We start from the raw sequence: 144,179 nt of genomic DNA, 5'->3' as shown, positions 1-144,179 counted from the left end.
TTACGGCAGGCCGCAATACCATCATCATGGGGAATGTTCGTGTACAGGGACCCCACGTCCATCGTGGCCAGTATGGTTCCCTCAGGTACTGGGCCGATGGCTGACAGTTTGTTCAGGAGGTGGGTGGTATCCTGTAAGTAGCTGGGTCTTTTACAGACAAGAGGTTTCAAAATGTTTTCCAGCCACCCTGAGATGTTCTCTGTAAGAGTTCCGCTCCCTGAGATTATGGGCCTGCCAGGGTTTCCCTCTTTGTGGATCTTGGGAAGCATGTAAAAGCAGGCTGTTCTAGGCTCTTCAGGGATAAGGGTCCTTACATGTAGTCTGATGTTTGCAGGCAATCTGTTAAACATCCTATTAAGTGCCATCCTGTAGCCTTTTGTGGGGTCCCCCTGTAATTTGGCATAGTGAGCGGTGTTGGATAATTGTCTTTGTGCCTCCTGGATGTAGTCACTGGTGTTCATTATGACTATGGCACCACCTTTATCCGCATGTATATAAGCTGTCTGTACCACCAGCTTGCAAACTAACAGGATATAAACCTGACGAAGGCTGCAAGGCCGAAAGCTTGTTTATTCTTATTCATTTGTAGTTAGCCAATAAATGGTATCATCCTGATTTAAAACTTCTTGCTTTTACTGATGGCTAACACGGTACAATACCCTACTGCTACTACTATGCTTGAAGATACCGCAATGTACCGCACTTTCCTGGAACTAAAGAAAGACCTGAAGAAACTTGCACAACTGGACAGCGACATCTTTTTCTTGACTACATGCAAAAAGGAAAAACTTATACCTCAAGGACTAAGGATACAGAATCCCACCCTGCATACATACAATAGCAGGTTTGCAGAAGAAATCTGCAGGAGGAGCTCGGAGAGAATACGGAATAACCTTTTAAGAGTCTGCTATAACCGTAAGAGGATTACAAAGGATGAGATACAGAGCCTGAAACTGTCTCTGAATGATGACCACACTGGATATACATGGGATCAATTACAGACCTTCTATGTGAAACTACAGAGATTCCTAATTAACAACAAAAAGAAAAAACTTCAGAGACTTAGAATTAAGAGTGGACGCCTGGATGCACAAGCAGCAGAAAAAGAGCAACCCACAGGTGTAATGAATCTTTCCTCTTATCAGGCTACTGAAGCTGAAATGTCAGTACTCTCCAAAGGCCTGTCATTCTGCCCTGCGAGACCCATAGACAGGATTGCACTCTGTGGAGATATGGAGGAATTTTTCAGAAAGCTGCGACTCAAGGAACACTACCATGATAAGGAAGCCTGTGATACAATGGATAATGGACCAAAACGCACCAGATCTAAAAAGAAAAAAAAGAAAAAAAGATGGACCCCCAAAGAAGGAAAAAACCCGGCCCTGGATAAATACATAAACAAATTCAGACGCAGAATCTCTGACAGGATCCTGAGTAAAAGAAAGACACTGGCCCAGAACGTAACACCACAGGAGCGACAGGCCATCAGATCCCTTAAGGAGAATAAGGACATTATTATTAAACCAGCGGATAAAGGTGGTGCCATAGTCATAATGAACACCAGTGACTACATCCAGGAGGCACAAAGACAATTATCCAACACCGCTCACTATGCCAAATTACAGGGGGACCCCACAAAAGGCTACAGGATGGCACTTAATAGGATGTTTAACAGATTGCCTGCAAACATCAGACTACATGTAAGGACCCTTATCCCTGAAGAGCCTAGAACAGCCTGCTTTTACATGCTTCCCAAGATCCACAAAGAGGGAAACCCTGGCAGGCCCATAATCTCAGGGAGCGGAACTCTTACAGAGAACATCTCAGGGTGGCTGGAAAACATTTTGAAACCTCTTGTCTGTAAAAGACCCAGCTACTTACAGGATACCACCCACCTCCTGAACAAACTGTCAGCCATCGGCCCAGTACCTGAGGGAACCATACTGGCCACGATGGACGTGGAGTCCCTGTACACGAACATTCCCCATGATGATGGTATTGCGGCCTGCCGTAAATATCTTCAGGGTCAGGGCATACCTGTAAAGCCTATTACTGGACTGATCAAATTCATTCTCACTCATAATTATTTCACTTTTGGACAGGACCTCTATTTACAGCAGATGGGCGTGGCAATGGGTTCGCGATTCGCTCCACAGTATGCAAATCTATTCATGGCCAAAATCGAAGAGGAATACCTCAATGCATGTGGCATAAAACCCTTGGCCTACTTCCGCTTCATTGATGATATTTTAATCATCTGGTCCGCAAGTGAGGATGATCTTCTCCAGTTCCACAGGAACTTCAATGCCTTCCATCCTACAATCAAATTGAAACTTACCTACTCTCACACAGAGATTAACTTTCTGGACACCACCATATACATCAGGGGTAACAACATACAAACCTCTGTGTATCGCAAACCTACAGACCGTCCCACATACCTAAGATATGACAGTTTTCATCCCAAGCACATTAAGAACTCTATAATTTACAGCCAAGCTATAAGGTACAACCGGATTTGTTCTGACAGGATGGACAGAGACAAGCACCTGGATCACCTTAAGAACACTTTCATTAAACAAGGTTACAGTCCTCCCATGGCTGAGGCCCAAATCAGGAAAGCCAGCTACATCCCCAGGACTGAACTCCTGAAATATAAGCAAAACCAGAAAGAGGAACGTGTCCCTTTGGTTGTCACCTACAACCCACACCTGGAAATCTTAAGGAGGATTGCTAAGGAACTTCATCCCATTTTACACAAGGATCACAGACTGAGAACGATATTCCCTAAACCTCCACTCTTGTCATATCGGCAACCACACAATCTAAAACAGATGATTGTCAGGAGCTCTTTGAATAGGCCTCAACAAAACGGAACATCACCCTGCCGACAAAAAATATGTGGGACCTGCAGACACATTTACTCCACTGACAGGGTAACGATACCAGGTTCACAACAGGAGTACAGAATACAAGGTAAATTTTCTTGTGGGTCCACCAATCTGGTATATCTGATCATGTGTGCTAAATGCCCCAATGTTATGTACGTGGGAGAAACTGGACAAACTCTGCGCAAACGTATGAATGGACACAGGCACACTATTAATGATACCAAATCTGGACTCCCAGTTGCTACACACTTTCGGTCCAACGGACACAGCATGGATGATCTTCGTGTCACTGCCCTGAAGGGCGGCTTCAAAACGTCAAATGACCGATTAATAGCAGAAACAAAATTTATAAATTGTTTCAAAGCTGTGCAGAAGGGTCTGAATAAGGACAACAACTTTCTATATTGGTATGAGATGGATGATATATGAACTGTCTCAGCCACCCTAGCTGAACTTGTGAACTAAGAATTTACGATACCTCTGGGTCAATCCTAATACCAGGTCTGGGAGCAATAAAGTAAACAAGGATCCTTATCTTACCCCATTTAGATGGTCTGTTTGTATTAAGGCATCTTAATGATGTATTTATGCTTGAAAAAAATATCTGTTTTTCCTTTTGATGTTGCATGTATATAAGCTGTCTGTACCACCAGCTTGCAAACTAACAGGATATAAACCTGACGAAGGCTGCAAGGCCGAAAGCTTGTTTATTCTTATTCATTTGTAGTTAGCCAATAAATGGTATCATCCTGATTTAAAACTTCTTGCTTTTACTGATGGCTAACACGGTACAATACCCTACTGCTACTACTATGCTTGAAGATACCGCAATGTACCGCACTTTCCTGGAACTAAAGAAAGACCTGAAGAAACTTGCACAACTGGACAGCGACATCTTTTTCTTGACTACATGCAAAAAGGAAAAACTTATACCTCAAGGACTAAGGATACAGAATCCCACCCTGCATACATACAATAGCAGGTTTGCAGAAGAAATCTGCAGGAGGAGCTCGGAGAGAATACGGAATAACCTTTTAAGAGTCTGCTATAACCGTAAGAGGATTACAAAGGATGAGATACAGAGCCTGAAACTGTCTCTGAATGATGACCACACTGGATATACATGGGATCAATTACAGACCTTCTATGTGAAACTACAGAGATTCCTAATTAACAACAAAAAGAAAAAACTTCAGAGACTTAGAATTAAGAGTGGACGCCTGGATGCACAAGCAGCAGAAAAAGAGCAACCCACAGGTGTAATGAATCTTTCCTCTTATCAGGCTACTGAAGCTGAAATGTCAGTACTCTCCAAAGGCCTGTCATTCTGCCCTGCGAGACCCATAGACAGGATTGCACTCTGTGGAGATATGGAGGAATTTTTCAGAAAGCTGCGACTCAAGGAACACTACCATGATAAGGAAGCCTGTGATACAATGGATAATGGACCAAAACGCACCAGATCTAAAAAGAAAAAAAAGAAAAAAAGATGGACCCCCAAAGAAGGAAAAAACCCGGCCCTGGATAAATACATAAACAAATTCAGACGCAGAATCTCTGACAGGATCCTGAGTAAAAGAAAGACACTGGCCCAGAACGTAACACCACAGGAGCGACAGGCCATCAGATCCCTTAAGGAGAATAAGGACATTATTATTAAACCAGCGGATAAAGGTGGTGCCATAGTCATAATGAACACCAGTGACTACATCCAGGAGGCACAAAGACAATTATCCAACACCGCTCACTATGCCAAATTACAGGGGGACCCCACAAAAGGCTACAGGATGGCACTTAATAGGATGTTTAACAGATTGCCTGCAAACATCAGACTACATGTAAGGACCCTTATCCCTGAAGAGCCTAGAACAGCCTGCTTTTACATGCTTCCCAAGATCCACAAAGAGGGAAACCCTGGCAGGCCCATAATCTCAGGGAGCGGAACTCTTACAGAGAACATCTCAGGGTGGCTGGAAAACATTTTGAAACCTCTTGTCTGTAAAAGACCCAGCTACTTACAGGATACCACCCACCTCCTGAACAAACTGTCAGCCATCGGCCCAGTACCTGAGGGAACCATACTGGCCACGATGGACGTGGAGTCCCTGTACACGAACATTCCCCATGATGATGGTATTGCGGCCTGCCGTAAATATCTTCAGGGTCAGGGCATACCTGTAAAGCCTATTACTGGACTGATCAAATTCATTCTCACTCATAATTATTTCACTTTTGGACAGGACCTCTATTTACAGCAGATGGGCGTGGCAATGGGTTCGCGATTCGCTCCACAGTATGCAAATCTATTCATGGCCAAAATCGAAGAGGAATACCTCAATGCATGTGGCATAAAACCCTTGGCCTACTTCCGCTTCATTGATGATATTTTAATCATCTGGTCCGCAAGTGAGGATGATCTTCTCCAGTTCCACAGGAACTTCAATGCCTTCCATCCTACAATCAAATTGAAACTTACCTACTCTCACACAGAGATTAACTTTCTGGACACCACCATATACATCAGGGGTAACAACATACAAACCTCTGTGTATCGCAAACCTACAGACCGTCCCACATACCTAAGATATGACAGTTTTCATCCCAAGCACATTAAGAACTCTATAATTTACAGCCAAGCTATAAGGTACAACCGGATTTGTTCTGACAGGATGGACAGAGACAAGCACCTGGATCACCTTAAGAACACTTTCATTAAACAAGGTTACAGTCCTCCCATGGCTGAGGCCCAAATCAGGAAAGCCAGCTACATCCCCAGGACTGAACTCCTGAAATATAAGCAAAACCAGAAAGAGGAACGTGTCCCTTTGGTTGTCACCTACAACCCACACCTGGAAATCTTAAGGAGGATTGCTAAGGAACTTCATCCCATTTTACACAAGGATCACAGACTGAGAACGATATTCCCTAAACCTCCACTCTTGTCATATCGGCAACCACACAATCTAAAACAGATGATTGTCAGGAGCTCTTTGAATAGGCCTCAACAAAACGGAACATCACCCTGCCGACAAAAAATATGTGGGACCTGCAGACACATTTACTCCACTGACAGGGTAACGATACCAGGTTCACAACAGGAGTACAGAATACAAGGTAAATTTTCTTGTGGGTCCACCAATCTGGTATATCTGATCATGTGTGCTAAATGCCCCAATGTTATGTACGTGGGAGAAACTGGACAAACTCTGCGCAAACGTATGAATGGACACAGGCACACTATTAATGATACCAAATCTGGACTCCCAGTTGCTACACACTTTCGGTCCAACGGACACAGCATGGATGATCTTCGTGTCACTGCCCTGAAGGGCGGCTTCAAAACGTCAAATGACCGATTAATAGCAGAAACAAAATTTATAAATTGTTTCAAAGCTGTGCAGAAGGGTCTGAATAAGGACAACAACTTTCTATATTGGTATGAGATGGATGATATATGAACTGTCTCAGCCACCCTAGCTGAACTTGTGAACTAAGAATTTACGATACCTCTGGGTCAATCCTAATACCAGGTCTGGGAGCAATAAAGTAAACAAGGATCCTTATCTTACCCCATTTAGATGGTCTGTTTGTATTAAGGCATCTTAATGATGTATTTATGCTTGAAAAAAATATCTGTTTTTCCTTTTGATGTTGCATGTATATAAGCTGTCTGTACCACCAGCTTGCAAACTAACAGGATATAAACCTGACGAAGGCTGCAAGGCCGAAAGCTTGTTTATTCTTATTCATTTGTAGTTAGCCAATAAATGGTATCATCCTGATTTAAAACTTCTTGCTTTTAAAGGTAGGTAAAAACACCATTAGTCATTTAAGTAATTTATTTTCAGTGGGAAAAAAAACATTGAAATTAACAAAATGTATTTAATACTGTACTGTGATTTTTGAACTGACTGGCAAAGAGCATTCTGGCACAGGTGGGGTAGCTGGGGAGGCAGGGGGAATTTTTACATCCCTCTAATATACCTCACTGGCCCACTTGCCTGTAATTTGATTTTTTTTTAAACTCCAATATAGACATGATAGTGCCCCAGTAGAGCTAGTATAGTGTCCCAGAATAGCTAGTATAGTGCCCCAGTATAGTTAGTATAGTGCCCCAAGTATAGCTAGTATAGTGCCCCAGTATAGCTAGTATAGTGCCCCAGTATAGCTAGTATAGTGCCCCAGTATAGCTAGTATAGTGCCCCAGTATAGCTAGTATAGTGCCCCAGTATGGCTAGAATAGTGCCCAGTATAGCTAGAATAGTGCTCAGTATAGGTAGGTAGTGGCCAGTATAGTGCCCAGTATAGCTAGAATAGTGCCCAGCATAGCTAGAATAGTGCCCAGTATAGCTAGTATAGTGCCCAGTATAGCTAGTATAGTGCCCCAGTATAGCTAGTATAGTGCCCCAGTATAGCCAGTATAGTGCCCCAGTATAGCCAGTATTGTGCCCCAGTATAGCCAGTATAGTGCCCCAGAATGGGTAGGTGGTGCCCCCCACCCGTCCCCGGCTGCTCTCCCCTCTCCGGTGCGTGTACTTATTCCAGCAGCGTATCTCCCGACTGCTGTCTGTGATGCGGCAGGAAGCAGGGCAGCAGCTTCCTGTAGCGGCGATGTGTATCGCCGTTACTATGGGAACTGAGCCCTGCTTCCTGCTGCATCACACACAGCAGCTGGGAGATACGCTGCTGGAATAAGTAAAGTACATGCGTATAAGGAAGCGGCCACTGCTAAGGTAATAACAGCGGCTGCCGCGGAGACGGGGACGTGGGGAAGAGGACAGTCCTGCTGCCCAACTGGGAACGTCCCGGACCACAGGTTGGGGACCCCCGCTTTAGCCCACTCCCAGCTCGGCAGCTGTGGCCTAATAAGTGGTTGCTGAGTTGGTGGCAGGCCGCAGCAACACAGGTTGGGGTGGCCACAGCTTCCGAAACACTTTGGACTAATATGGTCACAGGACGGATTTTAAAAATTAATGCCGATTTACGGGTGAGCCGGAATCATTACCAGGCACCTTTACATCTAACTTCTAAACTAAGTTTACTCCTACTGAAACTGTTTATTTCAGTTTTAGTTTTCAACCGAACACCTAAAATAAAGAAAATATGAATAAATAAAAGGACTCAATGCTGTCTACCCATCATCTTTCAGCCAGCAGCCTGAATATTGTACAGATATTATCATCGTACCTAAGTATTGTTTCTCCTTCTATAATGTTTTCTTCGCGTGCTGCAGTCTGATAGAGATTCCTGGAGGGATGGTGGAAGAGTAATGTAGTAAAATCTAACAATGGCTGTATTGTTTATGGCGCTGTGCTGGGTGAAATGCAGTTATAAAATATAGTGCGCCAGCCTTGTGCGGCGCAGCCTCCGATAATGACAAGGACATAACTTCATTTGTCCACATCCCGGAGAATCGAATCTGAACCGCTATCTCGATGCTGCTTTCCTCCACAGAGGAGCTGTTAAATGTTATGAAATCTTATTTGCTACCCATTATCTTAACTGCTGTGCACATAACTGTTCTGGGTTTTCTTCTTCCTGCAGATTGTGATTTATCATTAAATAAAGGTATATCAGTGAGATAATGCAGGCTCCGCACGCTGCAGCAATGCACACAATGGAAACGTTTGCAGAGGGATTTAGAAAGTTTAGAGAAAGAGGTTATTTTGTTTTCAAATACATTAATCAAAGTGACTCTGAACAATTTTGCACAGAGATGACTAGATGCTGAACTATCCTGTATCTTTGGGGAAGCTGAAGGTGATAATTTTTTTAAGGAGCATCTACACCACTAAAGGCCTGTACACATGCTAGATTAAAGTCGGCTGAGGTGGCCAATAGTGTGACCTCCTCAGTCCTCTGGCCATAATTTGGCATCTGTACAGCAGCCCCTGACCACCGCCCAAACGATACCTTTGTTCTTCCTTCTCCTTTAGCCCTCCGCCTTCACCCACATTGCAACAGAATGAGTCAGGCGAACTATGCATCTGTACAGCCTTGGCCCATGGATGTCGCCCAAGGCATCTTGCCCTGTTCCCCGTCAGACGACATCCATCTAGCGTGTGTATACGCCTTTAGGCCAAAAAAAGATTTAAAGGTGAGGCCAAAAATATTTATTTTTGGTCATCATCCTACCCTTAGAGGTCACCTGATCACTTAAATAATATGCCCTTCAAAACTAAAAAAAAAAATAATTAGAAAAATGATAACATAGGCAGGATTCTGGCCTGGATCCCAAAGCAATCAAAAGGTTTTATATCACTCTGTGACAGCAGCCGTCTTCTGAAATGGGATTGTGGTGCATGTAACACTCTTTTCCATGTTTATTGTAGGTAATAGGAGAGTGTGAGACTACAGGAGCCAATTGTGAGCACACTCAGTGAGCATCTTGGGATGGGAAACAGTACTGAGGAGTAGGACCAGCAGTTACACTCAACAGTACGGCTTGAGGCTACCTTGTGGTAGAGGCATCCAGATTCCAGATAGGGGTGGTGGTAACATGAGCCACGAAGAAAGATAAGGATGCCATATCAAAGAATTACAAAAAAAAATGACTGAGGTATGATCATTATGAAGGGGCAGGAAATGCAGGACAGGTTTTATGTCTTTTATATTCTGAAATTCCATCAGGTAGACTGTTGTTATTGTAAGCTATTGTTTTAATTCCATGTCTTTCTGGGTAGCTGTGTTCTTCCACCAAATATGGCTTTTCGAGTTGATTCCAAAGAGCTCTATTTTGGTATCATCTGACCACTGCACTTTCTCCTAAGCCTCTAAATTACTTTTCATTGGCAACAACTTAAGACAGGCCTTTACACGTGTCTTCCTGAACAGGGGGAAGTTCTGGATGCTGCAAGATTTCAATCCATTATGGCGTAGTATTCACCAGCGGTGTTCTTGGTAACAGTGGTCTCAACTGCCGTTAGATCATTAACAAGCTCCCACCACATGTTTGTAGGCTGATCAGCGCACCCCCCCCCCCCCCCACCCCCTGATTCTCAGGATTATCCACATGAAGCAAGTTCTTGTATAGGGCTCCAGACCAAAGGATAATGATAGTTATTTTAATATTTTGTCCATTTCTGAATAGACAATTGTCATCTTCTAGCCAAGCTTCTTGCTAATGGTCTTGAAGCCCATTCCAACATTGTTCGGGGTCTAAATATTTGACTCGTATGTCTTTCAACAGCTCTTTGTTCTTGCCCATGATGATGGAGAAGCTGTGGTGGGATAAACTGATTCTGCAGTCAGGTGTGATTTATGCACATACAGTAATGAGTTGAGATCAGGAGTATCTGTAATTGATTGATTTGTAATCTGGGTGCCAAATGGGCACATAAACAATCTGTGGCACAATTGTGTTTGAGATGTAGGGTATAGAATACCTTATTATTATTTATTGTATTTATAAAGCACCAACATATGCATCGCTGGACAATAAATACATACAACGGTACAAAGGATGGCAGACGTAACATAGCACGGCTATATAACATAGAACACAGTTACATGGGCGTCCGCACATATGGCAAAACCGGGCATTTGCCCGAGCCTGGCCGCCCGCTGCCCCCCACCCCCCTGGCCGCGTGCCCGTGCAGCCAGCAGGAGGGGAACAGCGCAGAGAAGAGAGAGAGCTATGGGCACAGTGGGGAAGGGCGGACGTCTCCCCCCCCCCTTCCCTCACCTTAGGGGGCTCTCTCTCCCTCGCTGTCCCCTCCGGAATGAAGTGTGCAGCGGCTGGCAGCGGGCGGAACTTACCTCGTCTCGCTCCTGCGCAGGAAGTTCTGGTGCCGCACTCTGGTCTGGATCAGGCCAGAGAAGAGGCTAATCCATCCGGCGCGTGCGACGAGAGGAGGTAAGTTCTGCCCGCTGCCAGCCGCTGCACACTTCATTCCGGACTCCGGAGGGGACAGCGAGAGAGGGAGGTAGAGCCCCCTAAGGTGAGTGCCCATAGCTCTCCCTCTTCTCTCCGCTGCTCCCCTCCTCCTGCACACATGCCCACTTTTTCTGGGGACATATCCCCCTGGCTACATATACTGGGACATATACCCCTGCCTACATATACTGGGACATATACCCCTGCCTACATATACTGGGACATATACACCTGCCTACATATACTGGGACATATACCCCTGCCTACATATACTGGGACATATACCCCTGCCTACATATACTGGGACATATACCCCTGCCTACATATACTGGGACATATACCCCTGCCTACATATACTGGGACATATCCCCCTGGCTACATATACTGGGAAATATACCCCTGGCTACATATACTGGGACATATACCCCCTGCCTACATATACTGGGGCATATACACCTGCCTACATATACTGGGACATATCCCCCTGGCTACATATACTGGGACATATACCCCCTGCCTACATATACTGGGACATATACCCCCTGCCTACATATACTGGGACATATACCCCCTGGCTACATATACTGGGACATATACCCCCTGGCTACATATACTGGGACATATCCCCCTGGCTACATATACTGGGACATATCCCCCTGGCTACATATACTGGGACATATACCCCTGCCTACATATACTGGGACATATACCCCTGCCTACATATACTGGGACATATACCCCTGCCTACATATACTGGGACATATACCCCTGCCTACATATACTGGGGACATATACCCCTGCCTACATATACTGGGCACATATACCCCTGCCTACATATACTGGGCACATATACCCCTGCCTACATATACTGGGCACATATACCCCTGGCTACCTGTTCTGGGGACATCTCTACCCCTGGCTACCAGTTCTGGGGACATCTATACCGCTGGCCACCTATTCTGGGGACACCTATAGACCTGGGGCTACCTATTTTTGGGGAACCACTGCTGTCAGATTGAGTGTATTTTGGGGAACTGCTGCCAGGTGAGAGGTGTCTACATATTAAGGGGGCATTCTGCCTATTTATGTGAAAAGCTGTCTATTTATGTGCCTCATGACTGCTGAATTTGTCTTGTTGCGGGCCTCATGGTTACTGACTTTGTCTTGTTGGGGGCCTCATGATTTGTTGGGGGCCTCAAGATTGCTGAATTTGTCTTGTTGGGGGCCTCATGATTGCTGAATTTGTCTTGTTGGGGGCCTCATGATTGCTGAATTTGTCTTGTTGGGGGCCTCATGATTGCTGAATTTGTCTTGTTGGGGGCCTCATGATTGCTGAGTTGGTCATGTTGGGGGCCTCATGATTGCTGAATTTGTCTTGATGGGGGGGGGGGGCCTCATGATTGCTGAATTTGTCTTGTTGGAGGTCACATGATTGCTAACTGCGAGACTATGGAAAAAGCTGAATCATCATCATATGAGACAATAGCATTAAACCTACTTTTTCCGCTTTTTAAAACAGAAAATGAAACTGGGAGGTTCTAAAAAAAATGAATAATTTTTTTCAGGAGTACGATGGATGAAATTGTTTATCTTCACAGTTTATTTTCAACTTAATTTTCCATAATGTTCATGTATGGGTTAAAACGTTTGTATTTAGTTTAAATTGCTGTTGGCACTTTGTGATAGTAAAGTGACTTTGCAGTTTGGACACTCGACCTCCAAAAGGTTCGCCACCACTGTCCTAATCTAATGTCCCACCATTGCTTAGTTCATGTAAACTTGTCTCCACCCACGACCACACCCACATTCTGGTTCATGACCACACCCATTTCTCGGCGCGGCGCGCTACGCGCGCCGCATGACGTAGCTCCCTTGAACGCCAGCCCAAATTTTTTTGCTCCCCACTTTTTGCCCCCCCCCCCCTGGAAAATTTTCTGCGGACGCCCATGCACAGTTATACTTATTTCACTCAGTGACACGCAAAACAATGTCTAACTTTAACATGCAGTAAAATGGAAAATCCATTTTAAGATCTGCCTGCTGACATTCAAGGCTCTAAACCACATGGGACCCAAATACATAGCGGATCTATTGAAACTATAAGCCCCTCCATGCAAGTCCAGATTTTTACAATTTCCTCCCCAGGCCAAGTATGTTAGGGCTCCTCTTTCATGTATAGCAGCGCCCCTCCCATTCAATGTGTAGCCCCCTCTTTCATAGGTAACATCCATGTACTACAGACTCCTTCTCAGGGATAAGCAGAAACTACGCCAGTGCGAATTTACACATCGTAGTTTGCATCTACGCATCGTAGTTTGTAGGTGACATTTCAAAACTTCGCTTACGAATGTACGCGTAGCGAAGTACCACTACACGTAGCTTACGCCCACTATGCGTTGTTAACATGTGTATTGAGTAGTGAACTATGAATGCATTGCTCGCGTCTAATTTTCCGCGTGTGATTGTATGCTTACAAATTTACGCATTGGAAAGGGGAATGTACGCAAGAGGAATTAATGCGTAAAATTTTCTGCATACGGGCATAAGCATCCGCATACACTACGCTTCAGACTATGTGTAATTGCGTATTTTAACGCGTATTCTACGAAATGCATACGAAGCGAATATTTGATTTCGAAGCTGTAGTTTGGCGAAGCGTAATTGCGTAAAACTACGCGTAGTTCCAGCGTAGCGAAGTTGGCTGACTACAACCATCCCTTTCATGTAAAGCTCCCTTGGGCATCATCTTCCCTTTTTCATGTGTTCTCCATTTGCAGCCTTCTTTTTCATATGTAGAAACCCCTATTTCAGGTCCAGGTGCCTCCTGGGGCTGCAGCCGCCCAACGCACGGGCCTTTGTGGCCTTACCAGAAATCCGTCCCTGCCTCCATGCATCCTCCACTGTGCAAATAAGACAGACTTGGTTATTCCCAGGATCCACTTAAAAACATTTGGTGCACGGGCATTTTTCTATGCAGGCCCTACTCTATTTAACTCACTTCCACAATCAGTAAAAGAGGTCCCATCTCTGGATAGCTTAACCTCCTTAGCGGTAACCCCGTGTGTGACACGGGGTAAGCTGCCGGAGGGTGCCGCTCAGGCCCTGCTGGGCCGATTTGCTTAATTTTTTTTTTGCTGGACGCAGCTAGCACTTTGCTAGCTGCGCCAGCACCCCGATCGCCGCCGCCGCGCGCCCCGATCGCCGCTATCCGGTGCGGCGCGCGCACCCCCCCCCCAGACCCCGAGCGCTGCCTGGCCAATCAGTGCCAGGCAGCGCCGAGGGGTGGATCGGGTCTCCCAATGACGTCCCAACGTCGCTGACGTCGGTGACGTCATCCCGCCCCGTCGCCATGGCGACGGGGGAAGCCCTCCAGGAAATCCCGTTCTTTGAACGGGATTTCCTGATCGCCTATCGCCGGAGGCGATCGGCGGGGCTGGGGGGATGCCGCTGAGCAGCGGCTATCATGTAGCGAGCCCTCGGCTCGCTACATGATAAAAAAAAAAAAATTAAAAAAAACTGTTGCGCTTCCCCCTGGCGGTATTTTTCATACCGCCAAGGGGGTTAAAGGGATACTATAGGGGGGTCGGGGGAAAATTAGCTGAACTTACCCGGGGCTTCTAATGGTCCCCCGCAGACATCCTGTGCCCGCACAGCCGCTCACCGATGCTCCGGCCCCGCCTCCGGTTCACTTCTGGAATTTCTGACTTTAAAGTCAGAAAACCACTGCGCCTGCGTTGCCATGTCCTCGATCCCGCTGATGTCATCAAGAGCGCACAGCGCAGGCCCAGTATGGTCTGTGTCTGCGCAGTACATTCCTGGTGACATCAGCGGGAGCGAGGACACGGCAACGCAGGCGTAGTGGTTTTCTGACTTTAAAGTCAGAAATTCCAGAAGTGAACCGGAGGCGGGACCGGAGCATCGGTGAGCGGCTGCGCCAACACAGGATGTCTGCGGGGGACCATTAGAAGCCCCGGGTAAGTTCAGCTCATTTTCCCCCGACCCCCCTACAGTATCCCTTTAAGTAAAAGGCTAAAACCCACCTCTTTTCCCAAACCTTTGAGACTGCAGCACTTTGAGTCCACAGAAAGCAAAGTGCTATCGAAATACTACCACTACTACTACTATTAATATTACTATTATTATTGTCTGGATTTTTCGGGGGGGGGGGGGGGGGGGGGGATGTTCTGTTTTTTTCTCATTAAAATTAAACTACCATAAAAATTACACACAGTTCATTTCTTTGTAAGTGGGCAAACTTACAAATTTAGCTTGGGTCAAATGATTATATTCACCACTGTATAGAACATAAGTTAAAACTTCCCTCCAAATACTAGCAAAAGAAAGAATTTTAATAACATGACTTTTACTCACATTTCATTGGTCAAATTGGACCAAACTCTGCTTCATTGGATGAAAAAGTCTATGGTATAGTCTAAAAACCACTGAAAACTATAATTTTGCAATGCATACATAAAAAAGCGGTAAAAAGTAAAGGATATGGTATAAATTAAATAAATAATTCCTATGCAGAGTTTACCTTATAATCGTTTGTATATTTGATGTGCAGTATGATGTAATGAAAGCTTTATTGGTTGTATCATTTCTAGTTTAGACGCTTTAACATTTATGAAAAAAATTACTTTTTATAAGCATATGAATATTTAGTGATTTGAAAATGTAGTAGGAAGTTAAACGCCAAAACTAATTTTCAAATTTAGGAAATTCTGTGTTTTCTATCACACCCTTAATAATGAGACACAGGTGGAATATGATTAAAAAATTGTAATGAACTATTAGTTATTTTTATATGATAGCAGCAATAAACAGTTAGGATAATTAGCAGTAAGTGTTGTTAATCAATGAAAAGTACTTTGTAAACATGAAGACGAAACGGAAAATAAATTTATACACACCTGATTCAGGCTGATCAGTCCCTCACCGTCTTCCCAGGCTTCCTGGATAATCCGGTCGGAGGCCCGGTAAGGCCGCCAGTTGGCTCCGGTTGGCGCAGGTGTAGTCACAGTGATCACAGCACCGTTCTGGGAAAAAGTCTCTGGTCCTTAAGGGCCAGAGACCACGCACACGAAAAGTGGTTAATTGAGATTCAGTGGAATCCCATATTTACAACACAGAAACGGAAATCCGGCACTATGCAGCTGTAATTCATAAGGTGAAAACGGCTTACAACGATGATAACAGCTTCATGTATGAAATGCCAAAAGCCAAACACTTGTTGCTGGCTACTTATCTATAAAAGCACAGTGTAATGCTGTGCTGTGATCGGCGGAGGTGCAGTGGGCGTCTGTGGTGCACGGCCACAATGACTGTTTCGCAGAGGGGTTCTTAGCTTCTTCTGAAGCTTTTGCTCAAAATCCCATATTTCAGTGATTTCGAAGGAAGGGAAAGATGCTGCTTCGTGTTTGAGTTACAGGCCAATCTAGCTGATGAATATTGATATAAAGCTGTTCGAAAAAATTATGGCAAACAGTCCTGGACCCTGTTGGTGGTGGCGGAAAAGACAGTCAAGCAGCCTGCAGGCAGAGATGCTGTGTGGGGACTGACTTAGTCTTGGGGCAGGCAGCCAGTCAAACGGCGTGCAGGCAGAGATGCTGTGTGTGGGGACTGACTTAGTCTTCGGGCAGGCAGTAACCCTCCGGGATCCATGTCTCATTCATTTTGATAAAGGTGAGGTACTGAACACTTTTGTGACCTAGGCGACTTCTCTTCTCAGTGACAATGCCTCCAGCTGCGCTGAAGGTCCTTTCTGACAGGACGCTTGAGGCAGGGCAAGACAGAAGTTGGATGGCAAATTGGGACAGTTCTGGCCACAGGTCAAGCCTGCACACCCAGTAGTCCAGGGGTTCATCGCTGCTCACAGTGTCTACATCCACACTTAAGGCCAGGTAGTCGACTACCTGCTCCTTGTTTGGCCTGTGAGTTTAGGTGGACGGCCTTGTCTTGGTAGGTTTACAGTTGTGCCATATACCTTCCATTTCTGAATGACCGATTGAACAGTGCTCCGTGGGATGTTCAAGGCTTTGGAAATCTTTTTGTAGCCTGATCCTGCTTTAAATTTCTCAATAACTTTATTCCTGACCTGTCTGGTGTGTTATTTGGACAAGAGTACTGTGGCATAAATGGCATTGTTCTCCGGTGGTTCAACTCCTTCCTGGCTGGCAGAACACATAGGGTAGCCTTAGGGCCCTTCCTCTCCAACCCTGTACCACTAAAATACAGTGTACCTCAGGGCGCAATATTATCCCCTTTACTTTTCACCATATACATGCTGCCACTTGGAGAAATCATACAAAAACATGGCCTGATATATCATTGCTATGCTGATGACACCCAGCTATATTTGTCATTCAAACCTGGCGTCACAGACCCTACTCCACAAATAAACGCATGCTTAGCTGAGCTTCAGGAGTGGATGAATAATAATTGGCTAAAGCTTAATGCTGACAAAACTGAGGTTCTTGTTATCGAGGGCCAGGGCTCAACTGCAAAGCAGCCCCAGTCTCAACCAACACCGCTAAGGATAGGGAGCTCAGACCTGAACAACTCAGACTGTGTGCGCAGCCTGGGAGTACTGATTGATGGGAAATTAAGCTTCAGGAATCAAATCTCAGCTGTTGTGAAACATTCCTTTTTTCATCTAAGGAATATTGCAAGGATTAAACACCTAATTCCTTCAGAGGATCTTCCAACCCTAGTTCATGCCTTCGTCACCACCGGCGTACCTACCGGGGATGCGACCCCCTCAACCGCAGGGGGGCCCGGGGCTGCTCTAGGGCCCGCTCACTGTGCGCGGGGGGAGCGCTGCTCTGGACCCCCCAGCAAGGTGCTCAACTGGCCGCAGCGTCTAATAGACGCTGCGCCAGTTCATTCCCCGCTGCCCCGCTCCAACAGCCTGCATAGTCTCCGGCAGGCAGAGCAGGGCTACGGCAAGATGGCCGCCAAAGAAGCCCTGCACTGGAGACTATTTGTGTCTCTAGTACAGGGCTTCGGCAGCCATCTTGCCGTAGCCCTGCACTCTGCCTGTCAGCGCGGGAGATGTGCTGCAGGAGGACTCGGGGAGCTGCGAGCCAGATGTCGGGAGAGGAGAAGACTTCTGTCAGGTAAGTGAATTGTTTTTTTTTCACAGGTGCATTTTTTTTTCTAGTGTCTGCTGCCCACATTGCGATTTTCTGGTGACTGCTGCCCACATTAGGATTTTCTGGTGTCTGCTGCCCACATTGTGATTTTCAGGTGTCTGCTGCCCACATTGCGATTTTCTGGTGTCTGCTGCCCACATTGCGATTTTCAGGTGTCTGCTGCCCACATTACGATTTTCAGGTGTCTGCTGCCCACATTACGATTTTCAGGTGTCTGCTGCCCACATTGTGATTTTCAGGTGTCTGCTGCCCACATTACGATTTTCAGGTGTCTGCTGTCCACATTACAATTTTCAGGTGTCTGCTGCCCACATTGCGATTTTCTGGTGTCTGCTGCCCACATTGCGATTTTCTGGTGTCTGCTGCCCACATTGCGATTTTCTGGTGTCTGCTGCCCACATTGCGATTTTCTGGTGTCTGCTGCCCACATTACGATTTTCTGGTCACTGCTGCCCACATTGCGATTTTCTGGTCACTGCTGCCACATTGCGATTTTCAGGTGTCTGCTGCCCACATTACGATTTTCAGGTGTCTGCTGCCCACATTACGATTTTCAGGTGTCTGCTGCCCACATTACGATTTTCAGGTGTCTGCTGCCCACATTGCGATTTTCTGGTGTCTGCTGCCCACATTGCGATTTTCTGGTGTCTGCTGCCCACATTACGATTTTCTGGTGTCTGCTGCCCACATTACGATTTTCTGGTGTCTGCTGCCCACATTACGATTTTCAGGTGTCTGCTGCCCACATTACGATTTTCAGGTGTCTGCTGCCCACATTGCGATTTTCTGGTGTCTGCTGCCCACATTGCGATTTTCTGGTGTCTGCTGCCCACATTACGATTTTCTGGTGTCTGCTGCCCACATTACGATTTTCTGGTGTCTGCTGCCCACATTGCGATTTTCAGGTGTCTGCAGCCCACATTACGATTTTCTGGTCACTGCTGCCCACATTGCGATTTTCTGGTCACTGCTGCCCACATTGCGATATTCTGGTGTCTGCTGCCCACATTACGATTTTCAGGTGTCTGCTGCCCACATTATGATTTTCAGGTGTCTGCTGCCCACATTATGATTTTCAGGTGTCTGCTGCCCACATTACGATTTTCTGGTCACTGCTGCCCACATTGCGATTTTCAGGTGTCTGCTGCCCACATTGCGATTTTCAGGTGTCTGCTGCCCACATTGCGATTTTCAGGTGTCTGTTGCCCACATTGCGATTTTCTGGTGTATGCTGCCCACATTAGGATTTTCTGGTGACTGCTGCCCACATTGCGATTTTCTGGTGACTGCTGCCCACATTGCGATTTTCTGGTGACTGCTGCCCACATTGCGATTTTCTGGTGACTGCTGCCCACATAAGGATTTTCTAGTGACTGCTGCCCACATTAGGATTTTCTGGTGTCTGCTGCCCACATTACGATATTCTGGTGACTGACTGCTGCCCACATTAGGATTTTCTGGTGACTGCTGCCCACATTACGATATTCTGGTGACTGCTGCCCACATTAGGATTTTCTGGTGACTGATGCCCACATTGCGATTTTCTGGTGACTGCTGCCCACATGGCGATTTTCTGGTGACTGCTGCCCACATTGCGATTTTCTGGTGAACTCTGCCCACATTACGATTTTCTGGCCCACATTATGATTTTCTGGTGAACACTGCCCACGTTACGATTGTCTGGTGAATGCTGTCCACGTTACGATTTTCTGGTGAACGCTGCCCACATTACGATTTTCTGGCCCACATTACGATTTTCTGGTGAACACTGCCCACGTTACGATTGTCTAGTGAATGCTGACCATGTTACAATTTTCTGGTGAACTCTGTCCACATTACGATTTTCTATCCCACATTACAATATTCTGGTGAACGCTGCCCACATTACGATTGTCTGGTGAATGCTGTCCACGTTACAATTTTCTGGTGACTGCTGCTCGCGTTACGATTTTCTGGTGAACTCTGCCCACATTACGATTTTCTGGTGAACTCTGCCCACATTATGATTTTCTAAAGGCCCACATTACGATTTTCTGGTGAACTCTGCCCACATTACGATTTTCTGGCCCACATTACGATTGTCTGGTAAAATGCTGCCCACTTTACAATTAATTTACAGTGAAACGCTGCCCCATTACGATTATTTGGCACCTATGGGGGGGGGGGGGGGCATCCAAATATTCGCAGGGGGGGCCCAGTGATTTCTAGTTACGCCCCTGTTCGTCACATCAAGGTTAGACTACTGCAACGTCCTCTACACAGGCCTGCATAAGAAAGACTTACGCCGCCTGCAATTAGTACAGAATGCCACCACAAGGCTGTTAGCGAGCCAACCCCGCCATTGCCACATAACACCAACCCTGTGCTCACTCCACTGGCTACCGATAAAATGGAGAATTCTTTTTAAGATTGGCTTACTGACATTCAAATCCTTGCACAATCTGTGCCCTGGATACCTGAAGGACTTGTTGCAACTGCATCACGCCCCCCACAATCTTAGATCAAAAGGACGTAACACCTTGGTCAACCCCAGAGTCCACCTCAAAACCTTTGGAGACAGAGTCTTTTGTCATGCTGCCCCTACACTTTGGAACTCCTTGCCACACCCAATCAGGACAGCTCCATCCCTGGAAGCATTTAAGTCTAAACTGAAAACCTACCTCTTCAGTCTGGCATTCATGAACATCTGACTATCTCCTCTGTAACACAACCCAGCCTGCAACCCTGTAGTAATCGGAGACACAACTATGCGCTTTGAGCCCTATGGGAGAAAAGCGCTTTACAAATGTTATTGTATTGTATTGTATTATGGTGTTGTTGCTCCCAATATTCTCTTAGACAACCTCTGAGGCCGTCACAGAGCAGCTGTATTTGTACTGACATTAGAGTACACACAGGTGCACTCTATTTAGTCATTAGCACTCATCAGGCAATGTCTATGGGCAACTGATTGTACTCAGACCAAAGGGGGCTGAATACTTATGCACACCCCTCTTTGCAGTTATTTATTTGTAAACAATGTTTGGAATCATATATGATTTTCTTTTCACTTCTCACGTGTACACCACTTTGTATTGGTCTTTCATGTGGAATTCCAATAAAATTGATTCATGTTCGTGGAAGTAATATGACAAAATGTGGAAAACCTCAAGGGGGCCGAATACTTTTGCAAACCACTGTATCATTGCAGATGAAAAGATAGTAATTCTTACATTTTGCCTGGAATCTGATTTTGCACTGAATACGTTACGCTAAACAATATCATGTCATGCTTCAAAACCATACCCGACTTTAGATGGCAAAGGTTAATTTCGTGAAATCCATTTTTCTGCAGCTTCTGTAAAACTGAGTTATGTCAAAATGATGACGGGTTAGAAAGGTTACAATAACTTGAACTTTCTGGCTTCCTTAATGGATTCAAAATTCTTCCTTCTGTATAAGTGATTGAAAGTAGCTGCCCTATATTTATTTAGTGTAATGACCTGTGGACAGTCTGCAGGTAGTCATCTGTTATTCTGTCTGTAAAATGACAAGCTTGAAAGCACACATGACCCAAACAATCATTTCATCTACAGAAAAAAATCCCTTCCACTTAATGATCATAGAAAGTCATCAGAAAGTTATACTGAATCTAAGAAGTGTAGAAGCATCTTCTAGCTAGGCATTGTTATAAGACTTGATGAAAACTTTATAAAAACCTTAAGTAGGTGTACAGCATGCAATGTTTAGAATAGATTAGATGTGCAATGCAATACAAAAAAAAAAGCATTAAGTCAAATGAAAAGCCACATACACACATGTGATAACTGTCAACGGCTAATATTGACCATTTAAGCCGACGATTGTTATGTGTGTACAGTGCTCGCTGATTGATATTGCTCGGGCATCGTTAAAGAACCGTCTCTGGGAGAAGACCTGGGAGAAGATCCAGGACGCCGTCGTGGGACCTCCCGACCTACACTGGGCTGCAGAAAGCCCAAGGTGAGTGCAATTTTCATTTTTTTTTTGAGCTTGGAGTCCCTCTAACCCCTTTGCCGTTCCAATTATGTCATCAAGGGGGCGGAGCAGCACTTTTTTTAATTAATTTTTTTTTTAATTCATGTAGCTAGCCTAGCGCTAGCTACATGATAGCCGCTGACAAGCGGCATCTCCCTACCTACTCCGATCGCCGCCGGCGCTATTTGCAAGCAGGAAATGGACGTCAGAGGGAATCCCGATCCACCCCTCAGTCCTGCCTGTCACTGATTGGCCAGGCTGCGCAAGGGGTCTGGGGGGGTCGCCGTGGGTAGCGGCGAATCGGCAGCGATCGAGATATGGACGCAGCTAGCAAAGTGCAATAAAAAAAATTGTGAAAATTGGCCCATCGGGGCCTGAGAAATCCTCCTGCGCAGGTTACTCCGAGCTGAGCTGGGATGTACATTTGTTCTTTAATAAAATGCACTGTAAATGTTTTTTGTTCTGTGTGGCTGTCACTTACAGAAAGTGTTTTTGATTTGATGATTCTAAACTCTTACTAACAGATTTTGGACTAGTCCATCTCAGAGTTTTCTTTATTTTTGAAAATACTTAGTAAATGGCAGTTGCTCAGTCCAACTACCAGAATAGTGTGGGAGTGAGAAGGCTGCTAATCCAACATCTTTGTAGAGGTCCTTGCCAGGGAGTGCTTGTAAAAGAATAAAGGAAAGCTTTAGGTTCCCCCATGTGGAGAAGGACAAGTGCAAAGCCAGCTACATAGAAATAAAGTCATTTATGGTGCATTTTACTCTGGAACACATCTACATCTTATATATGTATGTTTACATATTTTCATCATTGTGCCCCTTTACATTGCATCCGGAAAGTATTCACACAGCGCATCACTTCTTCCCACATTTTGTTGTTACAGCTTTATTCCAAAATGGATTAAATTCATTTTTCTCCTCAGAATTCTACACACAAAACTCAATGATGACAACGTAAAAGAATTTATTTGAGGTTTTGGCTAATGTATTAACAAAAAAAATTGAGAAAGCACATGTACATAAGTATTCACAGCCTTTGCTGTGTGGTAAATTCAGTTGATTGGACATGATTTGGAATGGCATACACCTGTCTATATAAAGTCCCAGAGTTGACAGTTCATGTCAAGTGCACAAACTAAGAATGAAGTCAAAGGAATTGTCTGTAGACCTCCACAGCAGGATTGTCTCAAGGCACAAATCTGGGGAAGAAGTTCAAAACCATCAGGACTCTTCCTAGAGCTGGCCAGCCATCTAAACTGAGCTATTGGGGGAGAAGGGCCTTAGTCAGGGAGGTGACCAAGAACTCGATGGTCATTCTGCCAGCACTCCAATGGTCCTCTGTGAGAGGAGAACCTTTCACAACTTTAGCAGTATTAAGAGGATGTGGTGAAAGAGATCTATTTTTTTTCTGTGTAGAAGAAATGTGTCAGGGGCAAAGCTTAATTTTGAAATCAGTCAATTTTTCAGTAATTCTAAAACTTCAGTCCAGAAGCTATGCAAACGTGTGCATGACCACAGTATACTGTATGTAACAGATCTGCATTTGTCATGCTGCAGCTGCAGCATGGTTGTTCACTATTAAGGAAGAGGTTATGGAGTTTCTCAGAGGTCCGATCCCATCTGGTGAGACATTTGAAATTCTGTTCTTGTGAAATGGAGATTAGCGAGCTTTTATGTCTGTCCCACTGCTCACAGGAGAGGAGTTTCTGAGCTCAGAATGACACTAAATCTGATTTGGCCTTCATAAGTCGTCATCTGTGTTATGTGTAAGAATGGAATAATCCCAGATTTTATGTTTCAAGACACTAAGGCAGTATTCACATTTATTAAAATTTGCATGTGTTTTGCAAATGTGCGAACACGTTTGCTGCACATTCAATGAAAGTTAATAGAGAATCACACTTCTTCTAAAATTCACATTTTACTAAAAAATTGCAACTGAAACTGATGGATGAGTATACAGTGGGATGCGAAAGTCTGGGCAACCTTGTTAATCGTCATGATTTTCCTGTATAAATCGTTGGTTGTTACAATAAAAAACGTCAGTTAAATATTCATATAGGAGACACACACAGTGATATTTGAGAAGTAAAATGAAGTTTGTTGAATTTACAGAAAGTGTGCAATAATTGTTTAAACAAAATTAGGCAGGTGCATAAATTTGGGCACCACAAAAAAGAAATAAATCAATATTTAGTAGATGCTTTTGCAGAAATTACAGCCTCTAAACGCTTCCTGTAGGTTCCAATGAGAGTCTGGACTCTGGTTGAAGGTATTTTGGACCATAACTCTTTACAAAACATCTCTAGTTCATTCAGATTTGATGGCTTCCGAGCATGGACAGCTCTCTTTAACTCACACCACAGATTTTCAATTATATTCAGGTCTGGGGACTGAGATGGCAATTCCAGATCGTTATACTTGTTCCTCTGCATGAATGCCTTAGTGGATTTTGAGCAGTGTTTAGGGTCGTTGTCTAGTTGAAAGATCCAGCCCTGGCGCAGCTTCAGCTTTGTCACTGAGTGATTCCTGGATATTGGTCTCCAGAATCTGTTGATACTGAGTGGAATCTAGGGCCCATATGCAATTTACTTTTTCACCTCAGTTTTCTCCTAGGTGAAATTTTCAAACTTGTCAACAGGCATGGGCTCCCAAATTCCGCGGAAGCTAAAATTCCGAAATTCCGCTGGAATTGGGGTTTCCGCATGGTTCCGCGGAATTCGGAATTTGCAATCCGGAATTCGGAATTCCGGCAAAATCGGAATCGGAATGAATTGACCAATCAGGAGATGTGGAATGAGTTGACCAATCATAATCAGCGGAGAGTTACTGCGCTAAACTAACGGTTTCAACATTTTTTTTATCCAAATTTACAAAATACAAATCAACTTTATTAACAATAGATATTTCAAATGAGCGATTGAGTGTTTCCTCCTAAATTTACGGAAATCCGTTTAAAAATTACGGAAGTCCGTTTAAAAATACGGAAAGTGCACGTGGCGGAATACCGCGGAATTCCGCGGAATGTAGCGGAATTCCACCGGAATGTAGCGGAAGCGGAATTTCGGTAGTGGCGGTATGCGGAATTACCGCGGAATCGGAAATTGGCTCTTCCGACCATGCCTGCTTGTCAATAAAATGCCTTTTAAACCACCACCAAGTAAACAAATACTCAAAATAATTTTTATATTACTTTTTCACATACTTTTTGGTACTTTTTCCATTGCAAAATCCTAAAAAGTTGTTATAAATTGAAGATGAAAAATTATCTCCTAGGAGAAAACTAAGGTGAAAAAGTGAATTGCATATGGGCCTATGTGTCCTTCAACTTTGACAAGATTCCCAGTCCCTGCACTGGCCACACAGCCCCTAAGCATGATGGAACCACCACCATATAGAGTAGGTAGCAGATGTTTTTCTTGGAATGCTGTGTTCTTTTTCCTCCATGCATAACTCCCCTTGTTACAAAAGGCGCCTGGAAACCTCAAAACCGGTCACCAAATCCTCCAAAGTGTGGTCAAGTGAAGCCAAACTACAACTTCAGGCCTGCTTTGACTGCACAGACTGGAAGGCTCTAGAATCGCCTAACCTGGACGAGTGGGCAGATAATGTATCCTCGTACATCAGCTTCTGCGAGAACTCCTGTATTCCAACAAAAACCTTCAAACTGTATCCAAACGATAAACCGTGGTTCTCAAAAAGACTACGACAACTACGGCGTAGCAAAGAAGCCGCACATAAGTCCGTTAACCAGGAAGAGTACAGGAAGGCAAGAAACGACCTAAACAGAGAGCTGAGGTCTGCAAAAAAGTGCTACGCGGAAAAGATGGAACAGAACCTCTCCTCAAATGACTCACGAGCCGTGTGGAAAGGGCTGAAGGCTGCCACCAACTACAAGACTCCCCCTCAGCATGCCACACCGAGCACTGAGCTTGCAGAGCGTCTCAGTGACTTCTACTGCAGATTCGAGAACCAGCCAGCACCTGCAGGATCCCCACAGCCACCTGTGCAATCTGCCACTGTAGCCCTGGGCCCGCACTCACCCCCACCGTCAGTGAGGGAGGCGGATGTTCTGAAACACTTGTTAAGGTTAAATGCCAGGAAAGCCTCGGGTCCGGACGGAGTGTCACCAGCCTGCCTGAAAACCTGTGCTCGTCAGCTCGCTTCCACCCTCTCTTCCATCTTCACCAGGTCCCTCCAGGAAGGCAAAGTTCCCGCGTGCTTCAAGAGGTCCACCATTATCCCTGTCCCGAAAAAGCAGGGCATCCTCGACCTCAACAACTTCAGGCCCGTGGCACTTACATCCGTGATCATGAAAGCTTTGGAAAGCATGGTGCTACCCCTCCTTAAGCACTCCACAGAGGGACTGATGGATCCGCACCAGTTCGCGTACAGATCAAACAGGTCCACTGATGACGCCATCAACATCTGCTTGGAGCTTGTCTACGACCACCTGGACAGACCAGACTCCTACGCCAGGATCCTCCTACTGGACTTCAGCTCAGCATTCAATACCATCAGCCCTAAAATACTTCAAGACAATCTCGCTGAGCTGGGAGTCCACCCCACCCTACGCCTGTGGATCACGGACTTCCTCACCAACAGGTCCCAGGTCGTCAGGTTAGGCACCATCTCCTCGCAACCTAGAATCACAAACACAGGGGCTCCACAAGGTTGCGTCCTGTCGCCGTTTCTGTTCTCGCTGTATACGAACAACTGCAAATCCACGTCAGACTCAGTAAAAGTAATCAAATTTGCTGATGACACGACCATTGTAGGTCTCATCACCAAAAATGATGAGAAGGCGTACCGCCACCAGGTCGGAAATATATGCTGCTGGTGCAGAGAGAACGGTCTGGTCCTAAACACAGCGAAAACGGTAGAGATGATCGTTGATTTCAGGAGACACGCCTCTACCCCACCTCCAATCCACATTGATGGCAAGGAAGTAGAAAGAGTCCCCAGTGTCCGCCTACTGGGCACAACTATCTCCAATGACCTGAGGTGGAACGCCAACACTGCCTTAACACAGAGGAAAGCCCAACAGAGACTTTTCTTTCTCCGCCAACTGAAAAAGTTCGGTGTGGTCCAAAAACTTCTGACAAACTTCTACTCAGCCACAATCGAATCCGTCCTATGCTCATCCATCCTGGTCTGGTACGCCAGCTCCTCCGCCAGCGACAGGCTCAAACTGCAGAGGGTCATCAGATCTGCGGAGAGAATCATCGGGAGATCCCTTCCCACTCTGGACCTCCTCTACCACTCCAGGCTGAACACCAGAGCTTTAAAGATCGCAAACGACCGCTCACACCCAGGCTACCGCTTCTTTAACCAGCTCCCCTCGAGCCGGAAGGTCCGGTTCCGCTCCATCTACACCAGGACCTCAAGACACAAGAACAGCTTCTTTCCATCGGCTGTCAACCTCCTGAACTCTCTCCATGGAAATGGCCATCCTCACCCCACAATACCATGACACACACACTGAAGCACTCCGCACATAGACTGCGCTCCAGCTAAAGCATACCTTTTGGCTGTTTTTGTATTATAACCTATGCCACACTGTCCTCCTCCGCATAAAGGTCATATAATGTTCTGTATTCTGTAAATGTTATGTTCCTACTGCATGTCCTGTCCTGTATCTGTAACTATATTGTGTATCAGTACCCTGTACGTGCCAAGCCCAATTCCGGGCACGACCCAGTCGTGCTTGGCGAAATAAAAGATTCTGATTCTGATTCTGTTATGCCCAAATAACTCAATTTTAGTTTCCAAATTTAAGCTGGCTTGTCCAAATGTGCTTTAGCATGCCTCAAGCGACTCTGCTGTGGATGGAGAAAAGTAGGGGTGGGACGACGAATCCTGCGAATCCCTCGAATATTAGGAAATATTAGTGGATTCGAATCCTGACGCCATTTTCCACTATACGAATCTGGCGAATCCCAACGCTGCATTGCTGTGCATCCACCGCTCGCACTCGTCCTCCTCCGACCTCCTCCGACACCCCCCCCCCCCGTGCCTCCTCTGCCCGCCCGCATACTGTATCAACTCACCTATCCATAGCGGAGCGCAGAGCGACAGACCACTCGCTGACTTCCTGGTTCCCCCTAGTGACCGGCTCTTACAATGACGTCATCAGTAAGAGCCGGTCCGGCCACTAGAGGGAACAGGGAAGTAACGAAGAGGTCTGCCGCTCTGCGCTCCACGGGAAAGGTGAGTAGATTGTTATGCAGGGGTTAGCGGAGCAGGCACGGGGGACGGAGGGGGCCGTGGGGGGGTTGGCGGTAAGCGTAGGAGGCACTGGGGGGGGGGGGGGGGTTCTACCTACCGGACACTATCCTTACCTACCTACCTACAGGCCGCTATACCTACCTACAGGCCCCCTATACCTACCTAAAGGCCCCCTATACGTACCTACCTACCTAAAGGCCCCTATACCTACCTAAAGGCCCCTATACCTACCTAAAGGCCCCTATACCTACCTACCTACCTACCTAAAGGCCCCTATACCTACCTTCCTACGTACCTACAGGCCACTATACCTACCTACAGGCCTCAATACCTACCTACCCACCTACCTACAGGCCCCCTATACGTACCTACCTACCTAAAGGCACCTATACCTACCGACCTACCTACCTACCGGACACTATACCTACCTACCTACAGGCAACTATACCTACCTACCTACCGGCCACTATCCTTACCTACCTACCTACAGGCCGCTATACCCACCTACCTACAGGCCCCTATACCTACCTAAAGGCCCCCTATACGTACCTACCTACCTAAAGGCCCCTATACCTACCTAAAGGCCCCTATACCTACCTACCTACCTAAAGGCCCCTATACCTACCTACAGGCCACTATACCTCCCTACAGGCCTCAATACCCACCTACCTACAGGCGCCCTATACGTACCTACCTACCTAAAGGCACCTATACCTGCCTACCTACATACCTATCTATACTTAAGGCCCTATACCCTGCTACCTATACTGAAGGTCCCGTTACCTACCTACCTACCTAAAGGCCCCTATACCTACCTACCTACATATACTTAAGGCCCTATACCCTGCTACCTATACTGAAGGTCCCTTTACCTACCTACCTAAAGGCCCCTATACCTACCTACATACCTACCTATAATTAAGGCCCTATACCCTGCTACCTATACTGAAGGTCCCTTTACCTACCTACCTAAAGGCCCCTATACCTACCTACCACCTACCTATACTTAAGGCCCTATACCCTGCTACCTATACTGAAGGTCCCTTTACCTACCTACCTATACTGAAGGCACATGTACCTTACTACCTATACTGAAGGCCCCTATACCTAGCTACCTACCTATACTGAAGGCACATATACCCTGCTACCTATACTGAAGGCACATATACCCTGCTACCCATACTGAAGGCCCCTATACCTAGTTACCTACCCATACTGAAAGCACATGTACTGTGCTACCTATACTGAAGGCCCCTATACCTTGCTACCGATACTGAAGGCACATGTACCTTGCTACCGATACTGAAGGCCTCTATACCCTGCTACCTACCTATAGTGAAGGCCCATATACCCTGCTACCTATACTGAAGGCCCATATACCCTGCTACCTATACTGAAGGCCCATATACCCTGCTACCTATACTGAAGGCCCATATACCCTGCTACCTATACTGCAGGCCCCTATACCTTGCTACCTATACTGAAAGCTACCAATATTGAAGGCACCCATACCTAGCTAGCTATACTGAAGGCACCTTTACGTCGCTACCTATGCCTGGGTACCTATACTGCGGACAACTATACCACGGATCGCACAATTCTTATGTGCAGGATTCATTAGATTCGGGATTCGAAAGGTTAGAGATATTCGAGAACCTTTTTAGATTCGGATCCGGATTCGGATTCGAAGAAATTGTGGATTCATTCCATCCCTAGAGAAAAGGCTTTCTCTGCATCACTCTCACATACAGTATCTCCTTGTGTAAAATGCACCAAATGTTTGAACGATGCACAATGACTCCATCTACAGCAAGATGATGTTGTAGGTCTTTGGTGCTGATCTGTGTGTTGACTGACTGTATTCACCATTCGTTGCTTCTGTCTATTCAAGATTTTTCTTGGTCTGCCTCTTCGAGCCTTAACTTGAACTGAGCTTGTGGTCTTCTATTTCCTCAATATGTTCCTAATTGTGAAAACAAACAGCTGAAATCTCTAAGACAGCTTTCTGTATCCTTCCCCTAAACCATGATGGTGAACAATCTTTGTCTTTAGGTTATTTGAGAGTTGTTTTGAGACCCCCATGTTGCTACTCTTCAGAGAAAATGAAAAGAGGAGAGAAACTTACAATTGACCCCCTTAAATACTCTTTCTCATAATTGGATTCACCTGTGTATGTAGGTCAGGGGTCACTGAGCTTACCAGGCCAATTTGAGTTGAAATAATTTGTTCTAAAGGTTTTGGAATCAATAAAATGACAATGGTGCCCAAATTTTTGCACCTGCCTAATTTTATTTAAACAATTATTGCGCACTTTCTGTAAACCCAATAAACTTCATTTCACTTCTCAAATATCACTGCATGTGTCTCCTATATGATATATTTAACTGATATTTTTTATCGTAACCATCAACAATTTATACAGGAAAATCATTACAATTAACAAGGTTGCCCAAACTTTCGCACCCCACTGTACACTGGAGTTGAGTGCACGGTTTGTGTTTGATCAGGCATGAGATGTAGAGGCCTCTTAATAAATGCAACATTTATTAAGAGGCCTCTACATCTAAAGCCTTCTGAGTTCCTCTCATTGATTGATTTCATACAAACAGGCCAATCAGGAACATGTGGAAAGTGGAAAGACATAAAACGACCTGGGTACTTGCATCAGGTGACCAATGCAGAAAGTATTCTAGTCAGCATTACAGGCAGAAAACTGGCAATATTTAGCAGGTACTTGATATGGCAGCTCCCGTAGCTCTCTAATGAAAGTTACACTTTAAAGCAATACAGAAGTGAGCTGCAAAAAAATGAGATGCCTATGGGGAGCAAAGGCTCTGGATCCCATAGAGTCTTCCCAGTTGTCTCTCTTGGTTCCCTCCTTTCAGTGTCTCCTGTTTAATTTCTGCACCTTCGGGACTCCTCGGCAGGCACTCATGTCACCAAGTGCTTCTAAAGATGGGTGCATGCCTGTCCATGCCTGAGCCCAGACTTGAGTGTGTGCAGCATGAATTAGCTCATCCTCGGAAGTATTCTGGGACATGAGTACTTCCAAATACTTATTTGACCAAGCTGTTAGAAGTACTTCAGTGGGTTATATGGGATACAGAGCCTGCTATCTGCTTATGTATATGTATGCCACCAGTGGGCACAGGGTGAGCCGAATACTATTCCCCCTATGAGTCATAACAACTCAAATGGAGAAGTAATTTTGGGTCCAGAAATCACCGCAACCCACATTACCTGTGCATGGAGCATGTTCTATAGCTCTAGTGCTATAGCAGCACCTAAGTCAGGTGCCACGAGATTGGCACCGTGCTTTGAAAGCACCTGCTTCATTCTCTCCCCATAGGGGAGTATCTAACTCATTTTTTGCATCTTACTTCCGTATTACTTAGGTTAGGTACTCCCAAATCTTCTGCTTATTTAGCAATTAATACCATTTAACTATTTTACATAAACTCACAAGTAATTTGTGTTTATCGGCTTATTAATTATACATGTCCTTTTTTGGTGAGCTTCTTTTGATCAGCTAAAACGTTGCAGAGAGAAAGCAGGCTTGTCATATTTGCTGTCGCAGAATACACATAAAACTAACTGCGGTGATGGTTTCAGTAAGGGCACAACTCCAAGGTAATGGCTAAACTGTTTTGCTGGATGTCTGATTTTAGTCACATTGTATCTGTCATAAAAATAGACAATTTCATTACCTCATCTGTGATGAGTTAAACACATTACAGACTACCTTCTGGCACTTCAGTGTTCCTGGGACCAAAAGCTGCTGCTCATAGGCCAGTTATTAGCAATATAAACAGACAGCTGTGAGAACATAGAGCCATGGAAGCAGCCCAGTTTGTTATTGTGCCAGTTACTTGAAATAACAAGTAAAATAGCCCATAAGACACCATAGTCAGTTTTTTCAAGGGGATTGAAACAAGGCCCATGTAGAATGAAATGAGCTTCTATGGAACACAATCAGCAGAAGCATCACAATAGGGGATGCAGAGGTTTAAATTGCACCAAGGACTCTGGATAAGAGGGGCCAACGTAGGGTCCAACTTCAGTTACTCTTTATTGGTGCTGTAGTGGTAATACACACCTTTATATGTGCTTTGAATAATAATCATTTTAAACAAACAAAGATTTCTTTTCCTTGGGCAGTTAAACTGTGTGCTCAGCAAATAGTTGCCAGGCAGCAGTTACCAGTCAGCAGCGAGCAGTTGTGAGAGTTTGAGAGACATTTCACTGCCTATCAACTGCCCTTGGAAAAGAGGACTCATAGTGATGAGCACAAATTTGACAAACATAATTACACATTGAAATTCGCAATTACAATGCAAAATTTCAGGAAAATTCATAATTAAATTTCATATGTAATTGTAATCATTAGTAATTTTTGTGCGGACTTTAACAGTTAATAGTGAAGCCCCCATACATGCTATTACCACCAATATTGCTACATATGTTAAGGAAAATGGTGGGTACAGATCATAAAAATGCAAAGGAAAAATGGTTTTTAAACTGCAATTTTTCTGAGTTTAAAGAACATTTTTCCTGTGCACTTTTCAAATCAATTTTCTCAAAAACTACAAGGTCTTTTTGAATTTTTTTTTTACTTGTACCCACCATTCTCCTTAAAGGGGTTCTTCCGCGAATTAGGAAAAAAATAAAAAGTGGTGAATGCATAAACTATTAACCACTTGAGGACCACAGTCTTTTCGCCCCTTAAGGAGCAGAACCTTTTTTTCCATTCAGACCACTGCAGCTTTCACAGTTTATTGCTCGGTCATACAACCTACCACCTAAATGAATTTTACCTCCTTTTCCTGTCACTAATAAAGCTTTCTTTTGGTGCTATTTGATTGCTGCTGCGAGTTTTACTTTTTATTATATTCATCAAAAAAGACATTAATTTTGTCCAAAAAAAATGATTTTACTTTCTGTGCTGACATTTTTCAAATAAAGTAAAATTTCTGTATACATGTAGCACGGAAAATGTGGACAAACATGTTTTTGATAAAGAAAAACAAAAACCCATTCAGTGTATATTTATTGGATTGGGTAAAAGTTATAGCGTTTACAAACTATGGTGCAAAAAGTGAATTTTCCCATTTGGAAGCATCTCTGACTTTTCTGAGCACCTGTCATGTTTCATGAGGGGCTAAAATTCCAGGATAGTATAGATACCCCCCGAATGACCCCATTTTGGAAAGAAGACATCCCAAAGTATTCAGTGAGAGGCATGGTGAGTTCATAGAACATTTTATTTTTTGTGACAAGTTAGCGGAAAAAGACACTTTGTGACAAAAAAAAGGTTTCCATTTCTTCTAACTTGCGACAAAAAAAAAATGAAATCTGCCATGGACTCGCTATGCTCCCCTCTGAATACCTTGAAGTGTCTACTTTCCAAAATGGGGTCATTTGTGGGGTGTGTTCAGTGTCCTGGCATTTTGGGGGGTGCCTAATTGTAAGCACCCCTGTAAAGCCTAAAGATGCTCATTGGACTTTGGGCCCCTTAGCGCAGTTAGGCTGCAAAAAAGTGCCACACATGTGGTATTGCCGTACTCAGGAGAAGTAGTATAATGTGTTTTGGGGTGTATTTTTACACATACCCATGCTGGGTGGGAGAAATATCCCCGTAAATGACAATTTTTTGATTTTCTTTACACACAATTGTCCATTTACAGAGATATTTCTCCCACTCAGCATGGGTATGTGTAAAAATACACCCCAAAACACATACTACTTCTCCCGAGTACGGCGATAACACGTGTGGAACTTTTTTGTACCCTAACTGCGCTAAGGGGCCCAAAGTCCAATGAGTACCTAGGATTTCACGGGTCATTTTGCAACATTTGGTTTCAAGACTACTCCTCACGGTTTAGGGCCCCTAAAATGCCAGGGCAGTATAGGAACCCCACAAGTGACCCGATTTTAGAAAGAAGACACCCCAAGGTATTCTGTTAGGTGTATGTTGAGTTCATAGAAGATTATTTTTTTTCACAAGTTAGTGAAAAATGACACTTGGTGAAAAAAACAATAAACATCAATTTCCGCTAACTTTTGACAAAAAAATAAAATCTTCTATGAACTCGTCATACACCTAACAGAATACCTTGGGGTGTCTTTTTTCTAAAATGGGGTCACTTATGGGGTTCCTATACTGCCCTGGCATTTTACGGGCCCTAAACCGTGAGTAGTCTGGAAACCAAATTTCTCAAAATGACTGTTCAGGGGTATAAGCATCTGCAAATTTTGATGACAGGTGGTCTATGAGGGGGCAAATTTTGTGGAACCGGTCATAAGCAGGGTGGCCTCTTAGATGACAGGTTGTATTGGGCCTGATCTGATGGATAGGAGTGCTAGGGGTGTCTCAGGGGGTGGTTAGAGGGGAAAATAGATGCAATCAATGCACTGGGGAAGTGATCGGAAGGGGGTCTGAGGGTTTGGCCGAGTGATCAGGAGCCCACACGGGGCAAATTAGGGCCTGATCTGATGAGTAGGTGTGCTAGGGGGTGACAGGAGGTGATTGATGGGTGTCTCAAGGTGTGATTAGAGGGGGGAATAGATGCAAGCAATGCACTGGCGAGGTGATCAGGGCTGGGGTCTGAGGGCGTGGGCGGGTGATTGGGTGCCCTAGGAGCAGATTAGGGTCTAATCTGATGGGTAACAGTGACAGGTGGTGATTGATGGGTAATTAGTGGGTGTTTAGGGTAGAGAACAGATGTAAACACTGCACTTGGGAGGTGATCTGACGTCGGATCTGCGGGCGATCTATTGGTGTGGGTGGGTGATCAGATTGCCCGCAAGGGGCAGGTTAGGGGCTGATTGATGGGTGGCAGTGACAGGGGGTGATTGATGGGTGATCAGTGGGGTATTACAGGGGGGATAGAGGTATACAGTACACAGGGGGGGGGGGGGGGGTCTGGGGAGAATCTGAGGGGTGGGGGGGTGATCAGGAGGGAGCAGGGGGCAGTTTAGGGTTAAAAAAAAATAGCGTTGACAGATAGTGACAGGGAGTCAGGGGGGTGATTGGGTGTAAACATGGGTCTGGGAGGTGGGCAGGGGGGGTCTGAGGGGTGCTGTGGGCGATCAGGGGGCAGGAATCAGTGTGCTTGGGTGCAGACTAGGGTGGCTGCAGCCTGCCCTGGTGGTCCCTCAGACACTAGGACCACCAGGGCAGGAGGCAGCCTGTATAATAGGCTTTGTATAAATTACAAAGCCTATTCTACACTTTCCGTGCGGCGATCGGGGTGCTAGTAACCCGCCGGCGCTTCCGAACGGCCGGCGGGTTACAGCGCGGGGGGGTTGGGGCGGAGCCAGTCGCCGGCGGCTGATCGCGTCACGAATGACGCGATCGCCACATAACCACGCCCGCCACTGCCGATGGGCGTATTGCGGTCGTTTGGGCCCAGCCCTTGCCGCCGCCCATGCGGTCGGCAAGTGGTTAAACATCCTTCTAAAATAGTGTAAAAAGTTTTTTTTAAAAAATGGTTTCATCAATATAACATGTATTGTAAATAGTGAGGTATGAAGAACTGGGAGGATAATCCATTTGTTATGGTTGTAAAAGAAAGTAAAAAAAAAACCCTAACTGCTGCCTACATAGTTTTCAGTGGTATAACCCACTTCTAGCAGGAATCGCCATTATAACCCAAACTGCTGAGCTCTGCTGAATATGTGTTTACCCCGTGCAGAGACTCGTTTTGTGAAAAGTCATAAGCTGCAATGAGAATCAGTCCCATCTAACACCATATGATTCTTTGTCAGATTTGATTCGATTCATTGATTTGATTCAATCTGACATGTCCGATTCATGATTCGATTCAAATCAAATTGAATCGAATCATGAATCGGACATGTCAGATTGAATCAAATCATATCAATGAATCGAATTGAATCTGACAAAGAATCATATGGTGTAGATGGGACTGATTCTCCCTGCAGCTTATGACTTTTCACAAAACGAGTCTCTGCACCAGGGTCTGGTAGCCTAGCAACAATGTAAACACATATTCAGCAGCTCAGCTATTAGGGTTATAATGGCGATTCCTGCTAGACGTGGGTTATACCACTGAAAACTATGTAGGCAGCAGTTATGGTTGTGAAAAGTAAGTAAAAAAACAAAACAAAACCACCCCTAAGAAATGGATTAGCCTCCCAGCCGTCATCCGTCACTATTTACAATACATGTTATATTGATGAAACCGTTCATTTAAAAAAAAAAAAACTTTTTATACTATTTTACAAGGATGTTTAATAGTTTATGCATAAACCACTTATTTTTTTCCTCATTCGTGAAAGAACCCCTTTAGCATGTATGGGGGCTTTGCGAAGTCGGCACAAAATTACAAATGAATGTATGGGCGTAATTGTGAAAATTTACATGAAATCGTAATTAGCCAATTACCATCAGCACTACAAATGATTCCTCTTCCTCGGTTTTCTCCTCTCTCAGTGAGGCTGAGAGCATACTTTGCAAAATTGCATGCATTGTTCAGGAGTACACTCCTAAAACCCCTTGTAATTCTTCAAAGCGTGATCCGAGCCTTAACGCCTGAACACTAACAATCCAGTGCAGGAGATTTGGGGGCAGCCGGCGCCACCATAGGCCATAATAGGAATTACGGCTATAGCAGCACACGGAGTGAAACTTCTGCGCCGTCAGAAGACGGAGCTGAAGTTGCATTTAAAACACCAATTCGGCTTCCAGCAATAGCTGGAAGCCAAATTACATAATTCCCCACCATCCATGGCGGCCTGGAGGGGGAATATTAATTAACATGTCCGGGACTAGTGCGGCAGCAGGATAAGCCATATACCGGCTGTAGCCTCCGCCCAAGTCTCCCGGTGCCCATTCATCTCATACGCTTAGCGGCTGTCCTTGGAGAGATGGTTTTGGTGAGATATACTGTAGAGTCTCGGTTTTCCAGCACTGGTGGGGATCAGCTGATGCCAGATAAGTGTGCTTTCTAGTTGCTGAACACAATGTTAAAAACAGGCTAAGCTATTACAGTACTATACCCCACTCTATATACATACCATGAACTCAGTATTAAACATTAACAGACATTCATCTGCAGATCAGATTCACCAGGATGGATCTTTAGAGGATTGTCAGATATGCAGATGAATGTCTGTTAAGCAAGGTGTGTTTGAGGATCTGCAGGTATCAGACTATGAATGCATTTTGCAGGAACGGATCTTTTGCAGATACTATCTGTTGAATGTGTCCAGCATCTTGCAAAGGTTTTTTATCTGATAGGGAGTTCAGCTCAATAGAATAGACTGTGTAGAGTATGGCTCTCATACTACAAGGAATGGGGTAAAATTGGTCTGTGATCTTGCCTTTTCCAAAGCCTTTTATCTCAAGTGTGTATGTAGCTTAAGAAGCGGACCTTCACCACTGTGAGTACTGCCAGTGGTTGGTGCTGATTGAGACTTCTGGTTAGTAGAGTTCCAGATAACCCTGACTACTGTATTATGCAATTCTTATACATACAGTGTTGGTGAGGGGGTGGGGAAAGCCCCCATGTAAAACATGCACTGGAAACCCATGGCTATGTAGCTACAGCACTTTAACCAGCAGTGCGATCAGTATTGCCAGATCATGTGTTGCCCAACCCCCGTGTATTACAGCCACAATGCCAGGCAAAAATCATTTTAGAAGCTCAAGGATACTGGTTATGAAAGCTGCCAAAGCTGTCTTTTTCAGGCCTCTTTTCCTCCTTTGTTGAGCAGTTTAGCTTCCTGCCACAGCCACCAATGGCAGTGTTTCTTATCACTGCGCTTGTCACGTTCTACATGTCTCAAGATTGAACTTAATGACAATTTGTGTTTTGCAACAAAAATAGTACACAAGCTTAGACAACAATGGTTTCTATTTTATTTTACAGCCCACTTTATACAAGTTCCAAATGTTGTGTTTATGTCTAAAGTCTTATAGTCATTTTAGTTTCTACCTTCACATTTAGTCTAAGAACTTTAAATATATTTATAAAACAATACAAAATAAAGTGTGCTGTTGTTGTGCCTTCTGTTCTCATAACCAGATAAGATATATTCTTGTGAGATGCCAATAATTCCAGCTTGCATGGAATTGGTAGGCAGCTTGGCATTGTACCAATTAAAATTGACAGGACATTAATTTGTCCAATTGCAATCTGTATACAAGTGGCATGCAAGTCAGAATTGGTTGCACTTCATTGGCAATCTCTACTTATAAGTAGTATTACTGTATGGGTTCAGTAATGTCACATGCATGCAAACTGTATGCATCTCCAAATTGGCACAAGTTCCTTTTGAATTTGATAGACTTGCACTACTGTAAATGTCCTATTTGGATCCTGATGTTACCGACACTGAACAGCAACAATACTCAACCCCTTCCTATACATTCAATATATAATAATGTCTTTCTGTTGAATTTGAACACTTACTATGGAGGTAGAAAAAAAACAAAGTCTTATAAACGTAATAGCTTTTAATGGCTAAGGCCCGGTTCACATTAGCGGTGGGCGTCCGGAATCGCCGTGCCGGAGCCGCACCGCTTGCAGAACGGACGGAACGGACGCACGGCATAGCAATGAAAGCCTATGCGTCCGTTCACATGCGTCCGTTCTGCCGGACCGGAGCCGGACCGGATCCGGACTCCGTTCCAACATGCGCTATTTTTTGATCCGGCTCCTCCGGCAGCCGTATCCGGGGCGGAGCCGGACTGCACCATCCGGCCAATACAAACCAATGGGAACCGGAGAGCGCACAACACACTGGCTGAGAAATCCGGATGTTCTACCCCACTTCCTATGCGGATTGTTGCGGCGATATTGGATGGGGATACATGGGCAAGCATTTTGGAGTGGAGCAGCACAGCTGGATCCGGAGATGTTGGCAGCATGTCGCAGGTGGAGGTGAGTGCTAAACAGCAGAGGGCCTGATTCCACAGGTCCCCCTTCTGCTGACCTCCCAGACCCCAACATTTTTTTTGTTTTTTACGTTACTTTTGCCAAACGGATCCGGATCGCATCCTGATGAACACCTGATGCAACCTGACCGGATCCGGATCGGATCCGGATCAGAACCGTACGGTTCCGGTCCGGATCCGGTCAGGTCATCCGGTCCATTTGGCAAACAACCGCAAGTGTGAACCGGGCCTTAATGATAAAGTTAAAATTATGCAAGCTTTCTGGGATCTAGAAAGCTTGCATAATTTAACTTTACCAGTTAGTCTTGTAAAAGTAATACCTTTTAATGGCTGTTTTTTTTCTACCTCCATAATTTGTTTGGCTAACACGGTACAGAAACATTTTTACTACTATCAAGTCTACCGATGTAAATTAAAAAGTGTGATTTGGCTTATTTTTTTCGAAAAAAAAATTAATATTTCATACTAAATGTGTAACAGCAGTTTGGCTGATTAGACAGCACCATATAAGGGTAAGAATTATTCCAACAACCAGTGAATACTAGCCACTGTATACAGAATTTGTAATTTTGTTTAGTTTTCCTCATATGGTTTCTAGAGGGACTTTGGCATGCGTAGCATCAAATCCAGCAAACCTAATACCCAGTATTTAGGCTGAACATGAATCTTCTGCACTTGCGCACTTTAAAGTCACATTACAACATATCAAACATACTGGCAAGAACAATTATGCCAAAATCAATTTGTGGCACCTAAGAAGCCTAAAGATCTTCAAGCACACTGTGTAGGAGGACTGACATGAGGACTATCAGATTTTAAATACTGTGAATAATTTGTGCAGGTAAGCTCTCATACTACATTTGAGGTGTTAAAATTGGTTGGTCAGTGATTGGCCAAGCAAAATAGGATGCATGCACACACACATTGATGGTGGTGGTAAATCAGAAACTGATTTGGCAATCCTCACAGGTACTCAAAGGCAACAGAGTGTGTATATCTCAATATTACAGCTAATGTGGTCGCATTTTGTGAAGGCACAATTCATATCTATCACTGTGATGTTATTTGCCCCTTAACAGATATATATATATATATATACACATATATTTACTTTACTTTATCAATAGCTTCAGCCCTTTCAGCATACACAAATCAAGTAGAGTTGTGAGAATGTAAGCTTACCATTTTCATATTGAAAAGGCTCTGAACATAGGCACTTGATTAGGCCTGAGGAAGTGGGCGGAGACCCATAAAAAGCATTGCCAGTGCTATTAAAGATTGCTCATTTATATATAAATTGGTCTTCATTGAGGTAAGCCACCTCAAACCTCATTTATTTTATGGATTTTAATTCATTTTACTATCCTTTGGGCACCTTTTCATCCAGTTTGCGCATTTTCATATTAAATGTATTTTTCTACTGAATAGTAGAAAGACGCTACTTGACAGGTAAACATTGATATGTGTGGTAGCTTTGTCAGAGTAAAATAGTGAGACGTTTGTATAGTTAGTATCCCAGTGGGCAAAGAATGTGACACCACACAGAACATGAGGGGAGCACATCACTGCAGATTCTTCAAAGTACATGAATTTTGGCAGCATTTTTATTCACCTGAAATATTTTACAGGTTAAGTCTGACCATTGCTTCCTATTTTACCTCCTAGAAATACTAGATTATTCTCATGTCCTATAGATACAAGACACAATTTTGTAACATTTATGTAAAACAATATTCAATAACAGCTGCTGCATCTGACGTGAAGAGCTATAGTATGGTGAACAAATGTAAACATCTGGAAAGCTTCTTCATGTGACCCTGAAGTCACTAGAGGTACTTTCACAATATGCCTTACGCTGCAATACAATCACAACAGTTCCAAAAAGTCCCATTGCACCTTAGACATGTGATGTGACCATACAGTACAATAAAAGTACACCTCAGTGTTCTCCCCAGGCTCTTTTAGTCGGGTTCTCCACCACCCGGCTGTCATCGGCTCACCTCCTCCTATGCTGTAAACATAATTGCTCATAGAAGCACCGGCCCTGCGTTTTCTCCTTTCGCCCCACCCGGCTACTTTTTCATGCTACCCGGCTACAATTTCATGCCACCCAGCTGGAAAAAAATTTCTGGGGAGAACACTGCACCTCACTACCATCATAAATGTTCAATTTGCCCAGTAAACATACAGCATGCCAAGCATTATTCCTACAGAATACACGATAGAAATTTCATTGCACTGAATGGATAGATCTGATAATATTATCCTTTGTGATGGAACATAACATATTCAGTGTGAAAGGACCCATACGCACACACTAAACTCATCAGAAGTGCCTGTTGTCTATAATATAGTATGTGGTGCACAATTGACCTGATATGTCACCAAAAGATCCTGAGTGCTGGATCATTTCTGACCAACACATTGTTCCCCCTCCTAACCACACCTGCTGAAAAGCACTCTGCTGTGCACCATGTTAAAATCCATCCTCCACTCTTCACAGTAACAGAACACATTGCTGGGCCATAGCCTAGGAATTTATCTGCACAGAACTCCGTTGTGAACGGTCACCTGCAGGATCAAGTTCCAATCCAAACAGGCAACAGACATGAGCAAGTGTACACACCAAAGTACACATGAGCAATATAAACTGAAGTATGACCATAAAGCCAATCAGGTTACAAATGCTGAAAGCTGAATGACAAAAAATGTGCACATTTCAGTTTGATCCATTTTCTCTAACTACTAAAAATATGTAGGAAACCTGATTATATACTTCATTATAAAAGGTTTATAATGCTCATGTTTAAAGTACATTGGGTGTTTTTTTTATTTTAAAGCCAGCCTAAATGATACATTTAAGCAGGGCCTAGTGCTGAGAAGTGCTGCTTTGCTTGTCTTACAGGAGCTGGCACCTACCAGTTTGGTGTTCTGACATCAGCTCCTCTCACACATCTGGCCAGTCAGAGCTCCCCACAGATTAATACCAGGTGGCTTGCACATATGTGCAATCTAATGCCTAATACACACCATACAATCTTCTGTTAAATATTTTTCTGTTAGATTTTCTGTAATTAGATTATTTTCTGTAAAGTACTGGTAGAGACTGGTCATTATCTCTGGTGCATTGTCTTCTGGTTATCTCCTGCTGAGTAGAACAATGCCTAATTGCTAGGCAGATAGATGGTTAGATAGATAATTTCCAACATGTTGGAAATTATCTATCTGGCAGGTAAATCTAACAGAAAATCTTACAGAAAATTGTATGGTGTGTACTAGGCATCTTTGTGCGATTCCATTACGATTCGATTAAATCCAACATGTCCGATCGGGATTCAATTTGCCATTTTTTGCAATGGCAAATCGAATCCCGATCGGACATGTTGGATTTATTCGGATGGTAAATAGAATCGTTATCGGATCGCACAAAGAATCGTATCGTGTACAGTGGGCTTATTTAAAGAGATGTGCTGACCAAGCAGATATGCGAGAAGAGATGTGCTGACCAAGCAGATATGTGAGAGGAGCCACACTTCAGGCTTCAAACTGACAGAGACACAAGGAAGGGGAGAAGGCTACACATTCATTACACTACAAAAAAAAAAAGGCAGCAGTGACTAGTAAGATATGCAGGGCAGTGATGCACTCAGCACTAGACCTGCTAAGTCAGGCATGGGCAAACACAGCCCTCCAGCTGTTACAGAACTACAAGTCCCACAACGCATTTGCCTTTATGAGTCATGACTGTGGCTGTCAGACTCCTGCAATGCATTGTATTGATTCCTTAACAGCTGGAGGGCCAAGTTTGCCCATGCCTATACGAAGTTCAAGCCTTTAGAGCCAGGTCACTTTAGTGGGTTATGCAGATGCTGTAATTTGGCACAACACATACATGTCTCTAATCCAAAGTCCATTGTGAAGGTGTTCCAATCTGATAAAGGACAATGCATGTTACTGTCTAGAAAACTATGCAAAAAAAAAAAAACCACAGGTCCATCATAGTTCTAGTGTCCACTGTGCTTCAGTGCAATGCACCAAACACTGTGTGAGAGAGCCTTTAGCTGGGCTTTAAGGTGGAAATAACTGTTAAAATATGGTCTCAAAGTAAATCTAAAGCAGCATAAAAAATTAGTTCAATATTCACCTATAGGGATGAAAAGCTCTGTATCCTACAGAGCCTTCCTGGTCCTCTCCATACCCTCGTTCTTACTCTGTCCCCTGGTGAAGTTCTGCATCTTCAGGACTCCTCGGCAGCCTTTGGAAGTCCTCACATCCCAGAGTACGGGCGCATCCATTCTGCGTATGTGCAAGCCCTGACTTGAGTGAACACAGTGTGGATCTGCTCATATTTGAAAGTACTTGGGGACACAAGTCGTTATGAAAGCTGCCCGAGGAGGGCCAAAGACATATTCGACCAAGCTGGATGGGGAACTTCACTGTGTGCCCGGAGGTGGAACGAGGAGACAGAGAGAACCGGGAAGGCTCAATGGGATTCAGAGCCTTCTCCCTCCACAGGCAAGTATCAAACTTTTTTTGGGGGGCCATTTTAGATTTACTTTAACTAGAGGTCAAGGGGGTAAATTGCATTCTACCTTGAACAACCACTTAAAATGTAGTTCCACTAGTGGTCCCAGCCAATCATTACAAGACAAACATGCTCCCCATAAAAGTTATGCAATAACTCAAGTAACATCTCATGAAAGTACGCATACATTATACTTCTCTATTATAACTCTCTATAGAACAATTTGCTAATAAAGGAATGTCACATCCTTGCTTTCCGATACAACATCTGTATAAAATATTTGGCACAAAAAAAATTGTATTTTACAGAAGGAGGCAATAATAATAATAAAAAACAAACAACTAGTCACCAGTCACAAAAATGAAGTAGAAAAGTATATAACATCTTGTAACTCATGGCAGCTTGTTAATATCGACACTAGCCGTGTTAATATTGCCCCTAGATCTGTAGGAAGTTGTCATGTGCATCATTGTCGGAAGGAACATGCTACATGACGGAGTTCTGTTTTCATGCAAGAAAGTTGGCAGCACAGTCAGATGCCACTTTATATGGCTGCAAATCATTTAAGACAGTTATACATGGAAGATCCTTACATCTGCTTTACATCAAGCTAACTGCATATAAATATTTATTTGATGAAATTCGGCACTTGGGGAGAGAAAGTAAAAAGAAAGTCATTTAGTTGAGTAGCTCCAGGTAAGTAATTGGCACTTTTCCTTTCTGGTTGCCCCGCTCTCCCATCAGCCAATCAGAATCCATCCCTGGCATGCTGTACACTGTTACAACCTAGTAAATAAAAATACAACTGTTAATTGGAATTGCAATGGCTTTAATTTATTACATGAAAGGAATCAAAGTGGGAGGAGAATGGGGGCTACCATTTAATGCTATTCTATGTGTTATGCTGATGTTTTGCTTCAGAAAGTACTTGGAATACGTATATAGCAACTGAATTCAGCATCTGCTTAGCACAACCGATTTGGGTCCTTGATAAAGAAACTATTTTTTGCCCACTATTTTTTGCATTATATTCTTACTTAAATCGCCGCAAAACGAGTGTTTTTTCCATAGAGAAAAAGCCCTGCAAAGCTCCCGGGCTCGCAGGGCTCTACTTCCTTGTAGAGGCAGAGCTTTTAGCTGTAGTTCTGCCTCCTCCACAGTAAATCTCTGCTGATCGCCGCCGCCTCCTCCCTCCCCTCTCAGACTTCTTACACTGAAAAGGGCGGGGAGGAGGCAGAGATTGATTGCGGAGAGGCAGAGCTACAGCTCAAAGCTCTGCCTCTCCAGAGCAGCACAATCTGCGACCTGCAAAGTCGTGGAACTTTGCAGGTTGTTTTCTCTATGTTTTGCGACGATTCAAGTAAGGCTATAATGCTTAACAAGATTACATTAAAAAAAACTGATAAAAATGAGACTTCAGTCTCGTTAAATTAGCCAATATGTCTGTAAGCAACAGTTAAAGTAGGAGGAATCAACAAAATGGATACACCACCTTCTGCAAGCATCAGAAATTACATTAGCTGTACATTACACCACAAGACCTGAAACTCACACCTACTCTCCATGTTATTTAAGCTTCACAGTGATAGCTGATTAGAAAGGTGTTCGCTCATCCTAAAAATAAATTACCTCACCTGGTAAAAGTGATATTTTACAATTCCTTTATTAAGGACTGCTGCTGTAAAGAGTCTGAGGGACTAATAAATGCAAAGCCTGATTGCCACAGAACCATCTTCAGTGTTGATGCCAGCACACATTATGTTCTACTTATCACATATTTCAGCACTGAATTTCTCTGTACTTTTGATCGTATGTGTTACACATTTATAGGTTACAGATGAAAGTTTTGATGAAGCTGAGAAATAGTTTTACATTATAATATAATTTGTGATTTCAAATGTAACCACATCTGAATTATAAAATTGGCAGTTTCTTAAAAAAAAAAAAAAAAAAAAAAAAAAAAAAAACACAACAAACAAAACAAAAAAACACAGAACACCGAAAATTATTCGGGAAGCAAAAAACCTTGTCCAGTGGCACATGGCAGTAAATTATTGCTATATACATTTAACGGAAGATGGTACCTTTTACAATCATTAGACCACTTTCACAATGAATGCTGTAAAAATGAATGCATTTTGACTGGTCAGCTGTTCCATAGTAGTGTATTGTGAGAAAGCTTTCAGTTAAATAGCCTCTAATGTGAACTGAACCATAGGAAACATGTACAATGCCTTGCACATAAGTTGTCCGTTCACGTACAACTGATTGCAAATGTTTCAGTGTGAATGGATGATTCAGTGTAAATGGACCCTTAACTACATGCCAACTGCCTAATGTCATCTTGCAGGAACAGAGTGGCTCAGTTTCACTGCGCCGCCATATGGAGTCATCTTGCAAGGAGCAAGATTTGACGAAAGCTCGCACGAGGAGAAAATAAAGCAACCATTTTTTATCTATTTTATTAATTAAAAAAAAAAAAACCTAAAAGAGGTGGTAAAATGCATTTGGGTGCTAAGTTGTATGACCGAGCAATAAACCATTAACCTCTTCCCGACCACCTAAGGCTGATAGGCGTCGGGAAGGTGGCTCCCCCAGGACCACCTAACCCCGAAAGGCATCAAGTCCTGGGGAAGGAGATTAGCAGGGATCTGCTTGCGCATCCCAGCTTGAGTGCTTGAGTGATGCAACAGTCTGCCAGCCGCGATCACACTGAAAAGAAACGGCCGTTTCTACTGCAGCGCTGTACTGGAGACAGCCCTATCACTTGGCTGTCCCCTGGATGGGCTCAACATGCGATCCCTCTCATAGGCTGATGCCCACGAGAAGCTATCGCCCTGATTGGTTCAGGGGGGGAAGGGAAGGAGGGGAGGAAGGGAGGGGAGGAAGGGAGGGAATAATAAAAAATATATATATATATATATATATATATATATAAAAAAAAAAAATAATGCCTACAGCAGCGATCAGAGCCCACCAACAGAAAGCTCTGTTGGTGGGCAGAAAAGGAGCCATAATTCATTTGTGTGCTCAGTTGTAAGGCTCTGCAGCGATCTGCTAAAGCTGTAGAACACTGAATTTAAAAAAAAATAGCCTGGTCACTACGGGGGTGTAAGCCTGTGGTCCTTAAGTAGTTAAAGTTGTGAAGTGCTGAATTGTAAAAATCGGCCTGGTCACTAGGGGAGTATAAACCTGTGGTCCTCAAATGGTTAAAGAGGAACTTCCTCCAAATCAGTAGCTGATACCCCTTTCCCACAAATAGATCATCAGCAATGCCTGTATGGCTGGTATTGTGGTAAAAGCCCTCTCCCAATGTGGCGTACAGGCCATGGCCCTGACAGTTTCCTGTCTGTGAACCTCGTTGCATTGTGGGAAATAAAGGCTGCTTCCAACTGTCAAGCAAGCTATCATATTGGGTTTCTTGGGTGTGGTTTTAGACAATGGTGGTTAGTGCTGTCTGTTTTTTCTCCTGTCTGCCAGCAATAAAGAGGATGATCTGCCGATTCTTGGAGGATCAAACAAAAAGAACGAATTACAAGTATCAATTATTTCTTAATCTATTTTCTATTTCTTAGCTTTTCACTTCGAAATGTATTTATTTTTTTCTCTCCTCTACTATTTTTCTGCAAAGTTTCTCTTTAATCTGTGCCCATTCTCTAGAATAACTATATATTGTGGGTGTGGGGCACTGAAAAGTAATACATACAAAGCAGTTGATTGAGGAAAGATATGGACATCTGTTACCCTCCCTAGAGGTCTCAATTTTTTTTTGGCACTAGTTCATCTCAGCTTTAAGTGTAAGCATCAGGTAATCCATTACTGCACAGACAAATCACAGGATTTTAAATTAGCACTTCCACCAGCATGTTACCTGGAGTTTTACAGAAATCATTTATTAGCAAGGTATCTGCTCATCCTGCAATAATTACCTCATCTGCAAGAAGTGATAGTTCAGTGCTGTTGGCGGCATCGTAGTCATACAGAACTCTGGCCTTTCTGCTGCCACTTGTTGCTCTCAGTTCACTGAAGCCGGATGCAACTGCATTGCTTGTAGCAGGTAATGGAGCGGAGGCAGAGACTGACGGCATAGGAACACTTTGCATAGGCGTTAAGGACGACTGATTATTGTTGGATGCAAAAGTTGAAGGAAAGCTGGAAATGAAAAACAACAAAAGAGCTACTCAGCCAAAGAACATTATTGAGTAATTGAAAGTATATTAAGGTTGGTGGACCCTTAAAATTCCAGTGTAAAGTGGAATAAAACTGACATAACATTCAATAAAAATGTGTTTTCCTTTTTTACCCATACAGTTATCGTATTTATATCGGTGGTAGCCCCAGGACTGCCTAACGCCGAAAGGCGTCGTGTCCTGGGGTGGCGTTTTGCGTGCAACGATGCTTAAATGACGGGTCTCCAAGCGGCGATCACCGCTAGGAGACTGTTAGACAGCTACAGTGCTGAGATCTACGGCAGCTCTGTACTGGGGACAAGCATGTCCCCTAGAGAGGCTCAAGAACAATTGGCTCATAGGCTGATGCCTATAAATGAAAAAGTAGGGACATTTATAAAAAAAACAAACAAATAAAAAAAAACCCAAAACATCCCAGCAGCGATCAGAGCCCACCAACAGAAAGCTCTGTTGGTGGGCAGAAAAAAAAGGGGGGGATTAATTTGTGTGCTCAGTTGTGTGGCTCTACAAGTTTTTAATGCTGCAGGGTGGGGTGGAGGTGGGGGGTTATTTTGCTTTTAGATTTAGTAGGAAGAAATGTAACCACTTTCAGACCATGATGATTGAAATCTACGCCCTGTTTTGATCCTGTTATACCTGCCAGGGCATAGATTTCAATCATCACGCCGCAAGCTCCCACCGATCGCGTCACTTACTCCCCCACCACAGATCACTCGCGCTGCTGTCGGTATGGCAGCAGAGTTGTGTGAACTTGTCAGGAGCAGATTTCATAGGCTCCTGACCCTGTCATCACTTTAGGCCAATCCCATTGGCTTAAGGTGCCCAGTAACGGTACAATTTTTTCACCAAATGCGATCTTTCGATGCTATTTTCACGATTGAATTGTACAGAAAATTTGCCGTTTATGAAGGCAATCGATAGTGAACAATTCTTTGGTGGTTTGCTTTATAGGATAAAATTGATCCGAAAGTTGGAAATATGATCGCATTTGAAGAAAGAATCGTTCAGTAAATGTGAACATTTGATAACTGCCTTTAGATTACTAACAATCATTCAAATCGCATTGAAAGATTGCATTTAGTGAAAACGTATACCGTTAATGGGCACCTTTACGTTGATTGACAGCGTCAATGAAAGGGACTCCTGACCTGCTCACACAGTTCTGCCATCATAGCATAGGGATGGAGGAGCGGCGTGACCAGCGGGCATGTGCAGCGATTCGTTGGGAGGCGCCGTTACTTGATACCAGCAGGGGGCAGAGACTGCTGGTATGGAAGTGGTTACATTTGTCTGAAAAGGAAGTGAAGGAACTCCTAAAATATAAAGACGTGGAAAAAATAAAATCCAAGGGAAATTCTAACCCATTTCCACATTGTCCATAACTAAATAAACTTGTTTTCCTGGAGTTGGAATTCAAACATTCACTTGAAGTGCAATTAGCACCTCCGTCCATGCACTGTTGCTTAAATAACTCCCATGCCTTTAGCTAATTATTTTTTTCTCTAGCCGTCATACGGGACACTGGACACTGGAGATGTGGCTCCGCCCATCCAATCAGTGGAAACCACCTGAAAGAGTAAAAAGAGTATTAATAGCCCCCACCCTCCCCTGGCTCCTCAGTTTAATTTGGTTTCCGTCCCGGAAACACCGAAGAGGAGTAGCTCCCTTAGTTTTTATTATTTTTTAGCTTCACTAGGTGGTGAGGCCAAGAGAAGACCGGGTGTTGGGTGATCGTTGTGAACGCTAAGTGGCGTCTCTTTATGCACCCGGTTTTCTGCCGAACGCGGTGTTCGGATGTCAATCCCTCTGCCCTCCGTATGCATTTGTGCGGGCAAGGATCGTGGGACTCTCCCCCAGCTGCTTGGCATGGCAGCACTGCGCATGCAGGAAATCCCTGGGCAAGCGATGGTTGGGAAGCTGGCGCTGGTGGGGGAGTCTAATATAGGAGAACTAGGCAGCATAAGAAATGGAACTGCTCCTGTTGTTCTCCCCCATGCTGGAAAGATGGGATCACAGGCAAGAGGCTTCCCAGTCTTTTCCAGCAGCAGAGGTAAGTGCATTAACCAGGCTGGAAAGATGGGATCACAGGCAAGAGGCTTCCCAGTCTGTTCCAGCAGCAGAGGTGAGTGCATTGACCATGCTGGAGAGATGGGATAACAGGCATGAGGCTTCCTTGTCTGTTCCAGCAGATGAGGTGTGTGCACTGATAGCGCTTTTTTGCAGGGATATACACTCATATTATGCAGTTTAGAGTGTGATTTCACCTGTGTTTTATCCTTTCCCGCTATCTATATCATAGCAAGCTGAAAGTAAAAGCGGGGGAGGTATAGGATAATGTTTGGAGAAGCCAAAAACGAAAATTTGCTATTGCAACATTAAGCTTCCCCAGTATTATAACGAGATGAGTAAGGAAAGCCCTGAGCAGTTTTAAGGAATCATTTGTTTCCTATGCTAGATGCAGAAACTAACATTTTACAGGGATGTGCACTCATATGTTTAGTATTAGAGAGTGATTTTCCCTGTATATATTTTTTTCTTTTCACCTATCCTCTGTGTCCATGTGATCTAACTGTGAATGTTAAGCAGCAGGTGGGGCAGCAATTGGCTTCCCCAATATTAGAACATGATGATTTGTCAAACCTGCACTGAAGCGATGGTGATTGACAATTAAGGAGTAATGGAAACTTTCAAGAAATGAATCTCTGGTTAGTTTTCAGGGAGTCCCTTGTTTCGAATTTGACTTCGAATCTGTTGCGATTACGACTTTCAGTCGGTTTCGATTATAACTGTCAGTACGTTATGACTTTCAGTATGTTGCGATTATGACCTTTAGTATGTTGCGATTATGACCTTTAGTATGTTGTGATTATGATTTTTAGTATGTTGCGATTATGACCGTGTCTTTCGATTATGACTTCGAGTCTTTCGATTATGACTTCGAGTCTTTCGATTATGACTTCGAGTCTTTCGATTATGACTTCGAGTCTTTCGATTATGACTTCGAGTCTTTCGATTATGACTTCGAGTCTGTTTCGATTTTGACTTCGAGTCTGTTTCGATTTTGACTTCGAGTCTGTTTCGATTTTGACTTCGAGTCTGTTTCGATTTTGACTTCGAGTCTTTCGATTATGACTTCGAGTCTTTCGATTATGACTTCGAGTCTTTCGATTATGACTTCGAGTCTTTCGATTATGACTTCGAGTCTTTCGATTATGACTTCGAGTCTTTCGATTATGACTTCGAGTCTGTTTCGATTTTGACTTCGAGTCTGTTTCGATTTTGACTTATAGTCTTTCGATTATGACTTCGAGTCTTTCGATTATGACTTCGAGTCTTTCGATTATGACTTCGAGTCTTTCGATTATGACTTCGAGTCTGTTTCGATTTTGACTTCGAGTCTTTCGATTATGACTTCGAGTCTTTCGATTATGACTTCGAGTTTTTCGATTATGACTTCGAGTTTTTCGATTATGACTTCGAGTCTTTCGATTATGACTTCGAGTCTGTTTCGATTTTGACTTCGAGTCTGTTTCGATTTTGACTTCGAGTCTTTCGATTATGACTTCGAGTCTTTCGATTATGACTTCGAGTCTTTCGATTATGACTTCGAGTCTTTCGATTATGACTTCGAGTTTTTCGATTATGACTTCGAGTCTTTCGATTATGACTTCGAGTCTGTTTCGATTTTGACTTCGAGTCTGTTTCGATTTTGACTTACAGTCTTTCGATTATGACTTCGAGTCTGTTTCGATTTTGACTTCGAGTCTGTTTCGATTTTGACTTCGAGTCTTTCGATTATGACTTCGAGTCTTTCGATTATGACTTCGAGTCTTTCGATTATGACTTCGAGTTTTTCGATTATGACTTCGAGTTTTTCGATTATGACTTCGAGTCTTTCGATTATGACTTCGAGTCTGTTTCGATTTTGACTTCGAGTCTGTTTCGATTTTGACTTCGAGTCTTTCGATTATGACTTCGAGTCTTTCGATTATGACTTCGAGTCTTTCGATTATGACTTCGAGTCTTTCGATTATGACTTCGAGTTTTTCGATTATGACTTCGAGTCTTTCGATTATGACTTCGAGTCTGTTTCGATTTTGACTTCGAGTCTGTTTCGATTTTGACTTACAGTCTTTCGATTATGACTTCGAGTCTGTTTCGATTTTGACTTCGAGTCTGTTTCGATTTTGACTTACAGTCTTTCGATTATGACTTCGAGTCTTTCGATTATGACTTCGAGTCTTTCGATTATGACTTCGAGTCTTTCGATTATGACTTCGAGTCTTTCGATTATGACTTCGAGTCTTTCGATTTTGACTTCGAGTCTTTCGATTATGACTTCGAGTCTTTCGATTATGACTTCGAGTCTTTCGTTTATGACTTCGAGTCTTTCGATTATGACTTCGAGTCTTTCGATTATGACTTCGAGTCTTTCGATTATGACTTCGAGTCTGTTTCGATTATGACTTCGAGTCTGTTTCGATTTTGACTTCGAGTCTTTCGATTATGACTTCGAGTCTTTCGATTATGACTTCGAGTCTTTCGATTATGACTTCGAGTCTTTCGATTATGACTTCGAGTCTGTTTCAATTTTGATTTTCAGTCTTTCGATTATGACTTTCAGTCTGTTTCGATTTTAACTTCTAGTCTGTTTCGATTATGACTTTCAGTCTTTCGATTATGACTTTCAGTCTTTCGATTATGACTTTCAGTCTTTCGATTATGACTTTCAGTCTTTCGATTATGACTTTCAGTCTTTCGATTATGACTTTCAGTCTTTCGATTATGACTTTCAGTCTTTCGATTATGACTTTCAGTCTTTCGATTATGACTTTCAGTCTTTCGATTTTGACTTCGAGTCTTTCGATTATGACTTCGAGTCTTTCGATTATGACTTCGAGTCTTTCGATTATGACTTCGAGTCTTTCGATTATGACTTCGAGTCTTTCGATTATGACTTCGAGTCTTTCGATTATGACTTCGAGTCTTTCGATTATGACTTCGTGTCTTTCGATTATGACTTCGTGTCTTTCGATTATGACTTCGAGTCTGTTTCGATTTTGACTTTCAGTCTTTCGATTATGACTTTCAGTCTGTTTCGATTTTGACTTTCAGTCTTTCGATTTTGACTTTCAGTCTTTCGATTTTGACTTACAGTCTTTCGATTATGACTTACAGTCTTTCGATTATGACTTCGAGTCTTTCGATTATGACTTCGAGTCTTTCGATTATGACTTCGAGTCTTTCGATTATGACTTCTAGTCTGTTTCGATTTTGACTTTCAGTCTTTCGATTATGACTTTCAGTCTGTTTCGATTTTGACTTCTAGTCTGTTTCGATTTTGACTTTCAGTCTTTCGATTATGACTTTGTCTTTCGATTATGACTTTCAGTCTTTCGATTATGACTTTCAGTCTTTCGATTATGACTTTCAGTCTTTCGATTATGACTTTCAGTCTTTCGATTTTGACTTCGAGTCTTTCGATTATGACTTCGAGTCTTTCGATTATGACTTCGAGTCTTTCGATTATGACTTCGAGTCTTTCGATTATGACTTCGAGTCTTTCGATTATGACTTCGTGTCTTTCGATTATGACTTCGAGTCTGTTTCGATTTTGACTTTCAGTCTTTCGATTATGACTTTCAGTCTGTTTCGATTTTGACTTCTAGTCTGTTTCGATTTTGACTTTCAGTCTTTCGATTTTGACTTTCAGTCTTTCGATTTTGACTTACAGTCTTTCGATTATGACTTCGAGTCTTTCGATTATGACTTCGAGTCTTTCGATTATGACTTCGAGTCTTTCGATTATGACTTCGAGTCTTTCGATTATGACTTCGAGTCTTTCGATTATGACTTCTAGTCTGTTTCGATTTTGACTTTCAGTCTTTCGATTATGACTTTCAGTCTGTTTCGATTTTGACTTCTAGTCTGTTTCGATTTTGACTTTCAGTCTTTCGATTTTGACTTACAGTCTTTCGATTATGACTTCGAGTCTTTCGATTATGACTTCGAGTCTTTCGATTATGACTTCTAGTCTGTTTCGATTTTGACTTTCAGTCTTTCGATTATGACTTTCAGTCTGTTTCGATTTTGACTTCTAGTCTGTTTCGATTTTGACTTTCAGTCTTTCGATTATGACTTTGTCTTTCGATTATGACTTTCAGTCTTTCGATTATGACTTTCAGTCTTTCGATTATGACTTTCAGTCTTTCGATTTTGACTTTCTGTCTTTCGAGGATGACTTTCTATCGGTTTTGACTTCGTCTGGTTTGATTTTAACTTTGAGCCTCTTTCGAATTGGTCTGCAAACCTGTTTCGAATTGGTCTGATATACAGGCCGGCACTTTATCTATGCTGGCTGTGGAGATTGAAAATCTTGTAGAGAGGGAGAGCAGAGTTGACAATCCTGCTCTGAGGGCCAGTGCGGTTGTGTGGCAGAACTGTTCTGCATCGGAATTTACTGCCCATAAGGTTCTGTGGACCTATGCATAGTACGGTGTTGTTTTGGCAGAGTAGTGCTCCAGGGTTGTGGCCCTCCCTAGTTATGTCTTTTCAGACTACTTGTTTATCATCTCCAGTGTCCCGTATGACGGCTAGAGAATATTACAGTTAGACTTACCGGTAACTGTATTTCTAGACGTCATACGGGACACCAACCCACCTCTATTCCTGTCGCACTCTCTTACGGCTATTGGATTGGGGGTTTATGGGTTACACTTCTTTTGAGGTGTCTTATTTCCTCTCCTCTTCTCTGTGTTTTAGTTGGAAGTTACTTGCATTACACTGAGGAGCCAGGGGAGGGTGGGGGCTATTAATACTCTTTTTACTCTTTCAGGTGGTTTCCACTGATTGGATGGGCGGAGCCACATCTCCAGTGTCCAGTGTCCCGTATGACGTCTAGAAATACAGTTACCGGTAAGTCTAACTGTAATATTAGTATTTATATAGCGCTGACATCTTCTGTAGCGCTGTACAGAGTACACTGTCTTGTCACTTAACTGTCCCTCAGAGGGCCCACAATCTAATACCACAATATCCATAGGTCTATGAATGCCTCAAGTAGTGTAGGTTTCCTAGCCTAGGGACAGTTTTAGGGGTAAGCCAATTAACTTATCTGTATGTTTTTGGGGTGTAGGTGGAAACTGGAGTGCTGGAGAGGGAGAGCATACAAACTCCATGCAGATAATAATAATAATAATAATAGCAGTATTTGTATAGCGCCTTTGTCCTGTCGGACTCAAAGCGCTTGCGAGGCAGCCACTAGAGCGCACTCAGTAGGCAGTAGCAGTGTTAAGGAGACTTGCCCAAGAAACTCCTTACTGAAATAGGTGCTGGCTTACTGAACTGGAAGAGCTGAGATTTGAACTCAGGTCTCCTGTGTCAGAGGCAGAGCCCTTAACCATTACACAATCCAGCGACTAGATAGTGCCCCGGCTGGGATTTGAACCGGGGACTCAGCGCTGCAAGGGGAGAGTACTACACACTACGCCACCGTGCTGCCCTAATGGATCATGATACAGATTTGGCCCCATGTATAAACACTATTGGTCACCCAAGACTGATCAGAATGAGTATTGTAAAGGATTCCTCCTGGCAAGGATAGTTTAATGGAGACTGAAGTCCAAAAAAAACCCCACCATTCAAACAGATTACATTGAGGTTAGCCATTACCCATGTCAAACAAATTCCAGGTATGGAAAGTAGAATCTGCAGGAAAATGTTAGCCTGGACCACAATTTACAACACTGCTGAGGAAAGGGCATGGGTTGCTTCTATATGCATTAACATTTTAAATAGTAAAACAGAGAAAGATATCTGTATACCATTAAACATTCCATATTTAAAGCCTCATTTCTCTTTAGACTGTGTATAAAAGAAGGCCCGGACAAGAGACATGTTATTCTTATAAGTGATGAATCCAATGGCTAGTCTGTTAAGACGGTTTGTACGGTCTTTTGTTTATTTGAAGTGTTCATGAAAGTCACACAAGCCCAAGAGAAGACAGTTATTTCCTAGGCAACAAACACTTTTATACCACTTCAAGCCTTTCTAAGGAGCTTGTTTACTTGTCAGATACATCTTACTGTCAGTACATGAAAGCATGGAATCAGCTGGCCGATTATTAGCTTTAGTATATAATAAACAGAGGTTCACTTCCTGAAGCAGTTTTTAGCTGCAGGTTTGTCTTTCCTTATCCATCTCTACTAGGCAGAAGGTATACATCACAGGAGTTCCTTCTTGTTCACTCATAAAGCTGAACAGCTATAAATACTTTCGGTTTTAGATGTTCATTTACGCTTGGTATTTTTTTTTTTTTTCCTAAAGCAAGAGGGCTTTTAGGTTCTTTTTAATCCATTACAGCAAAGTTCCCCAACCCTGTTCTCAAGGACCACCAACACGTTATGCAGGAGGCCACAAACATTCACATAGGATTTTCTCAGCCACCCACCAGTTTTACAATCTCAGTTACACATCAGTGAGAATTATGCCAGTCTGATTGCAGAGAAGCTCATTTAGAGCCCTGGATTCTAAACCCTTAATGCTGGGTACACACTGAGATTTTATGGTCAATTTACTGTCAGATTGATTATTTCCAACATGTCCGATTTGCTTTCCGATCGATTTCCGAGCATTTTTCCGATTGATTTCCGTTACATTGAATAGGAAAATGCTCGGTGATCGATCGGAAAGCAAATCGGACATGTTGGAAATAATCGATCTGACTAAAATCGACCATATAATCTCATAGTGTGTACCCAGCATTAGGCCTGTTTCCACTACACATGGATTCTGGATGCAGAAAAAACTCCAATGAATGACTATGGGCCTGTTTCCACTAAACACGATTTGTCTGATGCAGATTTCCCATAGGCATTCATTGGAGTCAGTTTTCTGCATCCAGAATCCGCATGTAGTGGAAACAGGCCCTTACAGTGAGAAAGACAAAGAAAAAAAAAAAAAAGGAACACAGCCAATTGCCAAGTAGGAACAGTGATGTGAAAGTGAATGGTCATGTCCGTTAACTTGTAAACACATGGAAAACAAGAACATTAAAAAAAATAAAATAAAAAAAATAAAATAATATTGAGTGTTTACCTGCCAAGCTGCTTCTGAAGGTCCAGCATATACTGATAACACTGTGCAAAATAGGTCATTTGGGCTTCCACAAAGTCATTCAGACAGCGTAGATGATGTGCCTTTGGTGTAAATGGAACAGTGAAATAATTAAGCATCGTATTTATTGTGTTATTGTGGATTATGTAGTCCTTCAGGGGTGCAGGCAGGCTATAGGTCATATGAATATCAAATTATAATGATTTGTAACACTGAGTTAACCTCACTTATGCAAATACTTATGGCAAGAGTCCATGGCAAGGACTGGGAACAAAGGTGTCCATGTTTATAAACATACAGGCGTTAGAGCTGCACTTCTTCACTCTCCTATAACCAGTATCTCATGTAGGGTTTCAGACACAGAAATAAGTTGCTGACAACTGAAGTGAGAAGAATATGGAAGCTGCCATATTTCCTTATAAGCAATACCAGTTGCCTGGCTACCCGCTGACCCTCTGCTTTTAATACTTTTAGCTATAGACCCTGAATAAGCATATGCAGATCAAGTGTTTTTGACATTCTTGCCAGATCTGACAAGATTAGCTGCATGTTTGTTTCTGGGGTTCTTCAGAAACTACTGCAACCAAATAGACCAGCACGGCTGCCAGGCAACTAATAAATATGGCAGCCTCCATATTCCTTTCACTACTGTTGTCCTTTTATGAAGGTTAACGAGTGTAAGCTTTGATGTTTAAAAAACTAGTATCACAAAAATGTGTAACATGTACAATACATACACAGAAAATGTGCATTGGTCCCAAATGTCGCTTTCACTTACAGTAGGCAGTAAAAATTTAACAGGTTTTGGACTAGTCCATCTCATAGGGATTCTCAGGGTTTTATTTTTAAAAGCACTTACTGAACTGCAGTTTAGTTTAACTGCCAAAATAGTGTGTAATAAAATAAGGAGGCTGGCCAGCGTCTTTGTATAGGTCCTTTCCAGGGAGTAGGTTCATAAGAATAAAGAAAATACTGAAAATACCCCATAAGCAGATGGACTAGTTCAAAACATGTCAGATGTATCACATTTTACTACCCACTTTAAAGGAAACCTTACTTGAGGGGGGGAAAAAAAAGTCGATTTTTTTTTTAAACTTACCTAGGACTTCTTCTAGCCCTTCACAGTCTAGCAGGTGCCTCGCTGTCCTCCAGGTCTGCACCACTGTGTCGTTGTCACTCCATGCGATGTCCTAGTAGCGCACACCTCCTCAATCATGCTTCCATGGGCAGTAGTGTTATGCGCCTGCACAGTTCATAAACCTTGCAACTGTGCACACCAATCCTGGCTATGGGAGCACAATCAAGGAGACAAGCGTCTGGAGCTATGCATGAGCAGTAATCTGTGACTGAGCCTTTTGCAGACTTTATGCAATGGACCGGGAGGACAGCGTTGGACCTGATGAGACTGCTGGGTAAAGGGAGGGGAAGGAGCGGAAGAAGTCTCAGTAAGCAAACCTTAACTTTTTCCCTCACTTACAGGAAAGCAATTTATTGTATCGTAATCCGGGAGAAAGGTATGTCATAGTAAAATTGGTAGTGGTAGTTGTAGTAGTAGTAGTAGTAGTAGTAGTAGTAGTAGTAGTAGTAGTAGTAGTAGTAGTAAGATTCATAGACCGCACTAGGGATAAAGTAATATAAATTATACAATATACATACTTTAGTCCACAAAAATCCTTAAAGAAATTCTGAAGTCTTTTTTTTAACCTGTTTTTGTCATAAAATCCTCTTAAAGCGGATCCGAGGTGAAAAACTAACTATAACAAGTAACTTGTCTATACATCTTATCTAAAATGTAGATAGTTTGCACAGCAAAACTAGCTGCAAACAGCTTCAACTGTATATGATTATTTCTTCCTGTGATACAATGACAGCCATGTTCTGCTTGTCACATTACACAGGCAAGCTGATAGCATCGCCAGCCCTTAGCTCAATCCCCTCTTCTCATCCCCTCTGCCTCTGAAATCTATGTCTAGTAACACCTCCTCCTCCTGCCCAGACTGAGCGCCCATAAGCCCTTACTACATCGCCCTAAGAGTGCCAAGGCACAAAAGGAGCTGTGGATGAGGCTTGTTTAGTTTATAGGGAATTTGAGTATTAAAACAAACAAACAAACAAACAAACAAAAAAAAGTATTTGGCTTGAGGAATGCCCTATAAACTATATGAAAGGAACCCAACTATGCAATGAGTAAAAGTTTATCTTGGATCCACTTCAAAGGATGCCCGAAGTGACATGTGACGTGACATGAGGAGATGGACGTGTATGTACAGTGCCTACCACACAAATATGCTGTGGTCTTTTTTCCTTTCTCTGCCTGAAAGAGTTAAATATCAGGAAAGTGGCTGACTCCGTCCCGACTCAGACAGGAAGTGACTACAGTGTGACCCTCACTGAAGAAATTCCCCTTTTTACCTCTTTCTTGCTCTCAGAAGCCATTTTTTTTGCTAGGAAAGTGTTTTATAGTTGGAATTTCTTATCAGTGAGGGTCACACTGTAGTCACTTCCTGTCTGAGTCAGGACTTAATCAGCCACTTACATACCTGATATTTAACTCTTTAAGGCAGAGAAAGAAAAAAAAAGGAACACAGCATAATTATTTGCGTGCTAGGCACTGTACATAGACATGTCATCATGTCACTTCGGGTATCCTTTTTAAGCATGAATGCCCCAGTTGAATCACTGCATCCCCACGGCAGATGAGCGATTTTTTACAGAGTAATAGACCTGCAAAGTTCTACGACTGCAGGTCACAGATTCTGAGTCTCTTTAAATGCAATGTAAAGATAAACAGGGTTTGTCTATCATGAATGAGGATACATGTATGCATGCAGCCCTGTGCACACAGTTACTGATGGAGAGACATGTAGTGGAGAGAACGTTATGGCCTTATCTCCAGTTACACTCAATAACTCACCTCCAGTTATGTGCAGAGACCTGAATTAATGCCTAGAAATAGATTAGTTTTGTGCTAGCCTGCCTTTTCTCCATCTCCAGGAATAGTTAACAGAATAACAGAAAGGAGGCATAAAAGCAAAAGATGTGGCCATTTGTCTGCAGAGTAATGTTGGCAGGAGATGTGCAATACACTACAACAACTTTATTCAACAACTCTGCTGGTGCATACATGAGAAAGGGCTCTAGGGGTAAAAAAAAAAAAAAAAGGGCCGATAAACGTGATTTTGTTTATAAAAGGGCAATGGATGTAGCCAATAAATGTTATTTTGTTTTTAAAAGGGCACCTATTTGTAGACAATGAGGGTGATCCTGTTTACAAAAGGCACTAGATGTAGCGGCTATTAGAATATAACCCTAATTCCAACCATAACTTCTACCCCCTATGGTGGTGCCTAACCTTAAACCATCCCCCCCACCCACCAAATGTGGTGGCTAACCTTAACCACGGTATTCAGTGAGATTGTTGTAGCTGCAATTTTTGAAGGATAACCCCGGTATCTGGCCTGACCATTGTTGCCACATTTTATTTTGAAGGTATAAAAAATGGTATTGAGTGAGATAATTGTGCCGCAATTTTTTTTAAAAATGTAGTTGTAAAAATATAGCAGTGATGTTAACCACTTAAAGGGAATGTCCAAGCAAAATAAAAAAAATGAGTTTCACTTACCTGGGGCTTCTACCAGCCCCATGCAGCCATCCTGTGCCCTCGTAGTCACTCACTGCTGCTCCAGTCCCCCGCTGGCAGCTTGCCGACCTCTGAGGTCGGCGGGACGCATTGCGTACATTTTTACGCATTCCCGCTAGTGCAGGAACATTAACACATACATTTTTACGCATTACTGGTTCAATGCGTAAAAATGAACGCATTGAACCAGTAATGCGTAAAAATGTATGCGTTAATGTTCCTGCACTAGCGGGAATGCGTAAAAATGTACGCAATGCGTCCCGCCGACCTCAGAGGTCGGCAAGCTGACAGCGGGGGACTGGAGCAGCAGTGAGTGACTACGAGGGCACAGGATGGCTGCATGGGGCTGGTAGAAGCCCCAGGTAAGTGAAACTTTTTTATTTTGCTTGAACCTTCCCTTTAAGTACCAGCGGTCTCTGCCCCCTTAAGGACCAGAGACCATTGGTACCATAAACGGCGGAATACCGGCAAATTGCCGCACATACCCGCCACCCACCTCAGGCCACCCACTCTGGGGGCTCTATGACAGCAGAGTTCCTGTGAGCCAGTCAGGAGCTGCTTTCATTGGCTCCCTACCTGGTCTATCAACATAAGCAAATGGGAGTTGCTTACATTGATAGACAGGGTCAGGAGCCAATGAAATTGGCTCCTGACCAGCTCACAGGGCTCTGTGTTCATAAAGACGGCAGGGCGAGTGAGCTGAGTGGGCAGAGAGTGACGTGATCGGTGGGAGCAACAAGAATGCGCGGCGCCGGTGAGCTGAAATCTACGCCCTGGCAGCATCAAAACAGGGTGTACATTTCAACTAGCATTGTCCTTAACTGGTTAAAGGACCACTATCGCACAAAAATGTAAAATTTTAAATACATGTAAACACAAAATAAAAAGTAGGTTTATTCTAGAGTAAAATGAGCCATAAATTACTTTTCACCTATGTTGCCATCACTTATATTAGGTAGTAAAAATCTGACAGAACAGACAAGTTTTCGACTAGTCCATATCTTCATGGGGGATTCTCAACATGGCCTTTATGGTTTATAAAGACACTCCCTAAAAAGGATTGAATAGGTCAAGTCGCACTCTCTGGCCATCCACCAGTGACTCCCTGAAAAGGATTCATATAGAGATACTGGCCAGCCTCCCTGTTCACTGCACACTTCTTTGACAGTTGGACAGAGCAACTGCCATTCACTAAGTACTTTTGAAAATAAAGAAAACCCTGAGAATCCCCATGAGGAGATGGGCTAGTTCAAAACCTGTCGGTTCCGTCAGATTTCTATTACCTATGGTACGTGTCAGCAACATAGGAGAAGATTAATTTAAGACTCATTTTACTCTGTAAGAAAAACATTTCTGTTATGGGTTTTCGCGATAGTGGTCCTTTAAGGGCATATAGTGTAAGCATAAATAAAATCAGGTGCTTATTATAACCGCAAGCATTTCCATGATATAGCCGATATAAACATCATATAGCCGATATAATATAACACACACAAATCACACTTTTCACCGCTAATCACGGCAAATTACATTCTATAGTGGAGGCCTTTTTACACAGATGGCTCTGGAGCGCTTTTCAACTGATACCCAGCTGACACCCATAGAGGAATACTGAATACAGGTTCTGCAGAGCCATACAGGCTAGCAAGTCAAAACCTGTGAAGTCACTGCTGTTGTCTGTATTTATAACTTACATGTGTGCTGCTTATGCCCTCTAGCAGTAATCTAGTTATCTCAGCTTGGCGGTCAAATTCACTTTGTGTTATCCGGAGTTCCTGTTCAGCCTGAGAAGAGAAAACAGCAATGATGAATAGGCTTCACTGTTTATATTTCCAAAGTCAGTCAGAGTAATCAATAGAGCGCAGTATTCCATTACTGGATGGGCTGCGCTTGTTAGTCAGCACAAGAGGTAATGACCCATGTTGGGGCTTTCAGCAGCCGCAGCTCACATGCCTCTTGTACACGCAGAGTTACTTAGAAGGGTAAACACAAGCTCCTCAGACATGTTCCTTCCCCACCAGCCCAAACAGCTTGTTTCCACTGACTTATCTAGTCTAACCAATACAGCAACCACAAATACACCTCAACAGCCTGGCTTCCAAGGAATGCAAATCACTGCCACTGACAAACATTGAGCAATAAAATAGTTTCACTGGTGATTACACAAAACATCCTAACCAGAGCATATTTCACAATTCAGAGAAATTAATGCCAGCAATTTACTGTTCATGCATTCATTCTGTGACTGTTTCCTGGTCATGCTATATTCTTAGGAGAGGAGCATACACTGTCAGCTCTACTGTTTAATGAGTTTAAACATGACAGTTCTCCAAAATGTAAAACCTTAAAGAGAGGCGGGCTCATAAAAAAGAAAAAAAAAGTGTAATCACAAGTTGTAATTTGATCCCTCCCATGTGTCACATGACTGCCTATGGCAGATAAGCACATTTAAAAGAACAGGCTGAAAACAATATGTCTGCTTCCATGAATCAGGAAGTAGAAACCATGCAGATATATTTTAGGATATGCATCAGCTGCAACAAAATCAGTTTTTTTTTAAACATTTATTATGCTGTTGTGTATCTTTTAGAGCAGAGAGGAGTTCTGAGGTCAGGTCCACTTTAAAATGCAAACCACAGTATGCTCAGGGGTTACACATCTTCAAATCAGAAATACAATGTACTACGAAAATCACCTGTCACTGTGCCAACCTGTATACCAAGCAGAAATACAACCCTCTGAAATGCCAGCAAGGATCTATGGAGTGTATATGGAGCAACCCACATACAGTACATTTCCACTCAGTGGGATACCATACAAAGCACGGGTATTATACAAAGGCTTGGGCAATTGGGAAGTGAGCAGAAATAAAGACAATGCATAATTTTGTCTAGTAATATGGGTGTGATCCAATGCCGTCATGTACACACCCATTTACCTAGACAAAATAATGTTGTGGTGCAAAGCCTTAGGGCACGATTCCTTACAAATGAAGCTATGTTCATTTTTACTGTAGCCACAGTCAACAGTAATAAAATAGCTGTTCTACTGGGAGACATACTGTAAATATCCATCAGCCCATTTGGTTCCAAGAGAATACGCTGCATAATATGTTGGCGCTTTATAAATACAATAAATAAATAAATACACGATACACTGCCCCTGCGTTATTTATACATACACAAGGTTCTCCCCTATTGGGGTCTGTTTATGTGTCACTGCTGAAATCTCAAAGCCAGAACTAGTATTTTTCGTGTGGTGATAATTTATCCTTGAAGTATTCCTATCACCCAACCCTATGAAAGCAGCTCACAAACATCTCTATTTAAGAGCCTGAGAGCACAGAGTGATCGTACTTCCACATCAACACTCTGCTCTGCCAACTGCGTTGCTGAATGTAGACTGAAGTTTAAATGTGCTTTCCAGAGGCATTTACAGAGATAGTAACATTTTTAAAAGGAAATTCCACTTTTATTTTAAAATTCCATAAGTACACACAGGTGCACAAGTGTTTTAGAAATCCTTTGACTGTAGGCTGAAATGGAAAGATACCGTGCTCCAATTGCATTTCTTGCCAAGCGTACTCTGTGCACTTTGTTTGGAGCACTGCTGCCATGGGACAGTCCAAAATCGTACACCTTGCTCCAGGAGCGACTAGCCTGCACAAGGCAGAATGCTTTGTTACTTATTTCCCTCAGCTGCACCAATCCACTGGCTGGCACACATTTCTGACACTCCTATCTGCCAGTTTGTTTGAAGCACTATAGAAGGGCTGTTTTATATACACGCACAATCAAAATGAGCAAGCTGAAACAATGTTTGTCATTAATGTTTTGCTTTCATCTCTATATTGTAAGCATCAAGGTTTTCTTGCATAAAGTGTGCATAAATAATTTAAAGGACACTTGAACTGAGAGGTATATGGAGGCTGACATCTTTTATGTTAGTGGCTGGAAAGTGTACTGGTTAAGGGCTCTGACTCAGGAGACCAGGGTTCGAATCTCGGCTCCTCCTGTTCAGTAAGCCAGCACCTATTCAATAGGAGACCTTGGGCAAGACTCCCTAACACTGCTACTGCCTATAGAGCGCGTCCCACTGGCTGCAGCTCTGGTGTTTTGAGTCCACCAGGAGAAAAGCGTTGTTCTGTGTTTGTATTGTTTGTTTTTGTTCTGTGTTTGTTTTGTTTGTTTTTAACCTTTAAAAGAATTCAGGTTGCTTGGCTGTCCTGCTGAGCATCTAACTCTTAGGGCCCGTTTCCACTAGTGCGGTGCGGAATCGCTGCATATCACCGCTGACAAAATCGCATGCGGATGCGATTCCGCATGCGTTTTTTGCCGCGATTTCGCATGCGATTTCGCATAGGCAGGGTATATGCGATTTTAACCATGTCACTGCCTGTGTCAATTTACATTACTTTCAATGCGAAATCGCACGCGAAATCGCGGAAAAAACGCATGCGATTTCCCTATTAAATACATTGCCTGCGATTCGCCTGCATTCCACACGCAGGCGAATTCTGCAGGATCTACCGTGCAGAAAAATCCTGCACATAAAAATGCAAATGAAAACTGACAAGTGGAAACAGTCCCATCCACTTGTATTGCTTATGCGAATCCGCATGCGTTGACTGCATGCGGATTCGCGCTAGTGGAAACGGGCCCTTATACTTTTAGGCCCCATTCACACTTGCGTTTTTGCAAAAAACAGAACGGATGTCCGGATCTGTTCTGTGCGCATCCGGACCGGATGCGTACGGTTGCACTCAGGATCCGGTCCGGATCCGGTCCGGATCCGTTCTGTTTGCATCCGGTTTTTCATCAGTAGGTGATCCGGTTGATATCCGGATCCATTTTTTAAAGAGATAACAGACTATATAAATTCTTGGGGTCTGGGAGGTCTGTAGAAGCCCTGGGGTCATTGTTGGAGACAGCCTGACGTGTGGAGACCATCCTTGGATATAGAGACTGCAGTTTGGACCATGGATCCAGTGTTTTTGTACTCATTTTACCTGGGTATTGTCTCCTTTTTGATTTTTACCTATACTATGTGGGAAGAAGGCGTGCTCCTCGCAGGAGATGGTGGGTGCACCAGGCAGGTAGCTGCTGCACCTGTAGTATCACGTCCTCAGGTGTGTAGGGCCTCGCCTCTTCGTCCGACATGCTGCCAAATATCTCCAGCCACAAGTCACTGCTGCTCCACTTCTTAAACGCTGGGCCCATGAAAACGCATAGGAAGTGGGTAGAACATCCAGATTTTTTATAGCCAGTGTGTTGCCTCCTTTCCGTTTCTCATTGGTTCAGCTGTGTGGATGGTGCCGTCAGGATCCGGTCCGGGTGCGGCGGCCGGATCCGGCGTACGTGAAAAATAGAGCAAGTTGGAAAAGTGTCCGGAGTCCGTATCCGGTCCGGATCCGGTCTGCGTGGAATGGACGAGTATGTACGCATTCATAGACTATCATTGGATTGCCAAACGTCCGTTCCGTTTGTACAGTATAAGTTCCGGATCCGGTCCGGAAAATCCTGACTGCTAACGCAAATGTGAACCCAGCCTTAGCCATAGACCATGTCCATGAACAAGCATATGCTGATCAGATGTTTCTGACTGACGTCTACATTAGCTACATGCTTGTTTCAGGTCTGTGATTCTGACACTACTGGTATTGTTTAAAAGGAAAAATATGCAGCCACCATATCTCTCTCAGTCCAGGTGTACTTTAAGTCAACTTAAGGTTTCCCTAATAACAGAGACTGGTGGTAAGACTGCTTACTGAACAGCCTCACCACCACTGCTAGTGTTCGGAAATGCTTTAATTGCTAAATCAGGGAAGATGAAGCTGGCACCATCCACTTGTATTATGCTCTTTTATTCGTTTACATAAAACGGTCCTAGTAGTATGCAATGTTTCGGAGCCTGCCGCCCCTTTCTCAAGTTGTGACAGTCTCAGAAGGCATATCACATTACACAGTACTTCTACCTCACCAGTACAGCGAAACAATCAATCGCTGACTGCCAGAATCATAGTAGCCAATAGCAGGTCACTTAGTTCAAAGCAGACCTGATGGAGAACTGGGTAAACTTACTATGGAATCAGATGTGCTCAGCTGTGATGATGTTCCGCTTCTGATGTTCATTGGTCCACAGTAAGTCAAAGGACAACTGTAACAAGAGGGAGATGGAGGCTGCCATATATTTTTTTTAAAGCAATACCAGTTGCCTGGCTGTCCTGCTGATCCTCTGCCTCTAATACTTTTACCTACAGTCCCTGAACAAGCATGCAGCAGATCAAGTGTTTCTGACATTGTCAAGATTAGCTGCATGCATGTTTCTGGTATTATTCAGACACCACTGCAACCAAATAGCAGGGCTGCCAGGCAACTGGCATTGTTTAAAAGAAAATAAATATGGCAGTCTCCATATACTTCTCAATTCAACTGTACTTTAACCAAGTATCCCATCAGGTCTACTTTCCGAAGCGCTCAGCCGTGACTATGTTCCGCTTCGGCCTGGTAACTGGACAGCCGAGGCACATATGGTTTCCTGTGACGGTGTGCTTCCATCTCTTCGCTAACTATGCCTTAAAGAGTAACTGTCAGGCTGCAGAAGCTAATTTAAACCTCTATTCTCCTGTGTTAAACAGTTTAGAAGGAAGCCAAAAAGGCATTAGTGAAGATAAAAATCTCTCTTACCTTTGCTGTGTGCTTATCAGAAAAGCTGTTAGACCTAAGAGGACGCAAGCCGCATACTATACTGCAAAGCATTCTGGGGCCCTCCCCTCGGCTGCTAATGAGACGTTACAGCAGCTTGTAATCAGTCCAGCGCCTAGCACTGATAAATCTCCGGGCAGAGTACACTGCAGGAGTCAGCTATTGTTCCTAGCCACATGGCTCATTAATATTCACTGCACACTGTTATTCAGTACGAGCTTTTCTGTGATCAGGAAGCAGGCAGGACATGACGACACATTTGACAGAAAAACATGAAACCTGCCATGAGCTGTCAGGAGCATCAATCTCTGCATATACTATATAAAAATTCTGTGAAGTACAAACGTGGACAGTGAAATGCATATGTAATGTAAGTACAGCCAATCTTTAGCTACTGATATATGTGTTTATTTTCTCTGAGACCTTATACCTAACAGCTCCTCTTTAAAGGCTAATTCAAATAGACACCTGAGTTGATGGTACTAGCAGCATAGCTGCTAACCATGAAGAAGAATCAGGTGTTTTGTAATGCAAACAAATGGTGACGTATATAACCACAGGTATCACAAGATCATCAGTTGACACAAGGCCCAATGCACTTAACTCTGGCAAAGCCTGCACATGACAATTTTAACATTACTAGCACAGTGGGAGCACTGGTTATTAACCCATTAGTGTTGTTCTGGTGACACTAACTGGTTAACAACCAGTTCTCCCCCGTACACTAGTAATGGTAAAATTGTGGCACGCTCTCTGCGCGTGGCAACTTTGCCAGAATTTAGTGCATCAGGCCCATGGTGCAGTAACTGCACTGCAGAAAATGGTGGCATGTAATGTCTAGCAGACACCTACCTCCCTCTCAAATGCACCACCCAGTTACTCGTGCCAAATGCTTGGTGCAGCCTGGAAGTGCATGGCAAATCCAAAGAAGCCAATGACAGGAAGTAGATACACCAGTGTCAACTGCCTGTGTGAGAGTCCTAATACACAGAGACTGGCACTAAGGCTCCAAACTGAACACTCTATACACCCTTGTCAGTGTTCTGAAATGATGCGCTGCCAAATTCTGCAAATACAATTACACCCACTCCCTGTCACCTACCACTGATCAGTGCAGGATATGAGGTTTCTGCACCAATGCACAGAAAACCAGCAGCGACCTGTGGTGGGGGTCAGGTATGCAGTCAGTTCAAGATAGGATATTCATCTGATGATAGGCTCACTGCAACTCAAAAGAGCTCTGTGTTACACTGCTACCGATGATAAATCTGAATACCGCGTTTCCCCGAAAATGTGAAATGCATCCTAAAGATGCAATAGAGACAATTTTCAGGTCTTATTTTTCCATGAACATCCACCTACATTCAATGTGGAGTCTTGAGTGCAAATCCTTAGTGACAGGTCTATCTGTCCTGCAGCATTCTATTGCCAATTGATTTTTACATTTATACCATAGCTGCCTGGATACTACTTAAATTGACTTTTTTTATGAACTGTAACCAGGACTTATTTTTGGAGTAGGGCTTTTATTTTGAGAAAAATTCTGAAAAATCATGTTAGGGCTCATTTTCCGGGTAAGTCTTATTTTTGGGGAAACTTTACTGCCGAATCTAAACAACATGGGTAGTCAGTCACCTCTGTATTACATACTCACCCTAGTCGCTTCCTCATTCCACGTCTGAGATGCATTAAAATATAATACAAAGTATATCATTATCTGTGCCAAATAAAGCCATGAACAGCACTATACATTATTTCCAAGTAGCTACTCATTCATCATCATTTCTATAACTAACATACTTCTGTATCCAAAAACTCACTGCATCCTCTCTTAATGCAGACACAACTTTAAAAAAGGTGCATTTTACATACGGGTTAGTGGTAAAAAGAACATATAGCCATTTATAAACAGGATAGTCTTAGTTAACTAGTTAAATTAGGCTATTTTGCATGCAAGCATGTAATTGTGCATATGACTTTTTTGTATGTACCTTGGTGAAGTATTGTTATAGTTTGTTTAGATAGCCGCCCCCCCCATTCCACTACCAGATCTTACATTCCAGGAACCAATATTCCTGTGGTGCGAGGTTACTGTTGTCCCATTAGAGGTTTCTTGACAAATAGCGGGCAGATTTCACTGCTGCAAACATCTACAGAGAATCCCAACAACACAGCTGTCCCTACCAGTGGCCATGGCAGCCATTTTCATGCAGCCTTTACACTAGCTTACTTGTGTGGGAAGGGACAAAAAGGTTGAGGGCTTATGTCCAAGGTCTACTGAAAATGAACTGACAAACTACTGTTCAGACAAACTACTAATTGCTTTGTGGCAGCTTGTGCAACCAGCATAACCATGTCTGCTGCCTGAATAAATCCATTTTTGTGGCTGCATAGCATACATTTTTTTTTTACATTTCTTTACCATTCTGATTGTAAGATTTAAAAAATCTGACCAATGTATCACACGTTAAATGTTTCCCCAATTATAGAGAAAAAAATATAATGATTGAAAACACTAAAAAAAACATTGCTTGGGTCTATAAATCAAGCAATCTAACCCTACACCATTCAATGTTCATAAAAAGTGATCAGAAAAATCCTCCAAAACAAACAAAAAAAATGGAAATACGAGCAGATTTTTAGAGTGAAAAGAAAATAAATTAAAAAAAAATAATAAATAAATCATTTTGTTGTACCGTGTGTGGTGCATTTTACTACACCATGTGGGGAACGACCGCCCACAGAGCTGAACAGCCAAGTCAGACCAGCTGATTCCCTGACAGAGGATATGCAACCTTTCTAGGCTGGATTCTGTTACACTGCTAATGATTTTTCTCACCTTCCCCCCAAAAAAACACTAAACAAAAAAAACTCACTAAAATAAAACCTATTTACATTTGTAAGGAAAAAAAGTTAGCAATCTATTTTAGCCGTTTATCTCTGTGCAGTTTGCTACTGTTCACTAACATCACAGGCAAATGACAGAGGAGGTCAGCTTCTGCAGGAGAGGTGAAAAGAACTATCTGCCTTGGTTTTAGTGAGAATACAAAAATTGCTCTTTAATGACAAAGTAATGGCATGTAGAAAGCACTTCTCTAAGTGCAATAGTTGGCTTTATGGATGAAGGGAAGGGTTATTAGTATGGTGTCAATGCTGAAAATATTGCAGCCAGTTTATTACTCACGTACAGTCACTAATGTAAGCACTGAGAAAGCAAAAAGATACATATACAATAAACGCTATACCATTTTTCTATAAGACCTATAGGCTTTGTACAAATAGCAGGGATGTGCGGTCTTCCAGTCCATATATACTGGATTTACTGTTAACCAAGAATGGTGGCTATAATTTAACTGAGCAAATAAAACCATTTGGCTCAGTCTGAATATGGCAACATTGACTTCAGTGTACTTGAATTTACCAGTGGCATAGTGAGATAAGCATGGGTACACAGTGTACTAGTACTAAGGGCCCTTTTCCACTAGCAATGACAGCTCAAAAACGCCAGCAATTGCTCATTAATTCTGTTATGCGATTGCGATTTTTCATTTGCATTGCATTATCACACGATTTCCAAATCGAATCACTATAGTGGAAAATACTTCTCATGATTTCTATGACAAAAGAAACAACCTTAGTGATTTAAAAATCATTAGCGATTTGCGATTTAGCGGTGTAGTGGAATAAGGCCCTAAAAGAACCTGTATAAATTAGTTTTGTTTTTTTTTATTCTAAAGATTAACTAGTGCTTTTATCTATGCAAATGGCAGTCAAATGCAGCCTAGGCTCTCCTGAAACAGACATCAAAACACTTTTATTTGGCTGAAAAATCACTGCAGATAACAGTTTGGATCTGAAAAGTTCAAAATACTATTTCTATTGTTTTGCAGCTGAATGAAGCAGATTTTGCATTACACAAACATGGCTGCTGTTTAAAATGCAATCTTCAACCGTTCAATTAAAATAAAAGACTCCAGGAAAGGTCTGCTTACCATTAATATTACAACTACACACACACAATTATCTCATAAAGTTATTTTCAGTTTAGGCTTGCTTTAACCCTTACCCCGACTTTTTTTTTTTTTTTAAACGCTACCGTGATTGGACAAGGTTTTTCTGCATGACAATTTACTAACATTCGAGTGAACGTGTGCTAATAATAATCATTGGTTCTAATGATCCACCAAATCATTTGTTTAGATTATTTGCTTATGGTTGCCATTAGATGCTAGAAAAGTGTTGTGACTGGTTGTTTACCGCACACCACCGCTATTTGTATAAAGGATATTAAAACTGTCCAAAAAACAAACAGGATAAAGTACATTCATTACACTATGGAAACTACAAAACGCAAGGAACTATAAACAGGTGGTACATTCAGTATAATATTATAATGAATATAATAATGAATTTTAAATTGTGTGTTCTCTTGCTCTTAAGATAATAGACTTGTAGGAAATCTGAACCTAAAACACAAGTTGGGTTATATACCAAGCAAATGAAACCATGCAAACATTCCTAGTAGTGAAAGCAGGCCTAAACTGCTCAAAAATCCATGGAATGCTTTAAGCGGAACTAAAGAGTATTTTAAAACAAACTGTTTCACTTACCTGGGGCTTCTGCAAGCCCCCAGCAGCCGCCCTGTCCTGCGTCTGTCCTCCACGAGCCTTGACTATTGCGGACTGGAATGCACAGAAGTATTCACGTGGCCAGAGCCACGCAGGAGCAGTGGCCAGGCAGAGAAACCGAAACTAGCTGGCGGCAGGAGAAAATGTAGGATCGTGGAGGACAGACGCGGGACAGGACAGCTGCTGGGGGCTTGGGGAAGCCCCAGGTAAGTGAAAGTGTTTGTTTTAAAATTAACTTCAGTTCTGCTTTAAGCTTCACACTAGTCCAGCAGGTACCAGTTCCTTGTGGTTTGTAAATGACACTCCTGACAGGTACCCATTAAAGGGTGCTAAAGTGCATGCATACCCCCTCCTTTTCTGGTCGCACAATGCAGTGTAGACATTGGTCACGTAGGAAAACCTAGCCAGGTCAGGCTCACCAAAACCTTCCAATGGTTGTAAAGCAAATGCTCCTCCACAATTGGAATGACCTTTTTCAAATATTTTGTGTATGGCCTTCTGAGCTAATGAATATCAAACCAATAAGGAATAACTAACAAAAAAAAAAAAAAAAAAAAAAAAAAAAAAAAGTTCTGCACTAACCTGTTGTGGTTATCGGTGAAATCCATGCTTCTATTCATCTGCCCCTCTCTGCCACTGTCCCGATGTACCACTCTGGATCTACTCAGTCCACCCCTCTATCGTAAATTACTTAAACCCATTAGCAGCTTCAATGGAATGATCTCATTTTGAGATAAGTGCCTCAGTTGGCAGAACTGCTGAAAGTTCTTGAAATGCTTTGATGCATCTCTGCTAGCAGAAAATATTGAAACTGAAAGCATAAATCTCGGTTATTGTCTCACACGGCCCCCCTAGTGGCAGGTGGCCATAAATACACATTACAGCAGTACTAATTTATTAGCAAGGAAATTTAACAAATAAAAAAATGTGCTAAACTAAATTGGCACTGAGCACTTGCAAGCCCCTAAATTGGCTGCTAAAGGGTTAATAGCTGACCATTTACCAAATGCTGCTTCAGCATACAGCAGCCGCTGAATCATTCTAAGCCTTATTCAAAGAGATGGTAGCAGGAGGCTGCATTTAGAAGGCTAAAGAGGAATTTGGATCTTTTGTTTCTGTTCTTAGTGCCAGCCTATCCTGGAATTCTGCCTGAATAAATCAAAGCGAAATCATCAAAAACCTAGCTTCAGTAATCTGAAATGTGATTGGCTGCTATTTGATCCACACACTGCATTGCTTTATTAAACAACTCGGCTTGTGTTTTAGCTTCAGTCATCCATTTCTGTTAAAATGGTCCATGAGAAGTAGAATATAAATAAATATTATAAATAATAATAATAATAATGATAATGAGAACTAGAATAGAAAACACCAATTCCATAAACTATTAACCTTTATTAGTTATTCAAAGTTTCCAATTCAGTGGGAGGAAAAATCCTTCACTTGATTAGCTACTCTAATTTCTCTATAAAAAAACAAGTCTTGATAATTGTTCGAGAAAGGCTACAAGTTTGTGAATAAAGTAGATCTCTTAAAATTTCCCAATGCAAGAGAAAGCACAATACATCAAATGAAGTGTTGATGGGATGCCAACGAACCTTTAGCCACTTTACATGCAACACGCTGAGCATGTAAGACAAATTTACCATAAGGCTGGCATTCCGTTCAGGCTCAGCTGCATTTAATTGCTTAAGTGCACACATACAAAGACAAAAATAAACTGTCAACAGGGAGAGAGGAAAGATCAGTTCAGTGCACTGAAAGCAGAAGAGAAGTCTTTATAAAATGTGCCACATCACAAAACTCAGCAAGAGCGCTTTCATCAGCTTCCAGAGATTGCAATTCATCATTGCACAACCAATAGTTCGCAAGTAAGTAAGCAATCACTGCACAGCATATTCTAGTGATCTAGTCTGCAATTCAGCCTCAGTTTAAGGGCTGGTTCACACGGGTGGTAAACACAATGTTTTCGCCGGTCGACGAAAGTGTTGTATAAAAAGAATGTCTTTTTAACCGACTGTGACAGCAGTTGGCATCAGTCATGTAAATGTTGTAGTAGATCCAGTCATATAGTCTCCTCCAGCATCTCATGTAGAGTTCAGCATCTGCTGCATTCACAGTTCCATGTTCCCTTAGGGGCTCAAGACCTCTGCTTGGCTAAACGAGGCACCAAGCAGAAGTCTGTGTGAACCAACCCTTACACTGTGGTGCACATTTATCAAAACCAGTGCATGGAAGACTACTGCAGAAGTGGAGCACATGCCTAGATCAAGCATTCGGATAGGCTGCTAAGCTTTTGCTACAATATTCCCTGCACTGGTTTTGAAAACCAATCCATGTGTTGAAGCTTACGGTACACAATCCATCGCACATATAGTAATATCTCCAAAATAATCATTTTTTTGCACACCATTTTAATGCTTTCCCCCCCTCTTGCTTGTATACTTTGTCCCACATTGCTGCAGTTTGCACTGGCTCACAAAGTGGTACAGTGGTAAAAAAAAAAAAAAAAAGTTGCTTTCCTGCAAACAAAATAAACATGGACTTGCATGCCAGCAATTGTAACATTAAAAAGCAAATACTGTAAATACACACAAAAGTTAAAAAAAAAATTTGCATTTTACTACACCACTATGATTATGCTCGTGCGTGTTGGAGATATATGCAGAGTACAGAGACTTATCTCCATCTATCTACACAAAACTCATACTGTACTCACATGTAAGTGTAATGCTGGGAATACACGGTTTGTTTTTGAGCCATTTAGATGGCTTGACAGATAATTTCCAACACGTCCGATCTCCCGCCCAATCATTTCGCTGCTCATTTCCACATTAAACACAATGGGAAAAAATACAAAAAAACGAGCGGAAGATAATCACGTGCGGAATCGAGCTGCAAAAATCGAGCAGTGTATGCCCAGCATAATACGTTTGTATTATTGATCAGAAGCCTTTGTGTAAGTATGTAAGAGTAATGGCTGATTGAAAAGTAAGGAGACTATTCTCATTTCTGTATCGGGAAGGTAGACATACAACACAAATGTTGTGTAGGTGCTTCTGAATGGATTACTGCAACATGCCAGAACCTGCCATATTATTCAATGTTCTGTCACAACAAATGGAAAAACCTCAAGTGCCGTCCTGGCAGGTGAAGATGTTCCCTCGAGTACAGCTGAGGGGTGTGATTACATTTTGCATTAAGCTTGGGGAGTGTGATAATGGAGTTCCTGAAATATTACAGCAAGCATATGGTGATTGTGCTGTTGAAGGAAGTAGTGCATGCTGAGTACAAATCTGAGGCTATCTGCACATCTGCTCAGTGTTCACTACTAAAAGGTCCGAACCCACAGCAAGATTTTGTGGAAGATTTTGACAGACGATCATTCATTACGCGCAATATGGTGTAAATTGACAGTTAAAACCGTTCTTCAAATTTTCAAAATTGTTTAGTTTGAGCATCGTTTTTGTGCCCACGTTTGTATCACTCGGCTTCCGATGTAAAAGGATAGATGGTGGAATGACCATTCGTCGGTGGAGTACCACAATATATCTTTCCGTGGGTACTTAGCTTTACTCTATCTTTCCCGACTAACCAGATCATGGGCTGTCAGGCCTGATGCACAGATAAAAGATCTATAAGGAAATGCAGTCATCTGCAGCCTCCGCCCGTAATGGCAAATTTGCACAAAGCAGATGCAGCAGTAACAAAGCAGGAAGACAGACACAAAGTAGCACTGCTGTACAGTGGTGAACATGTAGTGACTGACCTCAGCAAGAATGCATTGTGTGAGCTGACAGCAGTATACCTAGCATCCCCCGAGATGGACAAAATGGACAAACCAGGTAGAGGAAGAGGTAGAGGCAGACCCAGAGGTAGGCCACCAGGCACCGGCAGGTCTGTGCGAGGTGGTGTTGCTGTGATTTCGTGCAGACCTGGCCCAAAATACAGTGCTCAGAAGAAGGCACGTGCCATCACTTCCCAAGATCAGGACGTGCTTGACTATAACACAGAACACCTCATCTCCCGCAGCCACCAGCGCTACAACAAGCACCACATCCGCTGCATTTGACACTTCGCAGGAGTTATTTGGTGGTGGTGAAATCACAGATTCCCAGCCACTACCGCAACAACAAGAAGAAGGCGCAGGTACACCACCTCATACGTCTGAGTTAGGTAGCGATAGTATGGACGGAACGTGTGAGGATGGGGGTAATGAACCACTTGAAGTTGGTGCAGTTGAGTTGGTGTCTGAGGAAAGCGAAGCTGGGCAGGAGGATTATGATGACGATTATACGGATGCCACGTATGTTCCCAGTAGAGGAGATGACCAGGTGGACAGTTCAGAGGGGGAGGAGATGACTCCATGATAGAAGCAGAGGGAGCTCGTCCTCAGAAACAGCTGGGGCAGTGTCCGGCACCATGTATCGCCAGCTATGGACAGCCAGCCAACATGGCCTTCAACGTCAGCTGCTGATGCCACCGTAGCGCCATCACCCCAGGGGGGCTCAGCGGTTTGGAAATTTTTTAACATGTGTGTCTCAGATCGGAGCAAAGCCATATGTTCTCTCTGCCAGCAAAAATTGAGCCGTGGAAAGGCCAACTCTCACGTAGGGACAAGTGCCTTACGAAGGCACAAACAGCTATGGCAAGAACACCCGAGGAAAAGCAGCACCCAAAAGACAAGCCACCCTCCTTCTCTTCCTCCTTCAGGTGCATCGTCTTCATCAGCTTTCTCCCTTGCACCTTCACAGCCACCCTCCTCCACACCGCCTCTTCCCTTGAGCAGTTCCTTCTCCTCTGCCCACAGCAGTACCCAGCTGTCCGTGAAGGAAGTATTTGAGCGTAAGAAGCAAATGTCTGCCAGTCACCCTCTTGCCCGGTGTCTGAAAGCTGGCATGGCGGAACTATTAGCTCTCCAACTATTACCATACAAGCTGGTGGAGTCAGAGGCGTTCCGTAAATTATTGGCCATTGGGACACCGCAGTGGAAGATACCAGGCCGCACTTATTCACGAAAGGCCATACCCAAACTGCACCGTGCAGTTGAGAGGCAAGTGGTGTCATCTATTGCGAAGAGCGTTGGGTCAAGGGTCCACCTGACCACGGATGCCTGGTCTGCCAAGCACTGGCAGGGCCGCTACATTACGTACACAGCCCATTGGGTCAACCTGGTGACCGATGGCAGCAAGCAGGGATTACGTGGCTGCGCAAACGGACCGACTTGTCACATCTCCACGGCTCGCAGGCAGGCCTCCAGCCACCTACTCTCCGCCTGCTACCCTTCAACGTCAGCTGCTGATGCCACCGTAGCGCCATCACCCCAGGGGGGCTCAGCGGTTTGGAAATTTTTTAAATTGTGTGTCTCAGATCGGAGCAAAGCCATATGTTCTCTCTGCCAGCAAAAATTGAGCCGTGGAAAGGCCAACTCTCACGTAGGGACAACTGTGACTGTCATCTTCCTCCTATTTGGCTGGTGCCGTGATCTCCTCTCCAGCTACACAGCCCCCGCACCCCAGGGCCTATGCTGCATGCCAGGTACGACAGTGTCACGCAGTGTTAGACATGTCTTGCCTGAAAGCGGAGAGTCACACTGGAGCAGCTCTCCTGGCTGCTCTTAACAAACAGGTGGAGCAATGGCTGACCCCGCACAAGCTTGAGATAGGCAACGTGGTGTGTGACAACGGCAGCAATCTTATTTCCGTGTTAAATTTGGGAAAGCTGACACACGTACCCTGCACGGCACATGTGCTGAATCTGGTCGTGCAAAGATTTGTGTCCAAGTACCCAGGCTTAGAGGACGTCCTGAAGCAGGCCAGAAAGTTGTGTTGGCATTTCAGGCGCTCTTACAAGGCCATGGCACGCTTTGCGGACATTCAGCGTAGAAACAACTGGCCTGTGAGACGCCTGATTTGCGATTGCCCGACTCGCTGGAATTCCACCCTGCTGATGTTCTCTCGCCTACTAGACCAGGAGAAAGCCGTCACCCAGTACCTGTATCATTACAGTACAAGGACACAATCTGGGAGGATGGGGATGTTGTGGCCCAACAACTGGACACTGATGCGAAATGCATGCAGGGTCATGGAGCCCTTTGAGGAGGTGACCAAACTGGTGAGTCGCGCTGAGGGCACCATCAGCGACTTGATTCCCTACGCCTAATTCCTGGAGCGTGCCGTGCGTAGAGTGGTGGATACAGCTGTGGAGGAGCGTGAACGAGAACAGTTACGGCAGCAGGAGTCGTGGGAGCCATTTACATCCGAACCCGATGTTTCCACAACACCTGCGGCCGCACAGAGGGGGGAGGAGGAGGAAGAAGAAGAGGAGTGGTGTGGGGAAGGAGAGTCGTCAGACTCTGATGATGATGTTGATGAGGAAGGTGTTTTCTGTGGAGGAGGAAGAGGCGGCGGAAGAACAACAACCGCGGCAGCCGTCACAGGGGGCTTCTACTGCTCCACGTTCCCGTGGTATTGTTCGTGGCTGGGGGGAGGAAGAGGAGTTGCGTCCTGTCACTGAGGAAGAGCAAGAAGAGATGGAGAGTACGTCTGCATCCAGCTTTGTGCAGCGTTGGCCTCTTTCATGTTGTCCAGCCTGTTGAGGGACCCCCGTATCAAAAAAACTCAAGGCGAATGACCTGTACTGGGTGGCCACGCTACTAGACTCTCGGTACAGGCACAAAGTGGCGGACCTGTTACCAACTCAACAGAAGGCGGAAAGGATGCAGCACTTGCAGAACAAGCTGTCGATGATGCTTTACAATGCGTTTAAGGGTGATGTGGCTGCACAACACAATCAAGGTACCACTGGCAGTAACCCTCCTCCTCCCAAGTCCACGCAGGCAAGGACAGGACGCTCCAGCGATCTCAGGGTGATGTCGGACATGCGGACATTCTTTAGTCCAACTCCTCGCCATAGTCCTTCCGGATTCAGCCTCCACCAACGCCTGGACCGGCAGGTAGCCGACTACCTGGCCTTGAGTGTGGATGTAGACACTGCGAAAAGCGACCATGAACCCTTGGACTACTGGTTGCGCAGGCTTGACCTGTGGCCAGAGCTGTCCCAATTTGCCATACAACTTCTCTCTTGCCCTGCCGCAAGCGTCCTGTCAGAAAGGACCTTCAGTGCAGCTGGAGGCATTGTCACTGAGAAGAGAAGTCGCCTAAGTCACGACAGTGTTCAGTACCTGACCTTTATCAAAATGAATGAGGAATGGATCACGGAGGTCTACTGCATGACCGAAGACTAAGTCAGTCCCCACACACAGCATCTCTGCCTGCAGGCCACTTGCCTTCTCCGCCACCACCAACAGGGTCCAGGACTCTAGGCGGATTCCTGAATTTTTAAACTACACTAATTTTTCTGGTGCATGTACATGCCTGCCTAATTTTTCTGGCTGCACTGCGGGCGGCTGCAACAAAAAAACAAAAAGGCATGTACATGTGCCCATCCCCCTTCGTGATCATTACCTTGCCGCGGTGAAGGGGCTTGCGTATCACAATGAAGCAATGACCGCCGGCTATTTGAGTGCCTCGGGTGTGGATGGGACACAAAAGATAATAAGGTTGTTGCTTCATTGTGGTCAGATTAAATTTGATCAGCTGGACAGTCACTGTTCTATCATTGAGCTACCACAGCCCGGCGACCATATGGGCTTGAAAACCGCCACCGCCTACACTCTCACCACGGTGCGCACCAGTCCAGCACGGCCGTCACTACGCAAACAGCTGTTTGCGGTGCTTTACACAGTGAGTTTGGTGCGTCAGTGTGAAGCAGAACTCTAATTACACTCTCTGATTGATGTATACACATGCAAGATGTTTTAAAGCACTTTAGGCATGCAATTTAGCATTCAATGTGAGTTTTGCCCTTAAAAACGCTGCTTTGCGTCACATCCAGATTTTTCCCTGGGACTTTGGGCATGTATCCCACTCCGCCATGCCCCGCTCCAGGTGTTAGACCCCTTGAAACATCTTTTCCATCACTTTTGTGGCCAGCATAATTTTTTCTATTTTTCAAAGTTCGCATCCCCATTGAAGTCTATTCGCGAACCTAAAATCGGAGGTTCGGCCCATCTCTACTGACTTATAGGGCGTTAGCTTTGAATTGTGCACTATTACAGTTCTCCAGCTGGTTGTAACCTTGAGGAGTGACTGTCTTCCCTTGCTGTGCTGGATGCATACATGTTCGAGGTGTATAGGTTCTTTTACAAGTGCTTTATTTGGTAACTATGGAGGATATTAAGGGTTAAGAACTAATGGGGGAGTTATTTGTTTTATGTATTTTATGTATCCTGGGTACTGTGAACAGCACACACAGGTAATTTTTACTTTCATTTTGTGAATGACAAACTGCATTTTGCTGATACCAGTGATCATTCATTGCAGGCACTTTGATTGGCTTCCCCTCTAGCCATTTGATACCCATGGACCATCGACGGGGCGAAAAACAAAAAACAGAGCCTTACATCTATGCCCCTGAGGAAATCCGGATGCTTATGAAGCGTAACAGAAGTTTCAGTAACAAAGGACTAACCAAGGCAGATCAACCACAGCTATACATGCCCTTATGTGTAAGAAATATGTGCGTCATTAAATTACTGCCCCTCAATTCCTGTCCTGATGACGCATACACTTAAAAAAAGCTGCAAGTTAAAATGGGTGCGGATTTACCAGTTAGAGTATACTTCTATCTACTTTAACCAGTAGTAGAATATTGGTAAATTAACCTATATTCTACTATGTACTTTTATGGTTAGTAGAATATTGGTACATTTACTAATGAGTTGAAGTTACCCGGGGCTTCTAATGGTCCCCCGCAGACATCCTGTGCCCGCGCAGCCACTCCCCAATGCTCCAGCCCCGCCTCTGGTTCACTTCTGGAATTTCAGACTTTAAAGTCGGAAAACCACTGTCCCTGGATGTCTGCGGGGGGGCATTAGAAGCCCCGGGTAACTTCAACTCATTTTCCCCTGACCCCCCTACAGTGTCCCTTTAAGAACAGCAATACAGGAAGTGGAAATACCGCAGGTGACTTTAAAAGGCATAAAACACAACAGTAAAAAAGCATACAATAAGCAGTTTCTGCATGCAAGGCAATTCCAGTGTTATCTGCTCTGCTGTATACTGTGAGTCTCAACATAAAGCTCACAGTGAACGCACTCTATGCAGCTACAGTCTAGGCCATTCCAATTGTTTACCACAAAGAGTACATGTTGTTAGGTCAGCTATTCAGGCAAGTTAACCACAGGGAGGAACAGTGACGGTATTTTCCAGTCATTTGTCAAGCCCATCTACTTACTGAAGCTCTAGCTTCTGCAACTCTGGCTTTTTTCAGACGGGTCTTTGCAGCATCTAAATCCAGTCTCTTATTTTGCAACAATTTCCGTTCCCTCTACAGAAAGCAAAAAAGAAGAAAAGAGAAAGTTACATCATTACATTTCTGCTGTGAAACAGCCAGATAAAGCAGAATAAGGAATAGAAGTAAAGGGAAAATTCACTCTGAACGGGTCAAGTCAGAGTCACAGACATTTCAATTTGCAGAGCAGCCATTTCCTTGCCTTGTAATATATGTGTAAAGAAGCTTTCGCCAGAAGAACAGAGAGGAAAAGTGGCAGTCTATTCCACACACGGAATCAAACTGAAATTCCAGTAAAATGAGACTGGAGAAAATTAATACATTTAATCTATTTTAAAGTATCCTTGTAATCAGCTTAAAGAGGTCCTGTAGTGAACGGTCGTAATCTAAACGGTTGTTACAGTGCAGCTTTATCACCTAGTCCAGGCATGTCCAACGTCTGGCCCAAGGTCCAAATGCGGCCCAACAAGCCATTTTTGGTTGCCCCCAAAGCTCTCTGCAGTTGTTAAAGTGTACCTGAGAGGAAGCATAAAAGAAGTTTTATACATACCTGGGGCTTTCTCTAGCCCCTTACATGTTAATCCATCCCTCTCCGTCATCCTCCACTGCCTAGTTCCTCTGCAATCTGGCCTGGTAATTCGGCAAGTCAGTGCAGTTGCAGTACTGCTGCATGCGCTCTCCCATCGCGTTCCCACGCAGGACTACAGTGCAGGCCCAGAACTCTGACAACGGGAGCCTGAATGGGTTCACATGGCCGGGCCGTACATGAGCAGTAAGCCCAGTCTCCCAAAGTTACCAGGCCAGATTGCGCAGGAATGAGGCAGCAGAGGAGGATAGTGATGGATGATCAGCGTGAAAGGGGCTAGAGGAAGCCCCAGGTATGTATAAAACTTTTATGCTTCCTCTCAGGTTTTCTTTAATGCCATGTGGCCTGCAGGCCATAGCTGCAGTGACGTATGCACGGCCCAAAAGCAGTAAAGCCGCATACACACTACCAACTAATGTCACCCCTCGGGGCTCAGGACCTGATCCCCTTGGGCGATATTGCTGGGCTGGGCTGCACACACGTGTTGCAATGCTGGAATCTATGAAAACTGAGTGTGCCATGTCACAATCCAATCAATTCCAATCACATAGGGATCATTAAGATTAGTATATCAGCCAATAATCGTCCTAAGTATGGCATCGTTAATGGAATACTGTGTCCAACTGTTCTTTCTTCCAGATTAAAGAGAACCTGAACTGAAGATAAAAAATCAAAATAACCATACACAGGTCATCCTTACCTCCTGTGTAGTCTACTCTTCAATCTCTTTCTCCTGTCCTGCGTCCCATTTGTCCACTGTGATCAAGGTAATTCTCCGTCCATTTTAACCACTTGCCGACCAGGGGAATTTTCACTGATCGGTGCTGCGTGGGCTCTACAGCCCGCAGCACCGATCAGCAGTGCAGCAGGGCGATCAGACTACCCCCCTTTTTTCCCCACTAGGGGGATGTCCTGCTGGGGGGGGTCTGATCGCCGCCGGCCATTAGTGGGTAGCGGGGGGGGGGGCTCCTCAAAGCCCCCCTCCGCAGCGTTTTGTGCGCTCTCTCCCTCCCCTTACCTCCCTCTCCTTTGCTGGGCTGCGCAGGACGTATATCTGTCCTGCGCATTGTGGGATAGGCTTCAGCCTATCATATGCCGGCGATCCCCGGCCAATCAGAGGCCGGGGATCGCCGATCTGACTTACGGCGCTGCTGCGTATGATGTCTTCCCCGCCTGTTTACATTTTGCTCTCCGGCTGTTCACGGAGACACCCTCCGTGAACTGACATGGAAAGGCCGCTCGATGGTAACCCGCAGACGACCAGTTTACGCCAATCGGCGTTAGCTGGTCGTCAAGAGGTTAAAAATGGCCATTAACCCCTAACAGCTTCCTGGTCTGCACACTGTTAAACTGTAATATCACCCACTTGAGCCATAGGGAAACATGGACATTACCTTGCACATTCAGTTGTAACTGACAGCTGCTGATATATAACTGACCACAACCGGTATATTTCAGTTCTGACAAAATATTGTCAGAACTGGAAGGGATTACTGTAAGAAGAAAATGGTGAGCTTCTGAGAGGAACTGACCGTGACGCAAGTATGTAATATTTATGTGCAGCTATGTCGTGCTTATTTTAAATACTTTTCCTTGCTTTAGGTTCCCTTTAAAAAGCGCTGGAGCTGTCTGTTGTCAAAAAGGAGTGGAACGCCACAAACAGTGGCCCATGGAACTACTATACTGGCAGTTTAGCTCTAACAGCACTAGACTGTGCCTGAACAATTACATGACCTGCATTTGTAGTCTACCATGGACAGAAGTGGTGCAATATAGCCTGTATGAACAGACTTTAGTATTTGCAGTCATGTGCTAGTACCCAAAGAGGATTTTGTTTTGTTCCAAAGCATTCAGAACCTGAATTTCCTTTAAAAAAAAAAAACCACAAAAACACCTCGGGTACAAAATTAGATACTTACCTAAAAAGAGGGAAGCCTCAGGATCCTATTAAGGCTTCCTTCTGTATTCTAATGTTCCCCGTCGCTGAGCGCAGCAGCCCTGAAGATTAGCAACAAAACTGTTGCTAATCACGTCAGGGCCGGGCAGCTCTTCTCCTTCTATCGTGGCCACGCGAGCCAGCCCATGCGTGGTAAGTCGGAGCCGAGGGCTCCATGCTACTGCGCATGCATAGCAGTGCTTGCGTGTCTACTTCGTGGTCACGCTGCTAGTTGAGAAGGTGCTCGGCCCCGATCTGGAGGGGAGCCGTGCTCAGCAACGGTGTACATCTGAGTAGAGAGGGAAGCCTCAATAGGATCCGGAGGTTCCCCTCTCAAAGAAAACCTGTAACAAAAAGGTCCCCTGGTGGGTACTCACCTCGGGTGGGGGAAGCCTCCGGATCCTATCGAGGCTTCCCCTGTCCTGTGTCCCACGGCGGTCTCGTTGTGCCCCTCCGAACAGCGGGGATGTAAATATTTACCTTCCCGGCTCCAGCGCAGGCGCAGTATCGGCTCTCCGCTCGGAGGTAGGCGGAAATAGCCGATCGCTGTCGGGCCGCTCTACTGCGCAGGCGCAAGTCTCCTGCACCTGCGTAGTAGAACGGACCCGACGGAGATTGGCTATTTCCGCCTATCTCTGTGCTGAGAGCCTCAACAGTGCCATCCGCTGGAGCCGGGAAGGTAAATAAATGTAGCTTGTCAAGCCAGGATTGCCAGAGACTTCGAGGGAGCCAGCACTGGATTACCTGCAGCTACAGAGGAGAGGGAAGCCTCATTGGGACCCTGAGGCTTCCCCCTCCTGAGGCAAGTACCCCTCAGGCAGGGCCGGGACAAGGTCCACCATCAACAGAGGCTGAGCTGCCCAAGTGCACCCCCCCCCCCCCCCCCCGCGGCCATCGCGCATTGTCAAATGACAGACACAGTGGATCAGTTCTTTAAGATTCTTGAAGACTTTCGCACAAAGTACCACGATCGCTTGAACTCTCGATCATGTGACCCGGCAGCAGGCAGATGGATCAGGGATTACTTGTCAAGTTTGTTGCTGGATCCATCTTCCTGCTTTCGTTAGCATTCTGCACAGGTGGAAAAGTACTGCGTCTGCGCAGAATGCTCCCGGCGACAGGAGCTTGATAGCAAGCAGATTAGCTGTGCCCTGCTACAGTCGGGACCACTGGAGACAGGCTGGAAGCGGAGCTGCCCCGAGGGACACACAGGCTCCCAGGGGCTGGAGGAAGTCCCCAGGTCATTAAATCTAATTTTTTATTATGTTCGTCAGATGTATCCTTTAAGCAATGTGCACCCCTCAGACTTCAGGTGCCAAATAAACCCACAAGAAATAGGAAATCGACAACACCAAAATAATGTGCATTGTTCAAACCCATGGATAGCAGACACCTGAGTGACATGATTGATGACAGTGCACAGACACACTGTATAATATTATCCATCATATAATGCATCATGTATGGATATAATCAGTAGCTGATAGGTGTACTTGTCACATTAATATGTAAAATTATCCATCATATAATGCATGACAGACAGGAGCTGTGCTTGTCACATTATAATATTACCCATCATATAATGCATAAAAGAGAGGAGCTGTGCTTGTCGCATTAAGGAGCAGGGGTTGTCACACACAGGGTCGGACTGGGACACTGGGGGCCCACCAGAGAAATTTCAGCCTAGGGCCCACACACCCCATGATTTGGCGCTCACATACCCTACTCCAGTGGTCCCCTTAACAGCATTACCTAGTGATATAGAGGTCCCCCTCCCTCCCCTATACAGTCCCCTGTACTCTGTAAAGTGCTGCAGAGGATGTCAATGCTCTATAAAATACATATTATTATTAATAATAATAATAATACTATGTAAGGACAATAGATTGTTAGGTACTTATCCGTTAGCCGGGCGCATCCTCTAGGTGGCGACAAAACTCCACCAGAGTTACATCTTTCCCTACTATCCATGTCGGCCTGGAGGGGGAATAGTAATTAGCGCCACCTGCCGGATGCGCCCGGCTAACGGATAGGTACCGATTGTTACTATGGTAGGATTAGATTGTGAGCTCCTCTGAGGGCAGTCAGTGACATGACTGTGTATTCTGTAATGTGCTGCATAAGATGTCAGTGCTATATAAATAGAGAATAATAATATGGTAGGACATTACACTATGACTATGGTAGGATTAGACTGTGAGGTCCTCTGAGGAGGAGTCAGTGACACTTCCTATTCAGAAAAATCACATTACACGCAGAAACATTAAAATATAAGTTAGCTTCTCTTCGGTGAGGTTAAAGTAAACCAGAGACAAGTATTTGGCAGCGTTTTATACATACCTGGGGCTTCCTCCAGCCCCATCGGCACAGATCGCTCCCATGCTGCCCACCTCAGTCTTCTCCCTCTTCAGTAACAGGACCGGAACTTCAGCCAGTTGGTGCATGCGCAGGGCGCTCCTCTGTCTCACTCCCGTGGCTGGGAGCAATCTGCACCTGTGAAGGCGCAGAAAGCTCCCAGACACGGGAGCGAGACAGAGGAGTGCACTGCGCATGCACCAACTGACGGCGATTGAACAGACTTACGGGACCCGATACCAAAGAGGGAGAAGGCAGAGGACAGCGGCGTGGGAGCGATCTGTGCCGATGGGGCTGGTGGAAGCCCCAGGTATGCATTGAATACTGCCAAATAAATGTCTCTGGTTTACTTTAAGTATACATGTGAATCAAAACATTTCTGGCAATACATTATTGAGATCTCACCAGCCTCCTCTTGTCTGTTGTTTACTCTTGCCCACAGCTTTCCCCCATAAGTGTTTTCTTCCTGCCTGGTCTTCTCTTCTGTCAAGGAGTTAATCTTTCCTCTTAATGGTCATTCTTTTCCCAGCTTAGTCTCTTCATTTCTCCCCTGCATTCCCTCTGTAATTGAATGCTGTCCTCTCCTTCTGTAATGCTTCTGTACACTTTCCCCTGCTCCTCTCTCACTGGTGTGTTTCCTTATCTTTTTTCTCTGCTCTGTCACAGCTTCTTCGGTCTTTCCTCACAGACACAGTGTACTCTCCCTCAAAGCTGCTCCATGTCACAGGCAGCTCAGCCAGGGCCGTGCCGACACAGAGGCCGACGAGGCTGGGGCCTCTGGGCGCAGGTCATTAGCAGTCTGAGTGAGCGCAACTTGCATGTCTGTGTTGCCTCTGGCTGGCCGCCCCCCGGTGTGTTCATGCTGCCTGCGCCCGCCGATTCACACAGCGCTGGATAGCTGCTGCCGGGGATGATGTAGCGGGAGCGGAGTGTATACATTCCGCCCTCCGCTTCCCTGTTGCCATAGTTACCGTCCGACTCCAGCGATGCTGCCAGCCCCTCTCTCGTAGAGCCAGCCAGCGTGTCTCTCTCAGTGACATCAGCAGCCTGTGGGTCCCGCCCCCTTGTGGCTGGTTAAACGTGCCTTTCATTGTCTTGCCGTCTCCTATCCTGTGAGTCAGCAGCTAGGAGGAATCAGGCAGAAGACGGTGGGGTGGTGTGGTGATAGTGGATTCGGCTGTGCGAGCCGTGGCCTGTCCCCTCATAAATAAAATGTAAGTGTGTGTCTTTTGCCCCGGCCAGTACTCGCTGCATGAGAGATACTGTCGGCAAGGGGATTGTGCAGACCAGGTCCCTAGATGAGACAGGAAGCAGAAGAGTCATGTGACGGACAAGCACACACTTCACAGACGTGCAGCTCTCAGCTGATGGTTGGAGAGCAGCGCGCGGATTTTCAACTGAGAAGCCAGAGAGAGCTGGCTGTAAGGGAGATGCAGAGCCGGGACAAGGTCCTCCAGCACCCAAGGCTGCGACACCAAAGTGCGCCCCTCCATCCCTCCCACCCCAGCCGTCACACACTGATTGCTATTAGACTAAGAGGCGCCAAAGGGCCCACAACCTCCCCAACACCTTAATATCTAGTTATATGGCTTGCAGTCACTGCCATGTATCCCCTTTTCTTATTTCTTTCTGCTTCAAACACAATTAGGAATGACAGCTGAATGAATTCTGCGCCCCCTCCTACACTGCGCCCTGAGGCTGGAGCCTCTCCAGCCTATGCCTCGGCCCGGCCCTGAAGTCTGTACCTACGTGTTTCCCCACATAAGAGCGGAGAGCACGTGACCTGCCGCAGTTACTCTGAGGAGCGAGAGTATCGCTCTCGCTCCTATTCTGCCCAGAAATCGTGATCATCCTTCCAAATCTTCAAATTACCTTGTGTGCAGCTTTCTGTGAAAAGGTCTCCAGAGAGGCTGCCTGCAGCTGCGCACGTCCCCCACCTTCAGGATTCAGAAGAGCCGCTGCAACACAGGATGTTTGCCGTTGCTATGCAACGGCAAACAAGGGAGCCTGAGGAGGGCAGTAGAGCCACCGCTATTCACGGGAAAACCCGAAGGAGCCGAAGGTGGGGGACGTGCGCAGCTGCAGGCAGCCTCTCTGGAAAGCTTTTCACAGAAGGCTGCACACAAGCTAATTTGAAGATTTGGAAGGATGATCATGATTTCTGGGCAGAATAGGAGCGAGAACGATAGTCTCTCACTCCTCAGAGTAACTGCGGCAGGTCACGTGCTCTCCGCTCTTATATGGGGAAGCACACGATGAGCTAATCCACTTCAGCGTCGCCGTCACTATGTTAAGGGGATGCTGCCTATAGGGTAAAAAAAGAATAAAGTCACTACACACAGCAACACCCTGCCCGTCCTCACACCTGTTAATACAATAATTTATTCTGTTGCCACAATTTGCCAAAGTTTGATAGTATTCCTTTAAGCAGCTGAAACATCTGGAATTATATATATCCAATTCTTTCCTTCCTCTTTTCATAAATAACTTCTCCCTTTGACAGGAAGTTGAGCTTTTGGCAAAGTCGGGGGTGTTAAGTGAAAAATAAAAGCCCCTTCCCCACATTCACACTGTGTGCAACGCACAACACTTCGCTGCTCAGTGATTCTCTGTGATGTAGTTGCGATCCCATCCATAACGAATGGAATTGCATTACACAAAAATTGCACGCAACCATGCATAGCGATTCCATGTTGAATTGCAACACATGTATGGAAACAACAGTGCAGTCTATGAAGTTATGTCCTTGTGGACCGCATACACTCTGCAATGCTGAAAATACAATAAGCAGCACACAGATTGGGATGAGGCCTTACCACTGTCTTGTTAGCAATTACTACGACTTCTGAGCCCTCATTTCCATCCAGTCAAAGAAAATAATCCTACCTAATAAAACCTAAGTGTCTCTGCGTCCTATGTCCCTGTGTGCATTTTTTCGCTCTGCGCATTTGCAGGAACACAGAGCCACTGACGCGCAGTTTGCAGGGGAGGACGGGGCCAGGAGGGGCAGGCATGTGCGCGCACGTGCCGGGTGTGCGCACACGTATGGCGGACGTTTGCACACTTGCAGCGGACAGAACTAGAGCTTAAATAGCATAATAATAATAATAATATTTTATAGCGATTTTCTCCCTGGGGACTAAAAGCGCCGTGACCCTGCATTCTGCAGCCTCAAAGACTCGGGAGAAGAGGTGAGTTTTTAGCCTTTTCTTAAAGCTGTCCAGAGAAGGAGCCTCTTGCACTGATCGTGGAAGTGAGTTGCATAGAGTAGGGGGTGCATAGGAAAAGGCCCGAGCACCAAATGTTTTTAAGTGAATCATGGGAATAAACAAATTCATCTTGTTGGCAGAGCTGAGGGGGCATGGAGGGATGTATAGTTCCAATAGATCTGCTATGTACTTGGGTATCTTGTGGTGTAAAGCCTTGAATGTCAGCAGGCAGGTCTTAAAATGGATTCTCCATTTTCCTGGCAACCAATGAAGAGTTTGCAGTACTGGGGAGATATGTGAGCTGCAGGGGGTATGGTATGGGTTAGGAGTATGGCTGCTGCATTCTGTACTAGTTGTAAGGGACACAGAACCTTATCCGGGGATCCAACAAAAAGGGCATTGCAGTAGTCCAAGCAGGAGGATACAAATGCATTGACTAGAGTAGGTAGGTCTGCAGCTGGGATAAGGGGTTTCATTCTCACTATATTTCTCAGATGGAAGAATGAGACCTTGACGACAGCTGATATGTGCTGTCTGAGTGTTAGCTTTCCATCTAGGATCACCCGCAGGTTTCACACAGAGTCTTTATACTGTACGGCATCTCCTCCAATGGCTGGTTTGAAGTGGGGAGAGTTTTGGACTTTATCCACCATGTGTGGACCGCTTACCAACACTTCTGTTTTGTCTGAGTTTAGCCTCAACCAGCTGGTGTTCATCCAATTTTGTGATTCCTCTAGACAGGCATTAATGGATGCTGATGGGTCAAATTACTTGATATAAATATAAATCAGAAACTATAAATGACATAGGGGTATATTCACTAAAACTGAGGTAAACAAAATAACGTGCGTATAAGAAGAGCGTAATACAATACATTACATGCAATGTATTATGTTTTACCCATTGGGCAAGTTATTCTGATTGCAGCAGTTTAATGAGTATACTCCATAGCGAGCAGGCCAAAGCCATGTACACATTTTCAATTATTGCCACCTGAGATCATCATTTTAGATACTAGCTTTGTAGGTAGTAAAAATAAGCCATTTTATATTTATCAAGTTAAACAGTAAAGTTCTGAAGCAATTGCTGTACTGCAAACAGTAACCGCTGCTCTCTTATACTTACAGATATTGTTTTATAATCGCCTTCAATAAAATTCCTTAAGGGAGTGAGAAAGTTAATTGCTCCAGTCTGTACAAGCTCCCGGTGAGCACCTCCTATTCGCCTCTCCGTTTCTCCACATTTTATGAGAGCATTTCCTGGAACACAAATATAAAACAAAATATAAATCATGCTTCTTAGATATGCCAACCAAATTACTAAAAGTATACCACAAGTCTTTCCACTGCAGCAAGAGCGCTCTGAGGAATGTAATGCATAAAACAGACATTGTATGCAATGGTGAAGTAAGTCTTTATTACATGTAATGAGAGGATGTGTCCTACAATGCAGATATAATGAACCACCTCTCATACACAATTAAAAACCACACAGGGATCCTTAGAGTGTCTAGAGGAAGTACTGTACTTGTACCCGTATCAACTATACTCACTGTTCCTAATCCCTGCATAGCAAGACTTCATCTGCCTGATCACTGGTTCATCTACTGCAAAGCAGTACAAATTTTTCTACCTTTAGGCCATATTTACATACTCTACATTACATATTACAGCTTTTTTTATTTTAATAGGAACCCGTACCCAGCTATTAGCTGATGAGCAAGCCATTGTGTAACTTCTGAAAACAACTAACCAGTGACTGTTTTTTTAAGACTTCACACACAGGAGGCAGAGTTTCTCAACATTATTACAGCACAGACCGCTCTATAGAGCCATCCTGGTCCTCACAGTGTCCTCGTTCCAGCGCTGTCACCCCTGTTGCAAGTATTCGATCAACTGGTTGAATATGCCAACGTGGACCCTTGGAAAGCTTCAGAAGCACTGGCGGCCCCGAGCAGTAAGCGCAGTATGGAGCTGCCCATCTTCGGAAGCCTTATAAGTGCTACTGGATGCGGCAAATTTGAATAGAGGGAAAGCGCTAGAATGAGGACATCGTAAGAGGACCGGGCAGGCTCTCTAGGATCCACAGCCTTCCCTTTCCATAGTTGAGTATATGGATTCTTCCCAGTGATAAAGATTAGGTGCAGAGAGATACTGATGTTCATACACTTACAGCAGCTGCAGCTTACACTGTTCAGGAGAGCATTTATGTTTAAAGAGGAGCTGTTAGGTATAAGGTCTCAGAGAAAATAAACACATATATCAGTAGCTAAAGATTGGCTGTACTTACATTACATATGCATTTCACTGTCCACGTTTGGATTTCACAGAATTTGTATATAGTATATGCAGAGATAGATGCTCCTGACAGCTCATGGCAGGCTCCATGTTTTTCTGTCAAATGTGTCGTCATGTCCTGCCTGTTTCCTGATCACAGAAAAGCTGGTACTAAATAACAGTGTGCAGTGAATATTAATGAGCCATGTGGCTAGGAACAATAGCTGACTCCTGCAGTGTAGTCTGCCCAGAGATTTATCAGTGCTACGCTCTGGACTGATTACAAGCTCCTGTAACGTCTCATTAGCAGCCGAGGGGAGGGCCCCAGAATGCTTTGCAGTTTAGTATGCGGCTTGCGTCCTTATGGTTCTATAACAGCCTTTCTGATAAGCACACATCAAAGGTAACTGAGATTTTTATCTTCACTAATGGCTTTATGGCTTCCTTCTAAACTGTTTAACAAAGGAGAATAGAGGTTTAAATTAGCTTCTGCAGCCTGACAGTTACTCTTTAAAAGGACTGCAGGTCACAGATATGAGAGAACAGTTCTTGCTCCCTAATCTCCATCAGCTCTGGCCATCCAATAAGCAGCTGACAGTGAGGAAGGTAGCAGTGGCATCTGACGCACTTGATAGGGATTATTAAGTGGCTGCAGAGCCATCCAAAACAATCTACAAAGACAATGCATTGCTTTAAAAACCAAGATTGTGGCGGGTGTTGGTCGTTAAGCTTGTTCTAACCACTTGACAGCTGCAAGGAGATGGATCTCAGCAATGGATGGCAATGAAGGCACACAATCTTGCCAAAAACCATCTCTATCTCAGCAGGCAGAGTTAATGTGAGTCACTTTCATACAGCAAACAACATCTGAGCTGTTGCCAGTTTATCCACCCTGTTTCACAATTGGTTGGGCATAGATTTGGGGGACATGCAGCTTCTGGAAATTTCACAAGACCTCATCTAGTCCAGAACAATAAAGTGTGGACAGGCAGACAGAAGCTCAGAAGGCTGGCCTAGCCACATCAATGACCTTATTATCAGTGTCTGAGATGCAAAGCTTCTGTATTCTGCCTAAGCTGACAACCTGTAAATATCAAAAGGCCTAGGAGGGAACACCACTTAAAAGATCCACGTTTTATATGTTCCAAATGCAATCCAAAGGATACAAACCACAGAAAAGTACACAACCAAGAATGAACAGCAAGTACAGGAGGTGAACACCGGTCTTGTGCCACTGCCAGCACGTTACTTATAAAAAAATATAAACAGATTCTGTGGTTTGGAATTTAATATGAAACAATAAATGCTGACTAAACAAGATCTGCACAAGAGCAAACCAGTTAGCGACAGAACCCTCCAAATAACTGCTATTTCCCTAATGGTCCAAATCACTGAAGGTCATCAAGAATTCTGGCAAAATAAAATATTTAGAGCAAGAAATGATCAACTAGTTCTGATTATCAAAGTTTTACACCTGTGGATACCTTTAAGCCCATCTACATGACCTAAGACTAAGGAGGGCCTTTCAAAGCCCAAGTTCTACAAACAAATTAAGCGGAGACTTTTTGCTGGGGCTATGTCAGGAGGGATGCCACATAACTGTAGTGGCCTGGGCCTTCCCATCACTTCTGGGAGAAAGCACAACACTCACGTCTTTGAGCAGGTGCATACCTCCCAACTTTCAGAGACAGGAAAGAGGGACATTGAAAACACAACCCTGCCACGCCCCAACACACTTCTAGTCATGCATACCATTAAGATTTCATAAGAAAAATATATTTTCTAATTCAAACCACACTAGTCCTTTCTATTCCGGTTCATTTTCCTTCATATTAACATATGAAAATAACACGAATATTGATGTAAAGGATAGTAATAAAGTTTAGAATCAAACGTTTTCAGGAGAAAAATGCATATATCTACATAGATCTGTACAGGAATCCTGAAAAGAAGGACAAATGAGGAAGAAAGAAGGAGAGAGGGACTGGGTTCCCAAAGAGGGACAGTTGGTAGTTATGCAGGTGGGTGTTGCTGCGATTTCCCTCCTCTAATTCAGGAAGAAAACAAAAGTTTGCTTTCTTAAAACAGAAAGAATTTGCGATAATTCAGGTTGGAGTGAGCTTGAGAGGTCTCCCAGGCACCACTGCTAAATATATATGCAAATTAACCATTGTACCCTTAGAAGCTAAACACACCTCCAGAACCGCTGGAATGCAATGATGTGTCAGCTTGTTAATTTGTACAGAACCATAATAATCCAACATGCAGACTGTTTCGGATTGTTTGATCCTCATCAGTGCATGGCATGGATTAATTTGGCCAATTCAGGAAGCATAGCTTTTGTGATATAAGGAGTGAGGGTGGCAGAGGGCATGGAGACTGTCTGCTCTGCACCACTCCTGCTGCCACATTACTAAGTGAAACTAAAGGTCTCCTTGTAGCATACAGGAGAAAGTGTAATCGGTTCAGCCTGTGCTAGATCTGGTACAGCAGATCCAAGCAAATTTACTGAGCCTTTAAAATTTGCTCACTGGCTTTACTCTGCAGACCAGTTAAATAGCCCTGTACTGCCTGGTGAGTAAGCATTGTCTCTTGTGTTTAATTTAGGTAGTAGTGGTGGGAGGCTTCCCTGATGGTGAGGGCACTGGGGATGGCTGCCTGCTGTGGTGTAGCATGCAAGTAGTGGAAGCGCTAGGCCAGTGATCTGCAAATTTGGGTCTCCAGCTGTTAAAGGGAACCTAAACTGAGAGGGATATGGATGTTTCCTTTTAATCAATACCAGTTGCCTGGCAGTCCTGATCCCTTTGGCTGAAGTAGGTCTGAATCTCACACACCTGAAACAAGCATGCACCTAATCCAGTCTGACTTCAGTCAGAGCACCTGATCTGCATGCTTGTTCAGGGGCTGTGGCTGAAAGTATTGGCAACACAGGATCAGTAGGAGAGTCAGGCAACTGGTATTATGTTAAAAGGAAAAATCCATATCCTTCTCAGTTTAGGTTCCCTTTAAAGGGACTCCGAGCAGTGCAGAAACTATGGAAAGATGCATATCATTTTAAAGCTCTCTTTCTCCTCTTTCCAATGATATATAAACCGCCGCCCTACGCCTTTTAGTTTTCGCTATTTTCGCGATTGAAATTGCCGCAGCAGCGATTTCAACCACGAAAATAGAGAAAACTAAAAGGCGTAGGGCGACGATTTAGGTGTCGCCAGAAAGAGGAGAAAGAGCTTTAAAATGATATCCATCTTTCCATAGTTATAGTGTATTACACAGGACGACACTTTCCCCAGTGTCAGCAGCTCCATTCAGTAGAATGGAGCTGCTGACTTTAGGAAAAAGTTGCCCAGTGTAATACAATGTAACTATGGAAAGATGGATATCATTTTAAAGCTCTCTTTCTCCTCTTTCTGGCTGCCGCGGCAATCGCGAAAATAGTGAAAACTAAAAAGGCGTAGGACAGCGGTTTATATATCATTTGAAAGAGGAGAAAGAGAGCTTTAAAATGATATGCATCTTTCCATAGTTTCTGCACTGCTCTGAGTCCCTTTAAGGAACTACAAGTCTCACAATGCATTGCAGAAGTCTGACAGCCAGTCATGAGTCAAAGTCAAATGCATTGTGGGACTTGTAGTTCCTTAACAGCTGGAGAGCCAAGTTTGCAGATCACTGCGCTAGGTGGTGGCAGCGATTGGGATCACTTCTGTGCTGCTCATCTCTGTTTAAAGCTTACAGCATCCCACAATGTAGCTCCCATGTCATAGCATAGTGGTAGGTGAGGGCCTGGAGACTGGCTGCATGTGCCACCCCTCCTGCAACACTACTATATGAAACCAAAGGTCCCCTTGTAGGGTACAGAAGACTAGCTTAACACTGCAGACCAGTTAAATAGCCAGGTGCGGCTTGGTGAATAAGCAGTGCCTATCCTAGTGTTTGTGTAACATAACCCCCAAACCTGAGTGTCCCAGGTGAAAAATAAAGTGGAGGTTTTGAGCATACATTGTTAGTTTGAATGGGGGCAGGAGAGGTTTAACACAAAATTCCGGGAACAGGGATGTTGGCGTATGCATAATGGGAGTGGTAAGTGGCAGTGGAGTGCAGGTAAGTGATATGGCAAGTACCGTATATACTCGCATACAAGCCGACTTTTTGACCCCCAAAAAGGGGGCCAAAAGTTGGGGGGGGGTCGGCTTGTATGCGAGTCTTGGGTGGTCTTGGGTGGTGGTGATCCGCGGCGCCCCCCGCCCGCTCCCTCCCTCCGCGGCCGCCGCTGCTATTACCTGTTCAGCCGGCGGCCGCTTCCTCTACTCCGGGTGCCTTTCGGTCTGCTCTCCATGTCTCCATCACGCGTATTCGTGTATCACAGCAGCGCGCCCGGCGCTGCTGCTGTGACGAGGCAGGAGAGAGCAGTTCCCCTGGTAACGGCAATGACGCCGTTACCAGGGGAACCGCTCTCTCCTGCCTCGTCACAGCAGCAGCGCCGGGCGCGCTGCTGGGATACACTACGCGCGATGGAGACATGGAGAGCAGAGCGAGAGGCACCCGGAGTAGAGGAAGCAGCCGCCGGCTGAAAAGGTAATAGCAGCGGCGGCCGCGGAGGGGGCGGAGGGGAGGGGGGAATCGCTATACTGAGCACTATACTGGCTATACTGAGTACTATGCTAGCTAAACTGGGGCACTATACTAGCTAAACTGGGGCACTATACTAGCTAAACTGGGGCACTATACTAGCTAAACTGGGGCACTTTACTAGCTATACTGAGCACTATACTAGCGATACTGGGCACTATACTGGCTATACTGGGCACTATACTAGCTATACTGGGGCACTACCTACCCATACTGGGCACTTTACTAGCTATACTGAGCACTATACTAGCTAAACTGGGGCACTATACTAGCTATACTGAGCATTATACTAGCTATACTGAGCACTATACTAGCTAAACTGGGGCACTATACTAGCTATACTGAGCATTATACTAGCTATACTGAGCACTATACTAGCAATACTGGGCACTATACTAGCTATACTGGGCACTATACTAGCTATACTGGGCACTATACTAGCTATACTGGGCACTATACTAGCTATACTGGGCACTATACTAGCTATACTGAGCATTATACTAGCTATACTGAGCACTATACTAGCTAAACTGGGGCACTTTACTAGCTATACTGAGCTCTATACTAGCGATACTGGGCACTATACTAGCGATACTGGGCACTATACTAGCGATACTGGGCACTATACTAGCGATACTGGGCACTATACTAGCGATACTGGGCACTATACTAGCGATACTGGGCACTATACTAGCGATACTGGGCACTATACTAGCGATACTGGGCACTATACTAGCTAAACTGGGGCACTATACTACCTAAACTGGGGCACTATACTACCTAAACTGGGGCACTTTACTAGCGATACTGAGCACTATACTAGCTATACTGAGCATTATACTAGCTATACTGAGCACTATACTAGCAATACTGGGCACTATACTAGCTATACTGGGCACTATACTAGCTATACTGGGCACTATACTAGCTATACTGGGCACTATACTAGCTATACTGAGCATTATACTAGCTATACTGAGCACTATACTAGCTAAACTGGGGCACTTTACTAGCTATACTGAGCTCTATACTAGCGATACTGGGCACTATACTAGCGATACTGGGCACTATACTAGCGATACTGGGCACTATACTAGCGATACTGGGCACTATACTAGCGATACTGGGCACTATACTAGCGATACTGGGCACTATACTAGCGATACTGGGCACTATACTAGCTAAACTGGGGCACTATACTACCTAAACTGGGGCACTATACTACCTAAACTGGGGCACTTTACTAGCGATACTGAGCACTATACTAGCGATACTGAGCATTATACTAGCTATACTGAGCACTATACTAGCTAAACTGGGGCACTTTACTAGCTATACTGAGCTCTATACTAGAGATACTGGGCACTATACTAGCGATACTGGGCACTATACTAGCAATATTGGGCACTATACTGGCTATACTGGGCACTATACTGGCTATACTGGGCACTATACTGGCTATACTGGGCACTATACTGGCTATACTGGGCACTATACTAGCTATACTGGGCACTATACTAGCTATACTGGGCACTATACTAGCTGTACTGGGGCACTACCTACCCATGCTGGGCACTTTACTAGCTATACTGGGACACACTCGGGGAATAAGGCGGCCAGCATTTCCTACCCCCGGCTTATATGTTTTTTCAGGGAAAAGTTGGGGGGTCGGCTTATATGCGGGTCAGCTTATATGCGAGTATATACGGTACATTATCATGGAGGCTGGTGCAAAAGTCATCTATTTCTCTCTATCTGCATGCACACAAACATTTTCAAATCTACACCCTGAATTCTCAAATCTTGTCGGGCAGCTGTACCAGTTATATTAATAGAGGCTGAAAGGTTAGTAAATTCCCCTAGCAAATGTGACAGGGGGAAAAAAAAAAAAAAAAAAAAAAAAAAGGTTGAATACTTAAAAAACAAACAAACACACAACAACAGTTTTTCATCACATCTGAGTGATAAATGTACACATATAATTAGCTAAATGGAAAGATGAGGAGTGTGCTAATGAAATTGCATTACACCTGACAATCTCAGCATATGTTGTGTGGAGCTCAGCTCTTTTCTCCAGCTGTGCAACCTTCAGTGAATGCCATTGCACATACTCACCGTATGCTGTCCCCGGACCAAACTCAGTCCCTGCATCAATCATATACTGGGCCAGCTGCTCCTGATTATTCAAGCGACTTGGAGCTTTCCTGTCCAGCTTCTCATATACAAACTCTTCTATCCTGGCATCTGAAAGAACAAAGCAGCGAGATAAGTCATCAGCTGGATGTCACAAGTTGGGAGCCAGGGGACAAATCTGATAGGAGTTTCCTAGAAAGGATATTTGTGTTGAGAACAATGTATTCATAAGCTGAACAATAACAATGCTGACATCAATGTAATTTAGTAGTTTTTAGGCATCTGAAGGAGAATTAAATGGAAAGATTCTGGATATTACTTTTGTTAGATAAGTTTACCTGTAGATATAACCCCTTTTAGCACTAGAAGTAACTCAGAGTCAGACATTTAGGGCCAGCTCAGGAGGATGGCTACCGATATCCAAGTCGCTTAGCAAGATGCACCGCATAGTGCATTGAGATGAACGGAAGCGTTAAAGTAAACCTGTGATGGTGAAATCAAAACATTTTACACTAACCCGGGGCGGCTTCTAGCCCCATGAGCACCGATGCGTCCCTTGCCTTCCTTCTGAGTACCTCCATTCAGCTGCATTCACCCCCCAGTAATCTTAGTTGCACCAGTCGGCTGGCGCGACTGAGCCATATTACCAGGGGGAGATTGCGGCTGAACAGAGGCACTGGGAAGGAAAGCGAGGGATGCATTCATACTCATAGGGCTAGAGGAAGCCCTGGGTGAGTATAAATTCTTTTGATTTCGCCATCTCAGGTACCCTTTAATATCAATGTGTTTACTGTTTGCATGAGTGCCGCAGACGCTTACATTTTCTGAGAAGCTGTGTGTAGAGTCTAGCATGGTTTGCGATCATGGTTCCATATCCCCCTAGAGGCTCAAATGCAACAATAACCGATACAAAACACTTTTCCGCTTGCTACTAATAGTAAATGAAACAGAACTGAAGGGGTCTGTCGGGTAAACTGAGTGAAAATACTTTGAATGGATACTTTTTATTACATAGAAATGATAAGATTGTACAGTCAAGATTGTATCATTAGTGGGCAGCCTCATCTTTTTATTTTAAGACTGAATTATAAACAGCAGCTATAACACTGATGTAAAATGTGCTTTGTTGTGCTGCAAAATAAACAGAAGTAAGGTTTCAGAGCTGAAAAATTCAAAGAGACATGATCAGCAGGGCTTCAATTTGCATGTTCAGTAGTGGTGCATTGTGGGTAATCACAAATGTTCACTTATAGCTGAATTATTGCAAATTTCCTTCTGTTTCAAGAAGACAAATTTCACCAAGCGTTGCTTAGTAGGAGGGCTTTTCGGTCTCTTTTATCCCCTATACATTCCTAGTGGTTTGATTCACCCCGAGCTGCTTGGTTACTCTTCTTAAGGGGCCCATACACTGGTTGATTTCAGCCATCGATCGATTTTATGGAATTGATAGATTGGAAATAGATTCTATCAAATCTGCCGATCGATCGTTTTACGGCTGATTTTGATCGATTTTATCTGACTGGATGGAAAATCTAGGTTGATCTGCTGCTGGCAGCAGATCGAAGGCCCATAGAGTTGCACTGAATCTAATGGTCCAATAATGCATTTAGATCCATTTCCAATAAATTTCCTTCCTAGTGCGCGACACATCAGATAGATTCCTGTCAGATTTGACTTGACAGGCATCTGCCAGAAATCTGATGGTCAAATCTGCTGCAAATCTATAAGGGCGCGTTTCCACTTGAGCGGCGCACGTCTGCGAGACGAGCGCCGGATCTTCCGGGTCTGCGGGGATAGCAGGCGAATCCCATCAGCCGTGCCATGCACGGCTATAGGATCTGCAGCCTCCCGCACCGATTTGGATGGAAAAAGCCGGCCGAATCGCTAGCGGTTGCGATGCGGTCGGCGTTACCATTGCACCCTATGGAAGAGTTTTACTCTGTGGATTCGCGGCAGTTTCCGCTCAAGTGGAAACACGCCCTAAGTGTATGGCCACCTTTAGCCAGATAAAAACAGTTCTTTTATTTGCTTCTCAGGCCATCCAGCTAAATTCAATAAGCTCATTTGCATAGATAACCACTTTGTTTAACACTTGCTCTTGCAGGAAAATAGAAAGAAATTCAACAGTTCAGCTACACCCCCCATCCCAGAAGGCCTTACTCATCCATTAGTACCCGGGGAGAAGAGCTACAATGCATCAGAGGCAGTCACATGACTGCACTGCAACCCAGGCATTTTAAGACGTCTTCATTTTCATTTTATTTTACACAACAAGCAAGAGTAAACTTTTTAATAAGAAGTGAGCTTAGACCTTAGTAAGCATTTGCATATAAAGCAGAAGTCACAAGCCAGTTCATACACAGATTCCTTATAGTGGTCTGATACTCAGCCTTTCTTCTTTGCTCTAAAATATTCCTTACAGTCTTAAACCTACTAGCACAAACAAAATATTGTAGCAGAACAGCATTCAAACACAGCACTTTGTCCTGCTGTGGAAAGCCCCTTCAGCTTAGGATCCAATCTGAAGTGGAGATGACATTAACTTTTGTTTACATTCCTCAACTATTACATTGTGTGCAACAACTGAAAAGGAACTTCAAACACACAGTTCAGATGAGTTCACTAGAAGATTTTAATATAGAATACAAAGCAGCTTGAATAAAATGCAATGGCAACTTTCAGGGCACATAAACTGTACTTTAGGATTTTGTAAACAGACAATATTACTTGTGCACAAAAGCAAATAACTGTATGGCTAATAAAAAAAAGAAGAAAACATTTTTATTGAATGTTATGTCTGAGTTTCAGACCACTTTAAAATGAACATTGTATTACTATCCTCACAACAGACAATCCTGGCTAGTTTCCACCGCACAACATTCCATTAGGCCAAACAACTTCAAAATGACATCTGAAAATTATAAACTTTAGAGTAGGGATGGCAAACCGCTCCTTCGAGGGCTCAGGTCCTCACACATTTTTGACACAGCTCAAATGAATTGATGGGTCTGAATCAGGAAAGGTGGGTCCATCAGGTAGAACACATTCCTCTTTCTCAGTCCATCCTGAACACTGGCATGGGACTAACCCTCCAGGCCTGGAGTTTGACACCTGTGCGTAGGTAGAGTATGCGGATACCATTTTAATGTTTTATTTGAGGGAACCTATGGCGGGTTTTGGCTGTCATAAATACTCTACATGGAAATGATCTTACTGACAAAGATTTAGACAGGGAACACACTTGTCTTTCAGTTTTTTGTGCACATTTTTCTGCGCATGTTTTCTGCACACCAAGTGTTTCTATGCAGAAAACGCGTGCCTTTTTTCACAGCAGCTGATGTAATTGATACAGAAAACAGACAAAATGTGCGGAATCATGATGCAGAATGTCAGTTTTTTTTTCTGCGTGTGAAAAACACATCAAGTGTGAACTAGCCCATTCATTAACACGAGTTCTCAGATTTTCTATGCAGAAAACACGTACACAAACAGTCAAGTGTGTTCCCTGCCTTAGGTTGTACCTTTTATATTATCAGAGCAGCTAGTTTTTTATAGAGTTGATGCTCAACCAAAGACATTTTTTTTAACACGGACAGCAGAGCTAGTGATAACAGTTCAGCACTGCCCTGACTGTTTTACCTCCCAAAAATCACTAATTTTAGTAGAAGAGGGTGTGTGGCCTTCTCCCCTCTCCAGTGGTTTTCTATTTCATACATATTGCTTTGTCTTACCCAATGTCTTTTGTCACTTCTAGGTTTTTAATTTATATATATTAAAAAAAAAAAAAAAAAAAAAAAAAAAATCAGGGCTGTGGAGTCGGTACAAAAATCCACCGACTCAGACTCCTCAGTTTAGGATTCCACCGACTCAGACTCCTCTAATTTGCATATTACAATCTTGTTGATTGAAAGTATGTAACATGAAATTTGTCTCTTAACCTCCTTGGCGGTAACCCCCGAACGTAGTTCGGGGTAAGCCGCCGGAGGGTGCCGCTCAGGCCCTGCTGGGCCGATTTGTTATTTTTTTTTTTGCCGGACGCAGCTAGCACTTTGCTAGCTGCGCCAGCACACTGATCGCTGCCGCCCCGCGCACGATCGCCGCTATCCGTCGCGCCGCACGCCCCCCCCAGACCCCGTGCGCTGCCTGGCCAATCAGTGCCAGGCAGCGCCGAGGGGTGGCCCGGGACTCCCAATGACGTCCCGACGTCAGTGACGTCATCCCGCCCCGTCGCCATGGCGACGGGGGAAGCCCTCCAGGAAATCCCGTTCTTTGAACGGGATTTCCTGATCGGAGATCGCCGAAGGCGATCGAAGAGGGCGGGGGGATGCCGCTGAGCAGCGGCTATCATGTAGCGAGCCCTGGGCTCGCTACATGATATAGGGGGAAAAAAAAAAAAAAAAAAAAAACTGCTGCGCTCCCTCCTGGCAGATTTTTTTTATACCGCCAGGAGGGTTAACTGCCAACGCTTAGGAATTTTAAAAGACAACTGAAGCAAGAAGGATATGTATGACTGCCATATTTATAGACTAAAACTAGTCCTTGGTAAGGGTACTTGAAAAAGGTACAGACTGGAACAAAGAACATCTATCAGGCCCAAGGCAATGTGACTGTGGTACATGTAAGAATGATGTGCAGGTACTCTGCAGGGGAATGAGGAGATTCTTCCTCTATTACACATTCTTTATGCACAATCTGAACCAGGTTTATGGGTGATAGACAACACCTCTGTGTTCAATGTGCACAACATTCTCAGTGGATTCCCTGCAGCTCTGTGGGGAGTGCATATGTAGAGTATAGTACTACTGTGTAACAAAGTAAACCTGAGACAGATGAAATTAAAGTTTTATACATACCTGGGGCTTCCTCCAGCCCCCTTCAGGCTAATCAGTCCCTCGCTGTCCTCCGCCACCTGGACCTTCTGCTATGAGTCCAGGTACTTGAGCCAGTCTGGCATAGTGCGCATGTACAAACTCCACCGCAGGGAGTGTACTACACCTGCGCAGCACTATTGAGCAGGTGCAGGATGCTCACGGGCTGTGGGAGCGGCACGTGGCCGGACTGCGCTGATTGGCTGAATTACCGGGACTCATAGCAGAAGATTGAGGTGGTGGAGGAGTGGAGGAGGATAGCGAGGGACTGATTGGCCTGAAGGGGCTGGAGGAAGCCCCATGTATGTATAAAAAAAACCCTTTTCTTTCCCTCCTTCTCAGGTACCCTTTAATTCGTAGTCCCCAAACCAAATTTTAACAACATATCAAATTATTTGATTTCATGAGCAAAGAGAATGCATACATTTGCATAAATCAGCAACGCAGAATTATTTCCATCTTATCGACCATCTCTATTAGTGACACGGCTACACATCAGGCTTTATACTTACAGCATAGATGTTATTTAGTATATATGTTACGGCCAGAACCCGAAGTCTGGCTACTTCGGGTTCTGGCCGGTCAAAACAAGAAGTGGCCGGCTGATGCGGCCAATGTGCAAAATGTACCATCATTTGACTTTGGCCGGCCAGAACTCGTTGTAGCTGTATGTGGCCGGCCAAGTCCCGAAGTCCTGCTCCCTCGCCCCCCCCCCCCCCCCCCCCCGCACTAATCAAACCTCAGATCAGGGCGACCGGATCGGAGAGGCGGAGAGAGGCAAAGTCACCCGCTGGACGTGAACACTTCAGTGCCGAAGCGCCAGTCATTTGGCACTTCTGCATGTGAAGTGTACAGGTCCAGGCGGGTAGCTGCTCTGCCTCTTCGGTCGCCCTGATCTGAGGTCTGAGTAGTGCAGGCAACTCTCCCGGCCATGCAAAGCGCACACTAAAGGCACGCCCCCTCCAGCCAATCAAAGCACACAGAAAAGCCCCCCCCCCCCCAGCCATGCAAAGCACCCCCAGCAATGCAAAGTGTCCAGTGAAGCCCCCCTAGCCATGCAAAGCACCTAATGAAGCTCCCCAGCCATGCAAAGTGCGCAGCCCTCCCCCCCCCCCCCCCCCAGCCATGCAAGCACCCCCAGCAATGCAAAGTGCCCAGTGAAGCCCCCCAGCCATGCAAATCACCTAGTGAAGCACCCCAGCCATGCAAAGTGCGCAGCCCACCCCCCCCCCCCCCAGCCATGCAAAGCGCCCAGCGAAGCCCTCCCCAGCCATGCAAAGCACCTAGTGAAGCACCCCAGCCATGCAAAGTGTGCAGCCCCCTACCCAGCCCCCCCCACGCTGCAAAGCGCCCAGCGAAGCTCCCCCAGCCATGCAAAGCACCCCCAGCCATGCAAAGCACCTAGAAATGCCCCCATCCATGCAAAGCGCCCAGAGAAGCGCACCCAGCCATGACTAATCACCACTGTCATTTGATCTCTCCCCTGTGTCACTCGACTGCCACGGCAGAGCAGCTAATTTTAAAGTGCAGGATGATAACAAATTTGTCTGCTTCCGTTTTTTTTTTTCTGTGAAGGTTATTATGCTGTTGTGCATCTTTCAGAGCAGAGAGGAAGTTCCGAGTGCCATTCATGGTGACGGACAGGACCCCCGCGATGTTCTGGGATTTGTGCTTTTTGGACTATGGCCGACTTACTTTTGCCGTTTCTAGAACTGGCCGGCCAATGTCAGAAATTCCCATCATTTTGGACTTTGGCCGACGTCAAATCGGCCAGTTCTAGAAACGGCCAGGCCAATTCTACAATTGGCCAATTTCTGGTTTTGGCCGTAACATATATAAGAGATTCCTGTGTACACATGATATATACAGTCACAATCAGATGTGTATATCTGACTTTAAAAATACGGGGACTGCTTTAGTGAAGCAGCACAAGTAACTAATTTTGATTGGTTTATTTCATTTTTGTGGACTAAGCAGAGCTATTACTGTATATATAAATTATTTATGATGACTATTATCGAAGAAATAGAACATTTTATCATATTTTCTATTTTAAAGAGTCTGAAGCGAGAATAAATGTGTGCCCCTGCTAAAACGCCGCTATCCCGCGGCTTAACGGGGGTCCCTTCACCCCCAAACCCCCCTCCGTGCAGCGGGGGAGCGCTTCCGCATTGGGGCAGGGCTAACGGCCGCAGCCCTGCCCCACGCGCGTCTGTCAGCGCGTATCTCCGCCTCTCCCCCGCCCCTCTCAGTCTTCCTTCACTGAGAGGGGCGGGGGAGAGGCGGCGATGCGCCGCTGATAGACGCGCTGTAAGGCAGGGTTGCAGCCGTTAGCCCTGCCTCCAGCAGCAGCAAAATCTATATAAAGCAACAAATAAGAGAATTGGCTCTTGGGTGCATGAAAAACAATAATACCTTTATTGATCCACAATATACCATAATCTAACACCACATAAATATAAACCACTATAATAGATAGAAAATTTAAAAAATGTATATAAACCTCTGCTCCGCCTAATAAAACCACTCAGGCTCTAAATACTCTGTGACATAAATGGAAATAGATGATAGCTATGGGGCTGCAGTCCCCATAGACTTAATAGCTTAATCTATGACCAATTTGGGGGCTGAAGGGACCCCCGTTTAGCCGCGGGATAGCGGCGTTTTAGCAGGGGCACACGTACCCCTGCTAACTATGAGCTCTGAAGCGAGAATTATTCTCGCTTCAGTGTCTCTTTAATTACAGTTTAAATTCATTAGGAGTAGGAGTCTGTGCATTTTTCCCCGACTCCAGGCACCCAAATTGCTCCGACTCCACAGCCCTGATAAAAAGGATGACTGACACACTTGGGACACTGGAAGTGTGCATCTGTATACAACTGCCTTATTAACCTCCTCAAATGTTCTGCTTTCAACTGTCATTTTTACATTCCCGTTCTTAAAAAGAATAAATATATGTGTCTAATTGCTAAGAACAAACACTTTCCAAACATTCTGTATTTACATTTTCCTAACAGATCTACAATATACTCAATATTTGCGTTGCTATGCCTGTCTGTGTCAGTTATCTGGCCTGAAATGATGAAATATTTATTGCTAACACATATGCAGAATGAGAAATATGTCTCAGCTGGAAAAGCCGTGGCCAAATGTCTTTCCAAGATATTACACTGAACTCCCAGCGGAGTCTGCAGGTCAAAACAGAGGAAGGAAAAAGGAGAATTGGTCACAGGAAGACAGGCATTATCAGATAAACACAAACTTATTCCTTCCAAGTCCCTGTTTAAAAAGTAGTTTGGAGAGCTCGAATAAAACAAAGGAGAAAATGTCAAATGGAAGAAAAGCGCAAAATGAACTAATTCATTAAAAACCGGTCTTGATACTATACTAAAAATGTGAAACAAACCTCAGATTTCCAGGTCTGGAAGAATAAAAGAGCACCCTGTGAACAGAATAGGATTTATACAGTTCCTATTATTCAGCTAGTGGGCTGCTTCTCTTCTAAATGTACTTTCTAACAGAGCTTAAAGAGAACCAGAGAGGAATAATTAAAAGTTATTTATACATACGTGGGGCTTCCTGCAGCTGCAGAAACCCTAATTGCTCCCACGCCGAGGTCCTCAGCTTCCTTCGTTTGCCGGTGCGGGTCCCGTCACTTCAGCCCGACTGGCCAGTCGATCGCAGCTGAAGTGCGCTCCTTGCGTACCTCTCCAGCGGCTGCTGGAGAGATACGCAAACAGCGCACTTCACTGGCGTAGGCTGGCCACGCCCCCTGCAAGGACAGGACCCGCACCGGCGAACGGAGGAAGCTGAGGACCTCGGCGTGGGAGCAATTAGGGTTTCTGCAGCTGCAGGAAGCCCCAGGTATGTATAAATAACTTTAAATTATTCCTCTCTGGTTTCCTTTAAAAACTTTAGATCCGCAAATCGTAAAGTGGGATAAACCATACCATTCAATAAAAAGTACTACTTTTTATTACCCATACAGTTAACATATGTACTTTTGTGCACAATATTGCCAGTTTACAAATTACAAGGTACCAAAGCACAGTTTATCTGCTCTGAAAGCTGTTATTGCATAGCTGCTGGATTTATATATTAAAATCTATCTAGTAATCACGTCTCAACTGCACACATACTAGAAGCAGAAAGAACTCAGTTTCAGCACTTTGCTGACAAAAGAATGTAAAAACAAAATATAACTTATCACCTCTTCGAATGCAGCCAGAAGCTGCCCGCTGAAGCAAGGAGCTTTCCACTGAAGAACAAAGTACTGTGTTTGAGGTTATGTTCCCACTAGAGCAGAGAAGAACCATTTTTTTGTCGGATCTCCGCTCATCACTAAACGGATAGTGAATGGCTCCCATCTTATAAATAGGAGCCGTTCACACTTGTCACACTGCGACAGTTCAGTTTCAGTAAGCGGACCGTACTTCTGTGCGATCTGCAAAAATCTCAGGCCAGGCGGATGTGCTCTATAGTCTATGCAAAAGCACATCCCCCCACAGGCTCCAGCGGAACTACAGCGGACCATCAGGGCGGACACAACACTGTCCGCTCCCGCTGGCCGCACGTAGTATTAAGAACAGAGCCTTTTGTTATGCCAGTTATGCTACAATTTTTTTTTTTTTTTTTGCGGTAGTAGGTTTAGGCTATAATCATTTAGGGCAACGAAGAAATGCAGTTTCAGATCACTTTAATCTGTGGTATCCAGACTAACGGTGATCATACATGTTTACACATTTTCAATAAGCTAGATGAAAGATTTGTTAGATTTCAAGTCTAAGGCCTCCCTCTGTGATTATTATTCAGCTTTGGCAACGGGATGTATTGGAACATAGAGCAGGAAGCATGGCAAAGGTTGATGCTGCAGGGGCAGAAGGATATTACACCATATCTCTGCTTAGACTTCACATATTCCAGCAGATCTTTGCTACATCCACAAGATTCTCCACTATATTCCACTGCATCAAACATCAGAACTATTTCGCTTAAGGTGGCCACACACCATACAATTTTTTAAATATCTGTTCAATTTAAGAATTGGAATCAATTTTTCTGACTGATTGTAACAAATTAAAAAATATGACCAATGTACCACACACCTATGTTCCATTTTTCCCCAATTATGATAAAAATGATTGGAAACGCTGAGAAAATTGCTAGGGTGTGTATATTAATAAACTTACAATCCAACACACACCATACAATCTTTAGAGAAATTGAACAGAAATATCTAGCATTCTGGATCGATTTAAATCGAAAAAAACGGGAATTCCGATCAGATTTTTCAGTCAAATGAAAAAAAAAGCTTTCGATTTTTTCGAGAGATACGATCGTTTTCATCGAATTGCTGTAAAATCGGATCATTTTATTGTATCGTGTGTGGCCACCTTTAGCCGTATAGCTTGAGAAACAGAAAAGGACTAAACAATTTTTCTGTCTGTGTGCTTTTTAGATACGGAATTTTAAATGGGAATTAAGATTTTATTCTTCATGTGATGGTGGTGATCTTCGTTTACATTAGAATACATATGATAGTGCACTGCATCTCTTTAGCATTAGGGGCAGTGTTGATGGTCTCCATGGCAGCATTTGCACGAGCTGTATCCACCTGTATACCATACTCCAGTAGCCTCCAGGTAAACCTGCTCAGTTTCTCTCTTAGGATCCAGTCCACCTTTTTCTAGTGCTCCATTGCTCAGTTGATGCAGATGTAGAGATTGTAGGTCCTTACAGAGCTGTAAATTGGTCAGAATGGACACTGCTACTGGTCTGCACTGTGTTCTCACACCCTTATCTTATGGTTAGGAGTAGGAGCAATTTTGGGTAATTGGAGGAGTTGGAGGTTTCATAAGCTGAGGCGGAGTATTTTTGTACCAAATCTACAGCCGTGGTAAGTATTAGATAAGGAGTCTGAGTCAAGGAGTCGGAGCCATTTTGGGTACCTAGAGCTGGAGATTTCATAAACTGAAGAGTCGGACAATTTTTGTATGGACTCCACAGCCCTGGTTGCAAGTGACTGTGTTTAAGTGTGTACACATTTCAGTTTTATGCTTGTACCCCTCTTTATACGTTTTGTGGGACCCCTCAAGGTTTGTAGGCAAGCTGCTGGGAGTACTGCCATTCTGCCTCTTGGATTTGCCCACGTACAGAGGGAACAGTGCCCTGACTGATCTATTTATTTATTTATTGATCTACATGTTTAATGAATGTAGCTAGGACTATCAAAGTATTATTTCTCTTTAAAGATGACTTTATTTAAAGAGAGCCTGAAGCAAATTTAAATACTTATTTTTACCTTTTATTTATGCTAAGGATTATGGTCAGTGCTAAAACGCCGCATTCCCACGGCAGAACGATGACTTTATACCCCCCAAATCCCCAGGGCAAAAATCAGGGAGCGCTTCCTGATAGAGGCAGAGCTTTGCGCAGTAGCTCTGCCTCTACGCGAATCAATCTGCACTGATCGCCACCTCTCCCGTCTCAGTCTTCTTTCACAGAGGGGCGGGGAGAGGTGGTGATCAGCGCAGATTGACTGTACTGGAAGCAGAGTTAAAGCACAAAGCTCTGCCTCCCCCGGGCAGCAAAATCCACTTGGAAAGTCGTGGATTTTTGCCCTGGGATTTGGGGGGTATAAAGCCCTCGTTCTGCCGTGGGAATGCAGCGTTTTAGCACTGGCCATAATCCTTAACAAAAATAAAAGGTAAAAACAAGTATTTAAATTTCCTTAAAGAGACTCCGTAACAAAAATTGCATCCTGTTTTTTATCATCCTACAAGTTCCAAAAGCTATTCTAATCTGTTCTGGCTTACTGCAGCACTTTCTGCTATCACAGCCTCTGTAATAAATCAATGTATCTTTCCCCTGTCAGACTTGTCAGCCTGTGTCTGGAAGGCTGCCAAGTTCTTCAGTGTTGTGGTTCTGCTATGAACTCCCCCTTCCAGGCCCCTCTCTGCACACTGCCTGTGTATTATTTAGATTAGGGCAGCTTCTCTCTTCTCTCTTATCTTTTACAAGCTGGATAAATCGTCCTCTGAGCTGGCTGGGCTTTCACATACTGAGGAATTACAGACAAGGGCAACGCTGTTTGCAGGAAGAAAAGAGCAGCCTGAAACTTCAGTGCATGAGAACAGGGGGAAAGAAACACACAATGATCTCTTGAGATTCAAAAGGAAGGCTGTATACAGCCTGCTTGTGTATGAATGTATTTTCTATGTGTGGACATACTGTACATCAACCTACTTCCTGTTTTGGTGGCCATTTTGTTTGTTTATAAACAAACTTTTTAAAACTGTTTTTAACCACTTTTAATGCGGCGAGGAGCGGCGAAATTGTGATAGAGGGTAATAGGAGATGTCCCCTAACGCACTGGTATGTTTACTTTTGTGCGATTTTAACAATACAGATTCTCTTTAAGACGCTCTTTAAGACCGACACATCAAAACAATGTTTCAAAGCAATGTGCTGCTCCTTTCTCAAATTTTAGAAGTCTGACTATGAACACAGATTTTACGTTTCCTTTTTTTTTTTTTTTTTTTTTTTTTTTTTTAATAATTCTTTTATTAAGGAAGATACAAAAATATTTCACATATATGGAAATATATCAAACATTGCTATATAACATTTTTTCCAAAAATAAAAGTAGCCGTAGTGCTTCATACAAAGATGGATAGATAGAAAAGCTATCAAAAACAACAAATCCTTAAATTTTGTATCTCCAAATTGAAATACAAGACTTTATCTTATATCAAAACGAATAGCTCCAAAAGCTTATGTTATTAGCATATTATATGAAGCAATACTCTTCATCTGGAGCTAAACAGAAAAATTACAAAATTTCAAAAAAAGTAACAACAACAAAATGAAACTTACCCTAAACATTACCTATGGGTGTACCTGGTTGTGTTATAGGTATTAACCTAGTGACCGGGATGGCTATAATACTGTCTTAACACTAGCCCGCCAGTTCATTAGGTTAAGAAAAATCTATTAACTCCCCCTTGCTTACCTTACACCCCTCCTGCTCATGGTTAACATTCCAATAGTCCCAGACCCATTTGAATATCTCTTTTTCATTAACTAATGCAGTTAAATGTTCCATAGTTTTGACCCAGCGTATCCTTTGAACCACTGTTTCGACTCTAAGAACTGCCCTTCTCTTCCAAAAGCAGCCAGAGAGATACGTGCTGCTGTGAGAATATGATTAAGCATCCTCTGAGTATGAGATCTTAGGCCTTCTTTAGGCTTCCCCAACACATAAATCCAGGGGTCTAGTGGGATGTGTTTTAAAATTACCTTATGTATAAGATCCTGAATCAATTTCCAAAATGGATTGAGCTAAGGGGCAGAACCAGAAAATTTGCTCAATCGTATCCGCTTCCCCACAGTTTCTCCAACAATCTGGAGTGCCTGGATAAATTTTACATAATCTAGCAGGCGTCATATACCATTGAAACATTTTATATATGTTTTCCTTAGTTTGAGTGCATAAGGAAGTTTTACACGTATTAAGTCAGATGTCCTCCCAATCCGAAAGTTCCAATGGACCCTCTCATTTGGTTTCCCAATCTGTCATATATTTGTGTTTAGGGAAGGAAGGCAGTCCCGGAATCGAAACGAATGAGTATAACCTTGAGATCAGACCAGGTTCTCTATCCGGGTCTAAGAATAATTGTTCAAAGGAGGAATATGCAGGGAAGGGTCGGTTACCCAGTAATTTACGAGTACATGATCTGATCTGTAAATATTCATAAAATCTACAGGATAGATGTGGATACTTAGTGCATAGATCTGTAAAAGTAAGAACACAAGCAGGGGGCGAGTCAAAAAGATCATATAGGAAGACTGGTCCAGGAGCCGCAGAATCCCCTCTATATTTAGTTATTGAATTTTGTGGGAAAAGAGGGTTGCCTCTTATTCGCATTAATTTAGAGGGGGATTTGGACAGGTAATTAACGTGAGACCTATGCCAGAGATTCCAAGTGAATTTTACAGTATTAATCAATGGGGTCTTTACCTCTGTTAAATTTGAGAGGCTAGGAAAGGAACCTATGGTATAAGGGAAAACAGTTTCATCCTCCAACTCTGCCCACTTCGTTCTGATAGGATAGGAAAGCCATTCCGCCAGTTGGTGTACATGAGTGGCAAAATATAATTTAAACTGCGGAACTGAAAGGCCTCCTTGGGATCTTTCTGATTCCATTACCCGATGTGAGATCCTAGGCTTTCCTTTAGCCCAAATAAATCTCAGAACATCTATTTGAAGTTTGTGAAGGACCGAATAGGGGGATTGATATTGGCAAGGTCTCACAAAGATACAAGAATATCGGCAGGAGATTCATCTTGACTGAGTATATCCGTCCTATCCAATATGGTAAGCATCCCACCGATCTAAATCTTTCCTCAACTTGTTAAAAAGAGGGCCGAAGTTTACATTAGAGATCTTTATAGGTACTACTTAAATGTATTCCCAAATATTTAATATTATCCTTCTTCCACTTAAAATGAAAGTTATTCTGCAACGCCTGGAGGTCTCCCTGAGGTATATTCAATGGGAGAGCCTCTGTTTTCACTTGATTAATCTTAAACCCAGACAAAACCCCAAAATTGTCAGTTTAAATAAATTAGGGAGAGAAATAGAAGGGGATGAGAGTGTCAATAGTATGTCATTGGCGAAGAGGGATCATTTATATTCCCTCTTACCCATCTTCACCCCCGAAATATCCGATTAATTTCTCATAACTATTGCTAATGGTTCTATACATAACGTGAACAATAGGGGTGAAAAAGGGCATCCTTGTCGAGTTCCGTTCATAAGAGGGAACATTGTGGATTCTGTAAGAGGGACACAAACTTTAGCCTGTAAACCACAATAAAAAGACCACAATAAAAAAAAATCGCTGAGGAAGAGACCCGAGAATCCAAATTGTCGCAACACCTCAAATAAGTATGGCCATAAAACCCTATCGAAGGCCTTCTCTGCGTCCAACCCAAGAAGCAGAGAAGGCCTCCCCAAGGCTCCTACCCAGTCAATGATATTGATTGCACGTCTTGTATTGTCTCCCGCTTGGCGTTTTGTAATAAAACCGACTCGGCCCCCCATCGATGGAGGGTAATATCGGATTCAATCTATTCGCTAAAATTTTAGTATACATTTTCAAATCAGAGAGATGGGCCTGTAACTTCGCACATCCTGAGGGTCTTTTCCCTCATTATAGATCATAATATTTGAAGTGTTCATAGAGACCGGGATACGTTCACCCTTTAAGACAGAATTAAATATTTTGGACATATGAGGCGTAAGTATATCTGTACAATTTTTTATAGTAGGCGTATGAAAAACCATCGGATCCTGGAGTCTTCTTGGAGGGTTATGCTTTGATTACTTCTCGGATCTCACCCTCATCAACTGGTACATTTAAAATAGATAAGTTCCTCAGATAATTTAGGAATCCCCAATCCCTCTAGAAACCCCTTAATATTACTATACCCATTATTTTGTGTGACCGAGAGGTCCAAATTATAAAGATCTCTATAATATGATTCGAATGCCTTTGCTATATGAGAGGGGTCTGCAGACAAGTCCTTTCCTGTCAGCCATTGTATAAATCTCTTTAAAATTCCCTCAATTTTCTGGCCAGAATTGTGTGAGGTTTATTGCCTCTTTCATAAAACAATTGTTTTGTCCAAGCGAATGCTTTTCCCGCTCTACTGACCTGTAGGTCATATACCTTAGCTTTTGCCTCTTGCCATTTTCTATAGTTAAACAGAGAAGCAAAGGACCTATATCTGCTTTCTGCCTCCCTAGACAACCGTAACCTCCATTCATATAATGCTTTATCATTTCTTTTTTTCTGGACCGCTTGCCTTATTAATATCCCTCTAATGGTAGCCTTGTGAGCTTCCCAGAGCACCACAGGGTTAGAGACGGAGTTTTGATTATTATGGAAAAAATCCCTAATTTCCTGTCTAACCATTCCGTGAATCATCTCGTCCTTCAAAAGTGACTCGTTAAGGCGCCAATGAAAGGGGCCTCTAAATCTATGGTAACAATGCAAGTCCAGAGAGATTGGGGCATGGTCTGACCATGTTATATCGTGAATGTCTGTTTGTATAACCTTGCTGATGAAAATTTTGGATACGAAAAAGTAATCTACTAGAATGATCGTGGGGTGCAGAATAAAAAGTATACTGCCTCGACTCAGGGTGTCTCAATCTCCACATATCTACCAAGTGATTATCTCTAATCCATACCCGAAATTCTTTTGCTAAAGCATTTACTCTAGAAAAAGAGCCTTCGGAGGGGTTACAAGAGCGATCTTGTTGTGTAGAGAAAACTAAATTAAAGTCTCCCCCCAACAACCAACAATCTGCATTAAAAGACCAAAGCTTCTTTTGAACTCGATTAAGGAAGTGAATTTTTGTACATTGGGAACATACAAGTTACCTAGGATTACCTCAGTATGTGCCAAGACACCTTGAAGTAGTATGAAATAACTGAGGCCAGAAACCCACTAGGAGCGATTTGTAATCGCTAGAGATTTGAAAAAGCTCTTGCTAATGCAATGTTATGGGGGATTTTTATAAAATCACATCGCTCAAGTGGGATCACACCCATAGCATTACATTAGTAAGAGTTTTCAAATCGCAAACCGTTCAGAAAATCGCTCCTAGTGGGTTTCTGGCCTGAGGGTCAGAGTAAGACCGAGTGACTTTGAAAGGAATTCCCTCTTTTAGTAATATTGTGACCCCCCTTTCTTATTAGGACCTGAAGCGTAATAAATTGTAGGGAAATGTTTTGAGTATATTTTAGGGTGTTGAATAAATTTAAAATGGGTCTCTTGGACCAAGACAATGTCCGCTCTGTTTCTTCATGTTTTGATGTCTTGAATAAGGTATCCTTTGAAGAGAATACATACTTTCATGGTGCCAGGTACATTAATTTCAGTTTCCGAATTGGTGACCCGGTCAACCAGGCACATCACTTGCCTACAGGATGGTGTGCCTTCCATCTTGTCACTTGTCTATTTGTGCAGGGACAAGTCTAGGAATAAAGTTAGCAGCAGGAAAGATGCACACACATACTTTTGGAAGTGAGATACTGACTTAGTAAACCCTAAAAAAGGCTGGGATGTTGGAACACCAATCACACTTACTTGGATTTGGCTGCAATACCACCTCTGTCTGTTTCATCATTTTCTCTGTCCACTGTTTTGTGCTTTCAGCCTTGGTAAGGAGGTTTTCCAGGTGGGCATCGAGCTCTGTCTTCTCTGCCTGTCCCAGCTTTTCTTCTGTGAACTATTGGGACACAATCAAGACAAGGTTTTTATCTACAGGCCGATTCTCTTTCACACACAAAAAAATCTTAGTAAAAAGGAGACAACTGGTTTATGCCTGATGCTAAAACATTATTATTTAGTATTTATATAGCGCCGACATATTCCGCAGTGCTGTACAGAAAAATATATATCACTAACTGTCCCTCGGAGGAGCTCACAATCTAGTCCTTACCATAGTCGTGTCTATATTGTGTAGTGTATGTATTGTAGTCTAGGGCCAATTTAGGGGGGAAGCCAATTAACTTATCTGTATGTTTTTGGGATGTGAGAGGAAACTGGAGTGCCCGGAGGATACCCACGCAGACACGGGGAGAACATACAAACTCCTTGCAAATGTTGACCTGGCTGGGATTCGAACCGGGGGCCCAGCGATGCAAGGCAAGAGAGCTAACCACTATACCGCCGTGCTGCCCAACATTGTAAATTAAGTTGTACAGAGGAGAGGAAAAATAACATACTGTATTTCCAAACTAACACAATTATCAAAATGCTTAAAAAGTAACGTATGACTGGAAAATGAATGGAGCTGCCTTGTCTGCAATCACGAGTATAACTCGCTCGGCTGTGGACCATGTTATTAAGATTTTTCGGTTCAGAGAAACTGAAGAAAGACATTTTCAGACCCATACTACCATAGCACGTCTGCTACACTAGCACTGCTGTGTGCTATTATGTATAACAATTTCATGTATCAACAGCATTTGAAATCAGTGGATCTGAAAACAGATAAATGCACCCTGTATGTATTTAGAGAGTTTAGCGCAATTCCCCCTCATCTGTGACTAATCACCAGTGTAGTTTGATCTCTCAGCTGTTAGCTGAATGAATCGGCAGAGCAGCCAATTTGTAAACACAGGATGGTAACCCTACGTCTGCTTTCATGAAAGCAAGAAGTAGACAATGCAGATTTATTGCAGGATTTGTTGAAACTTAAAACAAGCAGACATATCTATACAACTAATTTAGTTATATATGCCAATTGTAGGCGGGGTCAGGGGAAAGGTCAACGACCTGAGACAATTAACTATACTCAACCATAGAGACACAAGAGCCACCTGACATAATTAATAGTATTAGAAAATAATACAAAATTGGCTAGAGAGGTACTGAATGAATGCAAATATCTTTATTAATCCCCAACCACAAAAATTAAAAACAATACAGCCAAACATGGGCCAAAAATCCCTAATATAACAAATGAATATAGAGCCTAATGCTAATAAAAATTAAACAAGGAAAATATATATCTCGCCTTATTGCAGGATTTGTATCAGCTGTAATGCTGGGCATACACTGCTCGATTTTGCGCCGATCGGTTTTTGCGTTCGATTCTCCAATCTTCTGCTCGTTTTTCTTATCTTTTCCCATTGTCCTCCATGCAAAATTGAGCGCGGAAACGATCGGGCGGGAGATCGGACATGTTGGAAATTATCTATTGAGCCATCCAAATGGCTCAGAATCAAGCAGTGTATTCCCAGCATAACAAATATTTTTCTTTAAAGGCTATTATGCTGATGCTTATCTTTTAGAGCAGAGAGGAAGTTCTGAGTTTAGGTCCACTTTAATCACTACCCGCCTATGCACCTTTTTAAAACATCCTGTTGGTCCCTGGTAACTAACCACAGGCCGATTTAAAACATCCCCCCCACTGTCCCACTTACTTACTGTCGGAAACTGCAGAGCCAAGATTCGTGAAATGGATGAAGACTTCCCTGAACCAATCAAAGTGCCCATAAGGAAAGATCAAGGCTTCAACGAGAAGCCAACGATCTTTGTGTAAGTACACTGTCTCTGTCTCACAGAGTGGTAAAAAAAAAAAAAAAAAAAAAAAATACATACAAAACATTTTACACTACATTTACATACCATAAATTAAATAAAAATAAATACCTCCTCTTCTCCCTCCCCCCCTTAATTGTTACCAAAATAACACTTAAAAAAAAAAAGCTCTTTACTATGTATAGCTTGAGAGTATATTGCAATTACAGTATATTTGTATATATGGGGTTGTAATTAGTGACGGGCGCAAAACTGAAAAAAAAAATGCACCTTTATTTCCAAAGAAACTATTGTCGTCATACATTGTACTAGGGACATAAATTAAATGTTGCAATAACTGGGACAAATGGGCAAATAAATACGTGGGTTTTATTTACAGAAGCACATTTTATTTTAAAACTATAATGGCCAAAAACTGAGAACTAATGAATTTTCTCAATGTTTTTCTTATTCCTGCTAAAATGCATTTTGAATAAAAATTCTTAGCATAATGTACCACCGAAAGAAAGTCTAATTGGTGGCAAAAAACAAAAACAAAGTATAGATCGTTTTGTTGTGAAAATTAGTGATAAAGTTATTGGCGAATGAAAGGGAGGAGTGCTCACAGGTGAGAATTGCTCTGGTCCGTTAGGGTAAAAACCCCTGAGGGTGAAGTGGTTAAAGAGATTCTACCACTGATGTAAAAGTTCTTTACATGAAAGATGCCCACACAAAAATTTTTCCAGTTTGATTCTTTGAAGATTTAATCATTTTGATCGAATCGGATTAGGAACTGATTCATTCAAATGTTTGATTTGGTCAATTTTGACCAAAAATTGCTTGAAAGTATAAACTGGACAGGATGGAAAATCTAGGTTGATTGGGGCAGGGCAAGAGCTGCAGACGATCGATAGTCCATAGTGTTGCACTGAATCGGAACAGTGCCGGACTGGAATCTATTAAAAGAACGATGTGCTGTGTGTGGTAGGAATCCATTCCTTTCTAAAAGGAATCAATCATTTGGAGCATTGGGTGCAAATCTATAAGGCTATGGCAAGCTTTATTGTGGCGAATAGATGGGATGAGTAAATGAACAATGTACCTAGGGCTGGGTTCAGGCAGATGGCTGCCTGCATCCTTCACATCATTTAGCGTGGGGGTCCCACAGTGAGATGGAAGCATTTATCTCAAAGCGTTTACCTTCAATTACTGGTTTTTGTGCAAGTGTCGCGGCTGAAATGCGGCGCAACGATGGAACAAGAACCTTGGAAGCAGAAAAGTATTTAGCATGAGCTAAATGAGACACCAGCAGCTGGCCGTCTGAAGCGGCCCTTACAATGAACGGAAACAAAACTGGTCAGTTTGCCTTTCACTGGATCAGCTATGCCAAGGTTTTGCAGATGTGTGTTAAACGCAAAAGTAATATCACAGTTAATCACTACTGGAAATTCAATGTATGGCAAAATCTTATGTACAAATCATGTGGGTGGAAGAATTATGAACGAGGTAACAAGCAGCATGATAAATTCCCACCATCCAATTTGACATGAAACTCTCCCCCCAGCAAAAAGGTTATTTTTCATGATCTTATTTACCTAAAAGTTTGCCTCTTGAGGTGGTCTGCATCACAGGTTAGTGACAGTGTGCTATTATCTCTATAGAGTCAGTAAGTGGCTTATGCATCCACTTCAGTGTTCTCCCCCGGATCTTTTAGCTGGGTGCTCCACCCGGCTGGTTTTGGTGAGCACCTGGCTGTCATCGGCTGACCTCCTCCTCCACTGTAAGCAGAGAGACGCCGGTCCTACATTCTCATCTCACCCGGCTACTTTTTCATGCCCCCGGCTGGAAAAAGAATTCTGATAACACTGCACTTCAATAACCACTATTACCACTGATGACTTAACTAACCGACCAACAGAGAAATGCATCTCTGGAAAGAGACAATATGTATAAAGGGGGAACTGAAGGGAGAGGCATATGGAGGCTGCCATGTTTTTCCTTTTAAGCAATACCAGTTACCTGGCAACCTGCTGATCCTCTGCCTCTAATACTTTCAGCCATAGACCCCGAACAAGCATGCAGCAGATCAGGTGTTTCTGATATTATTGTCAGATCTGACAAGATTAGCTGCATGCTTGTTTCTGATGTTATTCAGAAACTACTGCAGCCAAACAGATCAGCAAGGCTGCCAGGCAACTGTTTATCTATACAAGGAAATAAATACTGAAGCCTCCATAGCCTTCTCACTACAGTAATCTTTTAAAAAATCCGCCTTGGGCTACTACGTGACCAGGAGCAGTCTGTGCATGCAAGCTTTTGGAGGGGCACAGTGGCCAAGTGCAGTGGGTCAGGAGGAAACCGAGGGACTCGTCAGGCTACTGGTGGCTGGAAGAAGCCCCTAGGTGAGTAAGGATTCCACGACTTCAACTCACACACTCCCCCCCCCCCCCCCCCCCGTACATTTTTTAATCCTGCTCTGAGCAAAAGAAGAAAAATACACTTATTAAACCAGAATAAAATAAGTTAGCTGGACTTTAAATTTGGTCAGGGACTGTGAAGCAGGAGGCTAAGTTTAATACACGCTCACATGACGTTGTCTGTCTGTTTACATATCTAATGGACAGCAGGTCATGGGGCAGTCAGTGTAGCGGAAAAGTAGTCTGGAAAACAGACAGCAATGCAGCGCTGCATTTCCTACGTTCTGCTCCTCAGCAAAGATTTCCCTGAATATTCACTAAGAAGCATGAACTGGCTTTCTTGCTGTAAGGGTCGGTGCACATTTGTTTTAAAAACGTATCCGTGGCTCTGTTTTGGGGCCCGGATCAAAACTGGAGCCACGGATGCAATGTTCAAAAATAGAGAGAGAGTTCACCCTGTTAAACGGATCCACGGGCGATCCGTGCTGAAAAACTGAATGTAGGGTCCAGATCGGCAACATTTTCACAGACCCTGATTGCTTCCAGATACACGGAGGGGTAGCGAAAGGCAAAAACTGATCTCCCTCTACACAGGCTATTCTTGCACACAAAATGGAGGGAGATCCGCACAGCCTACTGCCTGCTTCTCCCCTTCACCCAAATAGGTCTCCCCCAGGTAGCCTGAGGGGGTAGCAGCCAGGAAGGAGGTAGCAGGCACAGCGGGGGGCTATGTCCCTGCTCCCCCTCCAGCTATGTGCAGCAAAAATTTAGAGAGCGTGAGAGGGGAAGTTTACCTTTCTTCCTCTAATCGCCGTGTGACTTCCGGCTATGCCACCCACTAGAGGGCAGCACTGCAGGAAGTCACGGAGAGCAGAGGAAGTAAGGTGCTTCCCTACTTGCTCGCTTACTTTTGCTGCACATAGCTGGAGGGGGGAGTGGGGATGGGAGGACCCAGACGAGGGGGGAGGCAATACCCCTCCCAGCCACTGTGCCCGCTACCCCCCTCCCCTGGCTGCTACCCCCCTCAGGCTACCTGGGGGACACCTATTGGGGTCCTGTCTGCTACCCCCTAAGCTATCTGTTTTTTGGGGAAGGAAAAAAGAAAGCAAATGGATCAAAAACATTTTCTGTAAAAGGGCAGCACGGATCAGTTTGTGTTCCAGTTTCTGAAAACGGGTGCCCGGACCACAGACTGGGTTCTGCAACCGGGTCTAGTCTAGTGTGGACCGGCCCTTACAAAGTGGAAATAGTTTATTCATCTTGGCATTTGGTAAAAAGTAAGCAGGTGGCCTGTTGTGCTGCATCAGACAAGCTACACTTAGGAGGCTAACAATACCAGCAGGACAAGACAAAACAGAAAGTTACACAGAAGCTATATCTACTCAGGCATCTAAAATAACTGAAGAGGCCAGAAGGGAATTTTTCAGTGGCGACGCCTTACCAGTCGTGATTTATGTAACATGTACTGAAATCTCACACCATAAAAAGGAGGGGGAAAAAACAAAAACCGTAAAAACCATGTGATTGACAATGTCATTACTGACTAGTAAATGCTATTTGCCTGGCCAGCAGCTGTACTGCTCCTCTGCCTGGGATACCTCACAAGGCCAGTTCAAACTAGACATGGGCTTCTGCCTCCATTGTGAATATGCTGCCAGTTATCAAATAAAGAAAATAACTGCAGCAGGATTTTTCTGCAATGGGCAATGAACTGGCTCACAGAAAAGACACTGCAGTCTTCCAGTCACAAAGCAGGGCAGCGGATGTATGGTACCAGCACCTACCTATGGAGAGGAGGAAGGTTCTGGATTCCATAGAGCCTTCCCAGTCCTCTCTCCATGCCTTTGGCCCACCGCTTACCTACGGTTAAAGTCCACAGCTTTGGGACTCCTTAGAAGCACTAAAGTTCCCAAGTGCTTCCAAAGACCTTCTCTAATTCAGCCAGTTGTGCTCTTCTGCGCATGCGCAACAGGGGCGTGTGGCCAAGCATGTGCAGAAGGGAAAAATTGGCTGAAATAGCGGAGACCAGGGGAGAATGGAGCAGCCGGGAGGACGGCGAGGGAGCCCAGGGACCACATGGGGCTGGGGGAAGCCCCAGGTAAGTTTAAATACTGCTGTACCTGCAAACTCTGGTACACTTTAAACTGTAGCCAAGGCGGAATATGCACAATGATTGAGAGACAGAGGTACGTTAATCACATACCTCGGTGTTCCGGATCTTTTGTGTGTGCCCCCCAGCTGCTGTATGTCCCCCCCCCCCCTTCCAAAAGTACTGACACAGAAGCTTGCCGGCAGATAGCTAACTGAAAGGTCGTCCTTTTTACAAGAGGAACGACTTCAGAACGCTCACTCAGGCATCAGGAACACCTGTTCACAGCCTCTTGGTGCCCCATCACTAGCTCTCCCCGCCGATTCTCCTCCTCTCCATGGAGAAGAACAAAGCTAAGCTGCAGTGCCGTGACCCCAGGGATGTAACCACTTTAGTGGATACTGTGAAAAAGCCCCAAAAGACCACTAAAAATGCATGGACATGCCTTCAATAGAAATATATTATATACATATACATATACATATACATATACATATATATATATACACACACACATACATACATACATACATATATATATATATATATACACACACACATACATACACATACATACATACACAAAAACTAAATCTCAACAAACCTTATCAAATCATCTCTGAATACAGTAGTTTAGGTATCTGTGTGGAACAGGCATATCTGTGACTGCTCTGGTGTTTCTCAGTGCACTGCACAGCAGCTATGCAGGTTTTACTGAAAAAGTATGTCTTGTATAGCTGTGTCAGCTGTTCAAGAGATGGAAGTGGTGATGCACCAGATGTTGTAAACACACAGCCAGAATCCCTCCAGATATCTCACCTCCCAGCAGAATGACTGGTATTGAAGGTTACACAGTGAAGCAATCAGGGAGAGAAGGGATTCAGTAAGTTTTACTTTCTCTTTTGTGAAGAGTTAGAAACCAGTGACACTAAAGGTGCATACACACATCAGACTATAGTCTTTGGAAAATGAAAGATCACAGACCAATCTTACCACCCTTCATGTAGTATGAGAGCCATACTCTACACAGTCTTTTCTATGGAGCTGAACTCCACATCAGAAAAAAATCTTTGCAAGATGCTGCACACACAGATGCTGTACAGACACAAAAGATCAGTATCTGCAAAAGATCTGTTCCTGCCAAAAATCCATTCCTGCAAATTGCAATGAAAGTCGATGAGATCTGCAGATCATCATACACACATGATTAAACTGACATTCATCTGCAGATCAAGCAGTCATCTGCAGATCTGAAAATCTATCCTGGTGGATCTGATCTGCAGATGAATGTCAGTTAAATCATGTGTGTATGATAATCTGCAGATCTCATAGACTATCATTGCAATTTGCAGGAATGGATTTTTGGCAGGAACAGATCTTTTGCAGATACTGATCTTTTGTGTCTGTACAGCATCTGTGTGTGCAGCATCTTGCAAAGATTTTTTTCTGATGTGGAGTTCAGCTCCATAGAAAAGACTGTGTAGAGTATGGCTCTCATACTACATGAAGGGTGGTAAGATTGGTCTGTGATCTTTCATTTTCCAAAGACTATAGTCTGATGTGTGTATGAGCCTTTTGGCTCTGCAGATGATTGTCAGATATGCAGATGAATGTCTGTTAAACAAGGTGTGTATGAGATCTGCAGATATCACAGACTATGAATGCATTTTGCAGGAATGGATCTTTTTCAGGAGCTGATCTTTTGCAGATACCGATCTGTTGAATGTGTACAGCATCTTTGTGTACATCATGCAAATATTTTACCTGATGGGGAGTTCAGCTCAATAGAATAGACTGTGTACAGTATGGCTTTCATACTACATGGAATGGGGTAAAATTGGTCTGTAATCTTGCCTTTTCCTAAGACTCTTATCTCAAGTGTGTATGTAGCCTTAGGGTAGGAACACACTAGGCAGCATCACATATGCGTTTTCCATAGCACATACTGGAAAACGCATATGTGATTCTGCGTAGTATGTTCCCACCCTAAAAATCACCATATACTGATCAATCTATGTCCAATTTTTTTTTTTTATCAGAAGTTTGTTGATGGGTCAGCGCTCCACACACTGGAAACGTTATCTAAGAGATTGGCGCTGTCAAACTGTTCAGTAAGCGAGTCACAACGTCAACTCTCTTCTCCCCTCCCCCAAGCTGATGAGGTGCACGTTTAGAAATCCTGAATCAATTAAAACATAACTGAAATGCATTCATTCTTTCCAAATGGAGTAACATTTTCAAGATGCAAACTGAAGATGAAAGAAAATGGCATTCAGTTACAAAACTGTATAATGAGAAGTGATGACATGTATTCTATAGCTTTTTGTACAAATGTGGACTGAACCTTTAAAGTGACACTGAAGTGGGATTAGCGACGGCAATAGAGACACAGAGGCATGTGATTGTGCACAGAACATGCCTCTGTGTCCTCTTAACCAATTACCAGCGGTCTCTGCCCCCAGAGACTGCTGGTACAATAACGACGGAATACCGACGAATCGCCGCATATACCCGCTGCAACCGCTGTCCACGTTGCAATCCTCAGGACACCCCGTCTCTATGACGGCAGAGTCACGTGAGCCAGTCAGAAGCCGCTTTCATTGCCTCCTGACCGTGTCCATCAATGTAAGGCTATGGGAGTTGCTTACATTGATACACGCCAGGAGCCAATGAAATCTGCTCCTGACCGGCTCACATGGCTCTGCAATCGTAGAGACAGGCAGAGCAAGTGAGCTGCGACGGGAGACAGTGGTGCGATCGGCGGGAGCGACAAAAACTGCGGATGCGCGCTGCGGCAGTGAATTGGAATCTAGGCCCTGGCAGCCAGGTAGCCATCAAAACAGGGCGTAGATCTCAATTAGCTTGATCCTTAAGTAGTTGAGATTTAAAAAAAAAAAAAAAAAAAAAAAAAAAAAAAAAAAAAAAACCTGCCTCGGGTTCTCTTTAAAGCGGACCCAAACCAAACATTTTTTTAATTAAAAATATTTAGTTGCACCACTCTGACACATACAAAGCTAAATAAACACTCCTTCAAACCTATGAGCATTTCAGTGCATGCTTTTCACCCTTCTCTTTTCATAACTAGGGTTATACTGGGGGCAGCCATTAGCAATTCCTCCATTGCCGGACACCATCTACTCCAGCAGTTTGCCGGAAAAATGCCGGCAATTTGAAAGGAAGGGAGGGGTTCCTCCAATAAATGTAAAATATTTTATATTTGTCATCATGCCGTTGAAAAAAGGCTGCTATTTATTATTATAATTTAGAAAATAGATTCTATTTCTGAAATCTTGTATTTTTAATTTGGGTCCACTTTAAGTCTTCCTATACTGGAGACAATATGAGACTTATATGTGCTACTAATGTTCTATTTCTTACCTGTAGTACACATACAAATCATTATATAAATCACTTTATTTTCCCTTCAGAGTCCCTTTAAAGATTGAAGCAAACCTGAAGTGAATTTATAAGATAAATTTGTATGTGTAGTACTAATGATAAAAATCTAATTTTGTAACATAGAACTTAGTTTCATATTTTTATTTTCAGTTTAATGGCTTCACTTTTAAGACTGCATTCTTCACAGCGGTGATACTTTCAAGTCTTTGTTGAGCCAAACAAAAAAAAAACAAAAAAAAAAAAAACACACCTTTTGAACTTTTTAGCACTAAAACCTTATCGGCTTATCCTTTCTAGACCGCATACACTTAACTTCTACATACTTTTTAGGAAACCCATTGAATTTGACAAGCGATTCCACAGGTTCATTTGGATAGCTAACCAGTCACATTTTATCACATTTGCTGTACTGGAAAACAGAACGGGACTTCAGACCACTTAGTAGGACTAGTACTAGGCCTGTACCATTTTAGGAAAAAATTGAATCGAGCGATTTCTGTCCAAAATCATGATTTCAATTCGATACCCGATTTCCTTCTAATCAAGCTTTGTTCCCCCTCTGTCTCGTGTCTTTCTTCATGCACCATCTGTGTCTCTTTGTGGCCCCTTTGGCTCTCTCTCTGTACCCACTCTGGGTCTCTCTCTGTACGTCCTCTGTCCCCCAAGCTGCAGCAGTGCTGGATATACCTTCTAGCACAAGTCCAGCGATGCCAGTCTATCCACTTCTCTTGCAGGATCTAATGCACAGCATATTTCCTGTATGTCTTGTGACTTTGGGGGGGGGTAGGGAAAGGAAGTATGAAGCCACTTCTTCAAATTCCCCTATGAGGAAATTACTTCATCACGATACTCGCCGCTTTGACGATTCCGAAACCATGATCTTGGTGATCGCGATTTTGGTTTAAATTCGATTTATAGTTCAGGCCTAACTAGTACTATATGTACCTATGTTTATCTCATATCACTTCAGGTACACATTAAACATAGTAGGGCGTGGCGAGAAACACTATTCGATTTCCTTGCCCCTCTCCAAAAACAGAAATGGTGGCAGTGCACCACTGAATGTAGTTGCCATGGCGTTAGTCCTGTTAGTTAGTAAATAAATTGCTGGTCAGACGTCAAAGAGCTGGGTGCAGTGTCCAGTTAAATGCACTGTGAGAAGAAGACAGTGGCTGACTTATTAATCAAGTTGTCATATTAAAACAAGCCGAGTTCCATCACAGCAAATAACCACCGTGACATAAGACAAGTAGCACCATTGTCCCCGATGCTTTCTACCATCATTTCTCAACCTGTGGCTGTATAACATCTACCTGCAAGCAAAGGCCGGTATAAAACAAGAATTCAATATTTGCATATGGTCTGAAGATAAAAAAAGTGTCAGATTGTTCCTACATAAAATTTTCCTGGTTATTCACTTCTCAACCTGATATATAACAGATATAAAACCTTGCAAGTCTGAACCAAAATCTTATTTATACAAACTGTAAACTGTGAGGCTAACAGATGCCAGCAGAGCTATATAAACAAAGCACAGACTACAGCAAAAATAATTCCTAACTAATGCCTCTACTGTGCAAAACATCCAAACTGGAGATACTACAGATACATTTAAAGGGAACCTAAAGTGAGAGGGATATGGAGGCTGCCATATTTATTTCCATTTAAAACAATATCAGTTTCCAGGCAGTCCTGCTGATCATTCTGGTATCAGTAGTGTCCGAATCACACATCTGAAACAAGCATGCAGCTAATCTTGTCAAACATCTGATGTGCATACTTGTTCAGGATCTATGGCTAAATGTGTCAGAGGCAGATGATCAGAAGGACAACCAAGCAATTTGTATTGTTTTTAAATAAATAGGTCAGCCTCCATATTTCTCTTACTTCACGTTCCCTTTACAGAGGAGAAACAAATTCCCCTGCAAACCAACTATATCAACGGAAGGACCGTTAGCAAACTATAATGCAGATTCTTAGGCAAGTGAGAACATACATTATTGTGAAAGTAGCAGCTGGAAATACCCTTCACTTCTGAAAAGTAAACCGGAATTGGAAAGAACCTGATGAGATAAATATTTGTCATCATTGTTGATTTGTTATTGTCAGAGGCTGGTGATGGCAGGCACGAAGAATGAATTTAAAGTGTACCTGAATGGAAAAAACTGCCCTAAATGAGTACTCACCTCTGTAGAGGGCCCCTGTGTATAAGCCAGAGGCTTCCCTTGTCCTCCTTAAATCCATCAATCCAGCACTTGGACCACCCAGAACCTCACTAAGGGCTTTGTCGAGCGGTGTGCATGGCCATTCTCCCATCAATGAACAAGGAATGTAAGCACGGCTGCAAACTTCCAGAGGGTCCAGCGCTAGATCGGTTGTCTCGAGGAGGATGTGAGAAGCCTCTGGAGGATTTCCATTTCTGTTGGTAGGTACATACGCTGCTCTACTTCCAGCCGAGTGGCCTGTTCTATTCTACCGAGAGGAGAGGGGGAGCTCCACTGCACAATCTTAACAATAACAGAGTTAGGGCTTAGCCACAATGTTTTTTATACCAATTTTGCCACTAAACCCCAAGAGCTTTTCAAAGGGACCTCAAAGAATGTGATTTTGGACCCTGCATTCCCTGAATGAACACTCTGAAAATGCTGCAGGCACAAATTAAATTTCTTCAAATCACCATCACTCCTGTGGAATCAAGGTCATTGAGTTACATTAGCGAATCGCTGACGATTCCTAGAATGCGCAAATTGTGGCAGAAAGCAACAAAAACTGTTTCACTAAAAGAGCTCCTCAGGGGGGGGGGGGGGGGATTTAAAGAGAACCCGAGGTGGGTTTGATGAATGTTATCTGCATACAGAGGCTGGATCTGCCTATACAGCCCAGCCTCTGTTGCTATCCCAAACCCCCCTAAGGTCCCCCTGCACTCTGCAATCCCTCATAAATCACAGCCACGCTGCTGACAAACAGCTTGTCAGAGCTGGCTGTGTTTATCTCTATAGTGTCAGTCTGCTGCTCTCCCCGCCTCCTGCAGAACTCCAGTCCCCGCCTGCATCCCTTTCCTCCCTGCTGATTGGAGGGAAGGGACGGGGCAGGGACCGGAGCTATGCAGGAGGCGGGGGAGCAGCCGAGACTGACACTACAGATGTAAACACAGCCTCACAGCGTGGCTGTGATTTATGAGGGATTGCAGAGTGCAGGGGGACCTTAGTGGGGTTTGGGATAGCAACAGAGGCTGGGCTGTATAGGCAGATCCAGCCTCTGTATGCAGATACCATTCTTTAAACACACCTCGGGTTCTCTTTAAGCAACAACTTATTCTAGAAACAGGCTTCAAATACCCACTGACACATAAAAGCTCCCTACAGCCTTTAATACAGTAGACAACCATGAAACAGCGCCCTGTCAATATAACCCATTAGCCACATAATGTGCAGGTTTACATCAGGTGACTCATGTCATTGTAAACTGTGTTTAGTATCTCCGGCAACCTCAGTGGCACATCATGTGTTAAACATTTAAATAATGTGACATTATGGTATGTGACTGGAACAGGAAGGATAACTTCTGTTTCCATTTGCACCTGTGAGCGGGAAGATTCCTTTTTACCCTTCTAAAAACAAGTTTGACGTTCCCTTTAAGTTGGCTGATGGTGTAATGGTTAAGGGCTCTGCCTCTGACACAGGAGACCAGGGTTCGAATCTCGGCTCTGCCTGTTCAGTAAGCCAGCACTAATTCAGTAGGAGACCTTTGGCAAGTCTCCCTTACACTGCTACTGCCAATAGAGCGCGCCCTACTGGCTGCTGCTCTGCTCTGGCGCTTTGAGTCCGCAAGGAGAAAAACGCAATATAAATGTTATTTGTCTTGTCTTGTCTTCTACCAGATCCCCCCCCCCCCCCCCCCCCAAAAAAAAAAAAAAATAGGTTGTGAATATTTCACACATGCACACAAAAATCAGCTTGTATAGTCAGTGGGTCTTATCTAGACTGGATAAATCACAGCATCTTTACAACAGGTTGTTGATACTAGATACAATTTTCCAACATATTGAGCGTGGCTCCACTATGGATGAGTGAGGTCTAGATAAATCGGTGGCAAGATAAGCATTAATGATGAATGTGGGTATCATAAGGTAAGACACAGTTTATAACCCGCAGTATTTAAAGTATACTTAACACCCAGGTGCTCCTATGTGCAGTAAACTTCTCAAATGACCCCCCCCCCCCCCCCCCAAGAAGGTTCACAAACTGTGTGGGCAGCGTACATTCACTTACTCCATAGCTTACTTGGCCCCTGCAATGTATGCTGGTAGATGTAGTACATTAATGTGGATACATCTTTCGGTCAGGAGTAATCACATCAATGAACTACATCTCCTGGCATGCATTGCAGCGACCGGGGATGTGCAACATTAACAGCACTTCAACCTGGAGCACAGGGACAGAGAAGATGGATGCCTCCATATGGATGGGAAGATACTGAGCAGTCCCCTGTAAATAAAGGCTTGCTGCCCCACTAAAAGCCCACACAGTTTACAAATCTCCCTCAGGGGAGGTTAGTTTAAAATGTAAGTGCAAAGTTAAAATAAGTTTGACGTTCCCTTTAAGTATCTGCTTATTTACCTTTTCGGTGAAAATATGAAGTTAATGTGATGTCTTTTTCCCTTCACTTTCACTGGTTGGTGGTGCCATCAGGGTGGCTGCTCCCACCTAAACAGGAAATATGAGGCTCGATTTCCATCTGCAGTCAGACCACATGCGGCCAGTGTAGTTTCCGCTCCGATGGTCCGCTATGTGGTTTGGCTGTGGCCCGAAGCCGAACAGTTTCCTTTATCGGCTATATGAGGAACGCATCCACCAGCCTGGGATTATTGTGGACTGCACAGAAATGTGGCCCACTTACCGCAATGGCTCCATCACAGACCGACAAGGCTATATATAAAATGAGACTATGCTATGGCTGCAGAGCTGGCAACAAAGAGCCAATGACTCAGGAGAAGGAGGAGGTGGACTGGATCAGATGTGCTTAAAAGGAGAAAAAGGCTGCCACCCCTCATAGCTCCTCCCTAACTAATATGGGTGAGAATAGGATAAGGTTTGAGTTTCCTGTCCAGTAAAATTGCAGTATCATCTCAACATGAAGAGAAGCTACAGAAGTCATCTGAGTGCATTTAATATATTTCTAGAAATAAAGTACAGACATAGAATGCACAAAGCATTGTGCACTGCGAATTACAAATTTACATTGCAAAACGGGTGGCTAAATTAGAGCTTTAAGGTGTGCTGACCTAAATAAGCTTTTAAGATCATATCAGTGGTTACTGAATGTCTTGTAAATTACTGGTTGTACAAACAATTCTGTGCATGCACCTGCAGCGTAAACTTTTATAGTTTGTACTCTGATTTAACACAGGTAAAACACTGCTCCAGCCCACTGCTGTGAGAGCTACTTTGCTACTTAACCTCCTAGGCGTTACAGACGAGCTCAGCTCATCCAGTAACGCCGCAGTGCATTGCTCAGGCCCTGGTGGGCCGATTTGCATATTTGTTTTTCAAACACGCAGCTAGCACTTTGCTCCGCCGCGAAAGAGGGCCCCCCCTGGCCAGGCTGCGCTATGGGGTGGACCGGGACTACCCCTGTCGATGACATCATTCCGATCGTCGCCATGACGACGGGGGAAGCCCATACAGGAAATCCCGTTCAGAAGGGGGGGAAAGAATGTAGCTAGCGCTGGGCTGATATATTGGGGTGATGATGAAATGTACGATAATATGCAGAATATCGCTCCCGTATTTTTCATTTTTCTGGCTGTGTCACATGGGTATGTCAGCCAGTCTGGCTTTAACCCCCCTGGCGGTTTGCAAAAAATCCGCCAGGGGGCAGCAAATTTTTTTTTTTTTTTTTTTTTTTTTTTCATGTAGCGAGACAAAGTCTCGCTACATGATAGCCGCTGCTCAGCGGCATCCCCCCAGCCCCTCAAAGAACGGGATCTCCTGGAGGGCTTCCCCCGTCGCCATGGCGACGGGCGGGATGACGTCACCGACGTCATCGACGTCGTGATGTCAGAGGGGACTCCGATCTGCCCCATAGCGCTGCCTGGCACTGATTGGCCAGGCAGCGCACGGGGTCTGGGGGGGGCGGCCGCGGCGAGAGGAATTGCGGCGGATCGGCGGGTAGCGGCGGCGATCAGATGCTACACGCAGCTAGCAAAGTGCTAGCTGCGTGTAGCAAAAAAAAAATTATGCAAATCGGCCCAGCGGGGCCTGAGCGGTGCCTCCCGGCGGCATAGCCCGTGCTCAGCACGGGCTTACCGCCAGGGAGGTTAAAGGTATTGGCAGCTAGCTTCATGGAAGTGGTGTGTTGTGTGTTGTGTGTTGTGTGTTGTGTGAATAGACCTACATTTGCATTGAATTCCTCTGGAAGCAGGGAGCCTGGACATTAGCATACGGTTCCTCTGGACAGCCAGGAACAGGTAATTAGGTTCCCTTTTGTCTGGCATCCTGCAAATGTGGTGCATTGCTTTGATCTTTTGTATTAAGGTAAACAGCTGCCTGTTGGTCAAGTCTGCCAAGTTCAAAGTGGACAGGAAAATACTTGAAATTCACATGTCACAGCTAGCCCAGGTGTGACAGGGGGCTCGGCAGACCGTGATGTCACAAACGGGGAAATTGCGTTAGATTGTGGGACTTGTACCCTCAGGCCCCAAATGGGCCTATAAGAACCTGCACAGGTCCTTCACAACTGGTAGCTCTCTGGAGATAGCAAAGACGCTAGGGCTAACCTGGTTTCTGACCAGACCGCGTGCTCCACGCAAACAACGCCCAGATCTATACGCTGGTAACATTTTTCCCTCTTATTTTGCAACTTGTTTTGTGTGTACCATTGTAACCTTTATTTTGTAACTTTTTACTTTGTTTTTTTGTACATCTTTTGTATATATTATTTTCTGCATTGTTCCACTTTTTTCCTGGAATATTAAATCGTTATTTAATAAGTTTGACTTCTGCTGTACTAAACAAACACTCATAGCCTAGAAGAGACTGAGGTGTAACTGTGTAGTCCATGCCTGATTGTATGACTGAGCAACACTACCGTATAAGATTGTAATTGCATTGTGTGTATGGGGCACTTCTGCGCTCGACAGCAGAGTGGGAAGTCTAGAAGTCAGAAACGCGTTAGCTCTCATGCTGCCTTATTTTTTGCTATTTTTAAGATGATTCAATAAAATGATTTGATTTTACTTCACGGAAGGTGTGCGGAAGAATCTTTTGAACATGTAGCTAGCCCTATGTAAAGCTATAATGGCTGTAGCTTTTTGTCCATGTAGGATACAAATAGCAGCTCGACTAAATACCAATAACGTGGTACCCAGGGTATAGAATGTCTCAATCGGCACACTGCAGGCAGTATATTGTTTGTTCCCTGCATATGCTGATAGTCTCTGGGCCACACACAAGTCAGCAATGTACTTTAGTCAAGGAGCTCACAAATACGTATCATTAGGGTAGTCAAAAGATGAGGGAAACGGGGAGTGCTATACAAATATATACAGTGTCACATAATCAAAGTGCTCGACTTGATACATCTATAAAAGATTTCTTCAGGAGCAAGGTACAGTGAATCAGATATACATAAGCCCCCAACCACATCAAAAAAAAAAACAAAAAAAAAAAACCCAGCATAATGTTCAAGTCAGAGATGATAGAGAATACAGGAGGGGGATTTCGAGATCAATAGAAACCGGCCATTATAATACAGGGGCTATGTATATCACAGAAAGCTTGTTAGTGCAAAATCCTCATTTAGCCCTTTGGGGACCAGAGTGTCCAATCTTAATATCCATTCTGCTCTCATAGTGGATAGTAGTCTATCAAGATTACCCTCCAGTTTCCACTGTTGGATGCCCCAAAACACAATCTGCCTGACATCCGACACGCTTTTCTCCTTCATATGGCGGGCCACAGTAGTCTCCTTTTAATGGTCAATGTCTCCCATATGCTCAAGTACTCTTTCTTTCAGGGGTCTTGTCAATGCACAGTTTATTACATGTTTACTACACAGACAAAAAGATACGGCCATTATAGGTTACATAGGGCTAGCTACACCCTACTAGAAACTGTGTGTGTGTGTGTGTGTGTGTGTGTGTGTGTGTGTGTGTGTGTGTGTGTGTGTGTGTGTGTGTGTGTGTGTGTGTGTGTGTGTGTGTGTGTGTGTGTGTGTGTGTGTGTGTGTGTGTGTGTGTGTGTGTGTGTGTGTGTGTGTGTGTGTGTGTGTGTGTGTGTGTGTGTGTGTGTGTGTGTGTGTGTGTGTGTGTGTGTGTGTGTGTGTGTGTGTGTGTGTGTGTGACCCATCTATACTGGTAACCTACTCATTTGAGATGCATACTCAATGTTTTTATTAAATGTTTAATAAAGAGTGACCAATTACGTTATAATTGTGGCTAATATGTCCACAACTTACTGTGTGCATTTAGGGCTATTGGGGTCAATCGTGGCCCACGTGTAGCAAAACATGTACTGTTGGTGGGCCTTGAGGATAGGCTTGGGGAACTCTGCTATAGAGCCTTCCCGTTCCTCTCACAAATTCCTTGTTCCACCGCTGGCTCCCCTGTAGCAGTATTTGACCAAATTGGTCAAATACAGCTTTCTGCCGCAGAATGGGGGTTCTGAAGTCTTCAAGAACCCGAGTGCTCCTGAAGACGGCTGGCTCCGTACTGTGCAAGCATGCTCTCTCTCGCGCTCACACAGGCGCAGTATGCTCTCAAAGATTTCTGAAGTCCCCTGCAGCGGGGGATTCAAACATGGGAGCTGCCACAGCAACAAGCAGACCATGGGAGGGGCGGGAAGGCTCTATAGGACCCAGGGCCTTCAATCTCCTTAGGCAAGTATCTGGCTGATTTTTTTTCAAGTTCCCATTGACTTTAAAGAGTACCAGTTTCCTGGTAGTCCTGCTGATCTCTTTGGCTGCAGTAGTCTGAATCACAAACCTGAAACAAGCATGTGGCTAATCCAGTCAGAAACACCTGATCTCCGTGGTTGTTCAGGGTCTATGGATCAAAGTATTCGAGGCAGAGGATCAGCAGGATGGCCAGGACATCCGCATTGTTCACAGAAATAAATATGGTAGCCTCTATAACTCGCTCAGTTTAGATATGCTGTATAGAAAACCTGCAAGTAAAAAAAACAAACAAACAAACAGATATCCAAGTACAGGGAAGTTTCTTTATGGTGCAGTGGCTTCTTGTAGCCCTCCTCTGCCGGTTTACAAGAGAATTTGCCGCCGGGAGACTTGGGCGCAGGATACAGCCGATATGGCTTATCCTGCTACTGCACAAGTTCCCGGCGACGTAAAATGATATTCCCCCTCTAGGTCCACGTAGATAGCGGGGAATGAAATAATTTGGCTTCCAGCAATTGCTGAAGGATAAATTATAGTGTTTTATAAGTAACTTCAGCTGAAGTTATTTACTGTGCACCACTATAGCCGTAATTCCTATGCCAGGTGCGCCCAAGTCTCCGGCACTGGATTGCCAGTGTTCGCCTCTGCCGTGCTGGATCCCTCCAAACATATTCGAGAAGAGACTGTGATGGCAATTTCATATTCACCTAACTTAGTGATAGCGTTAATGGCAAGCTCAGAAAATGGCTAACAGGCAGTGAATGTCTAGGATGCTGGAAGCTAAAGTGGTATGTCATCTGAACAGTGCAATACAATGCTGGGCCCGCGGCGCATATCCTTCATCGCAGAGGGTTAGCAGCCCTCTGCGCATGTGTACTACGTAGTGCGAATGGGCAGAGCGCCAGTGCATTACTGCCGCAGCTCGCCGGGACGGAAGTAGATTGATGGTGAAGTGTTCGCTAGCGAACAGTTTGTGCCATCACTACTAACACCGACTCCACTCAATGTTTAGGTTGCATGCTCAGAAACCAAGTGGTACTTACCTCCCATTTGGTGGGCAGTTGGACCACAGGGAAACAACTTATTCCAGTCAAACTAGGCCTAAACACAGCCCTTAACCACTTTCTGGGTAGGTTCTCTGACCTTTTCAACCCATACAAACAATATTACCAGAAAAAAAAAAAAATAACTGCACTTGCTTATGGAGAAATTTACTAAAGCAAACGTGCAGTGAAATAAGTCTTTGTCCATTTCCAACAGCCGTTCACAAGAAAAATTTACGGATCAAATCAAATTCCCTGCACATGACTAGACCTTTGGAGCAAGTCTCGTTTACTAGGTCTTTATATCCATGCTGGTTTCTCTCACAGGCACACTAGCTAGTGACAGTGGAGTAATGTGGCAAAAGAAACAATAACTTAGCAGCTCTACCCACTAAAGCAGTGTGAGAGGTCACATTCAAGAGTATGCAGAACTGGATTATTTTCATTGTCAAGATCAGATATGAAAAAACATCTCAACAGTAAACAATGATAGAAGGGTTACCCTTCACACTGTACAATACCACCCCCTTTCTTGACAAACTGTGACCAGTGTTTATCATAACATGTGACTGCAACTTCCAGATGCTACTGATTACCATCCAGCAGAGAAAGACATACTTGTTTCCCCTCCAGCCAGAGTGACTGCTCATACACATTCAGGTAGCCTGAAACAATTGTCTGATTATTTTCGAGTCCTCTGCATGACTGGACGTTATAGAAAATCATGTCAGATATCTACGGTCATTTTCTGCCCAATCAGGGCTATCTAGATGTTTATGTTTATACAGAACTGTTATTGGATTAGTAGGCAGGATGGTTTTCCTAGGAGCCATCAATACTTTACTATCTCAAATCAAAATGAAGGTGTACCCAAGGCAAATCTCAGGTCAAAAAGGGGGGGGGGGCAGTAGGTGCCTTAAAGGGAACATGAAATTAAAGGAATACAGAGGCTGTCATATCATTCCTTTATAAACAATGCCAGTTGCCTGACTGATTTCAGTCAGAAACATCTGATCTGCGTGCTTGTTCAGGATCTTTGGCTAAAAGAGGCTGAGTATCAGCAAGACAGGGAGGGAGGGCAATGTCATTTGCTGTCGCTTGGCCAAAGTGATCCGCAAGGACAGATCGCTGGGCATTGGATGTTCCCATCCATACGCTTGATTCTCAGCAGAGGCGGTCATCAGCCGAGTTTCATATGGGAAGTGTATGGGAGGAACTGCAGTGAAAATACCGTAACAAATAAAATTGCTTGTATTTGAGAATACAGTATTTATAAGTTTACTCAGTGTTTGCCCATTGTAAAATATTTCTTCACAATGATTTACATTCTGACATTTATCACAGATGGTGACATCTTTAGTCCTGCCATGTGATCTCTCCGGAATGTTTACTTAGAGTTCTATGCACAGAAGGCGATGCTGATTGCTTGGCAGTTGGAAACAGCCATTATTTCCCATAATAATAATAATAATAATAATAATAATAATAATATTGCAATGAGGTTCTCAGACAGCAAACTATGGGAGGGGTTTTACCACAATATCAGCAAACCCTCTACAGGTTCAAATGAATTAATGACCTCAGTGCATGTATGAATTCAGGCTGGTCTATGGATCAGATCGTCCGTAGAATTGCTAAATTACAAACCCAGGATTGCATAACTAGCCATACAGGAGTTGTTTGAAATGAGTGTTTGTTATCGGTCAATATGAATGACTAACACAGATTATGGTCCAAACCGTTCACGATAATGGCTGACTTCTACAGTTCTTCGTACTCAACGATTTTCAGCTGACCAGTCATTCATTTCAGGCAACGGCAGTCAAGAGTGCGTACAGAGCTTAACCAGTTCACTCCCAAGTGGTTTTTACCCTAACGGACCAGAGCAATTTTCACTTGTCAGTGTTCCTCCCTTTTATTCCCTAATAACTTTATTACTACTTATCACAACAAAATGATCTATACCTCATTTTTTCCGCCACCAATTAGGCTTTCTGTGGGTAGTACATTCTGCTAATTTTTTTTTTTCATTCTAAATGCGTTTTAAAACAGGAAAAATAAGAAAATAATGGAAAAATTAGTTTTAAAATTAAACGTTCTCCTGTGGATAAAAACAAACATTTGATTTGCACAGTTGTCCCGATTATTAAACGGTTTAAAATTATGTCCCTATCACAATGTATGGCGACATTATATTATTTTTAAATATAGGTGTTATTTTTGAGGGTTTTTTTTGTGTCCAGTCCAGAATTACAAGCCCCTATGTAGTAAATTAAAAGTAATTTTCCCTCATAAAATATAGATTCAAAAAGCTGAGTACCTAAGGCAACTACCGTATATACTCGCATATAAGCCGACCCCACAACTTTTACCTCAGAAAGCAGGAATAAGACATTGACTCGCATATAAGCCTCCTCCCCAGTATAGGGTAAATAGTCAGGGGACACAGCATAAATAGCCAGATGATGTAAATAGCAGGGGAACATAGGCCATAAGGCAAAGTTATGATGCAGGCTCAGGCAGTAAAGATCCTCCTGATACATAGAGAGGGTAGCAGCTTTTAATCAGTCATTGCCTGTTTGGGGAAGTATTTATTTTGAACTCCTAGCTAATCTTTCTGCAGCTCTTCACCTTAATCAGGACAGTGTAAATAGTGAGAGAAGCATGCCTTAAGTTGCAGCACTGGTACCCCTGCTGTGTTCTGTGTCAGTGTCTATGCCAGGCAGCCCCCCCTTGCAACATGGTGTGGGGTGTGGAGCGCTTCAATAAGACAACTGACCTGTGTTTGGTGTGGCTACAGTGGAGCAGAGTGGGGAGAGAAGCATGCCATGCGGTGCTGTGGATCCCGTGCCCTGTGTCTGCCCTTGCAACATGATGTGTGGCATGTAACAATAGGATAACTGACCTGTGTCCCCGTTGTGACAGAAGCAGAGACAGAAGCATACCATGTGTACTGGGGATCCCCACCGTGTTCAGTGTGTGGGGTAATAGGATGACTGACCTGTGTCCCCGTTGTGATGGTTGCGGTGGAGAGAGCAATGGAGTGCCGAGAATCCCTCTTTAGTTTCTCCGCGCGTCTGTTATTGTGCCTTAAGACGCCACTAGATGGTGTCATAGATATGAGACACAGCCAGCCCATCAGAGAGGTACGGGGATCCCTGGCGAAACACGCGATGCTGTTGCTCTCCACTCCTGCGACAATGGGGGGACACTGGTCAGCCGTCCTATTGCTACATGCTCCACATCATATCACGAGGGGGCGAGCACAGACACCTAACACAGCGGGGTTCCGTAGTGCGCACGGTTTGCTTCAATCCCTGCTCCTGACAACGGGGACACAGGTCAGTTATCTCATTGCCGCAATCGGGCACAGATACAGGGCACAGGGTTCCGTAGTGCACACGGTATGCTTCAATCCCTGCTCCTGCTGCAACGGGGACACAGGTCAGTTATCCTATAGCTGCACACAACTCCATGTTGTGAGGGGAGACAGGCACAGACACAGGGCACCGCGGGGATCCCCAGTGCGCACAACATGCTTCTCTCTCGACACTGCTCTAGTGTAGCAACAGCAGGCCCGCGGGACAGTTATTACCGCAGACACCATCTGCGGGCATGGAAACAGCTGGGAAGTGTGGACCAAGTACATGACTCGCGTATAAGCCGAAGAGGGGACTTTTGAGCACATTTTTGGGGGTCAAAAAATTTGGCTTATATGCGAGTATATACGGTATTTATGTATTTTTTTTTAACTGATTTTTTTTTTTTTTTTACAAGTGTTAATTTTTTTTTTGGGGGGGGGGGGGGGGGCTTTGGAAGTGTAAGTTATTAATTGTATTAATACTGTGTATGCATGTATGTGCAATGTTACTTTTTGGCCACAAAATGGCACTAGTGTACACTCTCCCGTTACACGCACACACGTGCAGAGCGAGCAAGCGACTTATTAAAACTAGGGCTGCTCAAATCCGGATCCGGGAGACACCCGGATAGTTGCTATCCGGATATCTCCCAGTAAACCTGTGCGGGGTGGGCGGGGGTTCAAGCTTACCTGTCTGACGTCTTCTTCGTCCGTCCCTGGCGCCTCGCACGAGGCGGTCCACGCGCATCACGTGACTACAAACACTTCCTCCTTCAACCCGGAAGGAGGAAGGGTTTGTAGTCACGTGACCTCCTCGTGGAACGCATCGTGGGAGGCGCCGAGGGACGGACCGAAGAAGACGTCAGACAGGCAAGCTTGACCCCCCCCCGCACAGGTTTACTGGGAGATATTCGCAACTATCCGGGTGTCTCCCGGATCCGGATTTGAGCAGCCCTAATTAAAACGTCGTATTTCCGTTAACAGGCTCAAATAGGACGTTTTAATAAGTCACTTTGCCATTAACTGGCTAAAGCAAGCCTGAAAAAATAAAAATGATACTTACCTCAGGAAGGGGAAGCTTCTGGATCCTAACGAGACTTCCTCCATCCTCTTCATCCAGCCCGATTCAGCACTGGCACCCCTGAACAGATCATAACAATAAAAATAGTTGCCTGCCTACGCAGGCGCACTAGCGGTTTTCCACTTGGGCTCCAGCAGAAATAGCCAAGCCCGCTCAGGCTCAACTGCTCAGACGGCCTGCACAATAAAGCAGACCCAATTAGACTCTGCTATCTCCTTTGGAGCTAGAGCGTAAAGGTGCTGGTGCACCTGTGCAGAGTGGCAATAAGCAGACTTTCAGAAGTCCCACACTGGAACGGGGCTGATGGGGAAGACGATGGAAGCCTCTTTAGGATCCAGAGGCTTCACCCTCTCGGGGCAAGTATCCCCCAAGGAGCACTATTTAACTTAAGGGCCACTTTAAAAGCATACAACATCATTTAGGAGTTGTGCAGTCCACTGAAGTAAAGTTAGTAACGTGAATTTCCTGAAGCACTCTCTAAAATTACAGCAAAAAATGCATCCATGCTAAACATAACCTAACAGCCATGGAATATATCTGCTGTAAATAGCCCCTCAGCAGAGAGAGAAGGGCCTGAGGGGAGCAATGGAATCCATACCTCCCAACTTTTTGCGATGAGAAAGAGGAACTCCAGTGAAAAGAATGCAATAAAAAAAAGTTCTTCATTTTTACAATAATTATGTATAAATGATTTAGTCAGTGTTTGCTCATTGTAAAATCTTTCCTCTCCCTGATTTACATTCCGACATTTATCACATGGTAACATTTTTACTGCTGGCAGGTGATGTCACTGAAAGGAGATGTTGCTTGCTTTTTTTTTTGGCAGTTGGAAACAGCTGTTATTTCCCACAATGCAACAAAGCTCACACAGTGTGATGTCAGGACCTCAGAGCTGAGGCGCTGACATCACACTGTGGGAGGGGTTTCACCACAAAATCAGCCATACAGAGCCCCCTGATGATCCGTTTGAGAAAAGGAATAGATTTCTCAGGGGAAAGGGGGTATCAGCTACTGATTGGGATAAAGTTCAATTCTTGATTACGGTTTCTCTTCAAGCCATGCCCCCGGCACACACACCAGTCACGCATACCATAAAGATTTTATAAGAAAAATATGTTTTATAATTCAAACCACACTGGTCCTTTCTATCCTGGTTCATTTTCCTTCATATTAACATTTTAAAATTAGTAATATATCAATTTAAAGGATGCGAATAAAGTTTAGAGTCAAACACATTTTTAGTATATATATATATATATATATATATATATATATATATATATATATATATATATATATATATATATATATATATATATATATATATATATATATATATATATATATATATATACACACACACACACACACAAAGTTGGACAAAATCCTGAAAGAGGGGCAAATGAGGAGGAAAGAGGGACAGAACTCCCAAAGAGGGTCTGCCCTTCCAAAAGAGGGACAGTTGGGAGCTACGATGGAATCTAAAGCCCCTCCTGTGACAGCCACACATACAAGCAGCACTAGTGGGAGCCCCAGAGGTGCGCAGCACAACCAGCTGCAAGCTGTAGTTTGAATGTAAACAGGAAAAGGAGCAGCTGTATAGAGTGGAAGCTGGAGGCCACATGGACCGTTCAGGCTCGCTAGGCCCCGGGAAAGCCCTCCGGCGCTCTGCCCGTACCTGCACTGCGCGGCTCAGGAAGGTGCCGGCGTCCGCCGCTAGTTTCTTCACGTTGAAATCCATCTCGGTCCTGGAAGCGGAGGGTGAAGAGCAGGCAGCTGAGCTCAAGCAGGAAGAAGCTCCGCCCACAGCTCGCGGCTGTCACACGCTGGGCGGCTCCTCACGTGCCGCCTGACACAGGAAACGGATGGGCGCTTCCCGTTACCAGGGTGACGTGCACAGCGAAGCTATACCCGTTCTGACGTCGCCCGTGGCAGCCATTTTTATGGAGACCATTTTTTTACTCTTGTGTTCTAATGTAGTGCAAAACAAAAGTTTGCCTTCTGAAAACGGAAGGCATTTGTGATTGTTTAGATTGGAGTGAGCATATGATGTCTCCCACGATGATGCACTGCAAAATACCTCTGTTTTAAGAAGGCAAACTTATGTTATTCAGGACATCTTAGTAAGAGGGGTTTTTGGTCCTTTGTTAGAGTGACCAGATTTTTGTAGGTCCAACCTGGGACAGGCGGGCAACATGTCAGTACAAAATAAACGCAATGCGGGCAACCATGTCAGTACAAAATAAATGCAATTGCGGGCAACATGTCAGTACCAAATAAACGCAATGCGGGCAACAAGTCAGTACAAAATAAACGCAATGCGGGCAAACATGTCAGTACAAAATAAACGCAATGCGGGCAACCATGTCAGTACAAAATAAACGCAATGCGGGCAACATGTCAGTACAAAATAAAAACGCAATGCGGGCAAACATGTCAGTACAAAATAAACGCAATGCAGGCAACATGTCAGTACAGAATAAACGCAATGCGGGCAAACATGTCAGTACAAAATAAACGCAATGCGGGCAACCATGTCAGTACAAAATAAACGCAATGCGGGCAACATGTCAGTACAAAATAAAAACGCAATGCGGGCAAACATGTCAGTACAAAATAAACGCAATGTGGGCAACATGTCAGTACAAAATAAATGCAATGCGGGCAAACATTTCACCAGAAAATTACTGCAATGCGGGCAAACATTTCACCAGAAAATTACTGCAATGCGGGCAAACATTTCACCAGAAAATTAACGCAATGCGGGCAAACATTTCCCCAGAAAAGAAACGCAATGCGGGCAAACATTTCCCCAGAAAAGAAACGCAATGCGGGCAAACATTTCCACAGAAAAGAAACGCAATGCGGGCAAACATTTCCCCAGAAAAGAAACGCAATGCGGGAAAACATTTCCCCAGAAAAGAAACGCAATGCGGGCAAACATTTCCACAGAAAATTAACGCAATGCGGGCAAACATTTCCCCAGAAAAGAAACGCAATGCGGGAAAACATTTCCCCAGAAAAGAAACGCAATGCGGGCAAACATTTCCCCAGAAAATTAACGCAATGCGGGCAAACATTTCCCCAGAAAAGAAACGCAATGCGGGAAAACATTTCACCAGAAAAGAAATGCAATGCAGGCAAACATTTCACCAGAAAAGAAACGCAATGCGGGCAAACATTTCACCAGAAAAGAAACGCAATGCGGGCAAACATTTCCCCAGAAAAGAAACACAATGCGGGCAAACATTTCACCAGAAAAGAAACGCAATGCGGGCAAACATTTCTCCAGAAAAGAAACACAATGCGGGCAAACATTTCCCCAGAAAAGAAACAATGCGGGCAAACATTTAACCAGAAAAGAAACGCAATGCGGGCAAACATTTCACCAGAAAAGAAACGCAATGCGGGCAAACATTTCACCAGAAAAGAAACGCAATGCGGGCAAACATTTCCCCAGAAAAGAAACGCAATGCGGGCAAACATTTCCCCAGAAAAGAAACAATGTTGGCAAACATTTCCCCAGAAAAGAAACGCAATGCAGGCAAACATTTCACCAGAAAAGAAATGCAATGCGGGCAAACATTTCACCAGAAAAGAAACGCAATGCGGGCAAACATTTCACCAGAAAAGAAACGCAATGCGGGCAAACATTTCCCCAGAAAAGAAACGCAATGCGGGCAAACATTTCACCAGAAAAGAAACGCAATGCTGGCAAACATTTCACCAGAAAAGAAACGCAATGCGGGCAAACATTTCCCCAGAAAAGAAACGCAATGCGGGCAAACATTTCCCCAGAAAAGAAACAATACGGGCAAACATTTCCCCAGAAAAGAAACAATGCGGGCAAACATTTCACCAGAAAAGAAACGCAATGCGGGCAAACATTTCACCAGAAAAGAAACGCAATGCGGGCAAACATTTCACCAGAAAAGAAACGCAATGCGGGCAAACATTTCCCCAGAAAAGAAACGCAATGCGGGCAAACATTTCCCCAGAAAAGAAACAATGCGGGCAAACATTTCCCCAGAAAAGAAACAATGCGGGCAAACATTTCACCTGAAAAAGAAAGCATTTACTCACCTGGCAGAAGTCTCCGGCCTCTGGCGCGCTGCTCCCGGGTCCACCTTCCTCCTGAAGTCTCCCGCGCTGACAGCCTGGCAGAGCAGGGCTACGGCAAGATGGCGCCCGAAGCCCTGTACTGGAGACAAATAGTCTCCAGTACAGGGCTTCGGCAGCCATCTTGCCGTAGCCCTGCTCGCCTGCCGTTGTCGGAACAGACACCGGAAGAGGAGGCTGGAGCGGGGCTGCGGACAATGAACTGGCACGGCGTCTATAGACGCCGCTGCCAGTTCATAAGCATAGAGTGGCCAGAGTCCCGAGGCCGGGACGTCCCGCTGCTGAAAGCGGGACGTTTCCCGGGACCTCATGCAGCCTGGGACTGCAGACCCCGAATCCGGGACGTGTCCCGGGCAATCCGGGACGTCTGGTCACTCTACCTTTGTAGGAGTACATTTGAAATCGGCGCCAGTAGACTTGAGCACAGGATACAGCCGGTACATGGCTGATCCTGCTTCTGC

At 44.0% G+C, this 144,179-nt stretch overlaps 1 protein-coding gene across 2 annotated transcripts; it reads right to left on the bottom strand.

The window, feature by feature from the left end:
• Nucleotides 1-40,653: 40,653 nt before the first annotated feature.
• Nucleotides 40,654-141,462, bottom strand: SH3GLB1 (SH3 domain containing GRB2 like, endophilin B1). 2 transcript variants are annotated; one of them, XM_068239851.1, is made up of 11 exons: nt 141,278-141,462; nt 115,374-115,515; nt 98,330-98,458; nt 90,438-90,571; nt 81,170-81,262; nt 73,471-73,560; nt 68,899-68,922; nt 62,235-62,324; nt 56,883-56,983; nt 47,526-47,748; nt 40,654-44,382 (listed from the first exon to the last, which is right to left on the bottom strand). In XM_068239851.1, exons 1-11 carry the CDS (start codon nt 141,338-141,340, stop codon nt 44,275-44,277), a joined length of 1,197 nt encoding a protein of 398 aa, XP_068095952.1. In that variant the 5' UTR covers nt 141,341-141,462; the 3' UTR covers nt 40,654-44,274. The 2 variants fall into 2 exon arrangements, with proteins under 2 accessions (XP_068095952.1, XP_068095951.1); XM_068239850.1 differs by lacking the exons at nt 68,899-68,922; nt 73,471-73,560.
• Nucleotides 141,463-144,179: the final 2,717 nt, after the last annotated feature.

The sequence above is a fragment of the Hyperolius riggenbachi genome, chromosome 6 (genome assembly GCF_040937935.1).
Source record: "Hyperolius riggenbachi isolate aHypRig1 chromosome 6, aHypRig1.pri, whole genome shotgun sequence".
Lineage (NCBI taxonomy): Eukaryota > Metazoa > Chordata > Amphibia > Anura > Hyperoliidae > Hyperolius > Hyperolius riggenbachi.
The sequence above is the reverse complement of the archived record's forward strand: the minus strand, read 5'-3'. Positions and strand labels throughout refer to the sequence as shown.

Bases quoted from the DNA above. Each gene is read 5' to 3' on its own strand.
- SH3GLB1 (XM_068239851.1), bottom strand. From the start codon at position 141,340: ATGGATTTCAACGTGAAGAAACTAGCGGCGGACGCCGGCACCTTCCTG. The intron at 56,984-62,234 runs GTAAGTTATAAA...TTTACACCAAAG, and splicing joins AGGGCATAAGCAGCACACAT to GCACATCATCTACGCTGTCT. The intron at 47,749-56,882 runs GTAAACACTCAA...TTTCATTTCCAG, and splicing joins CTTCAGAAGCAGCTTGGCAG to CTTTCCTTCAACTTTTGCAT.